The sequence below is a fragment of the Protopterus annectens genome, chromosome 7.part0, assembly GCF_019279795.1.
Source record: "Protopterus annectens isolate FY-2018-M chromosome 7.part0, PAN1.0, whole genome shotgun sequence".
Classification (NCBI taxonomy): Eukaryota; Metazoa; Chordata; order Ceratodontiformes; family Protopteridae; genus Protopterus; species Protopterus annectens.
In genome coordinates this window covers 582,662,692-582,806,870 of record NC_056739.1, presented here as the reverse complement: position 1 = coordinate 582,806,870, position 144,179 = coordinate 582,662,692, and the positions used below count along the sequence as shown (strand labels likewise).

Genomic DNA, 144,179 nt, shown 5'->3' with positions numbered 1-144,179 from the left:
TTGCAATGTGCTTTTCCTTCTCCAGCTGGAATAGCTTTCATCTTTCTTCATGATCCTTCTCCCTTTCTTGCAGCAAGACTGGATCATGCTGATGCTTTCTTTCCACCTGTACGTCAGCCTTTTCCTGCCCTTCCTACTTTTGTACCTCAAGCTGTTTCATTCTCTCAGGTGTTCAGAGGTATCTGTCTCCAGAATAATAAACACAGATATGTAGAAAACTATATGATAGACTGTATAAAGGGATGACTCATAAACTGCTCCCTAGTCATGTCTGAACTCCTTGTTGTGATCTTCTCCATGAAAATCTGTTGTATGGCCCTTAATAACTGCTCTACAATCAGGGATTATTCCCAAGACCATTTAGTCTTTACTGTCTTATTGACAATCACAGTCTAGCTACAGCTTCTGCAGTTCTAGGTGTATTTTGAGATCATCTGAGGACATAATGAATTTCTTTTTTGTTGTTTTCACTGAACTTACAGCTGTCACCAGACTGTCTCCAGATATGGTAGAATAATGTTCAGCTAGACTCAAGGTGGCTATCATCACATTCTTGCTCAGTTCAGCATGTAAGATTCCTTTTGATTGACACTACAGTCTTCAGGAAAAAACAACAAAAAAACCCAAAAAACAAACATTACCTGTCAACATAGAGTCCCAGCCTTTTCCTTGGCCAACCTATTGCACTCAATTATCTGAGGTAGTGTAGCAACTGTCTCATGTTTACTGGCAACTCACTGCTTCTAATACATACTGGCTTCACCTGTGAAAGCTGTATTTATTTATATCAGAGGATAATCTCTCCATCCTACCCACTGTTGTAAACAGCACCACAATCACACTGCATTACCACATCACCAAATTGTTAACTTCCACATATGCTGATGTATTAAACAAATCCATGCATAACCATTCTAGGCCTCCTAGACATCCTTCTAGCTTACCTCAGCCATGTAGTAAAAATGCTAATATCATATCCATATCTGCATTCATATCTGCTGTTATTGGGAGCAACTTGTGCTGCAAGTGTTGTGGCATTAAGGTCCCATTTGCCTACAGCACATGCCAGCAATGCCTTAGTCATTGGTGCCTCCATTGTAAGACATAGAGACACAACTCTTGCAAGGCTGGCTAAGGATAGGGTGACAGTTATCTGTCTGTATGGTGCAAGGATTAGGAATATAACTAGGGCCTAAGATCTCTGCATTGCCCCAGATACAGTTACGGCCTTGTAGTTGCCCATGTGGAGATAAATTATCTGAGGCATTCCACCTGGGGAGAGATGCATGAGAAGAAAGCCCTGGCAGTGAGCAGTATTCTAAGATTACCAAGAATAATTCCTAACATCAAGGACAGAATAATTGGCTTCAATAATTGCCTTGGAACTTGGTGTCATTCTAGGGGCATCTAGTGTGTGTTTGCATGGAATGAAATAATCAGAAAACCCACTTGTTTTGCCAGGGATGATCAGCTTCTTTAATCCCTTGGTTTTTGCATACTGGTTAAACATTTTGCTATTCCTGCACTGTGTTTCTTGGCAAAGTTCACCTGATGGACATCCCAACATAATAAACTCAGATCTGAATAACATTAAGCTAGCACAGATGAATATCAGAAGCCTAAACATCAAAATCTCTGAACTTGAGGCATTCCTAAGCTTTAAAAACATAAGCACTTGTGTAATTACAAAAACCTGGTTCCATCATAGTGATAGGACTCCCTGCATTCTAGGATACAATGCCTGTCATCGATTCAGAACCACCAGAAAATATGGGGAGTATCCGTATTTATTCCTAACTCCATATTTTCTCAACAGATTTTGCATGAACTAGTTGAAGTCATAGTTATATTCAATTAAATTAATTGTCAAATTATAGCCATTTATAGATTTCCATATATGATCCCTTCAGAGCATACAGAAAAGCTTAACCAGTTAGAAAAGTTAACAGTTGAACCAAATACCTTTATTTTTTATTTATTATTATCATTTATTTTACATTTGTTGACCGGGATTGTCCGACTGAGCTGAAGAGCCCTTTTTCAACAGAGGCCTGGGGAGAAAAGCTCCAACATATTATACAATTTTCATTATAAATTAGCATTAAACAGCAATGTTACAGGATTATTACAAGGCATTACGTACTAATACAATGTTATACAGTGTCAATAATCAGGAGTATAGCATAACTATTTAAAGATGTATGAAAAGAAATATGTCATTAAGATGAGTATAGTTTTTGGGGTAAGTGGTTACAAAAACCCAGTTTTATCATGATGTAGTTGAATGAAGGCAAGACAATTACAATAGAATGTTTCTCTGAGGAATTTGCTTAATAGATTTTAGAAGACAGTAGAAAGAGTAGTCAAGGAATATTAGAGAGAGCTAGTGAGAAGAGTGAGGTAAGGGCAGAAAGCAGATTAAGGTATGAGAAGTAGGGGATGTTTAAAAAGGGAGAGTGCAGTGGGAGGACCGGTGACTTTTAAAGTGCTCTTTGGTGGCTGTCTTTTATTGTTTAGGATGTGTAAGGGTCCTGATTTGTAGTGGGAGCCTATTCCAGGCAATAGTGTGGTGATAGCTGTACATGTTGCGTCCAAATTTAGACTTGGGTTTGTAGATTTGTAGTAGGTCTTGGTTAGAGCTTCAGAGAGGTCTGGAGGGAGAATAATGGGAGATGAGAGGGCATAGTGCTGGGCAGTAGGAAGGCTGGTATAGGATAGAATGGATGATCTGGAGCTGACAGAGAAGACGCTGGTGGGGTAATTCAAGCCAGTTTAGGTTTTTTAGAGAGAGACAGTGATGGGATTTGTAGGTTTGTTGGGCAGCAAATCTAGGTACCTTGTTGTAGGTAGATTCGAGTTTGGTCAGGAGTGCTGAGTTAAGATTTGTGAGAATTTGAGAATTGTACATTAGACTGGGTAGAAGGTAGGTAAGAGAGAGAGTACACTTGGCTTCAGAGGTAAGGAATTTCTTGTTACGGTAAAGGAGCCCGAGTTTTGAATGAGTCTTTTTGATACAGTTATTAACATGCAAGTCAAATTTAAGCTGATCGTCGATGATTATGCCTAAGAGCTTAGTACTGGAGTCTACCTGAATGGGTGTGTTATTAAGGGACTGTATGGAGAAGGAGGGTTTAATATTGTTGAATTATTTTAGGTAGGAAGAGTAACAGCTTTGTTTTTTTAGGGTTAAAGATGAGCCGGTTGTTGGAGAGCCATGTTTCAACTAAGTTAAAAGATGCCTGAGTAGCTGAAAAGAGCTTAGAGGGAGAGTTAGCTGTGGTGATGACTGTAGAGTCATCTGCTTATTGCACTAAAGATGACTGAGGACAGGAGGTATAGAGCCGATTAGTAAAGATATTAAAAAGTAAAGGCCCTAGGATAGACCCTTGAGGTACACCGATTTTTACAGGGAGAGCAGGGGAGAGTGCAGACTGCCATCTCACTGATAGAGATCTATCTGTGAGGTAGCTGGAGAACCATGCAACAGTATCACAGGAGAAGTTGAGGTTATGCAGTTTGTGCAGCAGAAGAGTGTGAGACAGTGTCAAAAGCTATTGAGAGGTCCAAGAATAGGCAAGAAATAAGTTTATGGTCATCCATGGCTATAGAGACAGCGCTGAGGAAGGATATTAGAGCTGTAGTGGTGCTATGTTTAGGTCTGAAGTTGTGTTGAGTGGGTGTAAGCAGATTTTCCTGTATTAGATACTGTATAACTTGTTTATGAATACATTTTTCTAGTACTTTAGAGAGAGGGGAGAGGATAGCAGTAGGGCTAAAGTTGGAGATATCAGAGGAGTTACCACCTTTGTGTATAGGTAGAGTGTAGCATTGTTTCCAGATGGAAGGGACTTTAGATTCAGAGATAGAGCGATTCATTAAGATAGATACAGGGAGAGCAAGACAGTCAGCTGCTAGTAGAAGAAAAGTGGAAGAAATATTGTCAGCTGATTCTGAGCATTGTTTTAATTTAGAGAGTAGAGTTTTGATGTAGCTAGTAGGTACAGGTTTGAGAGAGAAGGAATTTGAGGAGATAGTATTAGGAGTAGGTTCAGAAAAGTTGGAGATGTTAGTAGTAGAGTTTGGGTTGGGTTCAGTAGCTTAGATATTGAATCGATAAAATAGGTATTGAAGATAGTGGCAGTTTCTTCAGATGTCTTATTTGGGCATGGATTGGGGGAGCTAAAATTACCAGGGTGTAATATTTGGTTAATAGAGTTCCAGAATTTTTTAGGATTAGATTTTAGGGCTGTGGGAGGTTTGTTATAGAAGTCCTTTTTATCTTTGTTTATGTGTTTTTTTTTAGATTTCTGAGTTCTTTATATTTTTGTAAGTCTGCAGAAAGCTTAGTCTGTGACCATTTTTTCCATAATTTGTCTCTAGTTATCATAAGGGTAGGAGTGACTTTTGAAAGCCACAGAGATATATTGGACTTAATTCGGACTCTGCGTGGGGGAGCAAGTGAGTCTAAGATGCTAAGGAAGGTGGAATTCGAAACTAGGACTGCTTCTTCTAGTGGGTGTTGGGTAAGGAATTTCCAGTTTACTTTAGAGAGGAGGGCATTAAAGATTTCTGGATGGAAGTTAGAGAGTTTATGACAAGTGATACATTTAGGAGGTTTTGAGAAATGGGGAGTGAACCTAAGCACTTTTATAGGGAAGTAATCACTCAGGGTGTTTGGTATTGTTTTAGGGTTATGATATTTGGAAGGATTAGATACAAGTACCCAGTCAATAAGAGTACTAGATGTGTGAGAGTTGTTTGTATGGGTAGGTTGGGAGATTAGCTGTATAAAGCCATATAAATTAATATGAGTTTTAGAGTCTGGATTACTGAGAGTTAACCAGTTAATGTTGGCATCCCCAAGTAGAATAGTTTCATTGGGGATGTGTTGAGAAAAGTATGAAAGAATATTTTCGAGCAGAGGAATGTTGTCTCCTGGAGGAATATAGATGGCTGCTACTGTGATAGTGGTGTGGTCATTTATTTTAAGGTTAGCTGTAAGTAGTTCAGCAGGAGAAAAGGATGGGATAGGTTTCATAATACTTGCAAGGGTAAGGTGGTTGGAGTAGAGGATGGCAACGCCACCCCCATTTTTGTTTTGGCGATCTGTGCAGAGTATATTATAACAAGGGGGAAGAATGTCTTTATCAGAGGTTGGGGTTTTAGCCAAGTCTCGGTTAGGGTGATGACATCAGGATGTGGAAGGCTATCCAGGCATGGATTTCACTAACTTTGTTTAGAATACTATGGGCATTCGTACAGTAAAAGGAAATATGTTTGTTTGGACAGGATGAGTTTATTAAGTTGGGAGAGGTAGAGTTATGCATGGTCGGGTGACGGATGCGCCCAGAATTTGGATGTATGTCTCCTGATAGAAGCAGGGCTACATGAAGTTGGTAAAGTTTGTAATTAAATGGGTTGTAAGTCAAGTACTTAGCCTTGGTTTTAGATGCTAGAGAGTGAGGGGGAGGAAGTTTGATTTTAGGCAGAGGGATGTTCATGGAAAAGATAGAGGAGGAGACTGTAACAGAGTACTGCAGAGATGAGAAGCAGTTAGTATGGGGATTAGTGGGATCTCTATGGAAAGGTGGTAATGGTATTGTGGGAGACTTCAACTATCCACGCATAAAATTGCAAACATTTACTGCAAGTATGCCCAGAGATTTATGGATTTCGTAAATGCCAGTGCACTTTACGAAATTGTCCCCCACCACTAGATGTGATAATTTTCTTGATCTTATCCTCACAAACATTTCTCGCAATTGTACCACCCCACTTATTACATCATCCAAACACTTCTCACAATTGTACCACCCCACTTATTAAATCATCCAAACACCTTTCTCAGTTGTACCAGCCCACTTATTACATCATCCAAACACTTCTCACAATTGTACCACCCCACTTATTAAATCATCCAAACACCTCTCTCAGTTGTATCACCCCACTTATTACATCATCCAAACACTTCTCTCAATTGTACCACCCCACTTATTACATCATCCAAACATTTCTCTCAGTTGTACCAGCCAACTTGTTACATCATCCAAACTCTTCTCCCAGTTGTTCCATCCCAGTTATTAAATCATCCAAACATTTCTCTGAGTTGTACCACCCCACTTATTACATCATCCTAGCACTTTTCTCAGTTGAGTGGCAGAGCTGGGGAGGGGCAGAGCAAGAGGGGAGTCACATTTACTTTAAGAAAGTAAAGTCGCACACACTGTTGTACATGCATTATCACACAGACATCCTTCCTTTCCAACCATGCACAATGTGCTTGGTGTGTGTGTGTGTGTGTGTGTGTGTGTGTGTGTGTGTGTGTGTGTGTGTGTGTGTGTGTGTGTGTGTGTGTGTGTGTGTGTGTGCGTGTGTGTGTGTGTGTGAAATGCTCCAGTTAGGGATACTTTGTGGTTAGTGTTACTTAGGCTCAAACCCTGTACCTTAGGTACAAGGGAGAAGAGCCTTATTCTCTACCCATATCACCACATGCGATTCAGAGAGTTGAGTCCAAAGCTCTCAGCTGTCTAGATTTTCACAGAATGTCTGGAATTTTTGGCTCATAATTTTGGTTTGTTCCTCTTAAAATTTGTGGTTTTCTGGCAAATCAGTGAAAACTGAATTCACTAAATAATGACAGTCATTTAAGTTTCAGTCTTTCTATCTTTCAGGAAACACATGATAACTCAAAACATTTTGTTTTAGCAACTTTCTAAGATTATACAAGCAATGTTTAAAATGTGTCTCTGGTTTTGAGCTTTTGCCCTCCTCCCCCATCATAAATTTTGTCTTTTTCCAGATTTTTTTGTGCTGGAAAGTTGAGGGATATAGTTGAGTGTCAAATGGATTTTACTAGGAGCTGAGAGCATTGGGGGAAGAGAAGTTTAGTGCTGCTTATGCCAAGTCTGTTTGCAATGTACAACTGTTGTTTAGCAAATGATATCACTATTGTGCTAAAATATTTAAAAGCATTGTTAGTAGCACAACAGGTAGTATACTTGCTTTTGCTGAAGAAGGCTGTGGGTTCTACTCCCACAGTATGTAGATGGATTGTTGATACTGTACTGTGTTGTACTATAAACAGGGTGGATGCTGCAGCCCAGAGTATGTCATTCTTTGGAGGAGATACCTAGTAACTATGAACCTGTTATCAATTTGCCATCTACTCCCTATTGCAATATTACCAGCTTATCATTTTTAATGTAACAATGGCAATTTATTCTTCAAAGTTAACAGGCACTTTATTTGTAGATGAAACAATGAAATGTAAAGCTGTTTGCTAGCAGCAACCTCTTCATTAGTTATAGATCTCTTTAATGTGGAATTATTTAGAAGACTTTTACTTCTGCAAAGATTGTGCATATTTACTGATATTGGTGGATTGTAATGACAGAAGTTTGAGTAGACTTCTATGATGGAAATGTTCTGACTTGGGCAGTTGTGTCATTATTGGTTCATACATTTTGTTTCATGGCTTACTGAAAAAATGTTCAAAACAATAAATTTAAAACACTCTATAACAAGTGTGCTGTATTATACAAGGAATATAATTTAATATAATCAGGAAAGTGAATCAAAGAACACATGTATATTTGCATGGTCCTAAATATGTGTGCAAATGGCCTATGATTTGAAAACAGCCCAGTGGTAAACTTTATCTGCCACTGGCCAGATGCATTTTCTTTGAATGTGGGTTTCAGTGCTGTTTCAATGAATTTGAGTTTCAAGGGCAGACAAGTTTTAATGTTAAGTCTGTTTTCATTCTGAGCCTGTATTGCTTTGTTTAGCAGATGTCTATCAGTGTTTGTGCTATAAAATTTAAAATAAAAGTTTTAAATTAAATCCAAATAATGATTGTAGAAGTAAAGCATAAAACAATATGGACATTACAGTGTTTATGGTGAATGGGGAGAAATAGCCAAGTAATGGGACACTGGAATGGCTGCAGGTGTGTGGGCATGTGTGTATATGGCGGGCCACATTTGACCATGATTTTGTGAGGGTGGAGAGGTGATAAACTCAAAGACAGCCCCAGGCAGCACAAACTCTAGCTATGCCACTGTCTCAGTTGTACCACCCACTTATTACATCACCCAAACACTTCTCTCAATTGTACCACCCCACTTATTACATCATCTATCCATCCATTACCTCCTTTTTCACATTTTTGCAGGGTTTAAGGTGTCACATCCATCTAGAACCAATTTTATACCACCAGATGCAGTTGATCTTCCATACCACACATGCACTCACACCTGTGGTGAATTTGAAGTATCCAATCCGCCATGTCTCTAGAATGTGGGAAGAAATCAGATCACCTGGAAAAATTCCCATGTAAACACAAGTAGGACAAGCAGACTGCACAAAGAAAGCACCCCAGCTGACAGCTGAGAATCAAACTGGAGAATCTTTTCCTGTGAGGCAGCTCAGTGACAACTCTACCTGCTGTGTCACTGTGTCACTGTGCAGCCCTTTGCCATGTATATTTCTAATACATGAAAGCTACCAATCATTGCTCACAGTAGTACAAGAAGATACTGCACAGTAATCCAAGTGCAAATTTTATTGGCAATCAGAAATGGTATGACTCCCCACCAAACCTTGTATCTGAGGCTACTGCCTACTAGTCTGAATTTTACTTCCTTTTGGATAAATGCATTGGTACCAATAACAATCCAGAGAAAGCATAATAGGAAGTTAAACCCATATGGTGGAACTACCACATCAACAAACTATAATAAAAAGCTCCTGACCATCATTAAAACATATCCACATCATCATTATAAAAGGGATTTAAAACTGGTAATTAAGTCCTTCAATCTTATCATTGGGAAATATAAGGCCAGCTATGAACTCAGGATAGCAACTAATTCCAAAGATAATCATAAAGCCTTCATCAGCTATATTGCAAAGGTTAGCAGTAACCTGTAATTTTGTACTGAACATAACTGCAATGGTGCTTCCGCCTCATACCTCAAAGACATTGGTAATATTCTTGCAAACAAATTCTCTTCCAGCTTCACTCCACTCATTCTCCCCTCTCTTACTCCTGAGATCACTTTGGGACAACCTTTGGTGCTTTCCAAAATTAAAAACACTACTTCCATGGGTCCTGGCAATTACAAAGGATATATGCTGGAAAGTGTAAAGTCTCACTTAACAAAACCTCTTCATAAGCTCTTCAAACCTTGTCTCTCCACTGGTTATGTCCCTGAGGAGGGTAGAATGTTAGTTGTGCCACCCTTGCATGAAGATGATCCCCGCTACTGACCCTGGGAATAACAAGCCTGATTTGCAAGAGTTTGGAATTTATTAAAACAATATGGACAATTTTATATCACTGGATACACAGCAGTTAGGTTTTGTAAAACACAAATCACAGGTTCATAGAGTCATAGGATTATACAATGCTAATGACCACCAGGGTCTTTACAAACCTAGCCCTGCAACCCAACCCAGTTTTGTCCTTGAGTTCCCTGGATGCTATATGGTGGGGTATGTTAGTAAAGAGCTCGCTAAGGGTTTTTGGGGGGGTAGGTTAGTTGGGGATTAATTTACTTAACTCCTGTGTACTCTTGCCTGCTCAGCCTGTTTGAGTTCCTTGAAATGGTTGAGGCCATGGATAAGGTGCATACAGTCCACACTGCTTATCTAGACTGTATCAAGGGCTTTGACACTATTTTCCATGCTGCAATTATCAACAAACCCTCCCAAATCAACATTATACATAGTTCACTAGATTATTAACTGGTGTTCTGACAGAACCCACACAGTTAAGGTTATGGTATTTAATCTTAAATGAAAAATATAACTATTAGTGTCCCACAAGGCTCTGTCCTGGGTCCCCTCCTCTTTCCTATATATATTCCTGTCACATAAGATTCAGTATCAAGGGACTATGGCCGACCAAGTTTGCTGATGACTGCAAACTAGGGGGTGGTTATAATATCCTCTTCTGATACCCACATTATCTAACAAGGGCTAGACCAAACAATACTTGGTGTACTGCTCATGGCATTACCCTTAACACCAAGAAATGCAGCATAGTTTCCTTTGGTAAATCTAGCATCACTATTTCTTACCATGTTAATAACATTCTGGTTAAACTTACACAGTCATTACAGACTTGGATACAGATGCTGATAACAGACTGTCCTCTGAGCACCACATTATGTGATGATTAGAAGATCCTTCTAGCTTTCAGAGCTTATCCTTCATGGTAACTCCTCAAGGTCAAAAGAAGTTATAGTCCCACTTTAATCATCCCTTTTAGGCCCATCATTGAATAAAATGAGCATTTTGGTATTTACCTTACCAGACACCTAATCCAGCTGATTCCTTACCAAGGAGGTCTCAGGTCTCAGTATTCTTAGCTATCCTAACATAATAAAAGCTCTATCCATCTTCTCATTGTCATAAAGACTCCTGAGGTGTGATGATCTCTGCTTAGCTTTCCATGTTATGAATGAGTCAACACTCTTTGAACTCCTTCACCTAAATAGTGTGCAGTGTCAGTGGCATAACAGGTAGCAGTTTGGTGCAGAAGGCTGTGGGTTCTATTCCCACACCAGGGATATGGATGTATGACACTGCGGTGTAGCATAAGGGGGACGGGGGGTGCTGCACTCAAGATGTTAAACTGAGACCCCATCTGCCTAAATTCGTTTGAATGCATTCGCCCATCCAGGCTTAAATGATTCATGCAACATTGCTTGTCTGCTCAAGCTTAGGAGCTTAGTACACTAGTTATTTATTGTTGGGATTATTCAATATTTAAGAGTTTTGATTATATTATCAGTGTAGCATTGTTTATGTTGATATAATATTATCTTATATTACATGTATAATTTATTTTAATGAATATTATTATGGTTATTTAGGGTTGCTTCTTTAGTAATGCGTAATGTCTTTTTAAATGTGTTGCAGGTAGGAGGTGTGATTAATCATGTGACTATTAGTCATCATTTTTAAATAACAATACCTCCTAATGTGAATTGTTTCTGAAGAAGTTGCTTATTGGGGCAACGAAAAACGCTTTAAATAAATTTATTCTTTTACTTTTCTGCTCGTGGTTTGCTGTTTCGCTTTTCTGCTGACAAGTGGTTTTATTCAGTCTATTTGTTTTTCCCTAGTTTGTTTTAAGTATGGCGTCTGGTGTCAGCAGTAGCCCGAACAGTCCCACATTGTTCAGTTCACAACTCCAGACTGAAGTAGTGAATTTAACTACACTCATTAACGCTATGAATCAGCGTATGGATAGTTTTTCGTCTCGACTTAAAAAGTAGACATTACGCTATCCCAACAACAGCGTGCCTCTTCTAATGCACCTCTTCAGTTGGTTTTGAATGAGCCATCACCTGGCAGCTGTAATTTCACTTCGAGTAACAACAACAGGCTCATGGTCAGTATACCGGGTGCTTCCATTACACCAGGACAGCATACACCAACCGAGGCTTCATTGTTGGATAATATGATCACCGACCAACACAATACAACTGGGAACAATCCTGGTAGGCTCATTGGTACTCCTGATTTTTCCTTTTGGATCAAGGATATTTTTTCTTTTTCGTTTAAATCTTTGTCCATTCAGGAGCAACCGGCCAATATGCACAATGGAGAACAGGTTGGTGGACTTTCTTTAAATGACAAGCTTAAGACTCTGGATAGTAAATTACTGAAATTAAAGAAGCTGCGACTTGAGGTCACTTACTTTAATGAATGTCTGGACCAACACGTCGTCCCAAAGGGACTTCGTATATACCGGTATCCGACCGGGTTAATACCAGATTCTATTTTTCATTTGGAACTTAATTCTTTTTTTGACCAACAGGGCTTCGACCTGATGAAACTAATGATTAAACACTATTCATTACAGATCGAAGCCTTGACTAGTGATGTTTCAGCTTTGAACAATGAAATTGTGTCTAGTAATGATTTTAATAGATACAAATATGACTATGACCGTACATTTTCTAGCATTAACCAACTGCTTGAAAAATTAAAAGGGAATAAGTACAGAAAAATGAAAAGGGACCGTATAGCTTATGATACTGGTTCTGCTTATCCTAAACCGTCATTTGCACAAGTTTCCAACACTATTAGAACATTGATGGTTGCTCAAGAACAACAAAATTGTAGTATGGACCAGGTTAATGGTCCAAATGCAGATAACAATCAGGATACAATTAGACGCAGTGAACGGATATGGAATTATAACAGCAACAATTCAGCATTCCAACAACACAATGAAAATAGCAACCAGAGTGGGTTTAATGGTGGGGGGAGTGAAAATTTTCAGAAGGGCCATCATATGGGAGCGATCCCAAAGAGCAAGCCCTTCAAGCAGAACCAGAAGAACAACCAACGACAATCCAAGCGCAGGAAATAGTAATGAATGAAATGCCAACTTTGAACATTATTAAAAATTCTGATGGGGACTTTAATATTTTTAACTTTTCATCTGTCTTAATTGACCCTATTTTGGCTAACCCATTAGCCAAAGGTTCTACTTTTGTACCTGATAGACCTTTGAACTTGGTTAGAACAGTCATAGACTTGAAGCTTTACGTGAGAAAGCTGAACTTCAACCTATTATTTAGTATAATAATCAAAGTGATGACAGATTGAGGGTAGCCAGCACATTTAACCCCCCCTCACACCCCACTTTAAAATTGTTTGAATAAGTTTGTGAACTTGATTTTAGACACCTGTTACATTCTTACAATGCCCTCACAGGTAGAAAGATAAACAACATGGGTTTTGAAGAAAATTTAGCATTGCCAACATTGATTTCTGCCAGTGTAAGGGTAATAAAACCTGATAAGGGTGGGGGGTTGGTCATACTTGACCAAGATGATTACGTTAAGAGAATGCGTAGTCTACTGGACACAGATGCATACCTGAAAGTCTCATTAAATGAAGTTAACACAGCCTATCAGCGGATTAAAGGCTACTTTAACGATTTGTTTATAGATGCCATTATTGACATGGACACTTTTAACTTCATTTCTTTGGCTTGGCCTAAAATTCCAATCATGTTTGGGATACCGAAAATTCACAAGGATATGTTTAACCCCCCCCCATGAGACCATTGATTGATGGGAGGGGGTCTATAACATATCCTTGTGCTAAGGTTGTTGACAATATTTTTAAAAAGTACCTTATAACTGAATCCCAAATATGTAAAGACTATTGGTCTTTTTTGGAGAGCCTTAATAAATTGGAGTTTGATGACACTTTTAACTTTTTAACCATCGACGTTAAAGATCTGTATACGTCTATCCCCCACCTTGATGGTATTGAATGGGTCAGCCTTTTGCTTAGATCCAAGAACGCTCCAACCAATGAAATCACCCTTGTAGAAATGTTATTAGATATTATTCTTACGAATAATTATTTTTTCTTTGATCAAGAGTTCTATTTACAAAAACAAGGTGTAGCTATGGGGTTGCCTAGTGGGGCCAGTTTTGCTAATCTTGTCATGGCATACTGGGAGAGGACTTTTGTCCTTAATTCATCTGACCACAAGGCAAACCTCATTTTTTACACTAGATTTTTAGACTACATTTTTATATTATTCAAAGGGGATAATGTACAGGCTAACATGTTTATTTCTTTTTTGAACACCACTGCTGACTTCTTGGTATTTACGGCTATTTTCCATACAGACACCATCGATTACTTGGATGTCAAATTATTCAAAGATAGAGTTAACAAAAATTATGTTTCGAAGATTTTTAGGAAGCATACTTATTGTAATTCTTTTTTTACATTTTTCTAGCTGCCATCCATTCCACCAAAAGCGGTCAATTGTCAAAGGACAATTGATCAGAGCAGCTAGGATGACCACATTAGATGTAGATTTTCAATTGGAATGTGATTTGTTGAGTAGTATGTCTAAACAGACTGGGTATCCCAGCTATTTGATACAACAACTGGTCAATGAGGTGTCCGAGAAGAAGTGCTGGTTTGGTTAATCCTACTCTTTGTTTCAGTAGATCTGATGTTATTTCAACAGCTTCATCTCTTAGTGGTAGTCCGATTATAGTACAAGGGACACCACCATTACCAGAATCTACTTTCAAAGATAGGTTTATTACCACTTTTTGTACTGATAGTGGTAGGGTGAAATTTATCTTACACAAGAACTGGCAGTTTATCTTGAATGACATTTTGTTACTGAATAAATTGGGTCCATTACCTCTGACAGTATATCGTAGAGGTTACAACTTGAAGAACTTATTGGACAGTAGTAGCCACTGTAATACATCTAGAAGGGCAGGTATGACCACTTGTGGGAGTTGTAAGATGTGTAGATTTGTGGACGTTGGTGGTACATTTGTCGTTAATGACAACAAATTTAACATCAGACTCAAACTTAATTGTAATTCTCGATTTGTAGTGTATATAGCAAGGTGTGTATGCTGTCCCGCTTTCTACATGGGTAAAACTGAACGTAGATTGCGGGACAGGATATATGAACACAACTATGCTATTTCTACTAATAAACTGGACAACTCGTTGGCCAAACATGTCTTTCAGAATGTTGGCCATAAATTCATGTTCAAAGCTATTGACCAAATTCATTTTAATTTGAGAGGTGGTCCTATTAATCTAATTCTGGAGGAGCATGAACTTGTATGGCAAATTCATTTGAATGCATTCACCCATCCAGGCTTAAATGATTCATGCAACATTGCTTGTCTGCTCAAGCTTAGGAGCTTAGTACGCTAGTTATTTATTGTTGGGATTATTCAATATTTAAGAGTTTTGATTATATTATCAGTGTAGCATTGTTTATGTTGATATAATATTATCTTATATTACATGCATAATTTATTTTAATGAATATTATTATGGTTATTTAGGGTTGCTTGTTTAGTAATGCGTAATGTCTTTTTAAATGTGTTGCAGGTAGGAGGTGTGGTTAATCATGTGACTATTATTCATAATTTTTAAATAACAGTACCTCCTAATGTGAATTGTTTCTGAAGAAGTTGCTTTATTGGGGCAATGAAAAGCGCTTTAAATACATTTATTCTTTTACTTTTCTGCTCGTGGTTTGCTGCTTCGCTTTTCTGCTGACAAGTGGTTTTATTAAGTTGATGATAGCTCAGGTGGATGTGAAAGATCCCATGGCACATATTGAAAAGGGTACGGGGAGTACTCCAATGCCCTGGTCAAATTTCACCTAGTAGTATAAATACCACCTCAGGTCTCCCCTACACTATCACATCAGCAATACCGGATGCCATGAAAGATACCCACCCAATGTATACTCTATTTCTGGAATAGGCTGTCCTTACATATCAACCAGAAAAACTTCCCTAACAGCCTTTAAAACTGATATGGATGACTGAATGGATGATGATAAATTTTCACCATGAATATGTACAGAAAGTCCGGTTAATGGGAGACACTGCTAGTCCCTCACCAGTTGTGGGTAATATGGTTGGGATTCTTAATGGTCTTCTTTTGCTGTAAACTTAATAAGAACTTATGAACCTATTTGTGCTATTTGCATTTTCCTATATTCTCCAGAGCTCATATTGCCTGTTCCCTAAGTCACTCTGTCTAAAAAATAAAATAAATAATGTACAATATGCATTTCTGTATGTTCGCCTTGAGGCTGCTAGGGTGTGCGTGCCTTTGCTTTTGTAAGCTATATAAGTCCAGTTTGTAAGCTACAATCCTCTGTCAGCAGCATATTTTATGTCGGCCTTAAGGGTATATGACGAAGAGTTTTTAAGATTTACTATGCCATTCTCTTTGAGCAGAATTGAGTATTTTGATATTTAAGTTGAGAGATTAGAAGGTGGTCTCATTAACACTGGAGTCTTTAGGAAGAAGTGTCACAGGAACACTCTACTCCACAGACAGAGTATGTATCCCCAGTATATTTTTAAAAATATAATTAAAGGACAGGGAATGTGAACATCTCATTTAAATGTATCAGATGCGGGTTATGAAAATGAGCTCACTATGTTAATAGAAAGATTACTGGAGTGGGGCTACCATAATACAAAGGTTAGTGAAGGGTTGTGCATGATTTATCAGTTGAGCCAAGACACAGCCAGCCCCTATTTTTCTCTCCCCAGAGAACACCATGCAATTAGATCTACTGAGGCTTCATCCTCAGACTTCAAGGTTTCAATGTACATTACTACAAATAATAGAATGCTTTTTGATGTCATTAATAAACACTGGGGTATACTCACCACAGACTCTGATATTCTAGAGATCGTGGGAGATAGACCCAAGTTCATGTTTAAGAACAAACCCAATTTGAAGAGAATTCTGTGCCATTGCAATGATGCAAACTATATAGGGGATACAGAGGTCATGGGCACATTCCCTTGTGGACAATGTAATTATTGTGACAATATAGACTTGAATGGGATGTATGTACATCCGGATACAGGAAAAGAGTTCAGATTTTCCATCATGGCCAACTGTAACACATCGCATGTGGTATATTTAGCTGTCTGTGACCTATGCAGGTCATTCTATGTTGGCAAAACAAATAGACTCCTTAAAAACAGGATAAGGGAGCATTTATATGCCATTAGAGTGAAATTAAGCACAAATGCATTAGCGAAGCATGTCATGGCTAGTGGAGATGATCATCACTTTAGATTTATGGCTATTGATGTCATTTTGCCAATGGCCCATGAGGGAGATATCAGGAATGGCATAGAGAAAAGGGAGACATGTTGGATCTTACGGTTGAGAGCAGACAGGGGTAGAGGTCTCAATGAGAGGGCTTCTTTGAGACCTGTTTTGAAGTCTAGGAGATTAGTTGCCAACTAAACCCCTTTGTATAGTTAGTTTAGTTACATCACCATCCTGTATTTTTTGATATATATGCAAGTTTTTATGAACTTTTTATTATTTGTGTTATTATTTGTTTTATTAGAGTATTATATAATTTATATTTGTTTATTCATCAGAGTTCAGAGTATTATTCAATTAAAGTGTATGTGTTTATATGAAATTATTATATTAATGGTTTCTTTTAGAAGAAACATCAGTTTTAATGCATTTAGTGGATCATAGTACTATTTATACTATTGTGGCTTTAAAAATACATGCCTAATTAATTGAGTGAGCTGATTATATATTTTATATTATAAAAGTAGGTATTGTATTATTGTGTGTTTTAATGGTCTGATGAAGCGGATAGTGAATGCTTACCGTTGTGCACAATAAATGAGTTTCATTTTGTATAAAAAGTGAATATTGGCATTATTTGAAGTTTGTGGTTGCCTTTGCTGCTTTTTCTTGTTTTATTTATAGAAGTGTATAAAGTGTTCATGTTTGTGCAGTATTACAGTAAAGTTATTTCACAAGATACAGCCATTTCAGAACATATCTCACAAAGTACACTATTTTGAAGAGTTTATTGTCCATTTGAATATTATTACAAGCTGGCTGTGAGCTTGTTCATACATAATTAAAAGGGCCGTATTTGCAGTGTGTTTGTGCATACTTTGTGGGCATTGCAGATGGATTTCGAAATCCCAGTGCACTTGTGTTTGACTATAATATTGCTGAGAACTGGAGAGTGTTTGAGCAGGAGTACGACATTTTCATACAGGCTACATTTTCTGATAAAGATGACCATACAAAGGCATTTATTCTGCTTAATTTAGCTGGGTCAGAAGCTATTGAAAGTGAATGTTCATTTGTGTATGCAACTGCTATCTTTGCAGGAGAGGGGGAACCCCTCATATTGTTGTACCAACTGAGTCAAAGGAGGACCTTGAGTGCTTAAAATGTAAATTCAGAAAAATATGTAACCCCAGACAAACATTACAATGGAAATGCACTTATTTTATATAAGGGATCAAAAGCCTGGTGAAACATTTGCAGCATGTTTAACTGATATGAGGAATAAAGCTAAAACTTGCAGATTTGGTGATTAAAGGAATGAGTTGATAAAAGACAAACTTGTGTGTGGTATTAAAGATGATGCCGTGAGAAAGATTTTGTTTCTTGACAGTGATTTAACTTTGAATAAGGCCATTGAGATTTTTCAGATATATGAGCTTACAGAAAAGTACACAAATATACTTACACATAAGAGATGCATGCTTCCAGTAACTTCTAGAGCTCATGTTGATAGTATGCAGCATGTGGTTAAAAGAAACAGGCCCAAGCACATGGCAGCAACTGTAGCCCCTGCAGCACACACACACTGGTAAACCCTAGAGCTTTCCAGCAAGTTTCAGAGTTTGCCCAGTGTCAGAAAGGCATAAGAGTGAGTCAGCAAACTTAAAGCATGGGTCCCAACTTAGTTTCATTGCCAATTGTGGTGGAAATCATGAATCTAAAAGCTTTTGGTCAGCAATGCCACAAAAGCAATAAATGGAATAATTTCAAGAGGTTTTGTAAATCAAAGGGCACACATTCTTTTATTAAAAGGGAACATTTCAAGAAACAAGTTAATCAATTGGAAAGCTGTGACCCTATGTCATGTACGTTTTATGTTGATGGTGTGTCAGTGCTTCATGAAACAGGTAATGCAGTAGATTTATGTGCAAAGAATGAAGTATTTTGCACTGTTCGGATAAATGGAAAACCCAGAGAGCTCAAAGATGACAAAGGTTCCAAGTGCAATGTTATGTCAGCAGAAACATTTGCTAGAGTGTGTAGTGGTGAAAGGCTTGATTTGGCAACATGTGTGAAGTTTGTTGCTTATGGTGGTTAAGAAATTCAAACTGAAGGCTTAGTGCTTTCATGTTACTCTGCTGGGAGAAGTTACGACTTGTTCTTTTATGTGGTCAAGAGGCACGTCCAGTCATTATTAGGGGTCATAGACAGTTTGAAAATTGGACTGCTTTAATTTAATAAGGAAGTCCATCAGCTTAGCTTAAAAGACCACTACTCTAATTTCACCCAGCATATTTTTTCTACCTATGCTGATCTTTTTGAAGACAAACTAGGCAAGCTTCCAGTTGTATATTCCATGAAGTTAGACCCAGATGTCAGTCCAGTTATCAGGCCAGCCCAGAAAGTTCCAGTAGCTATGTAGGACAGAGTCAAAGCTGAGTTAGGTAAAATGGTGCGACAAGGTGTGATTCGTCCAGTAGATGAACCAACTGAGTGGGTATCTTCCATGGTGGTAGCTCATAAGAAAAGCCCAGATGACATCAGAATATGTATTGATCCATGATACTTGAACAAAGCACTAAAAAGACCTCATCATCCGATGCACACAATTGATGAAGTTGCAGCCTGATGCCAAATGACACTGTTTTTTCTGTCTTAGATGCAAAGAGTTCATTTTGGCAAATTCATCTTGACAAGAAATCCTCATTGCTAACAACATTTGGTACTCCGTTTAGAAGGTACAGATTTTTGAGGATGCCATTTGGGATAGATTCTGCAAGTAAAGTCTTTCAATGTGCAATGGAGCAAATTTTTCTGAGTATCCTTGTGCTATTATAGTAGATGACATACTAGTAGGAGGTAATGGTGAAGCTGAGCATGACAGAAACCTTAGAAAAGTTCTGGAAAGAGCACATCAGGTGAATCTTAAGCTAAATCCACAGAAATGCAAATTCAGGCTACAACAGTTACTTATGTTGGTTATTTATTTACCAGTTCAGGCCTATGACCAGATCCAGCTCCAGACAATGTTCAAGCCCTGCAAAGTTTTCTTGGCATGGTTAACTATCCAGGCAAGTTCATTCCAGACTTGAGCCAACTTTCAGCACATCTTAGAGAGCTGACATGTAAAGATGTATCATGGTCTTGGTTAGAACAGCAGCAAAGAGCATTTGATGTCCTGAAACAGAATTGCCTGTTTACCAACTCTCAAATACTATGATGTTCACAAACCAGTTACTCTTCAAAATTTGGTCTAGGTGCAGTCATTCTACAAGAGGGTCAACCTGTTGCCTGTGCATCTAGAACTCTAACCCAAACTGAAATGCAGTATGCTCAGATAGAGAAAGAACTCTTGGCATTTGTGTTTGCATGTTCTAAGTTCCATCCTAAGGCCACTAGATGGCAGCATAAGTCTGCTTTCCTTCCAATTTGGTATTCCTGCCCTCGGCGAAACTTACTATACAGTTTTGAGTACTTACCCCATGTAGTGCTACCTTGTCCCGTCCTGAGGCTTTCCCCTAGCTCTGTTTTTCCTCACCTAGTAAAGCTAGACCTAGAAGGGAATATATACCAACATCTCTCTGCTTATACCTTCCTGTAGTTGTATGTATAATATATGTTTTTGACCCTCCTGCCCTCCCTTCATTTACCCCTTTTTGTGGTAATGCTCAGGAATCCATTATTGTATTAACTTAGTCTGTACACTCTAACTTCCCTCCAGGTCTCTCTGACCCACCTCACAATCAAGCTAACTGATTGTTTCTTGTGCAACTTACCTTTCCTTGCTCTACCCGCTCCGTTAAGCCTGGCTCACTCCCTCCCTACCCTACCCCCAATTCCCACCCACCCCAGTGGCCCTACACTTATACGTGTATAAACCATCCCACTACTATTTCCACCAATAACATCTCAGACTTAATTAGCTCCACCCTATTACCTCTCTATCTCCACACCCGAATCCAGTGCTACATCAACCTATAAGATAACAAGATTAATTAGCTTTACCCTACTATTTCCCTATCCCCTGGCCATCCTATTCCTGTTTCCTTGACCACACCTTCACTTACTATGTATAACCCAAGCATTTCCAAATATAACATCCTTCTGTACTCCATCCTACTCCTAAATACTCTTCTCATCTCCTACTCCCTTACCTTCTATGAAAATAGAAAGCTTACTCTATCCCATCTAACAGCAAAACAAACTAACACCCATTATGAATACACCCAACGATCTCACTGCAACATTACCTCATCTTCTTCATACCTTAAACGTCAATACCACAGAGCAACACATATCAAGTTTTTTCAACTTGTGAAGCCTTTGCCATTACTTTCCAAACTTTGCAAACATACCTATAGTCACCAACAACTTTTATTCACTTATGGTGACATTCACCCCAACCCAGGCCCAAATACCTATTACCTTACAATTAAACAGGCAACTTATTCTAGTCTTCCCTCCAGCCCCACTTCCCTTCAGATAGCCCACCTTAATATTCGTAGCCTGAATAATAAAACAACTCAACTCCATGCCCTCCTTGACGTATACTCCTTTGATATCCTTTGCCTAACTGAAACCTGGCTAAAGGCAGACACCAAAGACATTGACATAATACCACCAGGATATAATATCATTAGACTTGACCGCAATATCAAAAAGGGTGGAGGGGTAGCAGTACTTTACAAAACTGAACTACTGGTTACCCTACTAGATACCAAACCTCCCTCACTATGCAATAGTGAAATCTTAATGACCAAATTACAATTGAATACAAATAAATCCATCTATATCATTTGCTGTTACATCCCACCAGGAAATAACATTAACACCCTTGAAAACCTTCTTAGCTGGCTCTCAACCTCCTTCCCTCAGGAAACTATACTACTAGGAGACTTTAATATTGACTGGAATTCTTGTATTTCCCAAATACCCTCTTCACATATAAATCTCTATGGCTTTCATCAACTGATTACCATCCCTACAAGAATAGACAAAACCAGCTCTAAACAGAGCATCCTGGACTGGATACTAGTTAATTGCAACCCAATGACCTATACCACAGGAACACTACCGGATAATATTAGTGACCATTTAATCACTTTCATCAACAGACTAAAGAGCCATATAGCCAATAATATTCAACTCAGAACTACCAGGAACAAAACAAATTTCAAACAAGCCAACTTCCACCTAGAACTCAAAGCTTGTAATTGGTCTCCTCTAAAATATTTACCTCTTGATGAGGCTGTTTCATATTTCAACAACAAATTCCTCCAAATTCTCAACCTCCATGCCCCCAAAAGACTAATAAAAACCAAAGCTAAGACTGTTCCCTGGTTATCTAAAGAAACCAAACAAAAAATGCTACTTAAGACTTGGAACGAATGGAGATCTACCAAAAACCCAGCTGACCACATAATCTTTAAACAACTTAGAAACGAAACAAAGAAACTAATATTCCAAGATAAAAAAAATTACTATTGGGAATTCCAACGCTCTCAACGTCAAAATCCTCAAACTTTCTGGGTGGGTATTAACAAACTTCTTCACCCTGGCCATTCCAAAACACCAACTCCCTCTAACCTCACTCAAACTACACCCAAACAAATTGCTGACACTTTCAACTCATTTTTCTTAGACACTGTCACTACCCTGGCATCAACTTTATCTCCAAAATCCACTCAAGTACCTCACTTCCTTAATGATAAACCCCCCTCTTTCAAATTACAACCTGTCTCGACAGACCTCATCTATACCTTACGTACCAAACTTAAACCATGCACCCCCTCAGCTGACCTCATCCCAGCTGAGTACCTACAAATAGGAGCCAAAGCACTAGCCTTTCCTGTCTCCATTTTAATAAACCGAACTATAACTGAAGAAACTATTCCTACCCTCTGGAAGGTCTCTCACATCATTCCACTTCATAAGGGTGGTAACTCGACGAGCTCTCTAACTTCCGTCCCATAGCTCTTCTTTCTCCACTAGCTAAAATCATGGAAAAATGTGTTCATAGGCAATTACTTGATCATCTCCTCCAAAACAATCTTCTAGCAGACTGCCAACATGGCTTTAGACCTCAACACAGTACCACCACTGCTCTATTATCATTCACTGACAATATTAATAAAAACCGGAACAACAACTTACTTTCCTCAGCTCTATTTTTAGACCTCTCAAAGGCCTTTGATATGGTTAACCATCCTCTCTTACTAAATATCCTGCAATCATTTAACTTTTATCTCTCCGACTATCCAGTGGTTTTATTCCTATTTGAATAATAGACAACAAGCAGTACTTTGGGAAAATCACTTATCCTCTCTTCTTCCAATCAAAATAGGAGTACCACAAGGCTCAATACTTGGACCTCTCCTTTTTTCCATCTTTATCAACAATCTACATCAGTCCATTCCATACTCCATCTGTATTCAATATGCTGATGACTCTACACTGATATGTTCAGCTTCCTCCCCAACTGAGCTTCAAGTTACTACACAAAAAGTCTTTACAGCAGCCGAAAACTGGTTTCACCAATATTGCCTCTTACTGAACCCCAAAAAGACTAAATTATTACTTTTTACACCTACACAAAAATCATCTTCTTTTACATTTAACATAACTTCTAATAATGGCACTGTAATATCCCCAGAACCCACTACCAAACTCCTTGGGGTCACAATTGACCACCATCTTAACTTTGATTCCCATATTAACTTAACCATCAAGTCAGTCAATAGAAAACTTGGATCACTCTATAGGCTTAAACCCTACCTCACAATCTTAGCCAGAAGCACTATAGCACAAACACACCTACTCTCCACTCTTCTGTATGCCTTGCCTATCTTTTCAAACTTATCTAAAGCTAATTACAATAAACTAGCAACAGCATACAATAATATAGCCAGATTTGCAACAGGAACCCCCTTTCACACCCATCATTGCTCTAATCTTAAACAACTAGGCTGGCTCGAACTTCATAATCAGATTCTACTTAAGCAATTAACCATCACCCACAAAATCTTATATCAGCCTTCAAATACTACTATACTTAGCTCTCTTATTACACCTTATAAAAACATCTCTTCCTTACGCTCTGCCACCAAGCTTCTAGCAGACTCCTTCAAATCCAACAACAAAGCTGGGAATAGTCTATTTGCCAACTGTATTGCACCTGTCTGGAACAAACTTCCTAGGGAAATTACTGCAATGACCTCATTAAATACTTTCAAGAAGCATCTTATAATCTGGCTAAATTCCCAATGGCTCTGCCCTTGTGCTAACCCTGATTAAACTTTTTTCTCCTTTTCCATCTTCCACACTGTCTAATCTTAACTAACTTTTCTTTAGTGCTGTTGTTTTTCCAATTTTACTAATAATGTGAGAGAGAGAGAGAAAAAAAATATATATATATATTTTTTTAAATATATATTTCTTTTTTCATAACAATGTAATTACTTGTACTTTTTATTCTTTTGTATAACAAGCATAATATCTGTTGTCCTTTTGTGGAGCTTTTCTCCCCAGGCCTGTACTGAAAATGGACATGTATCCAGCTAGATTAGCCCGGTCAACAAATGTAAAATAAATAAAAATAAAAAATGATTATGTTTATGGTAAACCTATCCAGATCAAAACAGACCACCAACCACTAGTTACTACCTTGAAAAAGCCAATGCATACAGCCCCTTCCAGACTGCAACATATGATGTTGAGATTGCAAAAGTACAATTTCACTTTTGTCTACAAGAAAGGCAAACTTCTTTATCTTGCTGATACATTATCCAAATGGCATTCTGAAAGCAGCACTTTTTCAGAGCTCCACAAAATTACTCTAAAAAAACAGGAAAATAATAATTTAATCCTAGAAAAAACTATCAAATATCAGGGATATCTATCCTTACCATCACCACACCAACTTTGGGAGATATTCATCAACATTTTCCTGCCAGAATTAGCTGAAGTTTTATCTTCTACTGTGGAAATGAGTTCCTCAAAGAATTCTCATTCAGAAACTACACTGAAAAAAGAAATCCAATTGATGTCTTCTACATTACAAGAACTATCCTTGAAAATGGACATCTTCAAAGAAAATCTTGAGAATTTAAAAGAAAATTCTCAAAAACAAACTGAAACCTTTAAAGAATTATTATAACATCAAACAAAATTATCTGACATTGAAACATCACTTTGTGACATAGAAGGGTGGCTTAAAAAAGAAGAATCCCAACGTGAATTTATTCTGCAACAAAACAATTGGCTTATTAATAAACTAGATGATCTGGAAAACAGAGAAAGGAGAACTAATTTAAGAATCTTCGGGCTACCTGAAAAATCAGAAGTTGAAGATATTATCTTATTTTTAAATGCCTGATTACCTGACATCTTAGGTTTAAAGGAAGGAGTATCCGATGGTATAGAAAGAGCGCACAGAGCTATAGGGAAACCAATACCTTCCTCATCCATCTCTACACCAAGATCTATTGTGGTTAAATTTCTCTCTTACCAGGACAAAGAACTTGTACTTCAATCTGCATGGAGGAAAAGTCCATTGAAATATAAACATTCACAAATCAGATTTGACAACGATTATTCCTCCAGAGTTCTAGAAATGAGGAAAAAATCCTGGCTACTGGTGAAGCTACTTAAACAAAACAAAATAAAAGCCCAACTTACAATTCCTGCAAAAATAAGGATTTACTTTTCTAATGAAATGAGATATTTTAATAATCCTGAAGAAGCAACCACCTTTATTAAAAACAACAACATAATAGCAATTCCAGAGGACATGGACTGGACTTCAACTACCTCCCTAAAAAGATCACCTGAAAAAAAATACATGGACTGATGTAAAGAAAAAAAAAACAAAGAACTGAATCTAAAAATGTTTCTTCTAAGGCTTCTTTCAAAGAATCAACTAAAGTATGAATCACTTGCTAAAAGGACAATAAAAAAAGTATGTATAATATTTTCTTTTCTGTTTGATCATACTAGATATATTTCTTGTGTCAAGTGTTTCCATTGCTTGGTTTCAGCTTTCTCATTTCCTCTCACTTTAAATTTGCACATAGTCAATATATAAACATTCTTTTAAATGTTAATAATTTTTAAAATAACTGTCTAATCATTATTTCTCCCTCATTGCTTGTCCGTAGTAGTGAAATGGAAGGATGTGTTACAGGAGAATGACATTTTTATTATTTTTCTATGAGAGTTGAGGATAAATTGGTTAAAAGGCAAAGCTTTATATGCTGTCACTGTACTCTCTGTTAAGCGAGTCATTTGAGTTACATACAGACGTGAGTTTTTTTTTTTTTCTTCAGTGATGAAGTGTAATTTTAAAATAACACTAGATACAAGATTCTTGCATGCTGGTATTTAAAAATAGCCAACATTTCTGCATTTGCAGTTATTTTCTATGTTTTTGAATTCACAATGTTCTCGGAGCCTGAGAACTGTCAGAAAGCTTTAGTGTGTTGTCCGCGAGCCCGCAAAAAGTGCTTATCACTTTACTTTAAGCTTGAACAGTCTATTCAGCCATATTAATGTAGGAGACCTCAACAATAGTTACATTTGGTCTCTTAATTAAGTCATGTAGCTTTGAAGTGTCATTAAATTAAAGCGGAGGGTGGGGAGGGAAGGATCAGATGGGATGATAGGTTTCGGCTAGTGTGTCACTCTATTTCTCACTCTCTTACCTGCTTTGATTCAGAGGTTCCTTTCTGATGAATGATACTCTTGTCCACGCCAATGCCCCTTTCTTCATCTTTTCTCTTCACTTACTGCTTGAATCAAGTATCCCATATGAGTTACCTCCCATTAAATGACATTTTTTCTTGTGAGTCGGAAGGATTTGTGGTAAAGCTGAAACACTGCAGAGTATATAATTTTGTGTACTTCCTCATTCCTCTTAAAGTGACACACACACACACACACACACACACACACACACACACACACACACACACACACACACACACACACACACACACACACACATAAATAAATGAATAAATAAAGAGTTTGGCTAATTCCAACATTTTAATGTTTGGTTTTCAACTAACCGTCCCTTACTTTGTTCTGATATTTCATATATTTTACATTATCACTACATATTGTGCTATAACCTATGTGTTAGTAATACATTAAATAATTTTAATCTAATCAATTTTGACCTTATGAATAAGAATATATTTCAAAGACTAGAAGAAATAAATAAAAAAGAATGATCAAAAAGCTGCACCCTTAGACTATCCCAAATCTACACATTTATTAAAGAAAATATTATGTAGTTGGGTTCGGTGAAATCCATACAGTCACTAAATGACAGTTTGCTATGTTAGATTCACTAAAGATCTAGATGCTGTATAAATCTGCTAGGAAAATTACAATTCACTTTCAGGATTATTATGGTTGCAAGAGTGACCCTATCTCAATTTCTGTGAATGAAAAGTACACAGGTACATATTACTTGGTCTTTGTCTATATTACTCACTGTTTTAAGGTCACTTTTTCAAAGCAATCATCTGTTGTAGACAAGGACTGATTGAGTACCACTTTGCACTATGCAAGTCAGGTAAAATCCATTATATAATTTTATATATAAAGCTGAAGGCATGCAGACACATGTAACATGAATGGAGCATAATATGCAAAAGATTGTGTAAACTAGATAATGGCTCCTACTTTTTAGGGTAACACAGGTTTTATCATACATTATTTTCTACAAAATAATCTATATACTCTTAAGACTTTTTTGCTGATTATAAGTTGAAATGAAAGATGAAACTATGCACTGTGTTACATATAATACATTATTCCTCAACATTTAAGCAAATTTATGTTTGTTGGAATGCTTTAGTTTAGTTGCAATGTAACTTATGTTTCAGTTGACAGGTGATCAGATTTGAGTGGTTAAAGATGTACAATTAATTATATAGCAAAGGGATGGAATACACTCTGAAGCTCACAAAATGTGTGCCTTTTTGAAATAAATGTAATAGTTGAGTTGATACTGGATTGTTGAACAATGTGTCAGGTCAGTTTCCCTGTAAACATGGAAACAGCATATAGTAAATATGCATTCTAAGAAGATCTAGTAGCTCAGAAAAAAAAGGGGGGAAGAGAACTAATTTAATAGAATATCATTTGGAAAATCACTTGACACTGAATTATTTGTATAAGGGTTATGTGGTTACTGTCTTCACATATCAGAATCTCTTGATAAAATCAAACTAGCTATAATTCAAAGAAAATCATAAAAGTTTTGACTACAGAAACATCACATCAGTTAAGTGATGAAGCATGATATTGAACTGTTTTGATATTAATTAATATTGTGTTGAGAATTGAGTTAATAACATCTTTACTAATTGGAAATATAATAATTTACTGCAAAATTAAAAGAACTCCAGTAAAATTTTTAGAGAGCTCAAGAAAAAAGTTTTGTTCTTAAGGCATGAGGGGTTAATCTGATAAATATTCTTTCATCTATCAGATTAGGAATGTTTAACATTCCATGGTTATTAGAAAGTTTTTGAAATGTTGGAATTTTTTGTTATATATAGTTTTTTATGTATTGTTTAAGTTCTTGTTTTTTAACCGGCCTGAGTGTAAACATAATTTATACTTCTCAGTAAAAGCAACCAATCTGACATCAATATTTAAGGATGATAAAAACAGTCTGCAATTTCAATATTTTGGAAGATTCCTGAGTTCTATTTATATATTTGTCTTACAGATCTAATTAATGAGTAGGGATATGTCATTTTTTATCCCTTAACATTAATGGTTTGAATAATCCAAGGAAGATATCTAATTTATTGAGATACTTAAAACTAAACAAACCACAGGTATTTTTTTTCAAGAAATGCATTTCAAAACAGAGGATAAACATATTTGGTGTCCAAATGAATAGTTAACGATATCACATGCATCATACAAATCAAAAACTAGAGGAGTAATGATTCTTTGGAAGAAAGACATTATTTTTCCCCAAATTATCTTTAATTATGAAGATGAAGAAGGTCTTATGGCATTAGTCACATTGAAATTTAACAATAGAATTTGGACATTGGTGAATTTATATTGGTTTCCTGGCATAGGGACAAAGACAGTTAAAAAACATCTAGACTTTATTAGTAATTCATACAAAGGTAATTTAATAGTAGGAGGAGACTTCAATTGTATATTGAACAATTCTGAGATCACAAACCTGAGAAATCTTTGTCTTGTTCCCATAGCAAAAATATTAAAAAATGGAGTGAAACCCTTAGTTTAGTCAACACTTTCACTTTCAAAGAAGATAATTCACTATTATTCTCACATCAAGATTTTAGATTTAGAACACAAACTAGAATTGATAAATTATTTATCTCACAAGAGTTGAACACTAAAATAATAAAATGTTCAATAATCCCTTGCCCTTTATCTGATCATAATTCTCTCATTTTAAAACTTCAAACAGATTTTAAAAAACTAACTCACATAACAAGAATACCAGCTTATATCACAAAATTAAAAGAATTTAAACCTTGGTTAGAATCAGAACTACATTTTTTTAGACACTAACTACTCTAAAGAGATAAACATAGTTATGATATGGGATGCTTTTAAAGCTTATATATATGGCAAATCTCTTACATGGTTTAAAAATAAATCAAAAGAATGGGAATCAGAACTACATAATATATAAAAACAGCTAATAAAGGCAAAAAATAAGGATCTAACACGTATGTCTAATAATAAAATGATAATTGATGAACTAAATAAAAAATATAATGAAATCTTAACTCACAAGACTAATTTGGCTTTAGAAAAATTAAAATTAAATGCATATTCTACATCTCCTAGACATCTTCATTACTTAGCTTTATGAGCTAAAAAACAATCTAAAGTAAATAACATAATCAACATTTTTCATGAGGTAAAAATAATAGAAATGTTTCAGACATAAGTGATATACTTGACGCCTTCAAGTATCATTATACAAAACATTTTGGAATTATAAATTCTCATAGTAATATTTCAAATTTAGATCTAAATTCTTCAAATATTAAGAAAATTCCAGAAACATTAAAACTAGAATTAGAGAAACAAATCTCACACAAAGAAATTACGGAAAATATTAAGAAAAGTAAAAGTAATAAAGCTCCAGGAATTGATGGTATTATAATTGAACTTTATAAAATTTTTCCAACTTCCACAATCTCACTATTCCATGAAAATTTACTCGAAATCCAAACGCATAATTCAACTCCACCTTCTTGGCATTGCTCCTTAATCACACCCATCATAAAAAAGAATAAAGACTCACATTATGTAGCTCCTATAGACCTATTTCTCTTCTTAACAATGATTAAAAAATATTTATGTCAATCCTTGTCAACAGAATCAAAAAACCATACCCCATATTATAAATGAAGATCAAACTGGTTTTATTCATAACAGGTGAAATAATGATAATATTCAAAGAATTCTAACTATAATTGTCATCTTAAATAGAAATAATCAAGAAGCATTACTAATTGCCCTAGATATGGAAAAAGCTTTTGACTCATTAAAATGGGACTTTGAATTTCCTCACACATTCATTTCACTGATAAAAAATATCTAAAAAATAACCTAGCCTATGTAAAACTTGGTCCATTCACCTCTGAGTCAATTGCTATTACAAAAGGTACAAAACAAGGATGTCCCCTATCCCCAGTTTATTTGCTCTAGCTATTGAACCTTTTGCTTCTTCAATCCGCTTAAATCCTATAATAAAAGGTATCGATATACATGGACAATATAATTCTAAAATTATGCTTTTCGCAGATGATGTACTTCTCACATTGACTTATTCAAAGGAATCGTTAGAGGAAATGGATGTTCAGGTAGCAAAATTTTACTTAGTCTCAGGTCTATATTTTAATAAAGCTAAATCTAATTACCTACTGTTGAACAAAAAGAATAAAATCTTAGTGGATGAAAATCACATAATTGGTAAGCAAGTACTCACTCTAAATTATGTAGGTATTACTTTATGTAATAACATAGAAGAAATACTAAATATTAACTATAACAATATCATAAACATCTTAAATATTTATATCACAAAATGGAACAAAATCAATCTATACTTTGAAGATAGACTACAATTAATAAAAAATGATATTATTACCGAAAATTCTTTATATACCACAAGGTATTCCCATTATTCCAGACAAACTTATACTAAAAAAAATAAACTCATGTTTATTAAAATTCCTTTGGTATCCTAATAGAAACAGAATAGCTATCACACATCATATCAGACCCTGAGAACAAGGAGGAATTAACTTTCCAGTTGTAGAAACTTACATTAGAGCTTCCATCTTTAGAATTGTTATCAATTGGATAGACCCTAGCTACTCCTCCAATTGGAAAAAAAATACTTACTATTATTCTTTTGAATGAAAATTCTTTGATAAAAAATGCTATGTTAGATGGATATTATAATATACCATAGCATACTTTATGTATATGTATCCAGTATAACAAAACAAAACTACTAATCTGACTTTCATAAACTATATCTTTAACATATTTAAAAAAATTATTATGTCCAATCCAGACATAAAGATTTGGATGAATATCCTAACTACTTTTAGCTCTACAAGGGGTTTTCTCAACAAGCAGCATAGAAATGTCTTCATTTTATGGGAAACTAAAAATTGTATTTGTTGGCACCACTGTATTAAAGATTTAAAACCAATTCATAGTCAACAAATAGCCAATACTTATAATTTATCCTCATCTTACTGGTTATTACTTCAAAATAACATACTATACACGTCTGATTGTACAGAACAATTAGTAGTTCTCCTTTTAAAGATATGCCAAACTTCATAAAATTTATATTTTATTTATTTATTTAACATTTGTTAACCAGGAAAGTCCGACTTGGAACAAAGCCAATTTTCAGTGGAGGCCCGGGGAGAATGGCTCCAGATTCATGTCTTTGTAATATACAAAATCATATATGATAACTTTAATTGGAAAAACACAATTTCAAATATATATAAATTATTAATAAATTATAAAGTTAAGCCTAAGCAAAATTATTGGAATTTCATTACTAAAGGGTACTCAATTAATCTATCTCCAGAAAACAAAACTAATCTATTGTACTCTGTTAAACTAACATCTAACACTCAATTCTGGAGAATATATACTTGGAAATTTCTGCACAGATCATCCTATACACCTAATAGACTCAGCAAATTAATTTCTTCTAATTGTGTAATTTGTTGGAGATGTTTGCAAACCTGTAAAGCAGACTGGACACACATTTTCCATGATTGCATTAAACTTAAAAAATGTTGGGAAGACATTAGAAATTTTCTGCAAGCTTTATTTTCAGACACTTTTGTATTAACAAAATCTTTAATCTTCCTGAATGTTACTGAAAAACTAGAAATGAATAGGAAATATTTATATTTGCTATGGACTATTCTAGCAGTGGCTAGAAAATGTATTTCTAAGAAACAGCTTTGCAAATCTGAACCAACTTTTGAAGAATTTTTGAACTTTCTAAACAAAACAGCATTGATGGAAGTAAAAGTAAAAGAGTCAAGGATTATCCCTAAGAAATGGAGCAACAATCCATGGAAGAAGGTAACTCGTTTTATCGAAACATTGAGAATGGATTCAGTCTCTTCTTGAAAGCTCGGTATCAAGAAGATGAAAGATAAACTTATATCTAAAATATCTGCATATTTGACTTAGATTGGTTTATTATATAATTTATACTCAGGCCAATGTATATAATGTAAATATCTCAGTTACTCTTGTTATTATTTACATCTTGATATTTCTTTTAGATAATCTACAAGTAGTCTTTGTTAAAATTTCAAAAAATTTCAAGAAAATTAATAAAGACTTATGAGTAAAAAAAGAACGAGAACCTTGATTTTGAAGTCATGGAAGTGAGAAATGTTTCTTCCACTCACCTTGGTGAGCTGAGAGATCACACAGCCACAGGTCCAGTTTTACAGAGGCTCAACCACTTTATTCAACAAGGATGGCCATCAAAGCAATCTAGCTTACCTCAAGACATGCAACCTTATTTTCCATACAGAGATGAGATTTTGTCTGACAATGGTATCATTATGGAAGGTCTGAAAATAATTGTGCCAAAGTCCTTTCCATCAAGAATATATTAATATCTTACATCGTGGTCACCCAGGAGCCGATTCTATCAAAACAAGGGTGACAGGACTAGTATTTTAGTCTTCTACATCACAAGACATTGAGTGAATGTTACTATGTTGTTCTGTGTGTAATAGTACAAAGTCACATCAATAGAAGGAACCACTTCAGCTAAACCAGATTCCTGAACTACCTTGGTTGACAGTAGCCGCCGACATTTTCGAATGGAATGGTCAACATTATTTGGTGTTAGTAGACTCTTATTCTAACTGGTTTCAGATTGACCTACTTCCTAATATAGCATCCAGTACTGTCGTTACTAAGATGAAGGGTTATTTTGCAGTCCATGGTAGTCCACACAAAGTTATTTCTGACAATTGCACACAGTTTAAAAGCCAACAATTCAAAATATTTACTGAAGAGTAAGACTTTACTCATGTCACGAGTAGCCCAGAGTATCTGCAGTCAAATGGTTTGGCAGAACATGCAGTTCAAAGTGCAAAACAGTTACTAGACAAGTCAAAATGAGACAATAGTGATGTTTTCCTGAATCCCTTTAATATCAGAAATATTCCTCATGATAAACATCTTATCCACCTGCCCGTAGACTGCTGTCAAGATAAACCAGAACCACATTACCAATCAGTAGTCAATTGTTGGTTCCATGTGTCGAGAACAACAGGTCCTTGAAAACCAATCTGTTGAAGAAGCGTTTAACACAGAAGTCCTACTACAATAAAACCAGCAAACTGCTCAATCCATTACAAGAAGGAGAAGTGGTAAGGATGCAAATGTCCAAAGGCTATGATCGGATTGGAGTCGTGAAGAACATTTGCCCAGAGGCGAGATCATACATTGTGGAGTCACAAGGAGTAGAGTTTAGGCAGAAATGGAAACATTTGATGCCGGTGTCCAAGTCTGTACCACAGCAAATGGCCTGTGAGAAAGACTCTTTATCTCAGAGTGAGTTGTCCAGTGTTCCAGTTCTAGAGGAAGTTCCAGAAAATATTCCCATTCCTGTGATGAATCCAGAAGTTCCTGATATGAGTTGTTCACCGACTGTCCCTGTTGCTAAACCCAGTACAGATTGTTATGTTACCAGATCTGGTCGCATCTCCAGACCATGTTATAGATACACAGTAACTTGGACATGATCTTTGTGTTTGTTTCTAATGCCTATAGTAATGCATGTCTAACTTCAATGTTGTTTTCAGCTAAGGGCAATCCTTTTAAGAGGGAGGCTGTAGATCAATGTGTGTGTATGTACCTTTAAGAAGGCATCTAAGAGCCTGACTGCTATTTTGTAGTAAGCTGTTGAGATGCAAACATGTATGTCTCTAAGATCTGTCTGTTAATCAGTTTGTTTATACTTTATGATGCTGCTATCCATCCTGATGTGTTTCTATGTAATAATGCATCTAAACGAACTTCCCCACCTGCTTGTCATCTATGTTAGAGAGGGATGAGAGACAGTCTGCACAGTGGTACTAGTATCCCCTGTTGTCCACTGAAACCACTTATGCTGCAACATATTCTGCAGTGCCATGTTAAGGAACTGGTGTAGGATTCACAATGCTGATACCTGAGAAACTTCTGATGTGTCTCTTGTTAGACACTGACATGTCTCCATTACAAGGGTGGCTAATGCTACATAAAACTTCTTATCTATCCATCTCCCTTGATCCCATGTGAGGGGGGCGGCATATGTCTACTATATGTCTACTAGCTTCCTACTATGTCTATGTGCACATAGTAGTAGACAGTTTTGTTTCACTTGTGGAGATTATGGTATGCCAGCTGCTGATGAACTCTTCTATGACACTCCCAAGGTGGCCAGTAACACATGCTAACCAGCTAAGCTAGCTACTAGCGTCATTGCATGAGTAATTCATCGGTACACCAAAAAATGATGGTGTACAGAAAAGCTGTTTGCCACGACTCATTACGCAGATTTTGTATATTTCTGAATATCACAACCATGTTTGACTTTGTCATTTGCTTACATGATGGTTGTGCTTAGCATAGTGGCACTCATTTGCATATCATTATGTGATCATTTACATGCAATGCAGTCCCTCTATTAGGGCCTCCTAATTGCCTCCTTCCTGTGCATCCCTGTTCACCGTGTCGTTTTGCTTTGTGCAATATATTATTTGTTTCTGAATATTGTTTGTTTTTAAAAAATGATGTTTATTCCTTATCATAAAATAAATTACTAGCACACAATAGCAGAACAGCTCGTTCTCAAACAATAGCACAGCATATTTTTCATTTTTAATAATTTTACAAAAAAGTTTTAATTTTTCATGTGTAAGCAACAATAAAACATCAAATGCTTTTGATAAAAGTACAAACCTGAGATTGTGTAATATTCACGTGCACAGACATGCATGCGTGCACACACATGCACACACACATTGTTCTCTGTTTACCTGAGTTGTAATCCATCTCATTAGTGATTTTGTAGATGTCGTTGCTGTACTAAAACCAAGTGATGATAAACTGTACTACAATATCCTGTTATAAAGATATTGGAAAAGAGAAATATACAGCATTCACAAACAATACCTGTTGTTTAAGCACTAAATGAACAATAAAATAGTGGTGAAGAGCAAAAAACATTGGCGATAGACACATCTAACAGCATGGCTCATACTTAACTTAGAAACATAACTTTTCATTTTTAAATAAAATCCAGTGTTATTAAGTAAAACAAAATATTGAACATTCCTCAAAAATTTCTGCCATGTTATGTTTGTCTTAAATACCTCATTATGTTTTTAAATCACTGCACTTTTGGCCCTTAACTCACTTAACACTCATTGGTGGCCACAACATCCAAATAAACATTTTTTAAATCTGTCATCGCTCACCTACTCTTTCTAAACTCACTTGCATCCTGCCCACTACTGGTCCATTCATTCCTCCCACCTATAATACTCAGAGATGCTGGACAAGTAAAGAGGGAAGGGAGACAAGAGCCAGGTACCATGGTGATCATTCTGAATGACCTAGAAGAATTTCTGATACTCCTAACTCTTCCGCCATTAGCTGGTAGGAGTGGTACAATACTAGCTCTGTTACATCCACTGTGCATCTGGCTAGAGTGTGATGTACCTCTTGGCAGGTTTACACACTTGAATTCTGTTCTCTGTGCACTGATGCAGTGGGACTGGGGTCACTCCTTTCAAATGGGGTGCGTATGCTGATATCTACTTGCATCCCTTTTTGGGGAGCTCTCCTCCAGCCCCTGAATCTGTAACTGATCCTGTGCCATATGTGATAAAGTCAAGGATCTATCAATCAGTGCCTAAGAAGCAGCATTTATCTAAAATGAACATCTGCCATATTTGCTTCTCAATGTGCATGTCTCCAGTTGGACCACTGAAGGAACACACCCACTTTGTACCATTCAGGCATAAGGTACACTGCTCTCACTGATTACTGCCACTAGAAGTTCTAACAAAATCAAAACAGAATGGAGCCAGGATGGTGTCATGTTTGAGACACCAAGCAGAGGATGTGGGAGGGAAATTAATCCTTTGAGTGCAGGAATGTGTAATGATGGCCTCCAGCATGTAGTCTCACCAAACTCAAAGAATGCACATTGCTTTTGCCAGAGGTGACCCTACTGCAAGAAATTCCCCCAGAGTACAAAAATTGTGAGTTCCTTACACTCAGGGTCAGCCTTAGATCAAGTGGTGTCCTAGGCTTCACAGCACCTCCCCCCACGCCACCTGGTGCCCCCATCATGGCCTATTTACACCATTCAGTTTACTGGAAAAGTACCCCTGCTAGATCAGTGACCTAGGCGCCCGCCTAGTTGGCCTATGCCTAAGGCCGGCTATACATACACTGTCACCACCTCATTTTCCTTTTTCAGTGTCACAGTCTGTTTTTGAACATAAACAGCTGGTACTGCAAATAGAAGCTTTACTGCTATGCCAATGAGCTGGCCTGCTCCCAGTGTGCCTATTAAACCAGAGAGTATTATTTGTTATATGCTGATAACCTTTTGTAGGTGACTTAGTATCTTAAGTCCAAAAAAGCAGAGATGACTTCCCCAGTCCCATATGTAGCACTTGATACCCCAGAAAAATGTTCAGAAAGTAAATGTAAAAGTAAACCAGCCACATTGTACATCTTAGTGGACTAGCTCATCCAAAGATATGAGACAGATCCATGCCTCACCATGACCAATGTGTTTTATTGTATAGTAATCAAACCTAGCCCTGTTACCCACTATGGAATGAAGCACAAGTTGTATCATTGCTTTCAGTTCGATCACTCATAGTTCATAGTTCATATAAAATTCTGATTAATCACTGTTCTAATGTGGACATAAGTACTACATGCACTTACTGGAAATATTTCCATTAGACACACAGGTCAAGGCAGAGCTGCTGCCTTAGGGATTTAAAGTAATTTAGGGTTGCTCCATTTCCACATGTTGAATCACGTGTCTAAAAAATTCCATGCCTTTCACCATCCAGCCCTTCCACCACAGGATGTGCCATCAGTTTTTAAACCTTATGCAAACAGTACCACAGTTTCAAGTGAGGTGGAATTCTGAGCCATAGCAGAGAATTGCCCTTGAAGTTGCATTGCATAGTAACTTTTAAGCTTTGCCCAAAGGGGAAGACTGCCCTCACAAGTATTAAAAATATACACTGCATAAAGGTGAGTGCATATTTCTATATATCAGGGACACACCTATCCTTTAACTGAGGGAGTGCACAGAATTTCAGAGGAGATTTTGGTGTGTGTAAACATCCCAAATGTATTTATACATCGTTTCCAATTTTTGCTAACCAGACTTTTGACTGGAGAATAGATATATGTCTGAAGATATAATAAAGATTTGGGTAAAGCATCATATTTAAAGCACTTATCCTGCCTACTAATGATACATGTAACCTCTTCCATGCATGGCCTACTATGTATAACGCTTACCATAAACTTTTGAAATTGACAGCAATCATCACGTTTAATGTGGGATGAAGTTTGATGCCAGTGTACTTCATCTGAGAGGTGGTTTACTGGAACTAATTCAGTTTTAGACTTGCTTACTTTTAATGCTCAGCATGTCCAGACCTCTGGGAAAATAGAAAACTACTACTTCTACTTTTCTACTGAAAATATGTCTGACAATTGAAAACTCATTTGCAGGGTTTTTTGCATAAAAGGAAGCAGTCATCTGAAAACATTAATATTCTGGATTCTTACCCAGCCACGTAAGGAAGGGTTATGCAAAATGCACAGTGGTAGGGGTTTGATGGCCAGAGAAACAGTAAAAGGGACACTAGGCATCCCTGTCTTTAATTTTTAAGTAGCTGAAAGGGTGAGAAGAACGTAGTTACCATTAATACTGTAGCACATGAAGAGTGATATAGAGCGAGCACTGCATTGTGACATTGTTTTGAGATTTGCATATGTGCTATAGCAATTTAGATGTAATTCCATCTAAAAAAATCAAATGCCTTCTTGAAATGTATGCATATAGGGATATGTTTATGTCTTGTACTTGCTTAAGTGTAGTCTTCATCCCCAGATGACCTTTGCTTAAACTACTTTTAATAAAACTGGCCAGGGTGGGTGCGCATGAGTTGTAGCAGGTTAGGTTGGAGACAGTGTGCAAAAATCTTGGCATACAGCCAAGCTTCAGTATGTATTTGTGAAACAGGGTGGTGTTTTCAACTCTAGTTACATATTTATCAGGATTCAGGAGTATCACTATTCTAGATTCCCTAATTTAGTTTGCAGTTGTTTCCTGCAAAGCATTTCATTAAATAGTCCCCACTGTCACTCTTGTATGCTGCCTTTTAGTATTTTATAGATATTCATAGTCAAGCCAACTGGTCCTGATGCTTTTTCAGCTGAGGCAACATGTTGCACTAATGGAAGGAAGGATTTCTTTGCAGGTTTTGTTTTGGTTGCATCGTATTCTGCACTTCCTCCAGTGTTAAAGTGGTAGTTTATGGGATTTGGTTAAAAAGTGATTTATTGGGTGATGGTCCCTTTGATTGATGGGTATCTGAAAATAGATTGTAGTAAAATGTTTCAAACTTTCCAGCAATCTCATTAGGAGAGGTTTAATACACCTTTGGATGATAGAATGTCATAGACATTCACACAGTTTGGCTTATCGTACCTTTAATCAAAATACCAGCAAGCCCATGATTAGATCAATGCTGTTTTTAGACTCCTGTGGTTTCAGGTCTCATAAGACCTCTGGGTGGTCTGTTATTTCCTTGTAATGCTCTCTCTGTCAAGCATTATTGTTTGCTTATTTGCACTTTATTTACTTCCATCAATTTCTAATAGAAATAATTATATCCAACATATAAACAATTTATTACTTTTACTTGGCAAAATATCCAGTTTAATATGTAATAATAAAACTGATACACTGTTACTAAATTAACAGTTTATCGTGGATACAAAGAATACATTTAGCTATAATTGGGAATATATCCACATCAAATATTAAAGTATTGTTATAAAATACAATTAGAATCAAAGCTAGCTATGCAGCTCTAATTATAATCTTTACAACTGTAAGTTGTACCTGAAATAAAACCAGTTTCTTTTTTGAATGTACATTTTTTCTTAAGATGATTTTTTTAACCAAAGTTATTATATTGCTCCCAGCTCATATATTTGCCCCCCTTAAACAGCATATAACCCAAAATAATTAAATATGTTTACTTCTTATAGACACCCAGCCAAACCAAGAATAGTAAAGGCTCAGCACATAAGAACATGAAATGAAAAGGCTTGCCAGACACTAAGTTTTATATTCTGGCATTATCATTTAAAGTAATTCTTTACTGGTTGGATTATTCCTCTAATGCAGCCTGAATATATTCATTGAAATTTATTTAGTAGTAAAACATTTAAGATCAATCAGACCTTTAATATTTCAAATAACAAAATTGTACATATTATATCAAACTATATCCGGTACTCAGTTGTCCTACATAATGTTGGTTAACATAAATGTTAAATCATTTAAGAATTACAGATATGCAAGCATCATACTAAAGTATTGGACTTTTTCCATTTTTCACTATCAGTACTCCAAATGGTTTCATTATTCCAACTAACTTTAAAACAAGAAAATAGAATATAGAGGGCTTAATGTAGTAGTCAAATCTCCTAAAAACTCTGGATTTCTGAATTTGGAAAGTATTTTATTGAATTTTAATTTATATATGGAAGACTGGCTTCATGTACAACATTTGACAAACTTCCTTTTTCAAAACATATGTGGTATTCTATTCCTAGCAAAATAGAATTACCCTGAATTATAAATGCATTCCTAAATAAAAATAGGCCTTGATAAAACTCATTTGTTGGTGCTTCATAAATGTCTCTCATATAGTTATTCCTCGTGGTTATTGCATCATCTTTTCCTGATTTAAATCAAAACCAAAGTCTGAGCATATGTCTTTTCCTAGCAGTAATGTTTTGCAGTTTTGGAGAATGTTTTCTTGGAAATTCTTACATTGATCTTTTCTAACCCCAGACAAATTTGCTAAATTTTTTAAATCAATTACAAGCCTTGTAAGATATTTCTTCTATTTTAATGTTGTTACATATTTTAGCTGGATTTCCTGACCTTTGCGGAAGCTCTCTGGTCTGATAACTTAAGTTCATGAAAACTACTAGTTTTATTTAACACCCACCTTTTCCACAATGGAAAAAAAAGGCCTCTTCTTTGGTATCTGTTAAATATAAAAAGAAAATATTACAACAAGAAAACAAAATCACTACAAAAGATGGACACTGACACAAACACACCCACAAACACACACACACACACACACACACACACACACACACACACACACACACACACACACACACACACACACACACACACACATCAGTCTATCTCGTAACCTAGCCCTTATTCTAATCCTGACACAAACCCTAGCTAACTGGGGTCTATATTATGTGATTGAAGAATCTCTTCTTTGAACACATAATAATTGACACATATACAGCGAACGCTGTAAACTGTGAACGGCCATGTCCTCGAATTTTTTCCTCGGGAAAACATTCAGTTGGCTGTTATTGTGAATTGCCCTTTTCTTCAATGTAGAGCGATCTCGGAGTTGGTATATTTAGTTAATGGGGGTGTGGGGGCAAAGCCGCCCACTTAATTAGTGTTTTAAAGTTTGTTTTTTTATTTTACGGCCATGTGAATTTTTTCCCAAGAAAAATATTCGAGGATGTGGCCATTCACGGTTTACAGCATTTGCTGTATATGTGTCGATTATTATGTGTTTGATGAAGAGATTTTTCGATCACATAACATAGACCCAGTCAACTGCACACACACACACAAGCATAGTTCACAAAGCAAAAAAAATATATAATTGATAATATGACATTCAACATACTCTTCTGATGAAAACATACAGAACATTTGATTTAAAGTTATAGCAATATATTTTGTCAACAAGCCGAGTATTCAATAAAGTATACTTCAGTTATATGGGTATAATCGCCATCATTAAGCCCTGCAAATGTTGACTGCAAAACGTGGAGAATGCCAAAGTTGACCCTCTTCCATGCATGCATCAAGAAACAACCTCAGCACGTGCAAAATATAAAATAAAACAAACTACAAAAACATTGTTTTTTGCAGAGGGACAAGACTCCCCACACACACACACACACACACACACTCACCTCCCACATGCCCTGGTAATTATATATACTATCTCCGAGATCACACAGTATTGGGAAAGGTCTTATTTCCTATCTTTTAGACCAAAGGCAGTCCACCTATATGTAAATCAAAATGTAATTAAATCAAAATACCCAGATGTTGATGTTGCTTATATCAACAACAAAACATCTATAAAGCAAAAGTTGGCATGCTGTTTTGCTTGCACTGAGGACTACCCTCAAAGCATGCAAACAAAACTACCAAAAATAAAGTGAAAAACAAAGTTCACCTGCACCCCCTGGCTAATTATATATTCTGTCTCTGAGATCGCACATTACTGAGGAATGTCATATTCCCCAACACCTTTGAGCTGTGCGATCTCTCACAGCTGCTGACCATCTGTTTAGTCAACTGAACTGTTTAGACTAAATATTTCTTAAGTGTGGCAGTCAATAAAATTAAGGGTTCACAGATATATATATAGTTCACTACTAAATATCAAAATACCACAATCCAGACACTCTGAATACAGACACCTAGAATCTCGAGATAGCAAAAACGCGAAGTAATAAAAAAAAAAAAACTAAAACACAAAACCATCAGTAATAATGTTTTTGCAGGGGGGCAAGCCCCCCTGCACCTCCACCCCCCGGCAACTTAAATATACCAACTCTGACATCGCACTACAGTGGACAGAATGGCAAAATTCCTATTCCGCACTGTGCGGCAATCTCCATTCACAGTTTTCGAGATTATACAATCTTGAGATTCTAGGTGTCAGTATTCAGAGTCTTGGGATTGTGGTATTTTGATATTTAGTAGTGAGCCCATATATAGATATAGATGTATAGATATATATATATATATATATATATATATATATATATATATATATATATATATCTGATATAGATATATAGATATATACATTTAGATATAATGTGTATGAGTGCTTATTTGAAGCTTACATTTTTTCATAGTTTTAATGTTTGAAAATTAGTCTTGTTTTTTTTCTCTGTTTTCCTTTTGTAAATAGTCGTTTCTGCTTTTTCTTTACAAATTTTGAGTATACTATTAAAGAGGTTATTGCATTACCTTTGAAATGTATTCAGTGATATAATACTGTATTAGTTTGTTGTTGTTGTATTTTCCTTCCATTAAATGTAATCCTTAATAACAATTCCAATTAATGATGGAGCTTCTATAATCTTATATGCCTAGCTACAATGTAAACAGCAAATAAAAGGACTGTAAAAAAACAGCAGTACAGAATCAGAGTGGTTTAATGCAGCACCAGTTACTGTTCAGTGCACTACATTTATTGAATTAATACAATGGAGTAGTGTTCATGTATGCACATACAGTACTTAGAATGGCAAACTGAGTTCTTAAAATTCATAAAGTATAAAGCAATACAGATCTATGTGTTATGGAGTAAACTGTATGGTGCCACTGATGTGACAAACCTCTCAAGCTAATGACAGCCATCTAATATAAGCCCAAGATTCATTCAGCACTCCACCGGTGGCTTAAAGAATGGCTAATGAAAGGGGAGTATCACCTTTGATTCTCAGGATTGTACCTCTAAATATCTACCAGCATCTGGTTTGCTTTTATCATAACCCTTTCACACTGAGCATGATTTTTAAGATTTTGTAGTTTTGTATAAAAAATCCAAGTCCTTTTCTCTTCTCTATTTTTGATCCTGTGTTCCTTAATTGCATAATCTCTCCCACATAATCATTGTCTAGGTCCAACACCATGCACTTGGAAAGGTTAAAGTGATTTATTATTAGAGTATACCGCCAGCCTCCTAACAAACATCTGCTTGCTTGCTCTCTCATCTGCAACCACCCCGACTATGGTGTTGTGGTCAGAGATTTCCCAGTTGGGCTGTGTGTCATTAAAGATAGACACATTAAAAAGTATAAGCTCTAATATTCCCTCCTGCAAAATACCATCTGCTAACCTTTTATACTCTGAGAATTTTGCTATGTCGTAATGTCCTTTGTTCTTGTTGTTGACTGCCTCTCTGCCAATCCAAATCTTACTGTTTCTGTTTCTGCAGGAGATTGTATGTAATCTACAAGAATCACATGCACAGAGTTCCCTGTATATACAGTCCCTGATTATTGAGTTGTAGCACTGACTCAGGTTACTTTGACAGCACTTATGTATTGTGAATTCCTGCTGGGACTCATTGAGGAATCAGTCCTTTCCCAGAAATCCTATCAGTCCTATCATCACCATTTGTAACCTCAGAGTAAAAGTGCTGTCTAAGGGAGATGACTGAGAGGGGAATAAGTGGTATGGGGGGGGGGTTCCCATGCAAAGAATGCTTTTTAGTTTGCTTTGTGTGTGCTATAATTGCTCAAAACTATACAGCTTTTTTGAAAGAATATTGACACAAGATTGATTTTTACAGGCCTTATGGTCAAATAATTTCTTTTCCTTTCAGGGAGTATAGCATCATATAATATTTCTGTAAAAAAAGACCAGCTTTATATTTTGGACTATTTTGACTTTCGTTAGAAAGACCGTCACAAGAAATTGGAAAGTAATTATTCTTCTAAATTTAATGATTTTTCAAATTTTTCACAGAAGTATTTTTGAAAGCATATGAAGTCAGACTGCAAAGGCTGGCAAGTAAGACTGGTGTTTCTAACCCTAGGTCCAAAGTACATCAATTGATAAACAGCATGATTCAAAATGAAATGATAATTGAAGATAGTAGTTTGGTGTCCCCATTCCATGCCTTGTTTGGTATTTTTTACGTATAACTATCAACTTAAAATGTTTGTTCAAAAATGTTATGTGCTACAAGGTAAATAATGTAAATACGCAATTCTTCATTTTGTTATATTATTACATGGTTTACTGAAATTTTTGGAGATAATTTATTTTTAGCAAAAAAAATCTGTACAGCTTCATCACCGATGTGTGGTTGTTTTGTGCATTCAAGCAATCTAGTTTTGTGCAGTTGCTGCGAAGCACTTTAAACTTTAGCTGTGTTGTTTTCATGAGATATACTGGAAACATAAAAGTAGCATATTATACCCAGTGGGTAAATTTAGTACCATTGTGGGTTATTGCTATAATATTTACCTGTTTCTTGGTCTGTTTACTTTTTCATTTCCCAGATTAGTTCACTTTATTTTCCTTCCACCATTCTTCCCTTCCCTTACTTAAAGCATGGCTTCTTGTTCTTAAGAAGTCTTTCTAGTTGTTTCATTGTTTTTTCATACAGGTATATGTATTCTCATCATGCAAAAAAATTTTCTGGAGAGAGAGAGAGAAATGAGACTTTCTGCACTGATAAGTTGGTGGGGGTGGGGGAGTTGTAAGGGGTGGATGGAGATGTTAAGTGAGTTTTGGTAAATAATCATGACTCCGCCTCTTTTTTCTTCTTTCTATTAAGTCTCAGAATGTTATAGCTTAGTTTAAGGATTTCCTTATCTTTTATATCTTGTTTGAGCAATGTTTCTGTTACTACAATGATATCAGTGGGATAATGAGCTATCCAAGCAAGAAAATCTCTGAAAGCAGACTTTGAGGTAAAAATAACCTCCAAAGCTAAGGATAATCATAAGGCATTTTTCAGTTATGTCCACAGTCTTAAGGGCAATACCCAACAATGTGCATAATTAGCTGTAGATGGCATCACCTATACTCATCCAGAAGATATACCAAATCTGCTGACTGACAAATTCAGCTCAGATTTCACCTCCCCATCACCCCCAGTTCTCCTTAAGAAATACCGTCTACCACTCTACTGCCGATTATCACAAAAAAACAGGTTGCCAGTGCACTCTGTAAAGCTAAAAACATGGCTTCAAAGGGATTTAATGATATACCAGGTTGCCTTTCAAACAGCTTAAATCAAGACCTATCAGGCTCATTAATGTCTCTGTTTAACCACAGCCTCTGGACTGGGTTTGTCCCAGTAGAGTGGAAGACAGCAACACTCATCCCTTTGCATAAAGGGGGACCATCTACTGACTGCGAAATTACAGACCTGTATGTTTGACTAGTCTTGTATGTAAGGCCATGGAAGGAATAATCATAGACCTGATAAATAATGACATAGGAAACCTCCAAACACTGGACACAATACAATTTGGATTTGGCAAGGGCAGGTCATGCCTACTGAATCTGGTGGATTTATTTGAGAAAGTCATACAGGCCATGGATGTGAGCAAAACAGTACATACCACCTACCTCAACCTGGCCAAGGCATTTGACACAATTCCCCACTCAGGCATTATAAATAAACTCAAAAAACTGGGCATAAATCCCTATGTCACCAGATGGATAGCCAATAGGCTCACAGACAGAACACATATGGTTAAAGTGGGTAAATCCAGATCCAGCAATAGGCCAGTTACTAGTGGTGTGCCACAGGAATCAGTGCTGGGACCACTCCTGTTTAAAATATACTTCTCTGAAGTCAAGGCTAATGTGGAAGGCCACTGGATGACAAAGTTTGCTGGTGACTGCAAGCTGGCGACAATCATTGAATCCCCCAGTGATGTAGATAAATTTAAAAAAATGCATTTTTATACCCTTTGGGAACTCATACACCCCTGAAAATTGCAACATCAATAGCACACCCCTAACAGTAGACTCAGAGGAGAGACAGCTAGGTACACAGATAGTAGTCTGAACTTTGCCATGTGTCCACAGTGGTGAGGAAATCCTTCTATGTGGCACAACTTGTAAGTAAAGGTATGGCATCCAGATCCAAGGAAATTATAGTCACAATGTACCTCATTAGACCAATAATTGAGTACAGTGCACCATTTGGGATATACTTAACTAGACACTTACAGCAAATCTAGCAATCTCAGAAGTTCCTCACAAAGAAAATACAAGTTATTAACAACATGTTCTTTGTGAAGAGACTAAAAGCCCTATCCCCTTACTTTGTCTCCTTCCAACTATTAAAGGGTGATTTATTCCTGACCTACAAGGTGCTCACAAATCCAGCCCTAATGGCGGATCACAAGAGTCACCCAATATAGGATCTAAACTTAGTTAGTGACAAACAAATCATTTATGAGAGACATATGCATCTAATAAATTGCCCCTTCTTTGTAACAGGCTTCCTATCTATTCATATTAATCAAAGCCTTTCCCTGGCCTTTTTCAAATGCAGTTTGGATAAATGGATGGGGAATCGCAAATTTGCATCTTGGCAGTGCCTATTTCATTTATGGATAGGGGCAATCTGTAAGACACTCAGTGCATAGCCACAAATCCATGCTGTCCTCTTGCCCCTAGGTGCCATATATTTGGTAACATCTGGTTATATTGGCTAGGCTTGTAAGGGCTGTTAAGCTGTTACCCTAGTAACCTCCTATGAAACTATAAACCTATAAATCTGGGGGTCTATATCAGAAGATCGAAGTTACAAAATTTCAAATCTGATATGGTTGACACCATAGGATCGAAGCCTTGAAACTTTGAATCTTTTAACGGAGATATCCGTACAGCGTGGAAAGGGAAGATTTCCCTTTTCTGCACTGTAGTGCGATCTTGAAGTTGGTATATTTAAGTAGTGGGGGTTTGGGGGGTGCAGGGGGGCTTCTACCCCTGCATAGAGCATTTAAATGGTTTATTTTTGTAGGCGATTGTGTTTTATTACATTTTCAATGTTTCAAGACTTCGATTATATGGTGTCGACCATAGCAGATTTGAAGTTTTGAAACTTCGATAATTTAATATAGACCCTAAATCTGGTAACATATTTCTAATGCAACATAGGTTTATATGATACAAGGGTAAGCCTGAGGGCAATGACTGGTGTAAAATATTAGCAGTAGAAGGAATTTGTTTTAGTAATTGGGATGCTTTGGGTATGGTGGACCAGGATGTGGATGGACATCCCAATACAGTTTTATAATATGGTGGTAGAGATTGTAGGAGGGAAGTGCTTGTTGAGATAATAAGAAAATTAGAAACTAAAATATGATTTTGAAGTATCTAAGTGAAGTGTTTGTGAGAGTAAGATAAGATGAAGGTCAGTGGATGACTCTTGGAAAAGCTTGAGGGTGGGGTAGTAAGATGATGGGCTAATGAGAGGTATGTTTAGGGAGGAGAAAGAAGGAAGTAAACTGTAGGATTTGATTAATGAGTGATTGGAGTAAGTTTGCACTGCTTTAATTGGTTGATTCTGGTGGGTGGAGATTGCTACATATAAATGTAGAACAGAGAATTAGGCTGCACAATTTGGATAAGGAGTGGTGGGAGCAAGTTTTCAGTGTTGTGATTGGTCATTTGATTATGATGGTGGTGGGTGGAGATAGATAGGTTTAAATGTAGAGTTAGTGGTTGTAGGTGGGAATTAAGGGTAGGTTAAGTAAAGAAAGTGGGGCTTCACCCACTCAGATGACCACACCGGTGTGAAGAAAAACAATGTATTGTATTAGACAAGTTAGTAAGTAGTGAGGATATTATTTAGCATTTAATTTGATATGGTAGAAGAGAAAAAGACAGTAATGTGTTTTCATTCCATGAATGTCAATTTCAGCATGTAGGGGCAAATGAAAACCTACTAGGGATATTACAGCTCAGAAGTTTTGGAGTCCCTGTGCTATAATGCAGCACAGTAGCTCATCCTGGCCCTGAGTACTACTAGAGCTGATGCAATATTCCCTCATAGACAACATATGCTAAACAATAATTGCCAGTTAGGTGTAGCTACTTTCTCTGACCTCTGTAATTAGTGTGGCAATGGTCTACTCTCTTTCTTTTGACTTGGGAGGTGGCTTGAAGAAGTTGTATAAAAGAGTTGTAACAGCAAGATGGTTGCAGGTATTTCTAGTAGTAGAAAAAGTGATGAAAGGAATATTACATAAATAAATATTAAGGGGAGGAGTAAATAGGTAAAGGGAGCAGCTAGTGAGGCTCTCTTTCCATCACTTGCTCCACTTTCTACGGAGGGCATAATAGACAGCAGAGAGGCAGAGCACAGAGTGCATAGATTGTTTTGAAGCTGAGTTGCTTGATTACTATCATGACTACAGGTTTTCATTGGTCAGCAGATTTTCACCACTGCTACAGTTTTTCCTCTTCTAGGTACAGCACAGATTCCCTTGTTATCATGCCTGCAAAGCTTGGAGCTCTTCAAAAACACTCTCAAAGATGCCCAGTGCACAAGCTTTTGCAACAGTGGTTAACTGCATTTAATTACTTGAATTGTATGTACATAAAAAATAATTATGACTCATTTCATGTAATGTGATGTTCAATTGTAATACTGTAAATTGGCATGCAGCTTTCTCTGAAACCCAATGTATATTTGTATTGTTTGCTTTCAGAAATATTTGCATGTTTTAATATTTTTTTCTGTTAATATTATTGCTTGACTGCTTGATGTTTAGTACTTAGCTAAATATACCTTGTACATACCTTGCACCTCATACCTACATCATTGCTCAAAAGGGTCAATGGGCAACTTACCCAGTAAGCAAACAGTAATAAATAAAGTAATAAAATCTGCATTAGCAGCTTCTTGTCACCACCAATTTAAATCATCAGCTTACCACCAGAATGATAGGCTCCTCTCAATCACTAGCCTGTCGTCATCAGCTCAGTTTTCTCTGCATTACCAGCTTATCACCATCACCACCACCATGGTTTTATCTAAATAAGAGGCTTATCACCATCACCACAAGATTTCTCTGAATCAACAGCTTACCACCAGCACCATAGTTAACATTAAATTACCAGCTTACCACCACCATGGTTTTATCTGAATCAGCGGCTTAGCACCAGCACCATAAGTGTTCTCTGAATCAACCGCTTATCACCAGCTTACCATCACCATGGTTTCCTGTATATAAGCAGCTTACTACCAATACAGTTTTCTCTGAATCACCAGTTTACTGCCACCTCCACCATGGCTTTCTGTAAGTCGCCAGCTTACCACCACCACCACCATGGTTTTCCTTTGAATCATTAGCTTACTATCACCACCATGGATTTCTCTAACCTACCAGCTTACCACCAACATCACTATCATGGTTTTCTGTAAGCTACCAGCTTACCACCATCACCATGTTTTTTCTTTGAATCAACAGCTTACCACCACCATGTTTTTCTCCATATCACCTGCTTACCACCAGTATAGTTATCTCTGAATCACCAGTGTACCACAACCACTATCATAGCTTTCTCTAAATTACCAGCTTAACACCACTGACATGGTTTTCCTTTGAATTATCTGCTTACCTCTACCACTGTGGTTTTCCCTAAGTTACCAGCTTACCACCACCACCACCGCCACCATGGTTTCCTTTGAATTATCAGCTTACCATCACCACCATGGTTTTTCTTTGAATTATCAGCGTACCGCCACCACTATGGTTTTCACACATTAACAGCTTACCACCAGCACCACCATCATGGATTTCCTTTGAGTCATCAGCTTACTGCCATCACTGCAGTTTTAGAAAGAGTATGAAGCTGCAAGGGAAGACACTGTGAGACAGAAAAAGAGAGAGAGAGAGAGGGAGAGAGAGAGGAAGATCAGACGTTTGATTACCTTAGTGAAACCAAACTTCACCACTTCTAAACTATGGCTTCAACCCAGCTTAATCAAACAAAACCTGATTCCATATGACATCACTAGACATAGATATGTTGTTCAGTAGTCAATAAATAAAATGAACAAAAAGCGCAGCCATTTTATATGTTTAAATCATTTTGTCACTCTGTTTTTTTAAACATGTTTCTGAGTAGTATCCTACATTTTTACAGGAAGCTGAAAAATGTATGTACAATTTGGTATTCAGATTTAAACTAATTAGATGTCCAGTTTCTAGCTAGATGCACCCATTTTTAAATACCATTGTTCTTAGTTTCAATGTCTACAAGTTGAGAGGTATGGTATGAGTGTTACAGAAAACATAAAGGCACATATGTGATATGATTTCCTTTTATATTTGGCCAACATAGTTTCTGCAATTACACTAACTTTCAGACTAGCATGAGCCCTTCATTAAGAGTTACTGTGAATATGTCATTACTTTTTAAATGTTTGACTTCTGTCTGTATTGATAAATCAATATTCATTGCTGCTGGACAGATTCAGATCATCAAACCATTTTATTGATTACTTGTGGCTTCTTAGGGACTTGCCTTTGGCTTGCTGCATTTGCTTCTTTTTTTTTTTTTTGAGCCATTTATGTTACGCTACTGGTTTCAGCCATAGTATGGTTTGTGATCCTCACAACTTCTTATTCGTTATGAGAAAATGTGTATTTTTGTTTAAAATCACTGTAACTTCACGTAAGCAAACTGAATTTAATTTTCATTTTGTAGCTCAAGAGTTGACTGCAGTTTGACTCACTGGGAATGGCTATTTTAATTTATTAATGTAGCAGGATACATCATAAGTAATACATATTATGGGATATGGCACTCATTTTAACCCTAAAAAAATTTACAATTTAAACACTTCTAGTTGTTGGCATGGCTGAGTGATTTAAGGCACTACATTTAGATCGCGGTTTCCCTTGGAATCATGCGTTCAAATCACCTTTCTGAAAAATGAGTTTAACACTGGCAGTGATTTCAGAAGGTTAGGACTCTAACCTATTTCTGGTGCTACAGGGTTTGATTCCTTCAGCCTTCTTTTGCTTACTTGTATAACCTTGAGCAAGTCACATAAGCAGTGCTTTGGGGCAACTGAAAATTTGGACTAGACTTCTGATTGGTTTCCTGGACAGCATGCCTAGTTGCTACCTTTGAACCAGTGAATTTTGTTCAGAATTCCTAGCAACCCTTTCAGTTTCTTAAATGTCTACATGTACTAGTAATTTTGGGTCATATGAGGGCTAACAGGTTGCGGCTATATCCACCTTCTGTCAGCAGACCTTGCAGTTTGTTTGGTACATCTATATATATTATATATATAATTTTAGTATAAATGATCAAAATGTTTAAATGCTGAAAAGAGAACAGCAACATTTAACATATACCACTCATTCATAAAAGCACTAAAATCTAACCTACAGAAGATTGCAAAAGGAAAACAATTTCCTTTTGCAATTTGTACACCAAAGTCTCTGTAGCACTAGCACATATTTGTCTGAATAATAGTAGTATTATTGAATTTTTTTAAAGGTAATGTGTAGGGCTAAGGTTAAGGGCAAGAGCATGTTTAGGGTTATGCTTAGTATGCATTACACATCACTACTAAGGTGATGCAGGGTGAAGCAGGTTTTGGGTTAGGCTTACCATTCATCACACTTTACTAAGGAGGTGCAGAGTGGAGCATGTTTAGGGTTAGGCTTAGCATGCATGACACATTACTAAGATAGTACAGGGTGGAGAATGTTTAGGGTTAGGGTTACCATGCATCACACATTACTACTAAGGTGATGCAGGATAAAGCAGGTTTAGGGTTAGGCTTATCATTCATTACACATTAGTAAGGTGGTGCAGGCTGGAGCATGTTTAGAGTTAGGCTTAAGATGCATTACACATTAATAAGGTAGTGGAGCGTGGAGCATGTTTAGGGTTAGGCTTAGCATGCATGACACATTACTGAGGTGATGCAGGGTGAAGCATGTTTAGGGTTAGGCTTAGCATGCATTACACACTACTAAGGTAGTGCAGGTTGAAGCATGTTTAGGGTTAGGCTTAGCATGCATTACCCATTACTAGGGTGGTGCAGGGTAATAATGCTAATGTCACACCATATAAGATGAAGGCAGACTCATTGTTAATGATTGTAATGTTACTGTAAGAGTAACCACCCTGTTAGATTTTATGAATATAAGTCTGAAATTAATTATGTTGTAAATATGCTGAAAGAAAAGGCTTGCTTAAATGCAGAAACAGAGTTTAGTAATATGTGATCAGCAGTCATACTAAATGACCATGGCTTGGAAAAGGAATCTGCTGAATGGACATTTTTCCCTTAGAGACTTAAAAACAGGATGTATGCAAGAGCAAAAATACAAAATCTGCTTTTAAAGAATGGACATTTTTCCCTTACAGACTTAAAAACAGGATGTATGCAAGAGCAAAAATGCAAAATCTGCTTTTAAAGAATGGACAATGACACTGTGACAATGTGTTTTCTCAAAAATATGTTTTTCTGCATGGAAAACAAGATATGCTTATCAGCATTGGCACAAGAACAGATGTTTTTATACACAGATCCAAATAGAATACAGAACAATGTGTTTCCTCAAAAATATGTTTTTTTGCATGAACAACAGGACACTGTTACAGGATATTCACACTGTCAGAAAAGCTGGTCTCTTACAAGACATTGTTAAACAAGGAAGCTTAGTATTGTTTCTACAGGATAAGCAATTCTCCAAAATAGAATACCAAGAGGACTAAAGCTGTATATAAAGAGCTGTATAAATCCACTTATGTTAGAGGTATGGTAGGGACTCATTTGTCCTAAGGTAAATGTTATATCTCTCACATCATCTGTACTATATGAGAAGTAAAGTTGGAACAGTACTTTTAAGCTGCAACGTGGTTCCGTTTGGTTTATTATAAAAAGGTATTTGTTGCTGCTCTCTAAAGTTGATGCTGCAAAGTATATTCTCTCATCAGTGTATATTCTGCAAGTTTCTGTATGCAACAGGCTGTGAATGCAAATATAACCAGACTTTGAATTTTAGCAGAATCCAGCCAGCAAGACTGAGTGTCTTAAGAACACTTCAAATCCATCCCACAGCAAGTAAGCTCCAGCAAGCAGCAGCAAGCAGTAAGAGCTCAATATAATTTTTTCAATGGCAAGCTAGCCTGCATTTGAACCTACAATCTGCATTCAAACACAGGAGGAGTGATGGTAAGCCCTGCAGAGGGTCACTTCAGTCAAATTGCAGTAACTAACATTTGTACGTATGTGTAAATCCTAAACAGAAGTATTCCAGTTTATGCAGCTTGCAGTGGTAACGTTTTTTAGACATCTACAATCCGGAGTGAGACTAGTTCAAGAAATTCGCAGTGCCATAAATTCTTCAAGAAAAGGTGAATGTCCACTAGCACAGTAGTCCGCTGCCTGTTGTGCTTCACCAGCTTCTCAAGTGACTCTGAAAATTTTCTAGCCATCTGCAATAGCAGCCTGATCACCTGTTTTCTTGCTAACTGGTAAGACTTTTTTCTCTGTCACATATTTAGTGTGGATGATGTTAACAGTTTGTATATTCTTAAGATAGTTTGTATATTAGACAGTATGGATATTATTTATAATTCATGCAGGAGTAAACCAAACTTTAGTAAATTGCTATGTTGGTATACACAGCACATTAGTAAATGTAAAACCTTATTAGGGCAGGTTGATAGTAAGGCATTATGCAAATGTATTACAATATTTGACTGGTATCTCAAAGAAAAACGTGAAAAATGACAAATGTTTAGTGTGTGCTTCAACAAAAACTGCATTTTGTGTATTATGCCATAAAATAATATTGCATCATATTGCTAAAAATAGACTGTAAAGACAGATCTGTTCATGATAAAGAATTAACTAAGGGTAAAGTTTTTCCATTACATTCTGATGTTGAACAGTTATGTCCTGTCACCACATGTGAGTCAAATCAGTTACTGATAGAACCCCTAGTACATTTTGTTACAAAGGAATGTAGTAAACTTCTAAAAGACAGACACAATGAGTTCAGGAAGCTTAGACAAGTTATACATGCATCTTTTCAAAAGTGCATAGGAGTTTCAAATTCAGCAGAACAGCTTACTAAAGAATGTCAGAAAGACCATGCAACATCACAGGAAATTCAACAGAAGTTGCAGGATAAAGGAAATAAATTAGCTGAACTGACAAAGACTGGGAACTTCCTGCATACACAGTTAATCTTTGCAAAAGAAATATATTTTATAATATGTTTATGTTTTGAAAATGGTTAAACATACATGGTAGGATGGTAGGATCTGATGTCTGGACAAATCATTCTTAAATGTTTTACTTTCATTCAGTTAAAGCAAGCAGTACTACAGTAAAGTAAAGCATATGAATGCCATTCATTAGCATAGTCAAAAGGTAAACAAAACTGTTCTAGTGTATAAAATTAAATAAAAATAGTTAATAAGAATAAAGATTTAAAGTCACAAGACATGACATGCTTGTATAAAGATATACATATACAAGACAGACATGCATATGTGTTCTTTTCATCTAGAGTACATTTGTTTACAATGCACAAAAGCAAAAGGCAGACAACAGCAAATATAAATAAACATATGTTATAATTGTATAGTAACACCAAACAGTTAAAGTTCTGAATTTTAAAAATAAATAAAATAACAGATGGTATTAGTCAAACAGTTTTTGTAAAATTAATGGCAGGACAGTTCAATAAAAAAATAAAAAAATACTGAAATCCATGTAAGCTAATTGTAATGTAGTATAAATGCATAGTTATGCAAATCACAATCACATTAAAGAAAAAATGCAAAAAAAAAATTAACTATAGTTTACAGAGTATGAAATGTGAGCTCAGACCTTCCTAGACTGAATGAATAGTTACAGGAAATGCTGGAAAGATAAGATAAACAACAAGACTGATTGCCAGACAAGTAGCTTGAGTTTTTCTAAAGCATCATTGTTATTAAAACATAATTGTTAAAATGTTTACAGGCAACACTATTTGGTAATTGTAATAAAATGTCACAATTGTGCATAGATGCCACTTATAATCTGTTTGCAAGTAAATGTTAAAAGGACAGAAAAAAACTCAGTTGCATCAAGTACAGCCAGCAAATGGGCTATAGTATACATACAGTTCAAATCAATTGTGCAGGAGGGTGTAAATACCTACTAGAGGTAATATACAGTGAAAGCTTTATTTAGTAACCAAAGTGTTGGGCTGACATACATTCTATTCTCACAGCATAGGGCAGGTAAACAGTGCTGAAGTACTACAGGGGGAGGGGTACTTTCTCAGTTTTACACTGACTGTATAAGGGGGAGGGGTACTTTCTCAGTTTTACACTGACTGTATAAGCAGCACTGCACAAGGGTCTGAAATAAAGCTATAGAAAAAATAAACAACAAGGGTCTGAAATAAAGCTACAGAAAAAATAAACAACAAGGGTCTGAAATAAAGCTATAGAAAAAATAAACAACAAGGGTCTGAAATAAAGCTACAGAAAAAAATAAACAACAAAGGTCTGAAATAAGGCTACATAAAAATAAATAATAAGGGTCTAAAATAAAGCTGCAGGAAAAAATATCTCATTCCTTCTTGACAATACTCTTTTAGGGAGAGGAAAAAACAGGTATTAGTGTATTAGAAATACAGGTAAACTGGATTAAACCTGACAGGATAAGATATTTTACAAGTTGTTAATAGCTATCATAATGGTTATTATTGTATTGTTTAAAATTAAATTGTATTTACAACCTGTTAAATTGTAAAGCTATACAAGAGATGGTTAAAAAACAAGAGATGATTTAAAATTGCTTTATTAAAGCTATATAAGAGAGAATAAAGATATGCAAAATGCATAAATGTTTCTAATAGCAAGAATGGTCACTATTTTTAATATGTTTTTGGCAAAACAATGTTGGTATAAAAAAACATGAATATTTTTAATTGCTGAGTATGTAGCTTAAAATAACATGACATATGCATTTGGTGCCAGTTCCACTAGATATTTCTAAAGAGACATAAAAAGTTTCCAAGATTTTGCTCAATATTAATGTTATTAAATTTGTAAGATTAGACTAAATGTACTTTACAGTCTTTGTATGTACAAATGTAGAAAATTTCAGTACAAATGATAGTCTTTGTATGTACAAATGCAGAAAATTTCAGTACAAATGAAATTAATGTCTAGTAATGAATATATGTGAAAAAAAAACATATTTAAAGAGAACAATGGGTCCAGGGTACCTACTAGATTAAAATGCATAAATAGCAAAACAGTCTGTGTAAATACATACTGATCAGGATACATTGTAATAAGTTCAAAACTAATTTGTCAAGTTGTAATATCACTGGTGTTACCCCAGTAAAATAATTGCTTTCAAATATTTATTATCTAAGCCCAGTTCAGTACTTTACCAAGATGTTAATGGGCAGTTCAAAGACATGACCACAATGTTATGGTTAAAATGACATTGAAACTGTATATTTTCAGCAGTGTATAAATGCTTGCAGTAGCACATAGTTATTATCTCTTATAGTTAATTCAACAGTTGCAAAGAGTTAATGGAACAGTTCTAAGTCATAAATTAAATTATGTGATTGCAAAAGAATAAATTGATCATGTTAAAAAAAATAACATTAAAGCAGACACAGCTCATAACTGATAAAATATGTTCACAGAATGGTCTGCAAAAGAAAAAGTTGTTAAATACATTCAGTTTTGGTAGTAATACTTAATATCATTGTATTAACTATGTAAAATTGCATTTTGATTTGTTGTATCAAACTAAAGGTTTGTTTCTTGTGTTTTCTATATAAAATGTTTTGAGTATGTTTAAAAACAGAGGGAATTGTTAGATTTTATGAATATAAGTCTGAAATTAATTATGTTGTAAATATGCTGAAAGAAAAGGCTTGCTTAAATGCAGAAACAGAGTTTAGTAATATGTGATCAGCAGTCATACTAAATGACCATGGCTTGGAAAAGGGATCTGCTGAATGGACATTTTTCCCTTACAGACTTAAAAACAGGATGTATGCAAGAGCAAAAATACAAAATCTGCTTTTAAAGAATGGACATTTTTCCCTTACAGACTTAAAAACAGGATGTATGCAAGAGCAAAAAATGCAAAATCTGCTTTTAAAGAATGGACAATGACACTGTGACAATGTGTTTTCTCAAAAATATGTTTTTCTGCATGGAAAACAGGATATGCTTATCAGCATTGGCACAAGAACAGATGTTTTTATACACAGATCCAAATAGAATACAGAACAATGTGTTTCCTCAAAAATATGTTTTTTTGCATGAACAACAGGACACTGTTACAGGATATTCACACTGTCAGAAAAGCTGGTCTCTTACAAGACATTGTTAAACAAGGAAGCTTAGTATTGTTTCTACAGGATAAGCAATTCTCCAAAATAGAATACCAAGAGGACTAAAACTGTATATAAAGAGCTGTATAAAATCCAGTTATGTTAGAGGTATGGTAGGGACTCATTTGTCCTAAGGTAAATGTTATATCTCTCACATCATCTGTACTATATGAGAAGTAAAGTTGGAACAGTACTTTTAAGCTGCAACGTGGTTCCGTTTGGTTTATTATAAAAAGTTATTTGTTGCTGCTCTCTAAAGTTGATGCTGCAAAGTATATTCTCTCATCAGTGTATATTCTGCAAGTTTCTGTATGCAACAGGCTGTGAATGCAAATATAACCAGACTTTGAATTTTAGCAGAATCCAGCCAGCAAGACTGAGTGTCTTAAGAACACTTCAAATCCATCACACCAAGCAGTAAGCAGCTCCATGTAATTTTTTCACACCCCCTCATTGTTAATGCTCACCTCCCCTATTGCTTATTAAATCCTTCAATGCACAACTTAATTTATTGCTTACCAGATCATCACCCCTTAGTCCAGACCCCGCCATTCTCACTGCCATTCTCTAGAGAAGTACTTAATTTGCCTTGGCCTAACTTTACATCGATCACTCTAATTCATCATCTAATCCGTCATTTAATAAACTTCTAGTCCCTTTATCTAGTTGTGACCATCACAATGGAGAGGTATCCTGCTCTAGCACCTTACCTGACCAACTTGTGAGGACTTGAACTATTGAGGCAACTTCCTTATGTATACCTACTGACCTCTATCCTTACCATATACTGACACTATCTGTGAGAGATGCAATTATCTCTTTAAACTGGAGCTAGATCCCTTCTCATTACATTAACTCTGTAAACAGTATTACAATACTACACCCACATATGCAAACCTCAGCCTTCTACAAACACCTCTACATCCATACCTACACCCTCCAATACACCATACCTGAAAGAGACTTGCCAATACTGCATGCCTATATCCTCCTTAGGACCCTTTATACCCACAGAAAATCTAAGTAAAGCCTCATTTCTTAGTGATTTCTTATAGGTTCATAGGTTGGTACTAGGCTATTGTCCTCAGGGCCTATACAAGCCTAGCCATAACAATTCCCTGGATATTTCTTCTTGCAATATTTACTTCCCTGGACCCCTGTCTAGCATGGCAACTGACATGATCCCCGGGGTGAATTTCCTATCTCCCATCCAATCGTCAAGGTTCCTTTTGAAGAGGGCCAAGGAGGTGCTCTGCTTGACATGTATGGGCAGTCTATTCCAGAGTATGGGGAGTCTCTGGGTCAGGAACCTATCCCTCCAGCATGTTTTGTTCATTCTGATGACAACGTTTAGAACCCTGGAGTGTGCGGCTCTGAGGGATTGGGATTTCTTTAAGTGGAGCATGTCCAACAGCTCAGGGTTTGACATGACCTTGTATGTTAAGCAGAGATTGCCTCTGAGTAGTTGATATGCAACTGAGTATAGCTGGAGTTTTTTTAGATGGTCAGCATAGGGCATCTACTTTAGGCCTGTGATTCTTTTAGTGAGGTATTTCTTTTGGCCTTTCCAGCTGTTACAGATGTCTTGAGAGGTACATACCAAAAGGGGCATTGTATTCTATAATGGGTCTAATCAGGGATGAGTACAGTGGGACAATGACCTCCTTTTTTCTGGATGAAAAGCCCTTAGTGATGAGGTGTGCCACATAGAAGGATTTCCTGACTGTTGTGGTAATGTGGTTATCGAAGGTGAGACCACTGTCCACCTGTGTCCCTAAGTCTCTCATCACACTTTTGGTGTTTAGTGTACTGCCACCTATGTGGTAATTCATGGGTACATGTTTTTCCCAAAGGGGATAACTATACATTTCTTGGTATTAAGCTTGAGCCCATGGCTCTGGCACCAAGCATCTGTTTCTGTAAAGCTCTTTTGTATAATGTCCACATCATTTGGGGATTCAATAATGGCTCCCAGTTTGCAGTCATCTGTGAACTTTGTTAGCCAGAGTCCCTTAGTGTTGGCCTGTGCTTCAGAGAAGTAGATGCCAAACAAGAGTGGTCCCAGGATGGAAACCTGAGGTACTCCACTTGTCACTTGTCTGGAGTTCAGTCATATCTCTCTGTGTCATACCTACAGAAAAGTATCTACCTTAGTCAAACACAGAGACACTGCAGTCACTAGGCTGAGTGGAGATGTGGTAGAAGTACATTGCCTGTTTGGTGCCAGGATTAGGATATTAGTTTCATAGTTTCATAGTTTCATAGTTTAGTACTAAGCTATCTGCCCTGGGGCAATTGTAAGCCTAGCCATAGTGATGTGACTTTCGCCACCCCATGAAATGGTACAAAAATGCACAGAATATATTTAGAATACTGTGCCTCTGTCTAGCAGTGACACAGTGAAGGTCCCCTTATATAATAGAATTAGTTTACTGTGCCCCTGTCTAGTAGTGACACAGATGTGACCCCTGGGGTAAACTTACGATCTCCCATCCACTCAAGATTTCTCTTGAAGAGAGTTAGTGAGGGGCTCTGCCTAACATGAACTGGGATTTTGTTCCAGAGCATGGGAAGCCTCTGGGTTATGAATCTATCCCTCCAGCATGTCCTATTCATACTTGTGCCAAGGTTTAAGTCTTTAGCTCTCGTGGTTCTGATGGATTTGGATTTTTTGAGGTGGAGCATGTCCATCAGTTCCTGATTGGACATGGCCTTGTACGTCAGGCACAGATCACCTCTGAGCAGGCAGTATGCTACTGAATAGAGCTGGAGTTTGTTTAGTCTGGCAGAATAAGACATATGTTGGAGACCCTTTATCCTCTTGGTGAGGTACTTTTGTGGTCTCTCCAGCTGTTGCAAATGCCGGGTGAGGTACATACCAAATGGGGCATTGTACTCAATCGTGGGTCTGATGAGGGAGGAGTATAGGGGTACAATGACATCCTTGGATCTGGATGTGAATCCCTTCATAATAAGGTGTGCAAGGTAGAATGTCTTTCTAACCACTTTGGCAACATGGGTGTCAAATGAGAGGTCACTGTCGACTTGGGTCCCTAGGTCTCTGATTACTTTTTCCATACTCAGTGGGTTGCTGTCTATGTGATAATTTGTGGGTACTTTGTTTTTCCCAAAGGGGATGACTATACATTTTTTGGCATTTAGTTTAAGGCCATGACTCTGGCACCAGTTGTCCATTTCTGTGAGGCCTTTTTGTAGGATGTATGTGTCCACTGGTGTATCAACTATGGCACCTAGTTTGCAGTCATCTGCGAACTTTGTCAGCCACAACCCTTCCATGTTTGCTTTAACATCTGAGAAATAAATGCCGAACAAGAGGGGGCCCCAGGACAGATCCCTGTGGGACACCACTTGTGACTGGCTTTGAGTCTGACATTGCTCCAGCGATTTTAACTTTATGGGTTCTGTCCTTTAGCCAGTTTGCAACCCATCTAGTGACATAAGGGTTTACATTTAAGCTGTGGAGCTTATCTATGATGCCTGAGTGGGGTATTGTGTCGAAGGCCTTAGCCAAGTCCAGGTAGGCTGTATGGACTGCTTTGCCTTCATCAATGGCTCTAGTGACTGTTTTGAAAAAGTCAACCAGGTTCAAAAGGCAGGATCTGCCCTTTACAAAGCCGAACTGGGTGGGATTAAGTGTCTGTAGGTCCCCAATGTCTCTGTTTATGAGTTTCATAATGATTCTTTCCATAGCTTTGCAGACCAGGCTGGTTAAGCTTATGGGGCTGTAGTTCCCAGGGTCTGTAGAGGTACCCCCTTTGTGGAGTGGGATCACTGTTGCTGTACCCCAGTGTTCAGGTACATATCCTGTAGTAAGGCTAATGTTAAATAGCATTTTTATGTGCGGGTTTAGCTCCTCTTGGAGTCCACGTAGCACGCAACCCAGGATACCGTCAGGTCCCATTGATGCTGTGTTTTTAGCTTTGCTGAGGGCGGCTCTCACCTGGACATCTGAGATGACAGGGAGATTACATTCAGCTGGGATAAGTATTTCTTCTTTTGGGGGTGAGGGAGGGGAGAAATTTGCACTGAACCTGTCAGCCAGAATGTTGGCAATATCTGTGGGTTCAGTGTATTTTTTGTTGTTGTGAACTAACTCTGAGCATATCTGAGGGTTTCCACCCAGGTTTCTAACATAGCTGAAGAAGGCTTTGTGGTTATCTTTAGTGTCCTTAGCGATTTTTCTCTCAAAGTTGGCCTTGGATGTTTTTATGAGAGAACGTAGTTTTCTGCTAGTGTTGATCAGAGATGACTTCCCTTTATGGGATTTTGCTCTGTCGTGCAGTAGCCTCCTTCTTTTATTATACAATTTGTTAATGGCTGAGGCCCACCAGACAGGACACTTGCCTTTGGTGGAGAGGGACTTGGATTTATTTGGGATTGCATGATCCATGCATTCTTGGAGATGTCCATAGAAAGCATTTGTGAAGGATTCAGCATTGTGGGATGTGGTATCCACTGGCCCAGTGGGCTTAAAGGATGCCATCTCAGTCTTAAGAAGAGTGAAGTCTGCTTTTGAGAAGTTTTTCACTGTGGTCTTTTGTGCTGGGGTGGAGGTGGGATATGTATATCCAGGGTGATTAGTTTGTGGTCAGATCTCACTAGTGAGGGGTATACCTCCAGTGTGGAGCATTTTGTCCCCCATGTTTGTGACGATCAGGTCTAGTATATTATCTCCCCTAGTGGGAGAGGTGACTAGTTGTTCCAGTGCATTTGAATTTATGAATTCCAGGAACCTTTGGGCTAGGGTGTTAGGGCTAGAATAATGTACCCAATCTATGTTAGGGTAGTTGAAGTCTCCCAGTATGATGGTATTTTGTGATACATTCATATCCTCCAATGTCTTCAGGAAGGCTGAGTGGGGTTCCTGAGATTTGGAAGGTGGTCTGTAACATGCTACCAGTTGTATAGCAGTTTTGCCTATGGTTAGTTGCACCTGTATGGTCTCCGATGCTTCATATGTTGCTACTAACCTGGAGGTGTGGGTGTCCTTGATGAATATGGACACTCCCCCTCCCTTTGTGGTTCGGCCCGGGTTTTGGGGCCGAAAAGCATGATACGAGGCATATCCTGGTAGTGCTGGGGTGCTCTCAGGAGCCTTGAACCAGGTTTCAGTTACTGCACAGACGTCGATGTTCTCCATACTGAGGAGTGCATCGAGTGCCTGCATCTTGAGATTTAGACTTCTGGCATTGAGCAGCATTACCCTTAGTTTTTTTCCATTTTTGTTTTCTAAGGAGGTGGGTTTGTCTTTTGAGCCTTGCCTACAAAAGGCACTATGGGGGTGGCAAGAGCCTTAGCCAATATCCAGAAGCCCAGTGGTGACAGGTGCAAGCCGTCCCTTGCGCCAGCGTGGCTTGTCCAACATGTCATCCCAGGCAGACAGACATTGGATCCCCTTAGAATGACACCAGTACTTGAGCCAATTATTAAAGCTGATTATCTTGTCTTTGTATTGTGGCATCATTCTTGGTGAGGGCAAGATGCTGCTCAGGGTCAGGGTCATACCAGCCTGGGCTACATAATCAGAGAGCTCCTCTATGTCTCTTTTCATGTAGTCCTGGGAGGTACGTCTCAGGTCATTCACGCCAGCATGGACAATGACAGAGTCATATTTGTACTTGCTTTGGAGTGACCTGAGTGTGTGTGTTATGTGGTGGATCCTAGCTCCCGATAGGCAGCTCACCCTGTAGTAGCGGTCATCATACTCTACACTGAATATGACTTTGTAGTTTACAATGAGGGTGTGAGTGATGGTAGATACTCTTCTCTAGGTATGACACAAAGAGACATGACTGAACTCTCCCCTTATGTTTATGAGATAGGTAAGCCTTTAGTACTAAGCAATAGTCTACCGCTCCAAGAATTATACTCAAGTACAAGGACAGTATGATTACATATAACAAGTTGTTAGTAAATTGACATAATTAAAAGGGTTATGATCTAGAGTGTCTACTGCTTTGCTAAGGATTGTCTACCCCCCCCCCCCCATGACTTTTGCTTTACTGGCTTGGCTGTCATCATGGAGGCCTTTCTGACTCATGAATATTCTATCTTAAAAAATCTCTGATTTTTATAACATTAAGGTGGTGCTGCTTAATGCTAGAGGCCTGTACAACATAATGCCTGAACCTGAGGCTTCCTGACTTTCAGCAACATTCATGCCTGTGTTGTTACTGAAACCTGATTCCACTATAATACTAGCACTCTATCTTTGCCAGGCTCAGTGCTTATTATACATTTAGACACAGTGGAGGCATGTTAGTATTTATTTGAAACTGCATCATATTGGATCAAGTTTCATGGGATTCAAAATTAGTGGCACTTGGAAAGACTAAATATCCCATTATTGCCACTTATTGCTTCCCTTCTATGACCCTTTTCAAGCATGATATATATATATATATATATATATATATATATATATATATATATATATATATATATATATATATATATACACATAAACCGGGTTGAAAATAAATCAAGTGCATTATTAACTGTAGAATTTAACTAACCATCTATCAACTGGCAAAGTTACATTACAGGAATAAATATGCCTAGAGATTCATAGACTTTGTTAATGACAATTCCCATGCCTCGTCTCTACTACATGAGCACATCTTCTTGATGTAGTCCTTCCTAACATATCCCCTGCTTGTTCTCCTCCTTTTGCCATTAACACCCTGGTATAATCCAATCATTTCTTGTCATTTTTTCCCTTAATACTCATGCTATGAACCCAATTGTATTTAAGGGCTACTCTAAAGACAATTCCATTGGATTTTTTTGAGTATATCGATTGCTATAAATGAAAACATTCCCCCTAATGACCCCAGGCTCAATACCACAGCCTAGCTTTCCAAATTGTACTGCTGCCTAACAAATTCCACTGAGGTGCCTATCCCCATTTGTCATGATTACAAAGGAAAGTTCAGACTAGGAGGACTTCTCACATCAGCTTACTGTACAGTAAAAGAAAAAAAAAACTTCTCTGTCTAGGCAGAATAAATCAGCACTTTCCCAGTACAAAAAATCTTAAATCTCGTTAGTAAGAACCTTTGGATACATTATTCAGACATGCAGGGCCAAATATGCACTTAAATTTGCCTCTAACGCCAAAGACAACCGCAGGATCTTCTTTTGTTATGTTAGAAATCTCAGAAGAAATATTCTGTATTGCACTGAAATAATACCAAATTGTGCCATCTACTCATTACATCCGAGTGACATCTCCAGGCGTTTCTGCAGTTACCTCCTACTGCTCCTCTAGGCGTCAAATATTACTTGTTCATACTTGCATTACTAATTTCAAACCATGCTACATATAAGGTATCAGAATATTTTATCTTGAAGCATACATGATGGCAAACACAATTGTACTGATATTTGACCTCTGTCAATGAGTATCTATTAGAATTGCAAGGTGATGACTTAATTTTTAAAGGCTCAGGGCACACCTACTAGGAGTTAAAGGTACACACTCAAAAGACATGTACTGGAGGGAATGAGTTAAATGCTGAAGCCATTTTCAATGTCCTAGCTTACAAATTCAGCTCAAATTTCACTTTGCTCACTCATCTCACTATTTCCTCTGCTGCCCCCTTTACTTCTGTCCAGAACAGGCCCTATCTTCTCTATCTTAAATAAAGAATACCAGCTCCGTGTGTCTCGCTAATATTGTGGTAAGAACAAATCATAGCTTAGTCCACCCCTCCCACCCCCCTATTCTAGATATATTCAGTTCAAGTCTCTTATTCCTACATGCCAGAGTATCACTCTGACCTCCTTAAAATCTGGCATGAAGCCAGAACAGTGGTTTGGTAACCACAGATTCACTACGTGTTATTTGGAAACGGCATCCTAGTCTAGAACAAATAACTGTATAGGGTATCAAAAGTCATCTCAGGCATAAGCTTAAATACTAGGCTGTTAATTGTAGTTGTTCACTTCATAGCCAGTTTATAACACATTGTAAGCTTGACAAACGAAAATATGAACCCTTTAGCAAACTGCAAAAGGTTTTGCACAGCTGATTCAGTAAGAAAGGCTGTACAATATCACTGTACTTTGCTCTTCTGTTTTAACTGTGTAGTGAGTGATATTATGTTAAAACCCTTTTCTGCAGCATTTCTACTTACCCTGCAAAAATAATCATGATTGTATTAAAGGAAGTTAAAAACATGCATGCCATTTATATTACATGTGAAGACCTCACAACGTAGATGTTAGTTAATACATAATGACACAGTGTTCTACTGTTTTTACATGCAGTGATGTCCTTTTGCTTTGTTTCAAAGTTCACCTGTTATCAAGTTAAAATCCAGTTGCTTCACTCATTCGTTTTCTTGCTCATATATATACACGTATATAACTTTATATCGTTTGTCACAGAGACTTGGTTACAAGCAGTTCTGGTAAGTAACATATTTTAGATAAATTGATTATAATGACTGTGTGTTATTTTAGCACTTTACTGCTGTTTTTCTTGTCATAGTGGGGAATGAGAACATGATCTGCATGAGATGGTAAGTTAATATTTTCTGTGGTATTAATGCTAGATCTGCACAGCAAACACTCATACAACTCACACTAAATGATTTTTAAATATCTTTGTTGTGTGCAGGCTTGACACACATGCTGCAGTTGAGTACTGGCTGCAGGTTTGAGAACAGCTTGGTGGTAAGGTGCGTGATTTAAGCTGGGACTTCAAGTCACTGCTAGTTCAAAGCTTTAACCTTATTCTGCAGATCAGATTAAATTTCAGTTAAACATAATTGTGCCTAGCAAGTAACTAGCATTTCCCTTTATTTGAAATTGAGTGATCTTCTCATATTATTTTGTAGAGAAAGCATAAAAAGAATACAGCAACTGTCTCCACATTTCCATGAGTGCATGGAACCTCCATTCAGAATACACTGTCAGTCTATTTATACAGACATTTCTGCACTGAGGTTTAGTGTGTGTGTGTGTGTGTGTGTGTGTGTGTGTGTGTGTGTGTGTGTGTGTGTGTGTGTGTGTGTGAGAGAGAGAGAAAGTTTTGATGTTACGGGCAGGGGTAGGATTAGCACACATGAGTAAGGTGAGCAGGTTTAATGTTAAGATAATTATTTATATACATTCATGGATCTATTGTGTATGATCGAACAAGCCTAATGTTGAATGCAAAACACGATCAAAATAAGTTCAGTCATAAACAATAGCAAACAAAAACAAAACCGAAAACAATAATATTGAGAAAGAGAAACTATTTCCTATCTCTCTCGATATTAAAACTAACACCCCCCATAGTCACAGTGTTATGGGAAGATTTTAATGATGTTAAGGTATAGGGTTATGGTTGAGGTAAGTGGCAGCGTTAGGGTTAGCACCCATTACTAAAGAGGGTGGGAGGGGGCTCCGTCCCTACTATGTCCTTTGTCTATATGGTGCTTTCTCTCCAAGGTGCTCTGTCTTTTATCTGTTGGAATTTTTTTGCTGCTGTATGAATCGTATAAGTTCATTTCTGTATATACATTTCTGTTGTTGACTGATTTGTGATTTTACACCTGGACTGAGACTTAAATTGGCCCTCGGGATCAGTGCTTTACCCTGACCAGCAAATCTAAATAAATGAAATTAAAAAAATAAATAAATAAATACACATGTATTTACATTTATTACAAACATATATTTATAAATATTTGCATACATATACATGCACAGACCCATACATATAATTACTAATGCATATATGTTTATACACATGCACATCCAAACACATGTATATACCTCTGAATACACAGGCAAACACATATACTTCTACATGTGCATGTACAAATATGCATTAACTAAATGTATAAATTGACATTCATATACATACATACATAGGCATATATGTATGTATGTATGTATTTTACAGACACATTGTACAAAAATGCACAGAGAAACTTCATCTGAGAAGGATGCCAAACAGGACTGGCTTTAGCAGCTGCACGCCATTATTTAGGACATATTTGCTGCATGCCATTATTTAGGACATATTTGCTGCACACCATTATTTAGGACATATTTGCTGCATGCCATTATTTAGGACATATTTGCTGCATGCCATTATTTAGGACATATTTGCTGCATGCCATTATTTAGGACATATTTGCTGCACGCCATTATTTAGGACATATTTGCTGCACGCCATTATTTAGGACATATTTGCTGCACGCCATTATTTAGGACATATTTGCTGCACGCCATTATTTAGGACATATTTGCTGCACGCCATTATTTAGGACATATTTGCTGCACACCATTATTTAGGACATATTTGCTGCATGCCATTATTTAGGACATATTTGTTGCACACCATTATTTAGGACATATTTACTGCACACTATTATTTAGGACATATTTGCTGCACACCATTATTTAGGACATATTTGCTGCATGCCATTATTTAGGACATATTTGCTGCATGCCATTATTTAGGACATATTTGCTGCATGCCATTATTTAGGACATATTTGCTGCACGCCATTATTTAGGACATATTTGCTGCATGCCATTATTTAGGACATATTTGCTGCATGCCATTATTTAGGACATATTTGCTGCATGCCATTATTTAGGACATATTTGCTGCACACCATTATTTAGGACATATTTGCTGCATGCCATTATTATTTAGGACATATTTGCTGCACACCATTATTTAGGACATATTTGCTGCACACCATTATTTAGGACATATTTGCTGCGCACTATTATTTAGGACATATTTGCTGCACACCATTATTTAGGACATATTTGCTGCATGCCATTATTTAGGACATATTTGCTGCATGCCATTATTTAGGACATATTTGCTGCATGCCATTATTTAGGACATATTTGCTGCATGCCATTATTTAGGACATATTTGCTGCATGCCATTATTATTTAGGACATATTTGCTGCACACCATTATTTAGGACATATTTGCTGCATGCCATTATTTAGGACATATTTGCTGCATGCCATTATTATTTAGGACATATTTGCTGCACACCATTATTTAGGACATATTTGCTGCACACCATTATTTAGGACATATTTGCTGCACGCCATTATTTAGGACATATTTGCTGCACACTATTATTTAGGACATATTTGCTGCATGCCATTATTTAGGACATATTTGCTGCACGCCATTATTTAGGACATATTTGCTGCATGCCATTATTTAGGACATATTTGCTGCACACCATTATTTAGGACATATTTGCTGCATGCCATTATTTAGGACATATTTGCTGCACGCCATTATTTAGGACATATTTGCTGCACACTATTATTTAGGACATATTTGCTGCACACCATTATTTAGGACATATTTGCTGCACACCATTATTTAGGACATATTTGCTGCACACCATTATTTAGGACATATTTGCTGCATGCCATTATTTAGGACATATTTGCTGCATGCCATTATTTAGGACATATTTGCTGCACACTATTATTTAGGACATATTTGCTGCATGCCATTATTTAGGACATATTTGCTGCACGCCATTATTTAGGACATATTTGCTGCATGCCATTATTTAGGACATATTTGCTGCACACCATTATTTAGGACATATTTGCTGCACACCATTATTTAGGACATATTTGCTGCACGCCATTATTTAGGACATATTTGCTGCATGCCATTATTTAGGACATATTTGCTGCACACCATTATTTAGGACATATTTGCTGCATGCCATTATTTAGGACATATTTGCTGCACACCATTATTTAGGACATATTTGCTGCACACCATTATTTAGGACATATTTGCTGCACGCCATTATTTAGGACATATTTGCTGCACACTATTATTTAGGACATATTTGCTGCACACCATTATTTAGGACATATTTGCTGCACACCATTATTTAGGACATATTTGCTGCACGCCATTATTTAGGACATATTTGCTGCACACCATTATTTAGGACATATTTGCTGCACACCATTATTTAGGACATATTTGCTGCACACCATTATTTAGGACATATTTGCTGCACGCCATTATTTAGGACATATTTGCTGCACACCATTATTTAGGACATATTTGCTGCACACCATTATTTAGGACATATTTGCTGCACACCATTATTTAGGACATATTTGCTGCACACCATTATTTAGGACATATTTGCTGCACACTATTATTTAGGACATATTTGCTGCACGCCATTATTTAGGACATATTTGCTGCATGCCATTATTTAGGACATATTTGCTGCACGCCATTATTTAGGACATATTTGCTGCACACCATTATTTAGGACATATTTGCTGCACACTATTATTTAGGACATATTTGCTGCACACCATTATTTAGGACATATTTGTTGCACGCCATTATTTAGGACATATTTGATGAGCCCCTAAGCAACAACCCTCTCATCACCCAGTGCCACCCTCTCCATTCTCAACATTTTATCAGTATATCACAAATTTTATGAGGAACAGCATAAAGATATGAAGCAAAAATCTGGGCAGTTTGTGAAATTCTGAACAGCTGGGAAGAATTAAACCATTTAATTTTATTCATTTATGAGTGCCGATGCTGTATTTATGGCATATATTTGAGCTTCTTTACACAATAATTTTGAACAAAGGCAAAAATCAAAATAATGGGGGAAATATCCAAAATCATAATTTTTAAATATGACTTTAATTCACTTAAGAAGTTAATAGAATAACAAGTTTTGCTTCAAAATGCATTTTCTGAACTGCATCAAGTATGAAACTCTTGGTCTGACAACTCTTGTATTATCGACTGACTATAATCCACAGTAACTGAGCAGAAAAATCAAACATTCAAGGAGGGACAGGACAAGAATATAATGCAAAAACAGAGATGCTCAGAAAAAAAAGTGACGGCATGTTATACCAAGCAGCTTGCTATTGTTGCAGAACAGAAGAGCTTTGTTTTCCTTTTGATGTTCAAGTTGGACTTTTTTTTCTTTCTTTACCCTTGAAGCTGTCTGCCAGAGACCTTGAACAACAGGTATCAATGGTGCAGCATGGACAACATTCTTAATGATGAAGGTGTGTGCACATGTGACAGTCCAGGCATACAGATAATGCTAATTAGCCATTGCTTTCCCCAGAAATATCACCAGCATTTGAAAAGCACATACTGGGATTCAGAGAATAGCTCTAGCTTGCTGTTTATTTGTATTTGTTTACTGGGATAGTGCACTGATCAGGACTGACCATTTGCAAGACTCAGGTGAAAGGGAAAATTCACATAAAAGCAATGTAAATAATGAACAGAATACACACACACACACACACACACACACACACACACACACACACACACACCCACACACACACACACACACACACACACACACACACACACACACACACACACACACACACACACACACACCACACACACACATTAAATGCATGCAATTTGTAGTTAACAGACAAGAGCATTTGGTTTATAGGCTATGTACAATTTGCCTTAGCAGGGAGGTGTATTGCACAGTGTATAAACTGAAAATACCACGGCAGTTCAGGACCAGAAAGAAATATACGGATAATAAGTGAAAGTAATATAAAGCCACAACATGGTCAAAAACAATTATAAATGTTATATTATAGATTTTATGATATTTAAATGATGATAAATGTCATTAGCAATGGAGGGATTGGGATGAATGATCATGTGACTGACTTGATCCTATATAAGGAAATTACTTAGTTTTTGTATTTCATCTGATGAAGTTCGTATATGGTATGAACGAAAGATGCCATATCTACAAATTAAATTATTTTGTTTGCTTGTTTTTTGATCGTCTCGTAGCTTTATATTACTTTCACTTATTATCCGTATATTTCTTTCTGGTCCTAAACTTGCATGGCATTTTCAGTTTTTGTAGTTTGTGCTTTTGGGCTTATTAGTTCATTTGTATCGCAGAGTATCACAGAGAGGGAGGTATAATGTAGTAGGTATGGAGCAGATGAGAGAAAATGGTGATGAGGTAATTAAATTAGTAAGGTAATTAGAAATTAGGTTATGTGATCATTGTTAGGGCGGGTGCATTTGGCCTTTTTTGAAGGTGAGTTTTTTTCCTCTCACTCTCTCTGTATATATATATATATATATATATATATATATATATATATATATATATATATATATATATATATATAAATGCATACATGCATTCACAAACATGCTACACATGCATAATATATATATGTATGTGTGTGTGTGTGTGTGTGTGTGTGTGTGTGTGTGTGTGTGTGTGTGTGTGTGTGTGTGTGTAATACATGTATGTTTGTGTGTATAATGTGTTACTGCATCTGTGTTTTTTCAGACTACTTGAGGAACATGCCCTTGTTGGGTGTGTAGTCTGGTGAGTTTTGGCATGCTATCCTGGTAGAAAATAATACAAAATATCAGAAAATATTTTTTTTTACACTTGCACTGTATGTTTATGCTTGACATTGGTGTAAACATATTTAGATGTATAATGTACCCTGTGGTGTTATTTTGGCTGGACACATGGCAAACATGCCAAGAAGTGCTACCTATGAAGCTTCAGTTCATACTTCCATCCAAGATGAGAGCAGCTGCCCGAACATTTATAGAATTACAGATAAGGCTGGGAGAGCTAGCATGTTTCCTGATTTACATGTTCACAAGTTTGGGGCAGCAGCTTGTATTAAATTAGTAGATGGTACACAGTCTGTGCTTTGTCTCACTGCATGTCCTAGCACATCGTATGTGACGGTAAATGGGGGTGTACCCATACATCCCTGAAGTTATACCTTTTCTTTTGCCTTAGTAAACAGTTTAGTGTATTATCACGGCATGTTAATTTTACAGGATGCTTTTTTTATTTTCCAGCAGGTAAAAATTCCATACATTGTACCTGAAGATGGAGGATGGTGCTGTTACTCAGATGCACCCAGACATTGAATTCTGCCTGGCAACAGAAGCAGATTATGATCAGGTTATGGCTATGTCTACTGATGTCTACAGTGGGATGGACTACATGGGTCACTTCTACTTCTCATGGCTACAAGAACCTAATCGTATGGTGTTCTTGGCAAAAAGAAATGGGCAAGTGGTAAGTTTATCAGGAAATCTGGCTTAAGCAGATAATAAAAAACTAAATATTATACTATACTATATAAAGCAAAAGTGTAGCATTATTGTGATTTGCTTATTAAACTCTGCTGTTTTCAGTGGTTGTTTTGTTTGGAGGTTGTGTTTTGAGAAACTATGTATCTGGCCTTTTAGTCACTAAAAATGACCCATAAGCATAATGTCTACTAATATTACTTTTTCACTTAAACAGATTCAAGAGCCCCTACACTTCCCACTTTCATTGCCTTTGACACAACTGAACTCTTCCAGTTGGAGGTTGCAAATGTTCACCATGCGTCACTGCAACCCCAGGGATCATCCCTTAGTGCTGGCATTAGCAGAAGCTTGACGCTTCAAATTCATCTAGGTGGAGTGACATGGCTAACCTTGTGACTGACCCCAAAGATGCTACAATATTTTACGTCTGTCAGTTAAATGTCACTAGGGCAGCAGTGTCAGTAACATGTGTCACTCTCTCAGCAGCAGATGCAACACTGCCCCTGTCAGTGAACAAAACAAGCTCTGTGCCTAAAGTACCCTAGCAGTGTCTCAGTTTTTTTCTTTCCCCTTGGGTAAAATCAGAAGCAATGTTGTCTGAGTTTTCGGGCATTCAATACTCTAAAGTGAACCTGTGTATAGATATATAAATATATACATACATAGATAGAGCTGCCCACACTCTTGTACACATGCACAAACACAGCCAGTCTTCATGCACGCGAACAGACATGCAAATATCTGCCTGCAGACACATACTTGCTTACATCTATATCCAAGTGCAACATGTTCAAACACACACTCATCTGTGCACAGGCATTTATTTATTCATTTATTTAATTTTACATTTGTATACCAGGCTAGTCCAACTGGAGTCATGTCCATTTACAGTGGAGACCTGGGGAGAAAAGCACCATACGAGTTACAAATAATAATCAAACGTAGTACAAGTTATATACAGGAAATATTACTCATAAGCACTTTTATACAAAAAGTAGGACATGTAAAGTCAAAATTATTACAAAATTAAATTTTCAGGTTAGTAGTAGGGATTCCTGACTTTATGCATACCAGCAGAATTTTTATGTCAGTAGCTAGAAGATTGATGTGATATGTGGTAGGGGTTTTATGGGATGCACCGGCATAGCCAAGAATTCACTAGGTGTGCTTTGAGAAATTTTTTAAACAGAGTAGTTGAAGGAGCGGAGGTTAGAGTAGGGGCAAAGTTGTTCCAGTTTCTGGCTATATTGTGGGAGAACAGAGCTTTACCTGCAGAGTTATTGGCTGAGGAGATGTAGAGGATAGTTTTTTCAGAAGAGCGGAGAGAGCGTTTTAATACGTACTGGGTTAGGAGTTGTTTTAGGGATGGGTTTTTTTTAGGATAATTCACAATATTGTAGGCTAGTACTAATTGATGATAGTTTAGTTGAGGAATTTCTAACCATTTAAGCTCACGTAATGCTTGACTGTGATGGGTTTTGAAGGTGGAGTTACTAGCAAATCTGGCAATTTTATTATAGCATGAGTCAAGCCTTTCAAGGTCTTGTTTTTTTGTGTGGGTAAAGATTGGAACAGCATACATAAGGGTGGACAGTAGGTGTGTTTGAGCTAGTGTAATACGTGCCTGATCAGATAGGAAATTTCTATGTCTGTATAGTGTACCTATTTTTTTGTGAACCTTTTTGATTGTTTGTGATATGTGGACATCAAATAGTAGTTTATTGTTAATTTCTACAACTAGGAGGTTGGTGTGATCAGTGGGGGAGATGTTAGTACCATTTCTGGATGTGATAGTGAAAGGTTGATGGGTAGATTCAGTTCTGTTGGGAGCGAATATAAGCAATTTGGTCTTGTTGGGATTGAGGATGAGTTGGATCTGGTTAATCCAGTTTTCCACTGAGGTGAAGTATTCTTGAATGAGTTTTTTTAGGGTAGTCAGTGATGGTGCAGAGCAGATCAGAGCTGAATCATCTGCATATTCTATTAGTGTGGCATATTGGGTGGAGGTATGGTTTGTAAATATGGAGAAAAGTAGCGGTCCTAATATTGAACCTTGTGGGACTCCTATAGTTGTTGGGAGTAGTGGAGATAGTATGTTTAGCCATTGGACAGATTGTTGTCTTTCTGATAGGTAGCTTTTAAACCAGGCTATAGTGGAAGGGGCAAAGGATAGGAAGGCCATGGAATCTAGTAGAATGGTGTGTGAGACCATATCAAATGCCTTAGATAGGTCTAAGAATATCGCTGATATGAAGCTATTATTTCTGTGATGGTTAACTGCATTTGTGAAGGAGAGGAGAGCAGTAGTTGTGCTATGGTATTGTCGGATGCCATGTTGAGTGGGAGAGGGGGAGATTGCTAGAGTTTAGGAATTTCATAACTTGAGACTGCATACACCTTTCTAGGATTTTAGATAAAAGGGGGTTGGATGGCTATGGGTCGGTAGTTAGTGATATCGTAGGAGCTACCGCATTTATGAAGAGGGATGATATATGATACCTTCCATAGCTGTGGGATGCAGGATTCCTGAATGGAGTGGTTAATAAGGATGGAAACAAGGTAAGCTAGGGAGTCAGCTGCTATTTTTAGGAAGTTTGTTGCTAGGTTATCTGTGGCAAGGGTGGTAGGTTTGAGTTTTTGTAGCAGTTTTTTAATTGTAGTGGTAGGGACAGGTGAGAGAGTGAAAGAGGAGATGGTGTTGAGGGCTTGGTTGGGAGTGTAACAGAGCTTGTTTTTGGTGAGTTGAGAAGATAAGTATAGGATGGTTTCAGTAAAGTTGTAGTTGAATTGGGAGGCAATGTTTTTAGTGTCATTGTTGGTGGTGGGAGTAGGGGTGGATGTTTTACCTGGGTTAAGTAGGGAGTTAATGGAATGCCAGAATTTTTGGGGCTCTCTTGTGTGTTTGTTTTGGATGTTAAGAAAGTTACTGAACCACTGGGCAAATTCATTGATTTCACCATTAACAAATTTGCATTTTCACTGGACCATGTGTGCAAGGACTCGTGGGAATTTTTGAAAGGTATCCAGAAAGAATTATTTAAGCCTGACCTGCTAATGGTCACTATTGACATAGTGGAGTTATTTCCCAGCATTCCCCACAATTTAGGTTTGGAATGGTTTAATGACACATTAGCGGCTATGTCGAACCTGGATGGCAATACCATTGGATTATTGGTGGAATTTATGGAAATTATATTAGAAAATAATTTCATCTATTTCAGTGGCAAGTTTTTTAAGCAGAAAAAGGGTGTAGCAATGGGGACTGCTTGTGCCTCCAGCTATGCCAATATTGTTTTGCACCATTGGGAGAGTGAATTTATTTTCTCCACACATTGGGTCAGGTTCATTAGTCATTACAAAAGATACCTGGATGACATATGTTTGCTCTGGAATGGTACTTTGGACCAATTTCTCGATTTTATGGATTATATTAACTCCACCACCTTTTTCTTGAAATTCACCTACAATGTAAGTCATGAATCCCTGAACTATTTGGACATTACTCTTTCCAAAGACATTTACAATGGTATTTTCCAGTCCAAAGTTTATAGAAAAGAGTCCTTTTCGAACTCCTATTTACACTTTGACAGTGGTCATCCTTTTTATCAGAAAAAAGGCATAGTCAATGGACAGTTAATACGTGCCTCAAGAATGTGCAGTACGGGTGAATTTTTTCTAGAAGAGGTGACTCTATTTGGAGAAAGAGGGTACCCGGCACTTTTGATTGATGAGTTAGCCAAGGAGGTCATTGCAGGTAGGGACAATGTATATTCCCCTTTGTTGGGGAAAGGGACAACACAGAATATTGGTTCAAAATATTTGGGGAAGTTTGATTCTCACAATAGCTTTGTGTACACTTTTTCAGAGGATTCTTCCCAGGTAGAACAGTCAATTTTAAGATTTTGGCCTATTCTGAAACAGCATGAAGAGCTCAAGCAAATAATCAATGAGCATCCCTCTTTTGTTAGAAGGAAGGACAGGAATCTCAAAGGGTTATTTGAAGGGAAACCTAGAGTAGGTGGTGTTTAATTTGCCCCAAACCTGGGACCTACAGTTGTGGAGCATGCAAGAAGTGCACCTATGTGGTAAACGATAGTGTATTATTCATCCCATCAAGAAGATTTAAATTTAGGGCTGAATATTACTATAACTGTGGGGTGAAGGGTGTTGTGTATTTGGGTTTTTGTATACAATGCTGTAGTTTCTATGTGGGTAAAACCGAGAGAACCCTTAGAAGAAGGATTTATGAGCATTTATATGAAATGTCTAAAAAGAAGGACACTAATGCTTTCTACAAACATCTTGGCACATGTCCTAATATGCAGTTGAGATTCATGGTTTTAGAGCAAGTTCTGCAGGACAGTAGAGGAGGGGACTGGGAGGCCCGGCTTGAGTATAAGGAGCTGTTGTGGCAACTTAAACTGAATGCCACAAAACCCCCAGGCCTGAATGACAGTGTCAGCATTGCTAGTGTAATTAAATTAAGAAGGGCTAAATTATAAATTATAAAATTATAATTTATAAAACTACAGTTTTTATGGCTGAGTCCATTTTATACAACAGATAGTTTTATTTATTTATCAACTAATACATTTCATCACTTTTTGTAGGCATTTTTTGCATAAAGTGTATTGAACACACACACTGTGATTTTATAGGTTCTATTTATTCATTTACCCACGTTAACATAGATTTTTAGAAAAAGATTTTTAGGATTGATTAATGATGCATTAATGTTTTTCAATGTTTTTTAATGTTTATCAATGTTTCTTAATGTTTTTTTACATTTTATTGTTCTACAGAAGTGTTTTTATCACTGCATGGCTTACAATTTTTTAAGAGCATGGCTCAGTGGTTCTGTTTGCACTAGGTTACCAATTAACAATGTATTTGCCTATTAATTTATTTGCCTATCAACTAAGCTGTTAACACATTTGATCATGTGATATTATTACTTGTATATAAATCTGTGTTTTTGTGAGTGCAAACTCATCTTGAAAAAGCCTGGTACTGATCCAGGCGAAAGCGCTTGTTCTCATATGTTTTTCGTCTTTTATTTTGAATAAATTTGGCAGTGAGCTACAGTTGAACTGGTTCGCTTTTCTCCTTTGCTCTGGATTTTGGTATTTATTGGTTTGGAGTTTTTTTTTGGTTTCTTATGTTAAGAAAGTAGTTTTGTTTATCCAATTTGGTTTGTTTTTTTGCTTGATTTCTTAGTTTATGGTAGTTTTGTTTGGATAGGTTTGTGTTATCTTTTTTCTGTGCTTTCCATGACTTATCTCTAGTTTTTAGTAGGGACATGTGTCCCTACATAGCCATGGTGCATAGTTTGATTTCACTTTGATTTTTCTTATTGGTGCAATTGAATTTAGGACTGTAATGAAAGTGTTGTTAAAGTGGACATGCACATGGGCACACATAAAGACAAACATACACATACATGACCACAAGCTGACATACATCATGAAGCACCACTGTGTCTCCTGGTTCAGTAAAGTAAGCAAGTAGCTGGTCTAAATGTGTGGAAGGCATTATAACCCTGCACTGTTCATGTGCTGTCCGTGGATTTAAACCACACCTCTGAGACCGCACATACATCAGCATTCTCTAGGGTAAAGAGAGCTTTCAGGTAGTGGAGTTTTTTGTTAGGCTCCTAGCAGTAATACCTTTAGATTTTCTCGGGTTTGCTTTGCTATGTCAAAAGTACTTTCTGTTTGGCATTGCCTAAAAAAGGCAGTATGGGGGAAAACAATGTTTTAGCTAATATTTGAAAGCCTAGAGGGGAGAGGTGCAGACCATCCCTGGCAAAACACCATGGTCAGTTGACCATCTCCTTCAATGCTAACAAATATTGCATCCCCTTAGAAAGACATGAGAAACTAAGCTAATTATTAAAATCAATCATCTTCTTTTCATATTGTGCCATCATCCTTGGAAAAGGTAAAATGCTGCTCAATGCTAGGCTCATACCAGCCTGAGACACATATCCTGAAAGTTCTATGATGTCTCTCTTCATATAGTCTAGGGAGGTATGTCTCAGGACATTTACTCCCATATGGACTATGACTGAGTCATATTGGTAATTGTGATCCAATGACCTGGTGCATGCATAATGTGGTAGATCCCAGCCCCTGATAAGCAACTGACCGTAACTTTCTCCTTCTCAGCCTGGTGAGAGGGACATCAGTGTGTCTCACAATGGAGTCTCCAATGACTAGAAAGTTGGATTGTGTGTTGACTTGCCTTATGGGCTTAGAGGTCGAGGCCCCAGGAGATGTAGCTCTATGTGTTGATGTGGGTGTTGTTTTGAAAGAGTGTGTTTGGGGCTGCTGATGATATTTCTTATATATACTTTGTCTAGAAGGTCTTTGTGATTTAAGAAGGTTACATCTAAGTGCCTCAGTATATGTGGGTCTATATGTCTACTTTGAATTGTGCATGATAGGTACAGCATGCATACTACTGACAACCTTATTGACATTAGGAGTAGTTTTATGTGAGATCTTTGCCTCCGATGACGTTGTGTAAATCCATCTCTCACATACTGTATCAGTTTGTTTGAGAATTAACTGGTTGTCCGTAAACATGAGGCAATTTCTTCATAGCCTCAGGATGCTCATATAACCAAGCCAGTAATGGAGACATTAGGAAAGTTCATATTCATGGCAGCAGACCCTTTTTTATTAATTAGACTGCTGCAGTGAGAATATCAGTGTCAGATGTATCCAGTTTGCAACTATGTGACCAGTGCTTGTCACTGCAAACTAGTTAGACATTGGAGAAATTTCAATTGTGCTTTTACAGGAAAAATGTCACTCAATGTGTCTGAGTCTGTACAGAGCACTGACAAACACTTGAGGGGAAACTAATATGTAGACCCTGAAAATTTAAGGATGAATTATTTAGTCAGATATTCTGAAGTTAGAAACAAATCAAGCAATAGTTACTGAAAACAAAGAATTAGCTTGTCAAGAATGATGAAAAGATGGGAGTCGCATGAACGGCTACTGTCTGGCTACTAATAATGGATACTCACCACAGCTTTACTCTGTTGGGATACAATGCTTCTTTGCTTCTTCTGCCACCATAAGCAAAATGTTAGCACCAATCCCAAAAGGCGAAGCAGGCCACAGCCTGTTTGGTGATCCACAGTCTTGTCCCAGATGATGCAAGGGTCTGTAGGCTTGTAGCCTTTTTCTGGTAGATGCCTCGAATAGCAACCAGACCAATGAGGTAGGCTAAGCACAGACACTCACTCAACAACCAGAAAGAGTCAGGAATCAATGCACTCTGCTCCTACTCTCACCAGGATCAGAATGTAAGCACAGATTCAAAGCTGTCACCTATAAAGCAGTTATTACACTTTCTGGTGATCAGCAGACTTCAGGAAATACTGTCTCACCAGGAGAAAACAGAAACACTAATCCCAAGATAACTACTGTCAGGCAGAATGTTGGCTCTCCAGTAACTGGTGGTCTTGCAATAGATGCTTAAAGGTAAGATGAAAAAAATGGTTTATCCTAAACACTGCAGTGTGCACTAAGCAGTTAGGTATATGAAAGTGGGTAGCTTGTCTAAAAAGTTAAGTTTTAGTGGAGAGCCACTATTTTTAAAAGGGCAAGATAGATTGAAAAGGGGTGGGCATTTTGTATTCTGGTACTATGGAATAAAGTAGGATGGCCAATAAATTTAAACAGTTGAAGGGGAGTGATTATCACAAAATGATAATTTTGTGCTTACTCACACCAGCCAGTAAAAGCAGAGAGGAAATGAGATATATGGTCAAATTAACATAAGGGGCAGGCAACTAGAAAGACAGTGGTGTTTAAGAACACAACAGTAAGAGAGTGGGAGGGTGAGAAAAATGTCTGTCTGACTCACAAGAGACAGAGCTGTGGTTTCTTTTCAAGTTTTAATATGCAGTTAAAAGCAGAATACAAGTAAAACACAGTGTAAAGAATACAAATTGCAGTATACAAAATCGAAAAAGGCAATAAAGTAATACAAACTACAAGAAGTAAAAAGCAAATTAACCTTACCCTCACAGCAAACTGTTGCAGAGTCTGGGTGAGCCTTTCCAGTCAAAGAAAGAGGGACAAGATTGCAATAGGATGAAAGTTTATGATGTCAGTGGAGTTAACTTCCTTATGTAAAGGGTTAATATGTGATCTTTTCCATAGGTTAGGGACACATGTTTTCACTATGTATCTATTAATTAAGATGCTAAGAGGAAATGCTATTGCCTCTGTGGCAAGCTTTAAAGTATTCTGTGGGGAGGTTGTCTCCTGAAGTTGAGCAAGGTTTCAGTTTTTATAGTAGTTTATTTCAGATAAAGGGGTGAAGTTGTGACATCCAGTTAATATCACACTGGATGTCACCAATATTTGATGTTCCCCACTTAAAAGCCTGGTTAGTAATTGAACCTCAATCTTCACCACTGACACCAATGTGGGAGCATCATGGAAAACACTAGAGCACAGAGTACAAAAGAGAAATATTCCAAAATTTCCCTTAAGAGCACAACAGGAACATACTTTATTTCCTGGGACTGCACTATATACCTCTGTACACCACAAATGTAATCTCTTATCATACACTTCAGAGCAATGTGTTATAGCTTAAGACCTCTGACTCACTCACACTCAAAATAAATTTAAATCTCACACACTCTAACACTTATTGGAAATCTGCCACAGATTTCCAGCTGTGTCCCCTCCCCAATACAAATTAATACTGCCACCAGAATCAGACAGGTCTACACACCCTTCAAATGGTAATCAATTATTAAAAATGAAATATCAAAATAAATGACTGCTATGACCAGAAGTAGCCAGGCATTCAAGATAACCTAGGGAGTATCAAACAGGTATAAACATTCTCTGAACTGTAAAAAACACACTGATTGTCCAGCCACAATGTAAAGTAATGCAAAACATTTTTAAAAAAGTAAAATGATTACAAGACTGTAAATCAATTTTCAATAAACACCAGAATTCAATCACCAGAAATATAGGTTCATAGGTTGGTACTGGGCTATCTGCCCAAAGGCATATATTAGCCCAGCCACACTGTGCGGTATTCACCACCCCTTTAGTGTTTCCCTAAACCCTTGTACTAGCAGCTAGTACCCTTGGCCCCTATCTAGTAGTGCTGTTGGTGTGATCCCCGGTGTGAACTTTCTGTTACCCATCCACCCATCAAGGTTCCTCTTGAAGAGTGATAGTGAGGGGCTCTGTCTTATGTAGATCGGGACCCTGTTCCATAGTAAGGGAAGTCTCTGCGAAGGGAATCTATCCCTCCAGCATGTTCTATTCATTGTTGTGTTGAGGTTTATATCCCTAGAGTGTGTAGCTCGAGTAGATTTGGTTTTGCTAAGATGGAGCATATAAAATTAAACTGTAAGATAGAAGTCCATAATCTTAGAAAAATGCTATCTAAATAACTAAACTTTCCTAATCTAACTAGAGAATACTGTCCTTGATCTGATCTACAACATAACAGCAAGGCAAAGGCAGGCTTACGGTTTTTGGTGAGTCCTTTTTTGGGTATCTGCTGCACAGGACTGTGACTGTAACTCTCAAATAGCTGCTTTTCAGCTGACTTCAGTAATCTATTTTATAGTCCAGGTTAACAGTCTCAACTGTCTTATTTTAAAAATAACAATCAGCTGTTTGAAATAGTTAATTTTCCTATCAATTATCTGTTCAAATAATCACATAGCAACCAGGAACATTCTAATGACACCACCTACTAATCAGCTGATTCTCCACAGACAGTTTGTACTTTAGAATCTCCCTCACAAACATGTGCAATTAGAAATGTATCAAAACACTGACAGATTATTTAAGCATTTTGTATAAACAGGGAAATGCTCAACATTTTAAAAACTTATTTACATTTTCACAATGAGACATGCTGGCTTACAATACAAGTTAATCTGACAATATACAAATCTCCTGCCAGACATGCTAACACAGATGAGAGTGTTTTCATTTTGTTTACATGAGTGAGGTGTTGGTTGTGTGTGTGTGTGTAATGTGTGGGGTGTGTAGATGTTAGTATTGGGGGTATTAGTCGAAGTACTGAGTAGGGGTGGCTGAGTTGGGTTTATGTTTAGGTTGAATATGGACTCTATAAAGTATATGTTAAATATGGTGGCTGCCTGAAGAGGTAGTATATTGGGGTATGGATTGGGATTATTTTTATTTTCTGGGTTGACTAGTGACATTACAGAGGACCAGAATTTCTTAGGGTTGTTTTTGTGGTTATCTTGAATGTAGGAATAGTTTTATCATGCAATATTTATCTTTTTGTTTGATTGTGGAGCTGCCTGTATAACTGAAGATTTATGTTATTTTTATTCTTTAGCCAGGCAGTCCATGCTTTGTCCCTGTCTTTCATTAGAACTTTACATGATTTGGAGAGCCACAGGGCATCAGTATTTTTTATTCTTTTTGTTCGCTGAGGGGCTATGGAGTTATGAATGTTAGGAAGGTGCTGTTGAAATGTGAAACTGCATTATTAAAGGGAAGTCTTTTTAGGATGGACCCGTCTATAGCTTTTAATGATTCATTAAATACCTCTTTGCTGAATTTTTGTAGGTTGTGTATAGTTTTGAACTTGTGTTGCACTGTGAGTTGAGTAATAGTCCTGTGAGTATAGGCTTGTAAGTGGTCACTTAAGAAGTTGGGGAGTGTGCCTGAGGATATAATGTTAGAAGGGTTTGAGACTAGTATCCAGTCCAGGGTGGAGTGTTGGATGTTCTTTTTGCTATATCTGGTAGGAGTATTTATAAGCTGAGTAAAGCCACAGAGGTTAATACTGCTTGTTGGGTGGTGTGAGTTTACTGTCTGCCAGTCATTATTAACATCTCTAGGATAAAGGTTTTGTTCAGTATTGTTTCAAATATTCAGGCTAGAATATTTTCTAGAATGGGAATGTTTTGCCCGGGAGGGATGCATAAAGCAACTATACAGATGTTCTTGGATGAGTTAAATTTTAGAAATGCTGTAAGGATTTTGGCTGTGCAGAATTTTGGTATATTATTTGAGTATGGGGAAACTATCGAGTTGTTATGGAAAATTAGGGCTATTCTACTACCTTTTTATGTGCTCTGTCTACTCTGATAATGCTATAACCAGGGGGAAGAATTTCAGTATCTTTTATTTCTGCTTTTAGCCAAGCCTCTGTAATAGCAAGGATGTCTGAGTTAGTATGTGTTAACCAGCCATGAAAGAGTGTGAGTTTATTTCACATGCTCCTAATATTAAGAATGATAAGTTTTAGTTTTTTTGTAGTAGGAATGGGACCTGGGTTGGGGTGTATGTTCCCACACAAGTTTAAAGCTGTGAAAGAATGTCTAGTTGTCATAGGAGTTTTAAGTAATTTGGGTATCTGTCTTAGTTTTTGGTTGTAGTGGTTAATATTGAGGACTTTAGGGTGGGAATACAAGAAGATTGGTATAGAGATTAGTGTTGGGGTTATTTGGGAGAAGCTTGTGGTGGAAGAATTGAGTGGTAATGAGGTAATAGTTGAGGTGTGCTTTTGTAGTGTGTTGCTGGAGGAGTTGTTAGGGTAGAAAGGAGAAGGAAGAGAAATGAGAGGCATGAGTAAAACAGCATGGTAGGCATAGAGTGAGATAGCTTAAATGGAAGTAGAGGGGGAATTAGGGCTGTTGAAAGTGAAGCAGTTATAGGGATAGAGTATAAGTGAAAATACTGTGGGATAGTAGTGTAGAAAAAGGGTGTGTGGTTAGAGTAGTAGGGGTGGGGTGTGGGATGGGTGGTGCTGTATAGTAGACTGGAGTGTAGCTGGAATCAGAGGGAGTTTGCAGGGGGTAAAACTAAAGGAAGTATAAATTTATAAAAGAAGAGTGGTAGATTGTCCTAGTATCTTCTTTGGAATGTAAGGAATACAGAGGTATTAAATGCTAGAGTATAATGATATAGGTTTTCTGTCATTTCCTGAGACTAAATGCCTGGCATATGTAATATAGTTTACTGGTCAAGCAAAAGGAGACAGTGGCCAACTTAGTAAAAGGTCCTACTATTTCTCAAAGCAGGCATGTATTTAACTGATTAAAGTTAATACACAGCAAGGTTCTTCATGATAAATATGCTTGCACAAAATGACAAAAGCCTCAGTAAACTTGTAGGTGTAGCCTCAGTAAACTTGTAGGTGTAGGGCTTTGTGACAGAGCTCCTGCAATATCAGGGTCATATATAGTGACCGCAGGCTCTGCTCTATAAGGGAAGATAATGACTAAGTATACATTATTTAATAACTGAACTTAACATATAGAAAGATTCAGTTGTTGTTGTTGTATCTTTCGGCTTTTCCCGGTTAGGGGTCGCCATAGTGGAACTCCGGTCCGCTATTGATTGGCAGTAGATTTTTACGTACCGAGTTGCCAGCCCTGACGCACAACCTTCAATGAAGGTATGCCCATTCATGCATGTCTCCACACAGAAGACACTTTAGCTAAGAATCAAACAGGACAACGTCTTACTGTGAGGCGACGCTACCGCAGCACCACCACTGCAGTTATATAGGAAGATTCAGTAACATTGATTATTTGGGCTGCAGTACATTAAAATCTTCTATTATGAACAATTACAAAGCCATCTTCTTTCTATGATTTTCAAAGGCCAGCACTATAGTTTTCATCGAACAAAGGTTGAGAGATACAGGCAGGTTTATTAGACATTTTATGCTCTGAAATTCCATGAAAGGTACTCTTTGAAAACAAATTAACCTAATCTTTAGATAATCATAATAATAATAATAATAATAATAATAAAGTGGAATACTAACTTTTTTGCTGAGTACCCTCCATGAGAACCACTTAATTCACTGAAATATTGACTCAGAAAATGAACACATTCATAGTTAAGCAAACTGATGAGCAAATGTTCTTCAGAAAGTGCTCATCAAACTGACTGTAGAACATTGCAAACAAATTCAAACTTCTGCCCCTGCAACAAAACCACCCTAGTGTGAAGCATTAGCAGGTAAGAGTGGAACAGATTATATAAAAATAAAAATGATTTGTGGGGCTTCAATCAGGTATTATGCATTTCCTATTCATGGGAATCTTTCATATGAGTCTAGCATATTAGGATTTAGTATTTTTCTATTTTAGGTCAAACATTAACACATTATCTGTTGGAAATTCACAGTTTAACCATTTATACTGTCTCTGGACACACTGTTCAGTTTTGGTTGACAACAAGTTGTCTTGGTACTATTATCACATCAGGGATTATTGAACAATTGCTACTGGTATATTCCATTTGACTATCTGGGTCAATATATTGTACTTCGGTACTTGTTACGGGGGGGGTCCGCTGATACTTTTGATAAGAATTGTGTATTTTTTATTTTGCTTTGTCAGCTTTCAAACCTTTATCAATATTTGAAAATATTGGTCAAGGATTTTGTTTTCAACATTCTAAAGGATGGCCCAAGGTCTTCAGTCACCAGTGTATGAATAGTGGAGCGTAGCTTCAATATTTTGCCAGTTTTTGGTTTTTGTTTTTGGCTATTATTGCTTCTGTGTGAATAAACTGGATATGGTCTGCTGATATTGACGTAGCATTACTAGGTTTGTGGTAAGTGCTATTATTGCCAATATCTATTTTTATATATATGTCTCTTGAAGTACAACAATTAACAGGAAGTGGATTATTGCTTGATCTTGATCTGTTATTTATTAAAAGGGTCACAAACCTTGGATTTATTGCAAGTTTACAGTATGGATCTAATTAGTCTGATATCTGGTTTGTCAGCTGACAGAGAGGATCTTGGGGTATTTGGTCTAGGGACAACTACTGAAAATGGTAGTATTAGTGGATCCCTGGGTCCCGAGTCCAGTTGTGGTCTGGCTTTTGATCAGTTGCACAAGCATTTGAGGTCACTGAGGTCCAATGTATGGCATTCCAAGCTTTTTAAGGCCTATATGGCCAAAGGTATAACACCTAGAGGGCTTAGGATTAGAATACAGCCTCATGTTAGTGAGGCGGATGATGAACTCAATAGTCAGTGGGGAACAATCCAGCAGCAAGCTACCATGTCTTTTGTTGAGGCTTTGGCCAAGCACCATGATCATGAGATCAGTGAGGTCACAAAACTGTGCAGTGAGGTGCAGAAATTTGAAGGAGAATCCTTCTTCATCAGACACTTGAATAAGATGGCTACTGATTTAAGTAACCTTGAAGAGCAACTTAAATTCAGAAAAATCAAAAAATTCCAACGTGATCAGTTAGATTATCAGGGCAGCAACCCATTTAGCAATACCAATAAGCAGGTTAGATTCACACAAAGTCAATCCAGAATTCCTAAAAGAAAGAGGCCTAGATCTATTCTCAAGAAACGGCCAGCAGACAATGGATCATCTACCAATGATCTATCCTCTTGTATGGATAGTGATATGCACCTGACATCAGATTCACCGACCCCCAAAAGGACACAGGGATTTGTCCCTTTAGGTCAAGATACAAACGAGGGAGGAGGTAACACAGGAAAAATCAACAATATTCAAAGTCTTTTGAGACTAGCAATACAGAAATAAATGAGAATGTAAATGTTTTGAATTTATCCAACTTCAGTTTGTCAACAACTCATATGTCCATCCTTTATAAAGGGCTAACTTTTATTCCTGGTTTTGTGGTTTCTAAGGATTTTTTGGCACAGGATGTTATGTCTTTTTGTAGATTACTAAATCTTAAGTTGCAGTTTGGTGATACAGATGGTAACACTGATTATGATACATTTACATATCACAATTCACAATATCTTCTCCCTGTGCATCCCATAGTGCACCAGTTTCAGAGCAGTATTCTCAAAGATCTGCACTATCGAAGCTCTGATATTTCATTCAAACCCAACAGTTTGTCTTTGGCTGAAAAGGATGCACTTAGGGAATTACAGAATAACAAGGACATTGTCATCATATCTGCTGATAAGGGTGGGGCAGTAGTAGTAATGAATTGGTCCAAATATGGCAATGAGGCTAAAAGACAGCTTCTTGATAGATGCTATTATTCGGTAATGCCTAGCAACCCCACCTTCAAATTTAAGAAGCAAATAGATGACTTTTTGACAACTGCTAGGGATGAAGGTATTATTACTGACAGGGTGATGCAGCAACTCATGATTCATGATTCAGCTAATCAATACATTTATTTTTTACCCAAAATGCATAAAGATCCTGTTCATCCACCCGGTAGACCAATTGTTTCAGGTAAAGGATATATCATGGAACCTTTGTCGATTTTTCTTACTAAGTATCTGAAGCCTTTGCTACCTAGGGTACAGTCTTGTCTACAAGATACTACGAAATTCCTAAAAATTATTTCTGAAACCCAGTTGGAACCAGGGTGGCTCATGTGCACACTTGATGTTAGTGCTTTATACACTAACATCCCTCATCAGGTTGGTCTGGAAGCCATTGCCTTTGGTTACAGGTGGCTGGTTTATATCAGCCCGAATTTAACATTTTTCTTGTAGGTCTTGCAGAACATGTCCTAACTAATAATGTATTTTTTTACCAGGACACTTGCTACTGGCAAACCAAGGGTACAGCTATGAGGGCATCTTTTGCCCCCATTTATGCTGACCTATTCATGGCATTTATTGAGGAACAAATAATTTATGACAGCAGCCATAATATTTTCTTGGATGAAATTGACATTTGGAGGTGCTATTTGGATGATTGCTGTATGGTATGGAGGGCAGATGTGGATTACCTGTTGGAATTCATGTCCTATTTGAATGACAACAAATGGGGCCTACATTTCACAGTTAGCCATCATGTAGATACCATTACCTTCCTTGATGTGTTGATTAATAGATTACCTGATCATACTTTAAGTACGCAGGTCTTTAGGAAGTATCCTTAATTCAACACCGTCCTTCATGCATCCAGCTTTCATCCTCCCCATATAGCAAGGAATATCCCAAAATCACAATTCATACGGATGAGGCACATTTGTTCTCAAAAACCCACTTTTCAAGAACACAGACAGGATTTGACCAGGAGATTCAGGTCAAGGGGATATTATATGAAACATGTTCTGCGGGCCAGCAACTGGGCAAATACGTTAAACAGGAAGGATCTGTTAACTTACAAATCACGGGATGAACATAATTCACAACCCATTAGATTTGTTACCACATATGCAAGGAATTCAGATGTACTTATCAACAGCATACACAGACATTGGAACATATTACAGTGCGATCAGGAGTTATCAAATATGTTGCTGGATAGATGTCTGTTTTTATTTCATAAGGGGAAAAATTTGGCATCCTGTTTCAACCATTACAAACATTCCCATGACAATAGCTGGTCTCAAGTGACACAAACTACCTTGACAGGTGAACCTTTGCTTGGATGTTTCCCATGTGACCATTGCATAAACTGTGATAAAATATCTAAGTCTAAACAGTTTACAAGCAAAAACTGTGGCATGGTGTATGACATAAATTTTTTTGCTTACTGCAGCAGTGACTGGCTTATATATTTAGCCACATGCACCTGTGGTTCTTTCTATATTGGTCAAACATCTCATCCTCTCAGGTTGAGAATCTCTGAGCATGTAAGTAATATCAAGAATAAAAAATCCAACAATGCATTATATAAACACTGTATGTCACACAAATCAGCCAAATTTAAATTTATGATCATTGATGTGGTAAAGGGTAACAAATTAAACAAAACAGGTTGGCATTCCATTCTAGATTCTAAGGAGAAAAAATGGATTGTAAAGCTAGGTGGATTATTTCCACCTGGTCTTAATGAGCAATTCTAAAATGAACCAATGAGGGTGTTGATGCATGTATTTAAACAGTAGCAGTTGATTTTTTATGTTTACACTGATGAAGGCTGTGTTTCTTACCAGCCAAAACCGGTCTGGTTACTTGTTTTTATGCTGCCTTAACTAATAAACTTCTTTCAGGTCACAGTTTGCTGTCTCATTGTTTTTCTGGATGTACCTTGCTTCGAGCAGGTAAGCAAACAAAATAAAATTGTACCTGGCTTGGGCTCAGGAGTGGCCTTAGGTCAACTGGTGCCCCAGGGGCAAAGGCCCATGGCCACCCCACTCACACCACCCAGTGCCCCCATCCTTCTTAACTACTACAATAAAACTGAAAAAGCACCCCTGCAGCAGCAGCGCCCCCGGCGCCCTTAGCTTGGTCTGGCCCTCCGGGGGCTGCCAAAGGCACATTTAGTACTGCTGTGGCAACAGCAAACAGACTGCAGAGGAACACTATCATTCAAACAGAGTAGAGAAGCCAAGAGATAATATTCCTGCAGTAATAGACCCTGGTTGGGCAAAATGTTGTTTGTGTGGTTCTGGTGGCCATACAAGGAGACACACATCAGGCTGCTTGAAATAGTCTAGTTAAACGCCTGCAGAAGAGGATATGGAATGGAGGAGAAAATGAGTGTAAGTACCAATGAAAGAAGCTGGAACTTTTCTCAGTAGAAATCAGAAGGGCAAGGTTGTATGACATGGATATACAGGATTATGCCAGGGAGATGTAAAAGGGGTGTCCTAAATAGGAAAGGTGCTGGGGGCACAGGCAGCAGATTATACAGGACAACCACTCCTGACTCTGTGAAAGTACTTTTTTAGAGAAACAGCTGTGAATACACAAAATTGAGTGCAGAATGTGTGATAGAAAGGGGGATGCCAGAAACATCGAAGAAGATAGGGGACAGGTAGGGAACGATTTAGCAGCTAAGAACCAATCTAGAGTAAAAAGAATTTTGAAGCACTTAAAAGGGCAGATTCTGAGCTCCAGAATAGGCTACAGACAGAGAGGAAGATGATTGAGGTACTTGGCCATAAAGGGTTTAACCATGCATTTAAGACACTGTTTATGTACACAAACGCATAGCGTTCTGGATGTAATCTTAACTGATGCAAAAATGCGTATGGAGGACAAAAAATGTTATGTAATGTCAAAGGTTCTACATACTTCACAAGAAAGTGAAAATTAAAATTTAAAATTAAGGTCAAAATTGTACATAACTTAATAATATGATGAGATCAATCAGTCAGATCTGTTGACAGTTAAAGAAAAATTATTATCAGCTTGCCACATCATAGAAATACTGGCCAACATCTGCTTGCTTCTGTTTATTTATTTATTTTTTTTGGGTGATTCATTTGCAGTGCTCTGAATATACTTAGAGCAGCAAATGTCAACTTTGCTTGGTAAGTCATCCTGTACCAGTTAAGCAAATGCTGACTCATTAAAGTTATTGTAATTGTGGCTACACTGCCCCATACTTTCTTGTAAATATTACTGATTCTAAAACTGACTAAACTGAGACAGATGGCCCAGATCCACTTTATTGCCTCATCCCATTAATTGCAATCCTGAGTATGTACAAGACTGTCCCACTTACCCCTTAATGGACATATACTGAGTAATGTGTTTTCAGAATAAATGAGTGCTGTGTAGGCGTCTGGTCTGACTCACATAAATCAAGGGATATCTTGCTGTTTTAGTTTAAGGTGTTAGTTTTGTCCTTTAAAAGTTGATTTTCCTTTTGGATATTGCACTGCTACAGCTATGCTATTATTACAAGCTGGCACAAAGCAGAAATTCAAACATTGTTCACGATAAATGCTATGACAGTCAAGCAGTCGTTTGCGTTGTTCCTCATCCTGTGCCATTTCCTTTTGGATACATCTTACCATGACGTCACTGGTAAATGCTTAGTGATCATAAAACTCAGAAATAAAAATGCCAGTAGGAATAAAATTCTTTCTTGATTTTTGTTGTACTGTGTCAGAATCTGCACAGATGGCAGAAAACAGGTGTGTAAATAGAACAAGAAATACTAGCTATATTTTGGTTGACAAAAATTTCATGAATAAGAAACATCAGAGTTGAAACAGACCTCAAATCTTTGTAGCATGTCATCAAGAAGTTTCCCTACAAAGCTCAAACAACTACAAAGAATATTGTGAGCCCTTCAGTAGTGCAATGAAGTGCAATACAAACCAGAAAAGTTCATGCATATCACCGATACTTTTTTTGTCCTTTTTTGCCACCACTGCCCACTGATGAGAGTTAAATAAGAAGAATTGTTGTTTAGGCAACAATCAGGTTGGTTCATATATATTTTTTTTTAATCTTATGCTCTTGCATAGACTCAGTTCTGCTAGGAAGGTAGGATGTGCAGTAGGTTGACAGAGGTGGGCAGTCCCTCTCATCTGCAAGGGATGCATGCCAACAAGCCACAGCACCTACCAACCACAGAGCATGGCAGGCAGCTTCTGTGGTTTCAACCAGGGGAAATCATACCATGCCCATGTGCAGCCCAAGTGTTCATAATGCTCTTCCCCAAAAAGAGGAAGTGAAGAGGCCACACCCTTTCATTCCTATCCCTTTCCACCTGGCTCCTCCAGTAACAGGGCCACTAATCAAACCCCAGTCACCTGGGCCACGGTCAAGGTTTCCATCCCTCTGCATCATGATACCAGGCCATAGTGCTGATACATTGAGTAGAGGCTGTTTAACTGAGTGCAAGTAAGTCTTGTAAGAAGAGGGTCTAGAAGTGTCTTGAGTCATGATGCAAATATCAATGACAGCTGAGATGCTGCAGGAATTGAAAAACACAAAAAGAAATGACACAGAAATGTTGTTGTATGAAACCATATTGTGAAGTTGGCTAGACAGCATGAAGCAACTTCATCTGCTAATCAAATTACACAACAAATTTACAGTGTAACTGTCCCACATAGAAGGCTTCTTCTTCAAAGGTGACTAAAATCCTTATTTCATCTCAGCTATCAGTTGCTGTTGAAAGCACATATATCACTGTTAGGAATGTATAAATGTAAGCAGAGACCTAGAGATATGTATTGGCCTAACATGAAAATGCAACAGAGCAGATTGTGCATGACTGTACTCTTCGTAGTCATTTGCACAGAAAACAAAAAAAGAAGGAAGAACTGATGCCTCATGGGATACTGACATTTCTCTAACTAAAAGTAGGACCTGGTTTCTTTCATTTTAACATGTTTAATGGTCTACGCTGTGTGACTGTTACACTAAATAAGCAAAGATTATTTAATCTCAAAAGACAGGTTCTTCAATGAATGGGAAGTTACCCCACAAAGAAACAAGTCATCAGTGGAGTCTGTCAGGGATCTATGCTGGGATCTCTCCTTTTTGGCATCTACTTTTCTGCAATAACAGTCAGTATTAAAGGGCTCTGGGCCTCTGGCTGACCAAGTTTGTAGATGATTGCAAACTACGAGCAGTCATTGAATCTCTAAATAACTTGGCCATCCTGCAAGAAGGTCTGTTCCAAAATCATGGACTGAAACTAAATACCAAAAAATGCATTATTGTTATTATATTCTTTGGGAAGTTGTCTACCCATAGAACTACCACATTGACAATACACCCTTAAGAGTTGACCCAGTTGTTTGGGATTTGGGAACTTATGTGGACACTGAATTTTCAATCAGCATGTGTCCATTGTCATAAGAAAGTCCTTCTATATTGCATAGCTTTTAGACAAAGGAGTTGTGCCTAGATCTAGGAAGTCACTGGACAGTCATTGAGTACAATGCCCTTTACACTTGCAACATCTGAAATGCCCACAGAGATACCTTACTAAAAGGATACAAGGCCAAAACACTATGTCCTATATGGACCAACTCAAAACCCTGTCACTATACTTGGTATCCTACAGACAGCTAAATGGTGCTCTGTGTTTGGCAAACAAGGCATCCTCTGACCCAATCTTGATGGATTTACTGCACATTAGCAACTTAAATGGCATTAGAATTACTCAGTCTAGGGATCTAAACATCAGCAGAATGGTTTAGATTGACAGGTATATCTTGCAGTGGATACCACTGCTCTGGAACAGACTCACCATCCATGTAAATCAAAGCTCATTTCTGTCTGTCTTGGATCTATGGGTGGGGAAACAGAAAATTTACCCTAGGACTGCCCGCTGCACTACTAATGGACAGAGGCAGTTCTAAATGCTTTATTTCATGCATGGGTCCCCTCAAATTATCTATGGTATGATACCCGTTATTCTCATTAGGGGAAGTATATAATTATTGACCATGTGATGCGTAAGGCCAGTCTAACACCAAATGGGATAGGTTAATTTGAACATCAAAAGGGAAACTGGATAGGGTTAAAATCACCCACAAGGGCAGCTAGCCTAGTACTTATCTCTGAACCTAAAATAATGTTTTCAAGTCAATATTTGTAAGACATGGACTACTGAAGCAGATGATGTCAGATAATGGTCTGCATTCTGTGCCAAGAGTTCAGAAAAAAATTGCAAGCTATTTGAATTCAAACATGTTACAAGGAGTCTAACACAGGGTTGGTCTTAGGTGAAATGGTGCCATAGGCAAATGTCACCATGGTGCTACCCCACCACTGCCTACTGCTTGCCCTCCACACACACACATACGTGCAAGCGTGCACGCACATCTACTGGTGCCCCCTGATCCTCCCATCCAGGTAACCCCACACCATCCAGAATACTATTTACTATCTTTCTCACATTTTGTCTTACTTTTCAGCTTTTTCCTGCATCCTTTCAATATACTTGTCTGGTCATGAGTGCACTGTAATAACTGTGTTATAAATAATCAAATGAAACTGTGGTCTGGGAGTCACTAGGTCTGAATAGCTAACTGTAGCTATGAGTGCAGAACTGATCTGAAAGTTTTATAGAAGCTATGTCTAAAACTATATTATATCAGACGAGCATATTCTTTATTGTAATAAAAGGAGGAGGTCACATAATTGGTGTATAAAACAGTAGAACTTTAACAGCAACATGGGATGTGAGTCAAGTAACAAGGAGGAGTTCAGCACCTGTGAGTAAAGAATCAGCTGTGTATCTGTAGCACAGGTTTTATTGTATGGCCTGTGTGCCCCGGCCTTGTACATTAATTATTATCAGCTCTGTTTGCACAAATCCAAGAACCACAGCTGGGTATTAGTTGGACTCTACCAGTCCCCTTTCTAGGAATAAGTGCTTTATACATTATTTTTGTGCTACCACCTTCTGGACTTCAAGTAATTTGTTTTTGATTCTTATGACTTTTTTCTGGAAATTGTGACCCTCTTGTACTCAGTATCTGAAAATCTAACACTGAAAACTTCACATAAAATGACTTTCACTTAAATAATTTTAATGTTGTTAATTCATAAGATGAATGCTCTAGTTTACATTTTTTTTAACTTTGCAAGTCACACACAGAATTCCTTTTTATCTCATGCAGTTTCATGTACAAGTTTTCATGAGATGTACTTTTCAAAACTAATTTCTTCAGTGTTTAATTCCCTTTTTCTAGATAGCACTGGAATCTGTCTGGATTGTAGATGATGGTGAAACAGCTGTATTTGAAGGTCTCCGAGTCGCACCATGGGAGAGAGGCCAGGGAATTGCAAGAATGATTCAGTTACATTGTATCAATTTTATCAAAACAAACTATCCAGAAGTAAAACGAAGGAGACAAACTGTTGGAAACAAGCTCCCTGAAGTACTTAACAAATTCCGTATACTAGGTGAAAGGGTAAGTTATATAACTTGTTTTTCTTTAAATTTTGCAATACCATCCTATTACATGAACTAGCTTTGTGATACAGTTGGGCTACTGCCGGAAGAGTTTGTATCTATAATGCTGAAACAGTATTGCTAGGAATGTTGTGAATAAGGCAGATTGCTCATCCTAGCCATGGATATTTACTGTCAGCAGCAGAAGACAGTTGTCAGTCTAGTCTCCCTCTAGTGAGCAATTAGTCTGTGCTGCTGCCCCACCATGGTTTTTGCACCCCACCACATATATCATGCCTTCTTGTAGGCTTCTTCTGAGACACATACCCTCATCCATTCTGGTAACCATTTGCAAGAATTAATCATCCTCTCTTTGATTAAAACTTAGATCTGAGTTGTAACTTATGCTGTTTACATGTAGTGGTGCCTTCTTTGTCTCCCCGGTATCAGTTCATCAGACTTCCTATGCTTCACCTTGTAGACCCAAGTCATGCTCCCCACCCCTCCATATTTCTAAAGTTTTCAGTGAAAAGAGCCACAGGCCTCTGCTTCATGTCTTCTCTCTTAATTCTGTCTCCCTCCATCCCCTTATTGTTTTCTTGCTTTCCTTTGTACTGTCTTAGGTATCATTCTGGCCATTTTCCCTGCATGGTGTGTATAACTGCATGCAGTAGTTCATGTGAGTGTTGTCTACTGCTTTGTAGTACAGTAGGGTGTCTTCCCAGCTGCTGTGGCTGATTCCTGTTCAGATGCATCTGAGCATACTTTTGGCTTTTGTGCCACCATTCTGAGCTGCCCCATGAGGCCCCAGTGTTCATATTATTACCCCTGATGCCCCAGTGTTTCTGTTACTACCATTCACAGGTTCTTTCCCTCTGATGTCTAATCAAAGCCACCCTCCAACAGTCTGAACTTCACTTAATATTTAGTATATATTTTAGCTCTTGTATCCCCAACTTTTTTTATTAGCTTTTAACAAAACAGATTAAATTCAAATAAAGTTCTTATGTCAAGTTGATTTGGGTTGCTGTGTCCCAGTACCTTGCATTTCCTCATGCTATTTATTTATTTATTTGTTTGACATTTGTTAACAGGGAGAAGTCTGACTGGGCAGGGGCCCTTTTTCAGTGGAGGCCTGGGGAGAAACGCTCCTTATACAAAAAATAAATTAGGCATCTTACAAACGTATACAGTGAACACACAGTGTAATATTTAAAACATATACTAACTGGTTAAGACAACACACATATTAGTAGAACATAAGCAAAACCGAGGACACAAAAACATGAAAGCAATTTACAGTTGAGGTTTATATTACCGGTGTGTGGAGAATTAGTGTAGGATGAGGTGAAATTGGTATGAAAAAATAGAGTAGATCAGAGAGAAAATGGAGGTGGAGGGTTGTATGGAACATAAAAGAGATGAAAGATAGTGAGGAGAGGTGAGATAAAGCACGAGGGGAAGTGATGAGAGACAAAGTATGGTTGAAGGAGGACACAGAAGAGACAAAAGATGGTGAGGGGTGGTGAGACAGAGCATGAAGGGAAGTAATGAGAGAGAAAGCATGGGTGAGGGAGGACATAGAGGAGATGAAAGATGATGAGGGGAGTTGAGACAGACGATGAGGGGAAGTAATGAGAGAGAATGTACGGGTGAGGGAGGATATAGAAGAGGGGTGTTGAGACAGACTGTGAAGGGAAGTAATGGGAGAGAGAGAAGGTATGAATGAGGGAGGACATAGAAGAGATGAAAGATGGTGAGGGGTGGTGAGATAGAGCATGAAGGGAAATAATGAGAGCAAATGTATGGGTGAGGGGTGAAAGAGATGGAAGAAGGTAAGATGGTGAAGTTATAAAGAGAGAAAAAGGATGGTGGTCAATTTGGTAGGATTAGGGGAGAGAGGAAAAGATTAGGAGGTGGTTAGGGAGGATTGAGGCAAGACCAGAGCTAGGAGTTTAAGAGTCTTTCTCTTATAGCTTTTTTTAAATTTGAGGCTATTTGGAATAGATCTGATGGTTAGAGGAATTTTGTTCCAGGCCAGAGATACTGTATAACTGTACAAGCTATGGCCTATAGATCTTTTTGGTTTGTAGATATCTAACAGAAATTGTTCAGAGCTCTGGAGAGAGTGATTAGGAGTAGAGTAATTCATGAGAGTTGAGATGGCAATACAATAATTAAATTTATTGATTATGGGGTGGGTGAGGAGCAGTTCAGAGAGGATGAGGTGGTGAGGCAGCTCAATCCAGTTTAGGAATTTTAGAGAAAGGCAGTGGTGTGAGTTGTAAGACTGGTTTGCAACAAATCTGGCAATTTTGTTGTAATAGAATTCCAGTTTTGTTTTGAGATTGGCTTGAAGGTTGGTTAATATAGTACAGAGTAGAGTTAGGAGAAGATAAGCATTAGACAAGGAGAATCTAGAGTCATTGGTAAGGATTTCTTTTGCTCTGTAGCACATACACAGTTTTTGGTGAGTTTATTTGATACAGTTGTGGACATGTACATTGAATTTTAGTTGGTCATCAACAATGATGCCCAGGAGTCTGTTGTGTGTTGCAACCTCTATTAAGGTGATTAAGGGAGGTGACAGTGAAGGATGATTTAAAGGATTTAGAGAGAAATAGAAGACATTATTTTTTTTGGGGGGTGAATACTAGATGGCTGCTCTTTAGCTAGTTTACAATGGATTTGAAGGATTTTGGGTGATAGACTGAAGGTGTGGGAGACTGTTGGAAGAGCAGATGATAGTGGAGTCATCTGCATATTGAATTACAGAGGTCTGAGAGCAGGAGGAATGAAGGCTGTTAGTAAAGATGTCGAATGCAATGGGACCAAGGATGGAACCATGTGGTATGCCAATGTTAACAGGGAGGATGTTAGAAATGGAGGAAAGCCACTTGACAGACTTTAGTCGATTGGTAAGGTAGCTAGAAAACCAGTTGAGGGTAGGGTTAGCAAAAGCAAGTGCAGACATTTTAGAGAGAAGTAAGGGGTGAGAGACTGAATTGAAGGCTTTAGAGCGGTCCAGAAAGAGGGAGGATACCAGGTTGTTCTTTTCTCTGGCTTTAATGATGGTATGGTTAAACAGACTAGTGCAGTAGTTGTGCTGGCTTGGACAAAAGCCATGTTGGGTGAGAGTGAGAAATTTACATTTAAAAGATGTTCTAGATGTTGCTTGTGGATACATTTTTGAGTATTTTGGAAAGAGGGGACATAATAGTTATGAGGGTGTAGTTTGTGAGTTCTATAGATTGTCCATCTTTGTGGAATAATATAGAATTATTTCCAGCTGAAAGGGACTATAGATTCTTGGAAAAATCTGTTAATGAGAATGGAGATTGGGTAGCCTATAGTGTTAGCTGCTAATTTTAGGAATTCTGCAGTTAGCATGTCTGCTGAGGGATAGCAGGACTTTAATTTTTAGTAGAGATTTAATGTAGGCAGTAGGGATAAATTTGAGAGAAAAAGTAGATGTGTTGTTGGGGGGGGTGTTGGGTTAGGGCTGTGACTGTTTTGGGTTAGTTTGTTGACAGAATCAATAAAGTAGTAGTTGAACTTCATGGCAGTTTCAGAGGGAGAATTGTTTGGCCATGGATTTGGTATGCTGGGAGAACCATGGTTAAGGAGCCTATAGGTGTATATCTGTCTATCTATAGGTTCTGGAAGAGAGCTCCAGAAATCATTTGGGTTACTATGTTAGTTTGAACCTTTAGATATTTTTTTTGTCCTATTGGACTTGATTTTTGGTGAGGTTACAAAGGTGTTTATAGGTTTGTAGGTGATCAGGAAATTCAGCTTTCAGCCAGTTTTTTCATGTAACATCTCTGCAGTGCATGAGGATTCAAGTGGAATGAGAAAGCCAAGGTGCTTGGTGTGAATTTACTCTGATTTCCTGATGGGTGCTAGGGAATTAAAGAATATCAAGGAATGTTTGTCTTTTCGGCTTTTCCCGGTTAGGGTTCACCACAGCAGAACTCTGTTCTGCTAATGATTGGCAGTAGATTGTTATGGTGCCAAGTTGCCAGCCCGAGCCCAACCTTCAGCGAAGGCACGCCCATTCACGCATGTCTTTCGGAAGCCACTCGACCACGGGGAGGACATGCAGACTCCACACAGAAGGCACTCCAGCTGAGAATCGAACAGGAGAACCTCTTGCTGTGAGGCAACAATACTACTGCTGTACCAGCGCGGCTTCAAGGAATATACAACTAAATTTCTGAATGGCTTCCTGTAGTGGTAGGGTATGGAGGAAGGACCAATTTATGAAGGCCTGTCTAATGTTGAATTCATCTGGGTTAAAGTTGGTTATGCTACAGCATTCTTTAGGAGTTTGTGCTGCCTGTTATGATGTACAGAGAGCCTTTGGACATGGGTTGGGAGGTGGGCACTGACTGAATCTAGGAGTGTTGTAGGGTTGTGATACAAGCTAGGGTTGGATACTAGGATCCACTCAAGGATGGAGTCAGTATTAGTGGATTTGTTGAAACGGGTGACTGAGGCATGGAGGTGATTGAGTAAAGCCATGGTGATTAATGCCTGAGGTTGGGAGGTGAGAGGTTTAAGGTTTGCTAGTTGATGTTGACATCCCCTAGAATTATAGTTTCATTTAGAATATGGATGGAAATCCAGGAGAGTATGTTTTCAAGAGTGGGATATTATTACCTGGAGGGATATTGGATACCAGCAATACATAGCTTTTTGTGGTTATTTTGTTTGCGGCTGGCAAGTAAGATTTCTGCTGGCTAAAAGTTAGGAAGTAGTACAGACATGAGAAAGATATTCAGTTGATTTGAGTAGAGTATTGCTACACCACCAGCTTTTTTGTTTAACCTATCAGAGAGTATGATGTTATAGCCAGGAAGAAGAATTTCAGTGTCAGTGGTTTGGGATTTAAGCCATGTTTCAGGAAGAACAACTATATCAGGAGAATATTGAACAATACATGCATGAAATTCACAGATTTTGTTTAGTGGGTTACAAATATTCTTGTTGGATGTTTAGGATTAGTGATAGTAGGGGTTGGGTAGGTGGTGTCATGGTTGGGAGAGGAGCTGGGGCCAGGGTTAGGGTGAATATCACCACATAGGAATATGGATTTGGAGAATGTTTGGAGTACAGGATAATTAGATTTGTTATTAAGGAGATAAAGCTTTGTTTTGTGAAGATGATGGTCGGCAGCAAGATGTTTATATTTGTATAGGAGAGTATAAGGTGGCTGAATTATGTAAGGTCTGATTATGATATGGTATGGTTTATCTGTGTTAATGAGAGGATGAGTGAGTTTGGGTGGTTGATTAATGGTTGAGATATTTGTTGTATATCAGGTAAATAGAGAGAGTAGGAGGAGGGGAGAAGTAAATATATAGACATAAATCAATTTGGGGGTAGAGGAAGAGGAGGTGTGATGTATGAAGGATAAGAGATGATGGAAGGCTAGGCTAGGTTAGGGGTTACTTGAAGATGGGTAGTTGGAATAAAGAGATAAGAAGGGGAAATATGTGAAAGGACTGAAGTAGAGGAGGGAGAAGTGCAGTGAAAGGAGAGGTAAAGAATAAGCTAGGCTGCATGTGTGATTAGGAGTAAGAAGGGAAGGTGAGAGAAGGAAAACAGCTTAGCAAGGTAGGGCAAGCAAGCAATGAGATAAAGAGAGGCACAGCATGAAGATTGGTTATATTGGACATGAAGAGGAGGAGTCTTTGTAGGAGGTGATGTTATTGTAAGAGTATAAATGTAGAGGTAGTGGGGGTGGGTTGGAATTGGGGGTAGGGGAGGGGAGAAAAGTGAAGCCTGAGTGTAGCAAGGGCTGAATGGAGTGGGGCCGCACCATTGCTCCTGAAATCTACAAGAAAATAAAACAATCTATGAGGAATGGATGTCTACAACTGATCTGGTAAGGAACCAGATAATGTCTTTTGAAGCTATTGAGGAGAGGAAGGAATAAGCAAAGAAAAAGAGTATAGCCCAAAAGAAGGAGTCAACTAGGAGGAAAAAGGGAATAGAAAAGATCAGGGGATACTAGGCAGGCAGGATTAGGAAGGGATTGAAGAAGGGAAGGGAATAGAGTAGTATGTACACAGATTGCAGTGGTTAGAGCTACATGCATAGAACAGGGTTCTTAAGCAGAGAGAGACTTGCAACACAATTAAAGAGATAGTCAAAATGTAGGTGTTATTAGGAGAGAAAGCAGGTAATGCAGGGTAGTTTAGGTGACAAGAATGGAGAGACAGGAGATGGAGAAACTTAAATTTAATCCTTGGCAGTGTGCGCAGTAACTAGAAGTTTACAGATACTTGTTTTTAACAACAGGATGTTGAAAATATGGAGATACACCTTAGTCAAGCATACTTTAGCTCTGTTGAGTGTACTGGTCCTGGGAAAGTTGTAGCGGGGAGTTGCATTGTTTCAAGCTATAATGAGTGGCTCAGTCTTCCTGAGGCGGATAGCTGGATGTAAGGAGAGGAGAAAAAATACAGAAAGTAGAGCAGGGTTACATGTGTGAACAGCAGAACTAGAGACTGAGAGATAGAAATTGTATTTAATTTCAACAGCAGAACTGGAAACTGAGAGATAGTGATTAGACTATTAAATTAAAACATTTCACTCACAATCCAATAGTTCATTTCCTTAAAATTCCTTTTTAGGCTGTTTCTCAATCTTCAATGAGATCCTATCATTGCTGTCATCTATGAATAGACTGACCCTTTCTCAATGTCCTCCATGATGTTGAAATGTACTTAATGAAAAGCACTGGCTCTAGTATTTTCATCCACTATGTGCTGCTCTGCAGCCATACTTCCAGCTATCTCAGGATTCCATTATATGTTCATATGTTTTTAGGAAACTTTCAACCAGAAGAGACCATCAAGAAGCTCAAGTACATCAGCTAACACTGTGGGAGACTAAGAACATCTAACATTAAGCAGCCTTTGTCCACATATTCCCGGTGAAAATTTGTGATCCCCCCTTGCAGTCATCTGGACTGGTTTAAATGGCTGCTAGGGAAGTGCTCTGCTTGATAGGGAAGGGTAGCCTGTTTAAGAAGTGGAATATACATAAGTTAGGTGTCTGCCATGCCATTTTGTGTTATTGATCTGGCAATATAAGGTACAGGTCTCTATAAAGGGTTTTTGCTTTACTACTGCATCTATTTAAGATAAAAAACTTCAAAGACTACTGGATCACTCATAGCCCAGAAGGCTAAGCAGAGGTCATCTCACAGGAGTCTGTATGATGGTGAGTAGTGGTAAGAAACTTTAGTCTATCAGCATAGTTAAGGGTACAGAGACTTCTGTTGACCGGTGTATTGCACTGAAGTCCCATGATGACTGCCTCATTATCATAATGTATTGTAGCTACCTCTGCTTCACATGTGGATCTGTCACAGGCAGTTCCTCCAATGACTCATCCCCTGGCTACTCGGACTTATCCCCTGGTGCCCCAGGAATGTTACTGCTTCCCCAAGTTGTACCATTTTTTGTACCACCATGGGGCAGTCTACAAGTATCTTGATGCAGGTCTTCCTTGAAGTGCAAGTAGATGGTATCCATGCAGTGGACATGGGCCTTTAGCATTCCAAGCACAATGATGTTATATGTTTGCAACAGTGCAGTGGTGGACACCACCTCTGTCATGATCATGATCTGCAGGCTGCGGATGGGGGGGGGGGGTCACCAGTCATGTTTCCAATGTATATCCAGCATCATGTGTAGAACATCAACAGTGGACACTGTTATGAGTGATCTACTTCTCACACTCATGATACTGGACTATTGTGATTACTATGGGTATCACTGTTTGCCATTGCCATATAGATGACCATGTGGAATGTCACTACGAACAAATGCTGGTATAGTTTAGACAAACTGCATATAATAACCTGCATGTTACATACCACCTACCAACTAATGGAGTAGAAGCCCTTTTATTTGCTAAGTCAGACACCATGTGGATAAAGTGGCAATGCAGTGGCAGTTTATGGTCCGCAGGGCCTTAGGGAAATGGGATATGCTGTAGAATTCCTGCATAATGGTATTACTGTCTCCTGTTACCCATGGAAACTAAATATGCTCCACAATATGCTCTAATATCATGCCAAGAAACTGATGTAAGATTTACAAGGCCAGTGTCTGTGAAACTCCTAACATGTCTCTTGTCAGACACTGGAAGGTCTCTATAGTAAAGATGGTTAATGTTACACAAAACATCCCTGTCCACTGGGATAGGCAGTTAGTGTTTCCATGGTAGGTCACCCCATATCTACTAGTTCCCCTAGCAATGGACATCTATGTCTGGTTATCAGGCAGTGGTATGTTGAGTGCTGATGGACTCATCCATGAAATAGAGAGTGGTGATATACAAAACCACAGACACTAGCGATTAATTCATGCTGACCAGTTAAAGCAGTTGCTGGTCTTAGCATTATAGCAATAGCTATGCATTTGTACACCAACAAATGATAGTGTTCAGAACAGCTGATCACTGCAGCTGAACACACTGATTTTATGCATTTCCAAATCTCAAAACCATATTTGGTTTTGTCATTGCATACATGACACCTCATTAGCATACTGACACTCATTTGCTTATCATTTGGTAATCATCTGTATGCGATGCATACCAACCTATTTTCCCCATCAGTGTGTTTGCACAGTGTGGCTCAGAATTGTACTCGCCCTATGCATTGCTATTCATCATGTTTTTCACTTTATACATTGTGTGGTTTGCTTCTGAATAACCCTTGAATTAAGTTTAGTTTTACAAAATGGTGTTTACTTCACAACATCATGTGACAGCAGACCAGCTAGTTCTCAGAAAATAGCACAATATAGCACAGCATATTTGTCATTTTTAATAATTATGTAACAAAAAAGTTTTCATACATTGTGCCTAAGCAATTCACAGAAAAGGGCTAAAGGAGGAGTTGTCTCAATATACAGCAATAACTAGTATACCTCTAGTGTAATCAAACAGGTTGACGAGCTGGAGTTCCTCCACATACAGATCACCATAGATAAAATCTCGTACCATATCATAGCCAGCTATAGGTCACCCTCCATTTACCAAGAAGCTCAAAATACATACTTGGACTGCTTACCATATAACGTAACACCCTACTCATGGAAGACTTTAATTACCCCTCTATACACTAAGAATCCCATACAGCCTCAAATCTATAGATACAGGGATTCCTGGACTTCATGAATACAGACATCCTTGACCAAATAATGAATACACCCACTAGAGGCCCCAACATATTGGATCTCATACTTACAAATATGGAAGAACACTGCACCTAACATATGCCTTATTTTCTTTTTATAATTTTATTATATCCACAACTGTACATTTGTGACATTGAATTGTTCTAAAAGTTTTATTTTGTAAAATATTATACGTCTGTATCATTCTACTTTTGTTTTTTTAAATAAGTTTAATACAAACGTTAGAGTTTTTTTTTCCCCAAGCCTCTGCTGAAAATGGGCACATACCCAGATGGACTTTCCTGGTAAACAAATGTCAAATAAATAAATAAAAATACAATAAAAAAATTCAATGCCCTGACAGACCCCAGGAACACAGCAGTATGTGCTGAATTGCTCTCAGAAACTCTGTACAACCATGTCAATGTCTTCATAGATAATTACCAGAAGTAAGCCCAGCACTAGCTCCAGAAACAAACTGCCCTGGTTGCCATCCCAAATTAAGCAGGATATACAACAAAAGGAAAAAAATATGGCAAAAATCAGGAAGGGTAATTCCCATAAAGATTGAAACTCTCTAATCAAAGTAAATAGGCAATTAAGAAGGCTAATTAGGTCAAGCAAAACAAACTTTGAGGTTAGGGTAGCCTTCCAGGTGAAAGTTAACCATAGCAGCTTCTACAGCTACATCACAAACCTCAAAGGCAGCACACAGCAATGTGATGAAGTGGGGGTTAATGGTGCCACATTCATTGAGCCTGGTGATAGAGCAAACATGTTAGAGGACAAATTAAGTTCCAGCTTTACCCCCCCCCAACGATCCCTTCAAAAATACCCTCATACATAACCCCTCCAGCTATAACTAGGGAACATGTACTGGCCGCCATCAATAAACCCAAGAACATGGCCTTAATGGACCCTGATAACATCTCAGGATGCATCCTGAATAGTCTAAAATATTACTTATCAGGACCCCTGGAGTCATTATTTAACTTTGTCTTAAAACAGGCTTTGTGCCACATGAATGGAGGGCTTAAAATGGTCAGCCTTTATAAGGGAGGACCTCCTACAGATCCTGAAAACTACAGACGCATGGTTATTTGCAAAGGCATGGAAAGAATTATCATGGAAATTATCAGCAAGGACATAGGAGACCTCCAGACACTGGATCCATCCCAGTTTAGCTTTGTTAGAGGAAGGTCATGCTTACTGAATCTTGTGGACTTCTTTGAAAAGGTCACTAAGGCGATAGGAGAGGGAAAAAACAGTGCATACTACCTACCTAGATCTGGCTAAAGCATTTGATATAACATTCCACTTGGGCATTGTCGAAAAACTTATGGAACTAGGTATAAACCCCTTTACAACATACTGGATAGCTAGCTGGCTCACTGATAGAACCCAGGAGGTTAGAATCAGTGAGGTCACCTCCATAAAGAGGCTGGTCACCAGTGAAGTCCCCCAGGGGTCTGTGCTGGGCTCCTCCTTATCGGCAAATACTTCTTGGATATCAAAACCAATGTCAAAAGCCTTTGGATGACCAAGTTCAAAGATGATTGCAAACTGGGAGCAGTCATTGAATCCCGCCAAGATGAGATCACCCTTCAGGAAGGTCTAATACAGACAAATGCTTAATGCTAAAGCCATGGCTTAAAACTCATTACCGAGAAATGCTTTATATTACTTTTTGGGGAGTCTACTGCCCCAGGTAACTCTATCATCACTAAAACACCCTTAAAAGTTGATTCATTAGTAATGGCTTAAAACTCATTACCAAGAAATGCTTTATATTACCTTTTGGAGAGTCTACCACCCCAGGTAACTCTATAATCAATAACACACCCATAAACATTGATTCATTAGTCAGGGATCTGGGAACATATGTAGATAGTAACCTAGTCTTTGACCAGCATGTGTCCAAGGTGGTAAGAAAATCCTTCAATGTTGCTCAGCTTATAAGCAAGGGCATGGAATCTATGTCCAGAGAGGTCATCATACCACTGTACTCAGCCCTCATTAAACTTACCATATAGTATAATGCCTCCTTTGGTATGTACCTGACCATATACATGCAGCAACTGTAACATCCACAGAGGTTACTTACAAAAAGAATGCAGGGTGTAAACACAATGTCCTGCACTGACTGTCTCAAAGTCCTGTCTCTTTAATCGGTCATCTTTGCCTGGCATACATGGTATACCTGGAGCTTGTTTTGATGAATCTTTTGCACATCCACAAAGTAAACACCATCAGAACTACTAGACTAAAAGACCTAAATTTTGCTTGGACCATAAATAGGACATGTTGGAGGGATGGAGAGAATTCCCATTCTCTGAAACAGGCTCCCCATCCATGTGAAGCGGAGTTCCTCCTTATAACTTTTTAAGTGCAACTTGCAACAGTGGATGAGTAATCAGAAATTCACCCCAAGTCTGGCTCCTATGTCTTTGATGAACAGAGGCAGTCCGTAAATCACTATGTAGAGCAATGTGTGTGTATGTAGCTTAAAGAAGTTATCCAAGGGCTTGCACAAGTGTATAAATACTGAGTATGTGCAAGCCTGACTGCTATTTTGTAGTAAGCTGTTGACATGTAAGCATGTATGTATGTATGTATGTAAAGTCTGTTTGTTAGCCAGTTTGTTTGTATTTTATGATGCTGCTATCCATCCTGATGTGTTTCTATGTATTAAAGCATCTAAACAAAATACCCCACCTGCTTGTCATCTATGTTAGAGGAGGCTGAGGGACATGGTGTGAGAAGTGGCATGTCTAAAGGACATGGTATTAGAAGTGGCATGGCTAAAATGACTTGAAGCCAGGATGGAATCCAAATTCTTCAGTTTCAGTTCAAGAGGTACTTGGTTGGAAATGGAGGAATATAAAGGAGTGAATCATCCCTACTGTAAGTATACTTCGCAAAACAGGTCAGAAACAAATTCCAGATGTTAAAACTTGTTCAGCACTATTTCTTATTCGCAAAATATGAAATGAGTCATACAGCATGCTCTAAACAATATTTGTATATTTGGAACTAGTATTGAACTGTAATGTTTTCATGTTCCATAGTAAGTATTACTTGCAGACATGGGGTGTCGCTATGGGCACCTCATGCGTGAATTCGTATGCCAACTTAGTATTATATAGTTGGGAGCAGAAATACATCTTTAATAGTGCATGGATGGACAAGATATACTTATATAAAAGATTTGTTGATGATGTGATACTGGCATGGGATGGTACCATTGATGAGCTAAGGAATTTTGTAGATTACTTGGAAGGAACAACTACGTTCCTGAGATTTACTTATGAATACTCTTACAGAGAGGTCAATTTTCTAGATCTGACTCTGTATTATGATATAGAAGATAAGTTATCTTTTAAGTTGTTCAGAAAGACATGCTGGAGGAACACGATTTTAGAATATAGCAGCATGCACCCGAGATTCATGTTCTCCGGCATCATGAAAGGACAATTCTGCAGGTTAATTAGATTATGCAAGGATCCTGCTGTATTGAAAATAGAAGCAGACATGATGGAAAGGCTATTTATAGCCAGGGGCTACAATAGTAAGCTGGTTAAAGAGATTAGAAATAACATCATACCAGATGAGTATAGGAATGATGAGGGACCTAGTGGTTGCAGGAGAGAGGATAGAGGCAAGAATAGACTGAGAGACAAAGAACTAATAACACATTATACACAGAATAGAAATGTTAGTTTTATTTTGAAATATACGAATGATATTGATGAAATTAAGAGGATTATAAATAAACACTGGTATATTCTCACCACTGTAGATGAAATTAGGGCAATAGTGGGTGAAAGACCAGGGTTTGTTTTTCGTACTTGTGACAATCTGAAGACCATTTTTTCATCCAAATTACATAGCAATATTCAAGCTAAAGATGGTGAGACTGGTGATCCAGGGACCTACCCGTGTAATAGTTGTAGCATGTGTCCATATATTAACACTATGCAAGAATACTATCATCCACATGGACACTTTCACTTTATACCTAGAATATGGGCAAATTGTAACACCAAGAATTTAATATACATGGCTAACTGCGCGCTCTGTCCGGCCTTCTACATTGGTCTCACCAAGAGAAGGTTGAGAGAGCGCATCTATAACCATGTTTATGACATACGTAAACAACATGAATTAAATGCCTGGCCAAACACATCATGTTGTACCCCACACATCACTTTAAGTTTAGAGTTTTACAAACAGTGTGCGTTGGCCCAAGAATGGGAGATAATAATAGAGCCCTAGCTAAACTTGAAATGGAGTGGATTTTCAGGCTAGGGGCACATAGAGACCCTGGAATTAATAATTATGTCACAGTAAAACCATTTATTGAATAACTGCATGTGTTTTCCATTTATTGTATATGTATGTATCTTTTGCATTGCATACTATTATATTATATATATTTTTTTAACATCAAGTATTGTGGAACACTACATAAATACACACTGGGACAGATACTAAGAGTCTATTTTAGTATTTATGAAACATGGAATGTGTTTTATAATTCTGTAGGTCCAATTGAATTTGCTAGAGTTTTGAGTTGACCAATTAATTTGTTATGTAAAAATTATACTTAATTTTAGATGCATTTAGATGCATATACTGTGTGTCAGAAATGAGAATATTTTTAGATGAGAGTGAAGGCTTCTGACAACACAGTTGATCCAGGTATGAGTTGTCACATATACATTATCATCCCCTGAGGCGTATTGCATCCAATATAAGGACTAGAACATACATATAAATGTTTATGATATGGTTATGTTTATTGTCATACATTTATACCATTTGGAAGCATTTATATGATAGACTTTGTATATATATATTCATTTTATTTCATTTGTTCATATATACACAGATATATATTTTCTGTGTATACGTGAATTCATTTATATTGCTATATAAATTTTATATATTAATTCTTTATATAAAAACAGTTTTTAATTTTATGTTAGATAAAGTACACAAGACATAGAGCGTAATTGTGACTTCATAGGGACCTTGGAAGTCAGCGATTGATTTTAGCGCATACTTCCACGTATAGTTTCAACAGTTGTGAATAGTTTATCTTTTTCATATGCATGTATAAAAGTTTTATGCACTATGCACTTTGATGAAGCCGTCACGTTGAATAATATAAAGTTATTAACGTCGGATATGCACGATATAAAATATGCATAAATATGGCTTACGAGCTTGTTATTCATCAGCTTATTTACTTATTTTTATTTTTATCTCTTTTTCTAGAGAGATGCATACATGCATATATTGTGGAAAAGTTTTATGTGAATACATGATGTGTTTTATATGATTATAAACTACGGAAAAAGAGTGTTCCAATCCAAGAATAGAAAGTGTGTTTTTAATGTTCACTTATTAGAATACAAACTGCAAGGGATATTCTTGTGAACGTTCTTCAACATGATCTATATTAGATTGGGTTTTTATTAGATCATTTTATTTTGACATTATGTACTAGTAACACTGGTTTTAAGTGAGGAATTGTTAAATAATATGATTACGTAATTTGATAGGAATGATAAAAAATAACGGGGATGTTGAATGTATTCTCACGGGAACTTTGCAACTACTTGTTAATTTTTTGTTTAATCAATCAATTTTGGGTGTAACCGAGCAATTGCTTAATTGCAACAATACTGTGAAGGATGGCTTGATATAAAATGAACAAGGTTGGATAGTTAATTTATATCTGAAGAAGCGTGCCAGAAGCATGCGAAAGCACTCGTTATCCTGTTTACTTTTCGTTTTGGAATAAAAAGACTTTGTTGGAACAAGAAGTGCTCTCGTGGTGTATCCTATTGGTTATTTTTTGTGATTTGGTCTTGCTGTTTTTGCCAAGGATACTTTAGGAGGATAGCGGCAATTGTTTTTTACACTTTTCACTTTGATCCTTTTGTTGCTGCTACTTCCACGCTATGGAGAACACAACTATTGAGCTGGACTATAACCCGATCAACAGACAGGGTCAGTTAAGCCTAGATGCGTTTTTACCAACCAAAGGTAACCCTTTATTGAATTTAGACTTTCCGGAAACCATGGATAATGTATACGTGAGAAATGAATCGGATGATGATATGAGTGACTTTTACTCTCTGTTAAGAAGTTTAGAGAGTAATTTATATAAAATCCAGAGACTGTCATGGCAAAGAAAGCACTTACAAGCGTGTCTTAATTTTAAGGTTATCCCGAGAGGCATGCGCGTGCTGTGCATGCCGACTTATGACCAACAATATCCGGATCTTTTGAGAAAATGGCAAGATCTGAATTTAGAATTAAGTAACAAATGTATACACTTGTTGCTAGAATATTTTGAACCACTAGAAATTGCCATTCAAAAAGACATTGATGCAGCTTATCAAGTGATAACAGACAGGTTTAATGCAGACACATTTACGAGGAAACTCCGTGATGTGTCAACACAAATTAACTTGTTTGGTGAGAAGTTACGAGGCATCAAACAAAAGAAACTGACTAGGGATGTACACGACTTCAGAAAAGGGGACATCTTCGTTTGGCCGAAAGTGTCCGACACTAATGCAACACAAACTGCACGTCACTACCGGTCGCAACAAAGGCAGCCGGCTAACGGAGAAGCAAGTACCATCAACAGGACACCTACTATATTGGCTGTAAACAATAGTGGAGAATCTATCCAAACCAGGAAGGAAGTGTTGACTGCCAACATTGATGAATCAACACCACCACCTAACCAGTTGGCTTTGAATCACTTGGATGACTCTGTTAGAACAGGGACCATCAGGAAAACAATGGCGGCACCCGTTAGAGATATGGATGCCCCTTTTCCTATCAGAATAAATACGTTCACCAGAGGGAGATCAGTGAGTCGAGGCCCAAAGAAATGGAAGTTCTCGGCCGACAGACACGAGAAACAACAGAAAAAGAATTGGAACTGACTTTACTGGTATTTAATTTTTCTCAACATAATCTGTCTGTATCTGATGTATCATTATTGAGTAGAGGGCTGAATTATGTGCCCTCACAGTATAGTAAATTGTCTGAAACATTGATAGACCTAAGGTTGTTTGCTAGGAAAGTAGCTTTGAGAATGTTTTTTAAGAACCATACACAACAAGTGCATACTGCTGATATCAGTCTTAGATGTAGGAGCACTTTTTCTCCGATCCTTCCATCTAGTGTAGAATGTTTCATAAAAACATGTGAAAAAGATCTCTATAATCTGTATACTACTAAATGTGTTAGAAACAGATTTTTTAATTTAGAGAAGGCTGAGCATGATTCTTTAATGAAACTCAAGTACAATGATAATATATTGATAATTAATGCTGACAAAGGGGGAGGAGTGGTGATTCTTGACAAAGCAGAATATATTGAGATAATTGAATTTACTTTAACTCAGAATGATACATACAAAGAACTCACTATAGAAGGAGTTAAGAATATCATCAAAAATGTAAGGGATGAGCTATATGACATCCTGATGTGTAGACAGGTTAGCAAAGAAATATTTGACTTCCTTTGTATAGAAGAACCACTAGTACCAGTGTTAAAAGGACTGCCAAAAATCCATAAACAAGTCAAACCAATGCCAATGAGACCAATAGTGTCAGGTCGGCAGTGGGCAACATATAATATTTCAATATTCCTGGAAAAAATGCTGAGGCCTTTAGTGAACAAGATTCAAACCATACTCAGAGATACACAACATTTATTAAAAGACTTAGAATCTTTTGAACCATCTGGAATAAGGCATGGGAAATTACTGTTGGTTACCTTAGATGTCCGGGATTTGTTCACCTGCATTCCCAATGAATATGGTACCCAGGCTGTGAGGGAGGTAATGGTTGGCATGAGTGGGTACTCGAGGGATAGACAGATCCTAATAGGGCAACTATTGGAACTAGTATTGAACTGTAATGGTTTCATGTTCCATAATAAGTATTACTTGCAGACATGGGGTGTCGCTATGGGCACCCCATGCACGAATTCGTATGCCAACTTAGTATTATATAGTTGGGAGCAGAAATACATCTTTAATAGTGCATGGATGGACAAGATATACTTATATAAAAGATTTGTTGATGATGTGATACTGGCATGGGATGGTACCATTGATGAGCTAAGGAATTTTGTAGATTACTTGGAAGGAACAACTACGTTCCTGAGATTTACTTATGAATACTCTTACAGAGAGGTCAATTTTCTAGATCTGACTCTGTATTATGATATAGAAGATAAGTTATCTTTTAAGTTGTTCAGAAAGACATGCTGGAGGAACACGATTTTAGAATATAGCAGCATGCACCGAGATTCATGTTCTCCGGCATCATGAAAGGACAATTCTGCAGGTTAATTAGATTATGCAAGGATCCTGCTGTATTGAAAATAGAAGCAGACATGATGGAAAGGCTATTTATAGCCAGGGGCTACAATAGTAAGCTGGTTAAAGAGATTAGAAATAACATCATACCAGATGAGCATAGGTATGATGAGGGACCTAGTGGTTGCAGGAGAGGATAGAGGCAAGAATAGACTGAGAGACAAAGAACTAATAACACATTATACACAGAATAGAAATGTTAGTTTTATTTTGAAATATACGAATGATATTGATGAAATTAAGAGGATTATAAATAAACACTGGTATATTCTCACCACTGTAGATGAAATTAGGGCAATAGTGGGTGAAAGACCAGGGTTTGTTTTTCATACTTGTGACAATCTGAAGACCATTTTTTCATCCAAATTACATAGCAATATTCAAGCTAAAGATGGTGAGACTGGTGATCCAGGGACCTACCCGTTTAATAGTTGTAGCATGTGTCCATATATTAACACTATGCAAGAATACTATCATCCACATGGACACTTTCACTTTATACCTAGAATATGGGCAAATTGTAACACCAAGAATTTAATATACATGGCTAACTGCGCGCTCTGTCCGGCCTTCTACATTGGTCTCACCAAGAGAAGGTTGAGAGAGCGCATCTATAACCATGTTTATGACATACATAAACAACATGAATTAAATGCCCTGGCCAAACACATCATGTTGTACCCCACACATCACTTTAAGTTTAGAGTTTTACAAACAGTGTGCGTTGGCCCAAGAATGGGAGATAATAATAGAGCCCTAGCTAAACTTGAAATGGAGTGGATTTTCAGGCTAGGGGCACATAGAGACCCTGGAATTAATAATTATGTCACAGTAAAACCATTTATTGAATAACTGCATGTGTTTTCCATTTATTGTATATGTATGTATCTTTTACATTGCATACTATTATATTATATATATTTTCTTAACATCAAGTATTGTGGAACACTACATAAATACACACTGGGACAGATACTAAGAGTCTATTTTAGTATTTATGAAACATGGAATGTGTTTTATAATTCTGTAGGTCCAATTGAATTTGCTAGAGTTTTGAGTTGACCAATTAATTTGTTATGTAAAAATTATACTTAATTTTAGATGCATTTAGATGCATATACTGTGTGTCAGAAATGAGAATATTTTTAGATGAGAGTGAAGGCTTCTGACAACACAGTTGATCCAGGTATGAGTTGTCACATATACATTATCATCCCCTGAGGCATATTGCATCCAATATAAGGACTAGAACATACCTATAAATGTTTATGATATGGTTATGTTTATTGTCATACATTTATACCATTTGGAAGCATTTATATGATAGACTTTGTATATATATATATATATATATATTCATTTTATTTCATTTGTTCATATATACACAGATATATATTTTCTGTGTATACGTGAATTCATTTATATTGCTATATACATTTTATATATTAATTCTTTATATAAAAACAGTTTTTAATTTTATGCTAGATAAAGTACACAAGACATAGAGCGTAATTGTGACTTCATAGGGAATTTGGAAGTCAGCGATTGATTTTAGCGCATACTTCCACGTATAGTTTCAACAGTTGTGAATAGTTTATCTTTTTCATATGCATGTATAAAAGTTTTATGCACTATGCACTTTGATGAAGCCGTCACGTTGAATAATATAAAGTTATTAACGTCGGATATGCACGATATAAAATATGCATAAATATGGCTTACAAGCTTGTTATTCATCAGCTTATTTACTTATTTTTATTTTTATCTCTTTTTCTAGAGATGCATACATGCATATATTGTGGAAAAGTTTTATGTGAATACATGATGTGTTTTATATGATTATAAACTACGGAAAAAGAGTGTTCCAATCCAAGAATAGAAAGTGTGTTTTAATGTTCACTTGTTAGAATACAAGCTGCAAGGGATATTCTTGTGAACGTTCTTCAACATGATCTATATTAGATTGGGTTTTTATTAGATCATTTTATTTTGACATTATGTACTAGTAACACTGGTTTTAAATGAGGAATTGTTAAATAATATGATTACGTAATTTGATAGGAATGATAAAAAATAACGGGGATGTTGAATGTATTCTCACGGGAACTTTGCAACTACTTGTTAATTTTTTGTTTAATCAATCAATTTTGGGTGTAACCGAGCAATTGCTTAATTGCAACAATACTGTGAAGGATGGATTGATATAAAATGAACAAGGTTGGATAGTTAATTTATATCTGAAGAAGCGTGCCAGAAGCATGCGAAAGCGCTCATTATCCTGTTTACTTTTCGTTTTGGAATAAAAAGACTTTGTTGGAACAAGAAGTGCTCTCGTGGTGTATCCTATTGGTTATTTTTTGTGATTTGGTCTTGCTGTTTTTGCCAAGGATACTTTAGGAGGATAGCGGCAATTGTTTTTTACACTTTTGACTTTGATCCTTTTGTTGCTGCTACTTCCACGCTATGGAGAACACAACTATTGAGCTGGACTATAACCCGATCAACAGACAGGGTTAGTTAAGCCTAGATGCGTTTTTACCAACCAAAGGTAACCCTTTATTGAATTTAGACTTTCCGGAAACCATGGATAATGTATACGTGAGAAATGAATCGGATGATGATATGAGTGACTTTTACTCTCTGTTAAGAAGTTTAGAGTAATTTATATAAAATCCAGAGACTGTCATGGCAAAGAAAGCACTTACAAGCGTGTCTTAATTTTAAGGTTATCCCGAGAGGCATGCGCGTGCTGTGCATGCCGACTTATGGCCAACAATATCCGGATCTTTTGAGAAAATGGCAAGATCTGAATTTAGAATTAAGTAACAAATGTATACACTTGTTGCTAGAATATTTTGAACCACTAGAAATTGCCATTCAAAAAGACATTGATGCAGCTTATCAAGTGATAACAGACAGGTTTAATGCAGACACATTTACGAGGAAACTCCGTGATGTGTCAACACAAATTAACTTGTTTGGTGGGAAGTTACGAGGCATCAAACAAAAGAAACTGACTAGGGATGTACACGACTTCAGAAAAGGGGACATCTTCGTTTGGCCGAAAGTGTCCGACACTAATGCAACACAAACTGCACGTCACTACCGGTCGCAACAAAGGCAGCCGGCTAACGGAGAAGCAAGTACCATCAACAGGACACCTACTATATTGGCTGTAAACAATAGTGGAGAATCTATCCAAACCAGGAAGGAAGTGTTGACTGCCAACATCGATGAATCAACACCACCACATAACCAGTTGGCTTTGAATCACTTGGATGACTCTGTTAGAACAGGGACCATCAGGAAAACAATGGCGGCACCCGTTAGAGATATGGATGCCCCTTTTCCTATCAGAATAAATACGTTCACCAGAGGGAGATCAGTGAGTCGAGGCCCAAAGAAACGGAAGTTCTCGGCCGACAGACACGAGAAACAACAGAAAAAGAATTGGAACTGACTTTACTGGTATTTAATTTTTCTCAACATAATCTGTCTGTATCTGATGTATCATTATTGAGTAGAGGGCTGAATTATGTGCCCTCACAGTATAGTAAATTGTCTGAAACATTGATAGACCTAAGGTTGTTTGCTAGGAAAGTAGCTTTGAGAATGTTTTTTAAGAACCATACACAACAAGTGCATACTGCTGATATCAGTCTTAGATGTAGGAGCACTTTTTCTCCGATCCTTCCATCTAGTGTAGAATGTTTCATAAAAACATGTGAAAAAGATCTCTATAATCTGTATACTACTAAATGTGTTAGAAACAGATTTTTTAATTTAGAGAAGGCTGAGCATGATTCTTTAATGAAACTCAAGTACAATGATAATATATTGATAATTAATGCTGACAAAGGGGGAGGAGTGGTGATTCTTGACAAAGCAGAATATATTGAGACAATTGAATTTACTTTAACTCAGAATGATACATACAAAGAACTCACTATAGAAGGAGTTAAGAATATCATCAAAAATGTAAGGGATGAGCTATATGACATCCTGATGTGTAGACAGGTTAGCAAAGAAATGTTTGACTTCCTTTGTATAGAAGAACCACTAGTACCAGTGTTAAAAGTACTGCCAAAAATCCATAAACAAGTCAAACCAATGCCAATGAGACCAATAGTGTCAGGTCGGCAGTGGGCAACATATAATATTTCAATATTCCTGGAAAAAATGCTGAGGCCTTTAGTGAACAAGATTCAAACCATACTCAGAGATTCACAACATTTATTAAAAGACTTAGAATCTTTTGAACCATCTGGAATAAGGCATGGGAAATTACTGTTGGTTACCTTAGATGTCCGGGATTTGTTCACCTGCATTCCCAATGAATATGGTACCCAGGCTGTGAGGGAGGTAATGGTTGGCATGAGTGGGTACTCGAGGGATAGACAGATCCTAATAGGGCAACTATTGGAACTAGTATTGAACTGTAATGTTTTCATGTTCCATAGTAAGTATTACTTGCAGACATGGGGTGTCGCTATGGGCACCCCATGCGTATGCCAACTTAGTACTATATAGTTGGGAGCAGAAATACATTTTCAATAGTGCATGGATGGACAAGATATACATATATAAGAGATTTGTTGATGATGTGATACTGGCATGGGATGGTACCATTGATGAGCTAAGGAGTTTTGTAGATTACTTGGAAGGAACAACTACGTTCCTGAGATTCACTTATGAATACTCTTACAAAGAGGTCAATTTTTTAGATCTGACTCTGTATTATGATATAGAAGATAAGTTATCTTTTAAGTTGTTCAGAAAGACATGCTGGAGGAACACGATTTTAGAATATAGCAGCATGCACCGAGATTCATGTTCTCCGGCATCATGAAAGGACAATTCTGCAGGTTAATTAGATTATGCAAGGATCCTGCTGTATTGAAAATAGAAGCAGACATGATGGAAAGGCTATTTATAGCCAGGGGCTACAATAGTAAGCTGGTTAAAGAGATTAGAAATAACATCATACCAGATGAGTGTAGGAATGATGAGGGACCTAGTGGTTGCAGGAGAGAGGATAGAGGCAAGAATAGACTGAGAGACAAAGAACTAATAACACATTATACACAGAATAGAAATGTTAGTTTTATTTTGAAATATACTAATGATATTGATGAAATTAAGAGGATTATAAATAAACACTGGTATATTCTCACCACTGTAGATGAAATTAGGGCAATAGTGGGTGAAAGACCAGGTTTTATTTTTCGTACTTGTGACAATCTGAAGACCATTTTTTCATCCAAATTACATAGCAATATTCAAGCTAAAGATGGTGAGACTGGTGATCCAGGGACCTACCCGTTTAATAGTTGTAGCATGTGTCCATATATTAACACTATGCAAGAATACTATCATCCACATGGACACTTTCACTTTATACCTAGAATATGGGCAAATTGTAACACCAAGAATTTAATATACATGGCTAACTGCGCGCTCTGTCCGGCCTTCTACATTGGTCTCACCAAGAGAAGGTTGAGAGAGCGCATCTATAACCATGTTTATGACATACGTAAACAACATGAATTAAATGCCCTGGCCAAACACATCATGTTGTACCCCACACATCACTTTAAGTTTAGAGTTTTACAAACAGTGTGCGTTGGCCCAAGAATGGGAGATAATAATAGAGCCCTAGCTAAACTTGAAATGGAGTGGATTTTCAGGCTAGGGGCACATAGAGACCCTGGAATTAATAATTATGTCACAGTAAAACCATTTATTGAATAACTGCATGTGTTTTCCATTTATTGTATATGTATGTATCTTTTGCATTGCATACTATTATATTATATATATTTTTTTAACATCAAGTATTGTGGAACACTACATAAATACACACTGTGACAGATACTAAGAGTCTATTTTAGTATTTATGAAACATGGAATGTGTTTTATAATTCTGTAGGTCCAATTGAATTTGCTAGAGTTTTGAGTTGACCAATTAATTTGTTATGTAAAAATTATACTTAATTTTAGATGCATTTAGATGCATATACTGTGTGTCAGAAATGAGAATATTTTTAGATGAGAGTGAAGGCTTCTGACAACACAGTTGATCCAGGTATGAGTTGTCACATATACATTATCATCCCCTGAGGCATATTGCATCCAATATAAGGACTAGAACATACCTATAAATGTTTATGATATGGTTATGTTTATTGTCATACATTTATACCATTTGGAAGCATTTATATGATAGACTTTGTATATATATATATTCATTTTATTTCATTTGTTCATATATACACAGATATATATTTTCTGTGTATACGTGAATTCATTTATATTGCTATATACATTTTATATATTAATTCTTTATATAAAAACAGTTTTTAATTTTATGTTAGATAAAGTACACAAGACATAGAGCGTAATTGTGACTTCATAGGGACCTTGGAAGTCAGCGATTGATTTTAGCGCATACTTCCACGTATAGTTTCAACAGTTGTGAATAGTTTATCTTTTTCATATGCATGTATAAAAGTTTTATGCACTATGCACTTTGATGAAGCCGTCACGTTGAATAATATAAAGTTATTAACGTCAGATATGCACGATATAAAATATGCATAAATATGGCTTACGAGCTTGTTATTCATCAGCTTATTTACTTATTTTTATTTTTATCTCTTTTTCTAGAGAGATGCATACATGCATATATTGTGGAAAAGTTTTATGTGAATACATGATGTGTTTTATATGATTATAAACTACGGAAAAAGAGTGTTCCAATCCAAGAATAGAAAGTGTGTTTTTAATGTTCACTTATTAGAATACAAACTGCAAGGGATATTCTTGTGAACGTTCTTCAACATGATCTATATTAGATTGGGTTTTTATTAGATCATTTTATTTTGACATTATGTACTAGTAACACTGGTTTTAAGTGAGGAATTGTTAAATAATATGATTACGTAATTTGATAGGAATGATAAAAAATAATGGGGATGTTGAATGTATTCTCACGGGAACTTTGCAACTACTTGTTAATTTTTTGTTTAATCAATCAATTTTGGGTGTAACCGAGCAATTGCTTAATTGCAACAATACTGTGAAGGATGGATTGATATAAAATGAACAAGGTTGGATAGTTAATTTATATCTGAAGAAGCGTGCCAGAAGCATGCGAAAGCGCTCATTATCCTGTTTACTTTTCGTTTTGGAATAAAAAGACTTTGTTGGAACAAGAAGTGCTCTCGTGGTGTATCCTATTGGTTATTTTTTGTGATTTGGTCTTGCTGTTTTTGCCAAGGATACTTTAGGAGGATAGCAGCAATTGTTTTTTACACAATATTTGTATAAACCGATTTGTATGATATTAATAGAAATATTCAAATTACTATGATAAATATTTTGATAAAAGGAAACAACCACATTTTCAATACGTGCTTAGTGAATTTATATTTTTTGTATTAGTCAAAGATATATGAGTTATCAAAAGTGTATAAAGTGTTCATATATTTGCGCAGTACTGCAGTAAAGTTATTTTGCAAAATACAGCCATTACAGAGCATAGTTTGCAAAGTACTGTATTTCAAGGAGTTTATTGTGCATTTGGATGTTATTACAAGCTCACAGAACAGTTTGTACATAATTACAAGGGCCATATCTTCAGTGTGTTTGTGCATAATTTCTGGATGGGGCAGTGTAATATTGCTGAGAACTGGAGAGTGTTTGAACAAGAGTATGACATATTCATACAGGTTGCATTTTCTGATAAAGATGACCATACAAAGGCATTTATTCTGCCTAATTTAGCTGGCTCAGAAGCCATTGAAAGAGAACGTTAATTTGTGTATGCACCTGCTATCTATACAGGAGAGGGGGAGGAAACTGTCATATTTTTGTACAGGCTAAGTCAAGGGAGGACCCTGAGTGCTTAAAACATAAATTTAGAGAAATGTGTAACCCCCAGACAAATGATAAAATTGAAAGGTACTTATTTTAAACAAGGGATCAAATGCCTGGTGAAACATTTGCAACATATATAACTGACCTGAGAAATAAAGCTAAAACATGCAGATTTGGTGATTTAAGGGATGAGCTGATAAAAGAAAAACTTGTGTGTGGTATTAAAGATGATGCTGTGAGAAAGATTTTGCGACAGCGATTTAACTTTGAATAAGGCCACTGAGATTTGTCAGATATATGATCTCACAGAAAAGCACACAAATATGTTTACAAATGAGAATAGCTCTAGAAGGCACAGTGACAAAGCTCATCTTGATGTTATGCAGCATGTGGTCAAAAGAAACATGCGCAAATGGCAGTAAGTGTAGCCTATGAAGCACTCACTGGTAAACCTCAGAGCTTTCTAGCAAATTCCAGAGTTCGCACAGTCTCAGTGAAGTATAGGAGTGAGTCACCAAAGTAAAAGCATGGGCCCCAACCTAGTTTAATTGCCAGCTGTCGTAATTATGGTGGAAGCCATGAATCTAAAAGGGAAAAATGTTTAGCTTTTGGTCAGCAATGCCACAAATGCAATAAGTGGAATCATTTCAAAAGGTTTTGTAAATCAAAAGGCCCACATTCTTTTATTAAAAGGGGACGTTTTAAGAAACAAGATGATAAATTAGAGAGCTGCAGCCCTACTCTTTATGTTGATGGTGTGTCAGTGCAGCAGATTTAATGGCAAAGAATGAAGTATTTTGTACTGTTCGAATAAATGGCAAACCCATATAGCTCAAAGTTGACACAGGTTCCAAGTGCAATGTTATGTCAGTAGCAACATTTCTTAGTGTGTGTCATGGTGAAAGGCTTGATTTTGCAAGGTGTATGAAGAAATTCAGACTGAAGGCTCAGTAGTGCTTTCATGTTACTCTGCTGGAAGATATTATGACTTGTTATTTTATGGTGTCAAGAGGTGCGTCCAGTCATTATTAGGGCTCAGACAGTTTGAAAATGGGACTGCTTTCATTTAATAAGGAAGTCCTCCAAGTCAGTTTGAAAGACCACAACTCTAATTTTGCCCAGCACATTTTTTTTACCTATGCAGATCTTTTTGAAGACAAACTAGCAAGCTTCCAGTTATGTAATCCATGAAGTTAGATCCAGATTTCAGTCCAGTTATCAGGCAAGCACAAAAAGTTGCAATAGTCATGCAGGACAAAGTCAAAGCTGAGCTAGATAAAATGTTGAGACAAGGTATAATTTGTCCAGTTGCAACTCCATCTGAGTGGATACCTTCCATGGTAGTAGTTCATAAGAAAAGTTCAGATGACATCAGAATATGTTTTGATCCACGGGATTTGAAAAAAGCACTAAAAAGACCTCATCATCCAATGCACACAGTCAAAGAAGTCACTGCCTTGATGCCAAAGCCACTGTTTTTTTCTGTCTCAGATATAAAGAGTTCATTTTGGCAAATTCAGCTTGACAAACAATCCTCATTGCTCACTACTTTTCAGTTCTCCATTTGGCAGGTTTGAAAATGTCATTTGGAATAAATTCTGTAAGTGAAGTCTTTCAACATGCAGTGGAGCAATTTTTTTCTGGGTATCCTTGTGCTAGCATAGTAGATGATATATTAGTAGGAGGTAATGGTGAAACTGAACAAGACAAAAACCTCAGAAAAGTTCCAGAAAGAGCATGTCAAATGAATCTTAAGCTCAATCCACAGAAATGTACATTCAGGCTACAAAAAGTTACATATGCTGGTCGTTAGTATTAACTAGTTCAGGCCTATGAGCAGACCCTTCAAAGCAAACAGCCATTTTCAAGATGCTAGTTTCAGACAATGTTCATGCCCTGCGATGTTTTCTTGGCATGGTTAACTACCTAGGCAAGGCCATTTCAGACTTGAGCCAACTTTCAGCACCTCTTAGAGAGCCAACATGTCAAGATGTAGCATGGCCTTGGTGAGAGCAACACCAAACAGCATTTGATGTCCTGAAAGAGAGAATTGCTAGTCCACCAACTATCAGATACTATGATGTTCACAAGCCAGTAACACTTTCCTGTGAGGCTTTGAAATTTGGTCTTGGTGCAGTCATTCTACAAGAGGATCAACCTGTTGTCTATGCATTGAGAACTCTTACCCAAACTGAAATGCAATGTGCCCAGATTGAGAAAGAGCTTTTGGGAATTGTCTTTGCATGTTCAAAGTTCCATAATTATGTTTATGGTAGACCTACCCGGATTGGAACAGACCACCAACCTCCAGTCACTATTTTGAGAAAGCCTATGCATTAATTTCCAGCTAGACTGTAATATATGATGCTGAGACTGCAAAAGTATAATTTCACTCTTGTCTACAAGAAAGGCAAACTTCTTTATCTTGTTGATACATTATCCAGATTGCCCAGAAACACCACTAAACAGCACGAGAATGAGAACCTTGATTATGAAGTCATGGAAGTGTGAAATTTTTCTTCCACACATCTTAATGAGTTGAGAAATCACACAGCCACAGATCCAGTTTTACAAAGGCTCAACCACTTTATCAATCAGGGATGGCCAGCAAAGCAATCTAGTTTACCTCAAGAAGTGCAACCTTATTTTCCATACAGAGATGAGATTTTGTTTGACATAGGTATCATTATGAAAGGTCAAAAAGTAATTGTTCCAAAGACCTTGAAACAAAAGTATATTACTATCTTGCATTTTGGTCACCTAGGAACTGACTCTACCAAATGAAGGGAAAGAGGACTAGTATTTTGGCCTTCTATGTCACAAGAAATTGCGAGAGCACTTTTATCTTGTTTTGTGTGTAATAGTACTAAGCCACATCAACAGAAGGAACCACTTCAGCTAAACCAGATTCCGGAACTACCTTGGTCAACAGTAGCCACAGACATTTTTGAGTGGAATAGTCAACATTATCAGGTGTTATTAGACTCTTACTCTAATTGGTTTGAGATTGACCTACTTCCTAACCTTGTTTCCAGTATTGTTATTATTAAGATGAAACATCATTTTGCAGTACATGGTAGTCCGCACAACATTATTTCTGACAATGGCACACAGTTTACAACCCAACAGTTCAAAAGATTTGCTGAAGAATGGAACTTTACTCATGTTACAAGTAGCCCTGAGTGCCCACAGTCAAATGGTCTGGCAGAACATGCAGTTCAAAGTGCAAAACAGTTACTAGAGAAGTCAAAATGAGACAATTATGATGTTTTCCTGAATCTCTTGAATCTCAGAAATGTTCCTCGTGATAAACATCTTGGTTAACCTGCTCAAATACTTCTGTTGAGAAAAACCAGAACCACATTACCAATCAGTAGTCAATTGTTGGTTCCATGTGTCAAAAACAACAGGTTAGTGAAAACCAATCTGTTGAAGAAATGCCTAACCCAGAAGTCGTAATACAGTAAGACCAGCAAACCGCTCAATCCATTAAAAGAAGGAGAAGTGGTATGGATGCAAACGTCCAAAGGTTATGATTGGATTGGTGTTGTGAAAAGTATTTTCCCAGAGCTGAGATCGTACATTGTGGAGTCACAAGGAACAGACATTAGATGGAATTGGAAACATTTGAGACCAGTGTCTGAGGCTATACCACAGCACATAGCCTGTGAGAAAGACTCTTTATCTCAGAATGAGTTGTCTGGTGTTCCAATTCCTGAGGAAGTTCCAGAGAATATTCCCATCCCTGTGATGAATCCAGAAGTTCCTGATATGAGTTTTTCACCGAAGACTGTCCTTGTTGGTAAAATTAGTCCAGATTGATATGTTATGAGATATGGTCATATCCCTAAACCCTGTAACAGATACAAAGCAACTTGGACATGAACACTGTGTTTTGTTTCTAATGTCTATAGTAATGCATGTCTAACTCTAATATTGTTTTTACAAAGGGGGATCTTTTTAAGAAGGAGAATGTAGATCAATTTGTGTGTATGTACCTTTAAGCAGATATTCAAGGGCTTGCTCAAGTGTATAAGTACTGAGCACATGTGAGTCTGACTGCCATTTTGTAGTAAGCTGTTGAGCTGGAAGCATGTATGTATGTAAGGTCTATCTGTTAGCCAGTTTGTTTGTATTTTATGATGCTGCTATCCATCCTGATGTGTTTCTATGCATTAAAGCATCTAAACGAAATAATCTGCCTGCTTGTCATCTATGTTAGAGGAAGATGAGTGACACACTACCTATATAAATCAAATTTGTGGGTTACATTTGGGCTGTATGGCTAGGCATATAAGGGCCATAGCATCATTAGCCTAGTATACACCTATGTACCTATGAGCAGTAATGCATCAAATGCTTTTGATAAAACTACAAATATGAAATTGTGTGATATTCTCTCACACACACACACACACACACACACACACACACACACACACACACACACACACACACACACACACACACACACACATTATACTTCTGTTTACCTGAGATGTAGTTCATCTCATCAGTGAAACCAAGTAATGTTAAAATCTATTACACCATCCTCACATAAAGATAACAGTAGGGAAAAATAGACAGCATTTACAAGCAACAACTGCTGTTTAACATTTTGTAAAAGCAACAATAAAATAGTGGTGGACAGAAAAAAAAAACATTAGTGTTAGACAAGTCAAACAACATGGCTCACTTACTCAGAAAGATAACTCCTCATTTTAAATAAAATCTAATGTTATTAATTGAAACAGAATATTGAACATTCCTTACATCCTTCTGATGTGTTATGGCTGTCTTAATTGCCACAGTGTCTTTTCAAATTCCTGTCCTTTTGACCCATAAATCAATTAAGACTCCTTGGTGGCCAATTCACCCAAATTAACATTTTTTATATATGTTCTTGCTCCCCCACTCTTCCTGACCTCACTGAAATTCTGGTCACTACTGGCCCATTCATTCGCAGTTTGTGAAATCCAGAGATATTGTGAGAGAGATGGTGGCAAGAAATGAGAATCATGGTCATCAGCCAGCAGTGAGTTAGGAGATTTCTCATGCTCTTAATGAGGACGTAAACTAAACATGCAAACTGACAATTTTTTCAGCAAGTGATACTGCATCAAATAACCACTGGCAAACCATCCTTTAGCACTAGGGGAGTATTTTGTTTTCTCCAGTGTTGTATGACCTTGGAGTAGGTATACATAAGTTTGGGAATGCGGGGACTTGCCCCTACTGCAAAAAAAAAATACACTTGGGTTTCTGCATTTTTTTTTCAGTGAATTGGTATTTGCTATAATAGTTGTTGATAGATTGACATAATTCCACACCTAAACTTCTCCTCCCCTAAGTGGTAAATGTACAAGACTTGCTATATTAGGCCAGTTGTACACATATCTAGACTGTGATGCACTCCTTGGCAGTCATACACACTTGAATTTTGTTTTCTGGGAACAGAGTGCACACCAGTATCTGGAAGCACTGTGTTGCAGTGGGGCTGAGGTTATCCCCTTCCACACTGCAGATATGATGGGATCTGCTATTTACTTGTGTCCCTTTTTTGAAGAACTCCTCCAGTACATGGATCTTTAACTGATCCACTGTCATCTGCAGTATAGTCACCATCACTTAGTGCCACAGAACCATCTTTTACTTCAAATGAACATCTGACATATTTGCTTCTCAATGTTCATGATCTCAGATGGACTGCTGGGGGAAGACACAAGCTTTGCACCATCCAGGCATAGGTACTGATAACTCTTGTCACTGATCACTACTACTAACCCTATCAAAATCAAAACAGTGGTGGGGCCTGCATGGTGCCATGTTTCAGGTACAAGTCAAAGGAGGTGGGAAGGGATTCATCCCTTGAATGTAGGGATGTGTAACAATGGCCTGAATATGGCTTCCAACATGTAGTCTCACCAAACTCAAATAATACAAGTGACTTTTTCCAGACGCTATTTTTCTGTACTGAAAAGCTTGTCCCCACATCACTTTCCTTTTTCATTTCCTCAAACTAGAACCTAAGACAATGGTACTGCAAACACAAATCCTACTGTGATGCCAACGGGTTGACTCCTTCCCAATGTGTCTACAGTACTAGAAGGTATTATTTGCTATAAGTAGGTGACCCTGTGTAGGTCTTCTCATATCTTAAGTCAAAAAATCAGGGAAGGGAAGATGATCCCTAACCCATAGGTAGCATAAGATGTCTTGTAAAATGTATGGAAACTAAAATTAATAATAGATCAGCTGCACTGTATGCCATAGCAGCATAAAGTTACTAATGATGTGACCAGGGCCAAAATAATAGTTAACCCTAGAGACCAAGACTGGATTGTGCTTCTAAATTCTGACATGCACTTGTAGAAAGAATGTAACACATACCTAGGAACTGTCTGATGTAAATAAAAAAAGGCCCACTCAAGCTGTTGGATGTACCAAAAGTTGGTGATAGTTTGCAGCTCATTTATAGAGTGGCACAGGCATATAAAAATGTGCAGGAGTGGAGGTTAAGAAGAATATCTGCAGTGGTTTACATAAAGAATCTAGAACCAAGAAGACTTCCAAAGTGTAATGTTGCCACTTTGTATTATGATACTTTCAATTTGTAAAGTGATATAAAAAATAATGTACTATTGCTTTTACAGAGCGTATTGATATTTCATTTCAAGGCTAGTGATATTGACGGAATTCTGAGTTACATCACCAGGGCAATGGAGGCAGAAGGAAAGGTTTGGCAGCAGGCAAGCCTTCTGCAGGATAGTGACGTGAGAAGAATATTCCTGGACAGAGAAGTCATAGACACTGTGTTACCAAATAAAAAAATAATGTATGATTGGCACCCATTTGAACCTACTGAAAGTAACATCTCTTTATTGTTGTCAAAACAGATCAGATGGATGGCAGACTGCAGTGAACACCCTCATTTTCTCAGTCTGTGCTTAGATCCTTATCTAGTGTCCATGGGACAAGAATTTCTTCGGTTGAACATTGACATGTTTGGTAAAGTCCTTGATGAAGCTAAAAAACACTTAGTGACTCAGCTGCAGATCAGCTCGGGAAAACTGACAGGCACTGTACTCTGCTTTCTGTTCCTGGATACATTGCTGACTGCAAAAATGGAGGAATTTGTGAAAGCAATACCTGCAGTAGAGAAACCAAACATTTTACCACAAATGTTACTGGAAGATGATTTGTGATTGAAGTGTTACTACTTTATCAATCAGCAGTTAATCTCTCACTCACTCTCACTAGTAATTGTATCTTAGGGTGTAACTTTCTTCACAAAAAAAAAATTCAAAACAAAAACACTTAGGCAGTTATTGATATAACCACTGCAAATATACTGAAGAACAGATGCACTACAAAAATAATTTTTACTCAACCCAGAGTATGTTTTCTTGTCTGCGGAATGACCCCTACATTCCAATGTTTAGGTAAAGTATCACTTCCCTGTTTCTCACTGTATGTGACATCTCTCAGCCACTCAGCTTCCACAGTGTACTGTGAGTTTGAAATAGTATCTTATGACACTTTCTTCAGTATCTTTTTTTCTTCAAAGCCGAAACAACACAATGACAGGTAAATATTGTCAAATAATAACAATCACAACATAATTTTCTGTGGTTATCGCTGACAGCATGATGTAGAGTCCTTTGCAGATAAGACATTATAGTTCTTGTAGTATTTAGTTGAACACAATTACTATTTTTTGTTCCAATCCATACCACCCAACAATGAAATCAATGACAAACATTATTGAACATCCACTGTCATGATAGCTTCACGAATTAAATCCCTTTAGCATCTCTTTCTAGGTGTGTGCTATCTTACTCACTAAGGGAAGTGCGTTCCTTTCATCTTCAAATCTTCCTATATGTGTTAGAGTCTAGCATACCTACTCAAATGCCTACACATGCCTATAGCAGAAAGGTGGTCTGAGGATTTCCAGTTAGAGGCTTTACATATAGCATGACCATTGCTGAAGCTTGGCTTACTACCATTGTGCTAATAAAAAGGTAAAATCTTAAAGCACTGAGAGTGCAGTAAGAGCCAAACTTCTAGATTTGCTGATAACCTGTACCCTGTGACTTTCCCTACATTTTTGTCTAGGTGTACCCGTGTGGGTCTAACTTTGTTGTACTGCCAACATTTGTGAGAACTGTAGCCCCTTGTACCCTACTCTGCTCCCACAGGGAGTATAAGAAGGGTCTTTGGTCCTTTTCTATGTGTGACTGCTAATACTGTTTGTATTTGCTATAGTCTGGATTCATTAATACCTACACTTAGTGTACACCATTCTGAGTAAAAAGAAAACACAAGTACAGCTCCTACCTTCTTCCTCCTAAGTTTAGTTTTCCTACTGATTTTCTTGCAACATTAAATATCAAGGGGGATTCATAAAGGTTACTACAATGTGTAGACTATGCCTATACTTAGTGTAATCTTTCTGAGTGAGTAGACTGCGCAAAAAATGAGGTAGAGTTGTTTTTTAATACAAATCGTTTACACTTGGTGTAGGCATTCATGAATCCAGCTCTGTGTGTTATGTTTTTACACACACACACACACACACACACACACACACACACACACACACACACACACACACACACACATATATATTTATGTGCATGTTGTGTTTGTGTAATACACATTCAAAGCTTTATATAGTTTTCTTTTTATACAGATTTCTAAGCATAGTGCGAATAATTCATTATATTATGTTTGATATGTATTTAATGATATAATACTGTAACTGATTTTCTTGTTATTGTATTTTTCGTTCCATTAAGTTTACATTTTAATAAAAATTGCAAGTAAAAAAGCTTTCATAATCCTGTATGCTTGACAATATTGCAAAAGTGAAATAAAAAGACTCACAAATATGTCAGTAAAGAATACATTTGTTTTATTGCAGTACCTGTAGCATACTGTAGGCAATATTGAGCTGACTATGATTCCTACCAAATTTGCTTGGTTTTGTGCAATTCTTGTGAATACAAGAAGTACAGAATTTAAATGCACACACTGGCACAAACAAACTAATTCTGATCTCCCAAGTGTGATTTTCTACATTCTTTATTTACATATTTATTTTAAGAGACCTTTATCACAGTTCTGCATAACATAGACTTTGTCAAAAAAAAAAAAAGAACATCAAATGCTTGAAAAGGGTACACGCAGAACAAAGGTGAATAACAAGATACTTGTGAAACTTGAATAACATGTCAAGAAATGCAGTCCACATGTAAAACTCACCAGGACCAAAGCTCGTTTTTACATTGAAATGTATCAAAAGTAGCATTATGTACTTTGTTACCAACCTACTCATGTACCCTATCAGGCCTCATTTGCCCCATATAATGGGTGGAGGATTTCCCTACAGGATTCCCATTTGAGCCGCTTGTTAGTAAAATGTTTACTCATTTCCTTTCTTCCATTTGTTTGTTTCTAAGCTTTTATGTTATTCATCAGTTTTCTGATGCTCCTAAACTGGGGAGGAAATAGACTTCTTCATCTTCTAGTGATAACTTTCTTAGAACTATGTAAAGACAGTTCAGTCAACACTCTTATATTCCTAGTGACTTCAATCCTCCCCACCCAACTCAGTAACATGAATTCTTTTATGAGTCCATCTGCTTCCAGTCAAAACATTAATGAGATTTTGTACATTAATGTTGTAGCCCCCTAACTTGGACATGACCAGACAATATGCTACTAGTCATCTTTTAGTCTACTTTCACATCTCCCACAAGTTGGGCTGACTGCTGGAGGCATTCTTTGTAGTCTAGCTGGCATGTAGAACTACTTGTGCAAGCATTTCCAGACAAATATATGAAGCTTCCCTCTTTGTGACTCCAATAGATTTCTTCCCACTCACATTATGTGAACTGAATGCTTAAGTTATTTTCCCATATTAATTTGAAATTAAAATTCCTTTCATTTGTATTTCTCAACCAACACTGATACAGTATACCTACCAACTTTTTGATTATGTCCTGGTCCATTCTAGCTTTGATCAAGAGTTTAACAGTTTCAGGCATTTGTTTAGCTTCCCTAGATAGTGTTTTACTGCATCTGTTCCAGACTGATCTTAAAGTCATGTATGTCATATAGTCCCTCTCTTCAAAACTGAGATGTTGCGCCATTTCATCCCATGACAATAGTTCCCCCCCTATTTGTATCCCTTCCCAGAAGTTAGGGTGACAGTTTAGCAAGAACCATCCTCCCCACTGCTGGTTATTCCTGAGCATATCCTCGATTGTGCCTGATTAATATTTCTCTTAACTCTTTTCCCATCCAGTTCCTGTAAAAATTGGGAACAAATATTTAGCTCAGTAGATCTGTGATCATGCCCTCCTTGAGTTTTCATCAAGCATCATATTATTTTACCTGAAACAAATTGATCCTGTTTAGTTGTATAGCTTTATGGTATCTTCTTGAATCAGGCATGGCTGATCCTCCCTGTTCAACCAGGAGACATACCTTCTCCCATCCCACCCTTGGTCTCCACTTTCCCCAAATGAACTTTTCTACCTCTGTTTCCAAATGGGACCAAAATGTATCCTCTATGTCATACAGCAAAGCCAGACACACATAACTTATCTGAGGGAATACCAGTATTTTAATCACCTCAGCCTTATTATCCAGGTCTAATCTCAGGTGATGCCACAGCTTTAGATACCCCAGGCATTTATTTAAGATATTCCCCCATATCAATTTAAAAGTCTCCTGACTATTTTTAGTGAACCAATTTCCTAAATAGCTCATTTTATAGTGCCTCCATTATTAAGCATATTGCTGAATAAGGTCATATGTAAGGCAGAGTTCATAGGTTCATAGGTTCAAAGGTAGATACTAGGCTATCTGCCCGAGGGCATTTATAAGCCTGGCCAGAGTGTGCCAGCTTTCGCTGTCCCATTGATTAATTAACTGAGCCTCTGTCAAGAAGAGCCAATGAAGTGATCCCAAGGGTGTATTTTCTGTTGCCTATCCATTCATCAAAGTTTCTCTTAAAGAGTGTTAGTGAGGGGCTCTGCCTAATGTAGTTAGGAATTTTGTTCCAAAGCATGGGGAGTCTCTGTGACAGGAATCTATCCCTCCAGCATGATCTATTTATTGTTGTGGTGAGGTTTAGCTCTGAGTGGCTCGCAGTGACTTGGATTTCTTTAGGTGGAGCATGTCCATCAATTCTGAGTTGGACATGGCTTTGTAAGTCAGGCAGACATCACCTCTGAGTAAGCAATATGCCACTGAGTACAGCCGGAGTTTTTTCCAGTCAGGCTGCATAGGACATATGTTTGAGGCCAGTAATCCTCTTAGTGAGGTACTTTTGTGGTCTTTCCAGCTGTTGGAAGTGTCTTGTGAGGTACATCCCAAATGAGACATTGTACTCTATGATGGGTCTGATGAGTGACGAGCAGAGGGGCACTATAACCTCTTTAATTCTAGATGTGAACACTTTAATAATTAGATGGGCTACATAGAAGGATTTCCTAACTACTTTGGCAATATGATTGTCAAAGGAGAGATTACTATCTACCTGGGTCCCCGGATCTCTTATTACCTCTTCTGTATTAAGGGGGCTGCCGCCTATGTGGTAATTCATGGGTGTTTTGTTTTTCCCAAATGGGATGACTATGCATTTTTTGGTATTTAGCTTGAGACTATGACTTTGACACCAAGTGTCCATCTCAGTAAGGCCCTTTTGGAGAATGTCCATGTCAGCCGGAGAGTCAATTATGGCTACCAGTTTGCAGTCATCAGCAAACTTGGTTAGCCATAGTCCTACTGTATTTGCCTGTACTTCTGAGAAGTATATGCCAAACAGTAGGGGTCCCAGGACTGAGCCTTGTGGGACACCACTTGTGACTGGTTTAGAGTCGGACCTGGAGCCCACTATTCTTACCGTGTGAGTTCTATCTGTAAGCCAGTTGGCAACCCATCTCATGAAGTAGGGGTTTATGTTCAGGCTGGTGAGTTTTTCTATAATTCCTGAGTGGGAAATGGTGAAAGCCTGTGTGAACCACCTTCCCCTCATCTATGGCCTTGGTGACTGTCTCGAAGAAGTCAATCAGGTTTAGTAGACATGATCTGCCCTTAACAAAGCCGAACTGGGTCAGGTCAAGTATTTGGAGGTTCCCAATGTCATTGTTAATGAGTTCCATGATGATGTGCTCCATAGCCTTGCAGACCAGGCTAGTCAGGCTTATGGGGCAATAGTTACCAGGGTCAGTTGTGGCCTCTCCTTTGTGGAGCGGAATAACCATTGGTGTGTGCCATTCTATGGGTATGTAAGCCTGTGGAGAGGCTGAGGTTGAACAGTGTGTTTAGGTGGGGGGTTAGTTCATTCTGTAGTTTGTGCAAGACGCAGCCTGGGACACCATCTGGCCCCATTGACGTTATGCTTTTGGCTTTTGAAAGGGCTGTTTTCACCTGTGCATCTGTGATTTCTGGGACACTACACTTTTACGGTATTGTTATGGGCCCTTTTGGGGGTGAGAGAGGGGGGTGAAGTTTGCACTGAATCTATCTGCCAGGATGTTGGCAATATCAGTAGGTTCAGTATATTTTGTGCTATTTTGCACTAGCTCAGAGCATATCTGCATGTTGCCACTTAGATTCTTGAGATAGCTAAAGAAGGCTTTGTGGTTATCTTTCAAATCCTTGGCTATTTTTCCTTCGAAGTTAGCCTTAGATGATTTCATGAGGGACCTTATTTTCTTTCTGATACTGATCAGGGATGTCTTTCCTTCTTGGGATTTGCTTTTTTTTCTGAACTAGTTTCCTCCTTCTATTGTATTGCCTGTTTATGGCAGGGGTCTACCAGACTGGTTTCCTTCTCTTAGGGGAGTGAGTCTTTGTTTTGCTAGGGATGGCATGATCCATGCATCCTTGTAGGTGCTCATAGAGTGCATTTGTAAAGTTTCCTGCATCTTGGACACTGTTATCCTTTAGCGTGGGGGCTGTGAAACGTACCACCTCTGTCTTAAGTAAGGTGAAGTTTGCTATAAAAAAGTTTTTCACTGTGGTTTCCTTGGTTGGGGGTGGTGGTGTGGTGTGGACATCCAGAGTGATTAGTTTATGGTCTGATCTAACCAGTGATGGGTTGACCTCCAGTGTGAAACACCTGTCGCGCATGTTGGTGATGGCCAGGTCCAATATGTTTTCACCTCTGGTAGGGAAGTTTACCAGCTGATCCAGGGCATTTGAGTTGATAAATTCCATGAAGCGCTGGACCTGGGAGTTTGTAATTGAGTAGTTTTCCCAGTTAATGGTAGGGTAATTGAAATCACCCAATATCAGGGTGTTTGGTAGGACCTTCATGTTTTCCAGTGTCTCGAGAAAGGTGGAGTGGTAGTCCTGGGTCATGGAGGGTGATCTGTAGCAGGCCACAATTTGCATTGCAGATTTGCCCGATGTTAGTTGCACATGGATGATCTCAGAGGTATCATGCTGCACCACTAACCTGGAGGTGTAGGTATCCTTGATGAATATGGATACACCCCCTCCTTTTGTGTTTCGGTCCATGTTCTGTGGCCAAAATGTGTGGTATGAGTTGTAACCTGGTAGTGCTGTGGTACTCTGTGGAGCCTTGAACCAGGTTTCAGGTACTGCACAGATGTCGACGTTCTCCATACTGAGGAGTGCTTTGAGCACGTGCATTTTGAGATTTAAACTCCTGGCTTTGAGTAGCATGACCCTCATTTTTTTATTTGTGCTATTTACGGAGGTGGGTTTGACTTTTGAGCCTTGCTATGGGGGCAGCAAGAGCCTTGGCCAGTATTTGAAAGCCTAGGGGTGACAGGTGCAAGCCATCTCTTGTGAAGCAACAAGGCTTGTCGAGCATGTCATCCCAGGCTGACAGACACTGGATCCCCTTTGAATGACACCAGAAGCTTAGCCAATTGTTGAAATTGATAATTTTTTCTTTATACTGCAGTATCATTCTTGGTGAGGGCAGGATGCTACTCAGGGTCAGGGTCATACCTGCCTGGGCTACATGATCAGAGAGCTCTTCCATGTCTCTTTTCATGTAGTCCAGGGAGGTACGTTTTAGGTCATTCACACCAACATGAACAATGACAGAGTCATATTTGTACTTGTTTTGGAGTGACCTGAGTGCTTTGTGTTATGTGGTGGATTCTAGCTCCTAACAGGCAGCTAACAGTAACCTTCTCCTTGTCCAGCCTAGTGAGTGGGACATCAGTGTGCCTGACTATAGAGTCACCTATTACTAGTGTGTTAGGTATGTTATTTTACCTTAAGGGCTGTGATTGTGCGGCACACTGATTTTGTGTTTTATGTGTTGTCTGGTTTGTGACGAGAGGTGCAGTTTTTTTGGGTGTCTGCTTTGGAGGTCTCTGATACATTTACAGGTTTTTACTTAGAGCCTCCGAGTATGATTTTGTGTATTTATGTGTATTTTTTGCCAGTGCTGGTTTAGTATGTCTATGTGAGGCTGGAGGTGTGGTGCAAGTGTTAACCTTCTCCTCATGACTGCCTGTTCCAGTCTTGGGTGGAGAGAGCTTAGCCTCCAGTTTAGCTATATAATTGCATCTCTCACATATATTAATGTTTTGTGGTAGGAGGAGAGGGTTGTCTGTGTACATGAGGCAGTTGTAACATTGCCTCAGGATACCCAGGTTCACCAGCTGGACTGGAGAGAATACCTGAAATTGCCCTTTGGTCATGCCTGAATAGTAGGGTGAGCTACTTAATTGCTTGGTTGGTGAGGGGTGAATAATGAGCCTTGCCCTGCTGGGCAATCAAGTGTTGGGGTATATTAGTGTTTGCTATTAGGTCTGAGCAAGTGCTGGACTGTAGGATGCTTTTTAAGTGCTTAGGTTGAGAGCTGGACTACTTTCAAGGGAAAAACTGAAGAGGAGACTTGGTGGAGCCGAGAATAATTTATCCCTAGCTAACCAGCGCTGCCCAGATGTGCAAAACTGTGAAAATGTGGTTTTTACAGCAGGGAAATGAAAGAGATTTAAATTAGCCAAAAATGGCCTATAAACTACTAACTTCTGGGCTGGAACCACTCCTCCAGGGACAGATGGCTGCTCAAAGCTCCCTCTCTCACAGGTGAACAGAGAAACCTCCTTCTATCCAAGTAAGATATGGGCAACTCAGAAACTTGTAACACAGCCCTGAATTCAGCACTAGCCTGAAAACTGGACTATACTAGCTTAGAAAGGTGGGAAACAAGGAAAAAAAAAACAATTTTTAAAAGATAAGGCAAAAACAGTAAAAATACATTTTAAACAGCTTTAAACGACTACAAACAGTAAAAAATACACTTAAAACAGCTTTAGCTGACTACAAGCAATCAGAAAAGGCTTTTAAACAAATTACCCAATTAACCAGTAAAAAAAATCTCAAAACTGAGCCCTGTTCCTGTAGTCTTCAATCAGACAAGTTCTAACTGCACATTCCTGCCACTGGGTTGCAGGGGAACCTTCTCCAAAAAAAGAAGGCCTGGATTAGTGCTCAAGTTATACAGACAAAGCTAGATTCAGCAGGCCTGAATCTAGTTTATGCGACAGCAAACAAGGCACACTAATTTCAGTAAGAAACAGTTCAAATATGCAGGCACTATAAGCCTCTAATCAGAAATTCTCAGCTCAGAAGGGCAGAGTCCTGCCTCTCCTCCCACAAGAGTGCAGACTACAAACCTTCTTAATGTAAAATGACTGGCCTGAAGCTCAAGTACTTAAACCAGAACTAATACACTTTTAGAATAACAGACACTAAGCCTTCACTCAGCCGTTCCCAACTTATAGGTTCATAGGTTCATAGGTAGGTACTAGGCTATTGGCCCTAGGGCCTATACAAGCCTAGCCAAAAATGTACCCTGGCTTTCGCCACCCAAGAAAATTATTTTCCTGTTCCCCTGTCAAGCAGAACCACAGAAGTGACTCCCGGGGTGAATTTCCAATTACCTATCCAGTCATCAAGATTTTTCTTGAAGAGTGCTAATGAGGAGCACTGTTTGACATAGATAGGTAGTCTGTTCCAGAGTATGGGAAGTCTCTGGGACAGGAATCTATTCCTCCAGCATGTTCTGTTTATTGTGGTGACAAGGTTTAGGTCCCTAGAGTGTGTAGCTCATAGGGATTGGGATTTCTTTAAGTGGAGCATGTCCAACAGCTCTGGGTTTGACATAGCTTTACATGTTAGGCAGAGATTGCCTCTGAGTAGGCAATATGCAACGGAGTAAAGCTGGAGTTTTTTGAGATGGTCTGCGTAAGGCATCTGTTTGAGGCCAGTAATCCTCTTTGTGAGGTATATTTGAGGCCTTTCCAGTTGTTGTAGATGTCTTGTGAGGTACATACCAAAAGGGGCGTTGTACTCTATAATGGGTCTAATAAGTGATGAGTAGAGGGGAACAATGACCTCTTTTTTTCTGGATGAGAAACCTTTTGTGATGAGGTGTGCCACGTAGAAGGATTTCCTGACCACTTTGGCGATGTGATTATCAAAGGAGAGACTACTGTCCACCTGTGTCCCAAGGTCTCTTATCACACTTTCAGTGTTAAGTAGACTACCGCCTATGTGGTAGTTCATGAGTACAGAATTTTTACCAAAGAGGATGACAATGCACTTTTTGGCATTGAGCTTGAGACCATGTCTTTGACACCAGGCATCTGTCTCAGTGAGGCCCTTTTGTAGGATGTCCACATCATTAGGAGTTTCAATTATGGCTCCTAGTTTGCAGTCATCTGTGAATTTAGTTAGCCAAAGACCTTCTGTGTTAGCCTGTACTTCAGAGAAGTAGATACCAAACAGGAGAGGACCCAGGACTAAACCCTGTGGTACTCCACCTGTCACTGGTCTGAAGTCTGATTTGGAGTCTGCTACTTTCACAGTGTGGGTTCTTTCAGTAAGCTAGTTGGCAACCCATCTTGTGACATAGGGATTTATACCTAGTTTAGTGAGTTTATCTATAATTCCATAGTAGGGGATGGTGTTGAACACCTTGGCGAGATCTAGATAGGCTGTGTGAACCACCTTACCCTCATCCATGGCCTTGGTGACTACTTCAAAGAAGTCTATCAGGTTTAGGAGACATGATCTGCCTTTTACAAACCCAAACTGTGTGGGGTCCAGGGTTTGGAGATCTCCAATGTCTTTGTTTATGAGTTCCATGATGATATGTTCCATGGCCTTGCAGATGAGGCTCTTCAGGCTAATGGGGTGGTAGTTCCCAAGGTCTGTTGTGGCCCCCCCTTTGTGGAGTGGGATAACTGTCGCGGTGCACCATTCAATGGGCACAAAACCTGAGGTGAGGCTATGATTGAACATGGTACTTAGGTGGGGTGCCAGTTCATTCTGTAGTTCATGTAGAAGGCAGCCTGGGATGTTGTCAGGTCCCATGGATGCTGTGTTCTTGGCTTTGGAGAGTGAAGTTTTTACCTGTGCAGCCGTGATTACAGGAACTTTGCATTCTTTCGGTATAAAGATGGGCCCTTTAGGGGGTGAGAGGGGGTAAAGTTAGCACTTAACCTATCTGCCAGGATGTTGGCAATATCAGTTGGTTCTGTATATTTAGTGTCATTGTGCTGTAACTCAGAGCAGATCTGAGTGTTGCCATTGGGATTTTTAACATAGCTATAGAATGCTTTGTGGTTGTCTTTAGAATCAGTGGCAATTTTGTTTTCATAACTAGCTTTGGAGGATTTTATGAGGGATCTCAGCTTCTTACTGAGGCTGACCAGGGAGTTCCTCCAATCGTGGGATTTTACTCTTTTTTGCAACAGTTTCTTTCTTCTGTTGTAGAGTTTGTTTATGGCAGAAGACCACCAGATTGGCTTCTTTTTTTTGGAGGATAGCATCTTGGTTCTGTTAGGGATAGCACGATCCATGCACTCATGTAAGTGCTTATAAAGTGCATTTGTGTAGGATTCAGCAGTCATACCTCTATTGTCCATCTGCATGGGTGTCATGACGTTTGCCACTTCTGTCTTAAGAAGCGTGAAGTTGGCTTTGGAGAAATCTTTTACGGTTGTTTTCCTAAAGGGGGGTTGGAGCGGGATGTGGATGTCTAGGGTGATTAGCTTGTGGTCGGATCTGACCAATGAGGAGCTGACCTCTGGTGTGGAACACCGGTCACCCATGTTGGTGATGACCAGGTCTAGGATATTGCTGCCTCTGGTGGGGGTGTGGATAAGTTGATCCAAACCATTGGAATTGATGATTTCCAGAAAACATTGAGCAAAAGAGCTGGTACATGAGTAGTTTTCCCAGTTAATGGTAGGGTAGTTGAAATCACCCATTATTAGAATGTTGGGTTGTACCTTAATATTTTCCAGTGTATCAAGAAAAGAGGAGTGGGAATCCTGAGGCATGGTGGGGGGTCTGTAGCAAGCTACAATCTGGATTGCGGTTTTGCCCAGAGTTAGTTGAACTTGGATAATCTCGGATGCATTATGCTGAGCAACTAGCTTGGAGGTGTGGATATCCTTAATGAATATGGACACGCCTCCACCTTTAGTGTTTCAGTCCGGGTTTGGTGGCTGAAAGGTGTGGTATGAATTATAGCCTGGTAATGCAGGGGTGCTCTCTGGAGCTTTGAACCAGGTCTCTGTCACTGCACAGATGTCAATGTTCTCTATTTTAAGGAGTGCCTCGAGTGAGTGCATTTTGAGGTTTAGACTTCTAGCATTGAGTAGCATTACCCTCAGATTTTGCTTGCTTGTACCTGTTACGGTGTTGAATTTGTCATTTGAACCTTGCCTAAAAAAGGCACTATAGGGGTGTCAAGAGCCTTTGCCAGTATCCGGAATCCCAAGGGCGACAGGTGCAGGCCATCTCTGGCAAAGCAGCGTGGTCTGTCGATCATGTCATCCCAGGCAGACAGATACTGGATTCCCTTAGAATGACACCAGAAGCTTAGCCAATTGTTAAAGTCAATCATTTTGTCCTTGTACTGTGGTGTCATTCTGGTTGATGGTAGGATGCTACTCAGGGCTAGGGTCATACCGGCCTGGGCTACAAGATCAGAGAGCTTCTCCATGTCTCTTTTCATGTAGTCCTAGAAGGATGTAAGCTACCTGTCCTGCCACAACTGTGCAGACCACAAATCTTAATGTAAAAAAACTGGTTTGAAGCCCAAGTGCTTAAACCAAAAGGCTTAGAATGATAGCTACACTTTAATCAGGTTACTACCAATCAGTAATAAATACAACTGAATACTTTTAAGAAGGCCTGGATTAGTGCTCAAGTTATACAAACAAAGCTAGATTCAGCATGCCTGGATCTAGTCTATGCTACAGCAAAAAAGGCGCACCAATTTCAGTAAGAAACAGTTCAAATATGCAGGCATTATAGAGGTTATATAAGCCTTTAACCAGAAATTCCAAGCTCAGAAGGGCATTGTCCAGCCTCTCCTCCCACAAGAGTGCAGACCACAAACCTTCTTAATGTAAAATAACTGGCCTGAAGCCCAAGTGCTTAAACCAGAACTAATACACTTTTAGAATAACAGGCACTGAGCCTTCAATTAGCAGTTCCCAACAGTTACCCCAAGCAGTAATAAATAAAATTGGGTAGTTTTAAGATGACACAAAAGCCAAATAAAGTAATAAAGTAAGAAGAAACACAAATACAGTAAAAGCAGATGATTTTTTTCATTAACCAGGATGGCAACCGTCTTGTCCCCTCTTTGTATTGTAGCCCAATATTTCAGCAAATTCCCCTAGTATCTCAAATAAAATTGGAATACCCTCTTCTGGGTTAGATAGATATAGTATTGTTGTGTACCACAGTTGACTCCTTAGATATTACTCTAATTTTTTGAGCCAGGTGTTCTAGGTATAATGCAAACAGATGAAATGATGGGGGCACCCTGTCTTATGTCTCTTTTAAGTGAAAACATTTGTGAAACTCTACCACCTGCCTTCACTTTTGCTGTACAGCCATTATATAATTGCTTCTGTGAAATTGTCTGGTATCCCAAACTTAACTGAGACTTCCCTTAGAAACTCTCAGTGGACCCTATCAAATTCCTTCTCAGTTTTCTGGCTGATTATAAGGAGTGAAGTCCCTCTTGCTTCCTTTTCCGACTGACTTATTTGAGTATATGTAATGTTATCACTTGTCTTGTGATGCAGGTTAAACCCATTAGAATCTCAAAGCCAGTAGAACCTGTGCTAAGGGTGTCACCTTGATTGTAGAAGCAACTTTATAGTCATGATTGAGAATCAAGATGGAGCTATATGAGACAGCTCTTGCAAGGTCCCTCCCTTCCTTTGGAATGACTTTTAAGTATCACTTCTCCAGGAGTTGGGGATTCAGTTTTCCAGTAAGCTCCTGTTAATCAGAGTGGTCCAGTCCTCACAAAGGAAGCCCCCTCCTGATTTCCACAGATCCACCTGGAGGCTTTCTGGTTCTGGCGACTTATTTGACGCCTTACTTTTTACTGCATTGATGAGGCACATTAATCTCTCAGCTTGTTCTCTTGATAATGCAGGTAGTTGAACCCCCCCCCCTTGAATCCCTGTGTAGCTCACAAATTGGTCATAATCTGCTCACCATACACATCTTGGTAATACTTCTTTAATATATATATATATATATATATATATATATATATATATATATATATATATATATCTGCCATGGGAATCCACCTTCTCAACATATACAGTGGTGACATCTCTCTATGGATATACCTACTCCTTTTTTTCTTCCACATGGGAATGTTGAGGCACAGCTGTGTCTGAAGCCTTGTTTTACCAATAGTTTGTGCTGTGCCTCTATGTGATGGGTTTCTTTAAGCATGATCATTTGTGACTTCAAATTCCTAATGTGGGTAAGTGCCATTTCTGTCTTCTGCCTGTTAGTTAAATGATGAATATTCCATGTACAGAAAGCGGTAGCTATCAGGGCTTTAAGTCAATAAACCTCCTATGAACTACTACATCCTCATTCCTAACAACAAGTTTGATCATTAAACTAATAAAAATCCAAAAAAAACAACTCATGGACTTATTAGGAACAAAAGAAGCACAGACACTGGTAATCCTAAATCACACAACTGTTTTATTCATGTATAATTCCATAAAAAAATCCAGATACATAAAACTGATAAGCACTTTCGTCTTAAGGCATTTTAAGACTTCTTCAGATAACAGGAACACCATTTAAACCAGGGTAGTTGGGTGCATTTAGGTGTTATTGCCATAGGAGTTCTTTCCAAGAATAACCCTCAAGGATAACCTCTAGGGTTTGGACTCAGTTTCTCAAGCACAATAAACATAAAAGTGTGCTCTCGGAAAGTGTTGAGATGTCTAAACAAGGCATTGACTTTACTGCCTGTTCTAACAGCATAGAGTGTACATTCTTTCGGTGTCCATTTGGTTTTGCCTATGTAAAATGCTGTACAATTTTGACATACAGCTCCTTTTGTCAGCTAATTCAGTTTACCACTAATCCTGCAAGTTTGCCCATTAGTAAGGCACATGTTAGTATACAATGTATCTTTACAAAAATTACATGCTCCACATCTAAACATTCCATTGTTGTATGTGTTATGTGTGTGTATGTGGTTGGTTTCAAAGAAGTGTTTTAAATTAGTGCTTCTTCTATAAGTCATAGTTGGTTTATTATTCAACTTTCCTTCTGGGTCAAAGCATTCATGTGCAATAGACCAATTCTTGTTCAGTACTCATCTAGTAAATTGATGGACAGTTGAATACACACTGATAAAACTACAATTATAGGGGGTTCTTTTCTCAGGGGTAACTAAAATTTCACTAGAATTAATACTTTAGTCTTCATGGTGCAAGTCTTTAGTCCCTAATAAAATTGGCCTATATACATTGTGTCTTCCTTTGTAAACCACCTAGTCCATGGAGTTATTAATAAAAGATTACCAACACCAACAGCCTGGTTGTGAAATGCTGAAACAGGATGACAAACTCCTCGGCTCGAACCAAAAAATTGTTTATTACATGTAAGAAAAAAACACCAAAAATCTCTGGTTAAGCGCTTTCATCTGATATAATCAGACTTCCTCAGAACAACTAAAAGGTGGTTCAGAATCATTTAAATAACCTTTTAGGCGCCAAAACCAAAATAAGCATTTAAACAAACAGTACTCTAAATTCATTTTGTAACCTTAATGAACATTACATAACTGACTACTTTAAAACCATACTCTAATATGTATAGTGTATGTATTAAAAATGTACTTACTAAATATAAAATCATGCATAATTGTACACATTTTATATATAAATATAATATCATACAAATAGGTGCTGGTATAACATTAAATATACTTGATTCCCTTTAAAATTGTAATTGTAACATTTTATACCTATCAAATGTACTGATGGTAGGAAATAACCATATTAATTAACCACAAGAATAAATACAATAAGAAAAATAAGAAAAATAAATAAACAATTAACATAAATAACTAATAATTATTAAGTCTAGAACCTACTAAACTACTTAAACATAGTTAAAAAAGGCTTTATATTAATATGATCATTTATTCCCGGATGTCTAGTGGCATCAGTAAGCATCTGACATCTACTCTCCTTCATAGCTAAAAGGGCCTTAATATTTCCTCCAACTGGGGATATACTAACTTGATCAATGATGACAATTTTAAATTGATGATCATCGCCACTCTTAGCTATATGTCGGTATAAGGCATTCTTATTATCCTGACCCTAATACTGTATAAATGATCATATATACGTCTCTTCAGCTGTCTCTCCATTTTACCAATGTAAAATGCGGAGCATGTCATGCAACTTGCTAAGTAAACCACTAGCTTAGTTTTACAATTTCCCACCCTGCATTTAATATATGTCTTATTATAATTATCCAGTTTAATACCATCAACTTCATTTATAGCATGACATTGGTTACATGCTCCGCATTTTTTGGTACCTGTTTTTTTCCTCTTTTCATTTTTATCAGCCCCATATTCCAAAAGTCTTTTGATGTTAGGTCCTGTTTTAAATATAAAATTTGGGTGTGCGCCCAATACTTTAATTAATTCATCATCCACGGTTATTAAATTCCAATTTTCCATGATAATATTTTTAATAAAATGTACCACCGGGGAATACATCAACACACACACCCCATTACTCTGATCAGATTTCATTTTCCTATCATTGTTAAAAGAACTACTTGATATGTTTCCAAGCAGGGGAGAATACATTTTACCCCACTCGTTCCCAACATACTGGACTACATCACACAAAAGTGGGACAGGGTACCCCCTGGCAATAAATATAGACTTTATAAATTCTAATTCCTTAATTCATAAATTGATTTTATTAAAAATATTATTATGGAAAATTGGAATTTAATAACCGTGGATGATGAATTAATTAAAGTATTGGGCGCACACCCGAATTTTATATTTAAAACAGGACCTAACATCAAAAGACTTTTGGAATATGGGGCTGATAAAAATGAAAAGAGGAAAAAAACAGGTACCAAAAAATGCGGAGCATGTAACCAATGTCATGCTATAAA

The 144,179-nt window shown here is 37.7% G+C and overlaps 1 protein-coding gene across 1 annotated transcript; it reads left to right on the top strand.

Annotated features, from left to right (window-relative positions):
• The first annotated feature begins 65,830 nt into the window (after positions 1-65,830).
• On the top strand, positions 65,831-129,575 carry LOC122805830 (histidine N-acetyltransferase-like). Its single transcript, XM_044076087.1, has 4 exons — positions 65,831-65,912; positions 72,377-72,599; positions 94,975-95,196; positions 127,322-129,575. Exons 2-4 carry the CDS (start codon positions 72,408-72,410, stop codon positions 127,871-127,873), a joined length of 966 nt encoding a protein of 321 aa, XP_043932022.1. The 5' UTR covers positions 65,831-65,912; positions 72,377-72,407; the 3' UTR covers positions 127,874-129,575.
• Positions 129,576-144,179: the final 14,604 nt, after the last annotated feature.

Coding starts and splice junctions, on each gene's coding strand:
- LOC122805830 (XM_044076087.1), top strand. CDS start 72,408: ATGGAGGATGGTGCTGTTACTCAGATGCACCCAGACATTGAATTCTGC. Junction 72,600..94,974: donor CAAAAAGAAATGGGCAAGTG/GTAAGTTTATCA, acceptor CCCTTTTTCTAG/ATAGCACTGGAATCTGTCTG. Junction 95,197..127,321: donor TCCGTATACTAGGTGAAAGG/GTAAGTTATATA, acceptor TTGCTTTTACAG/AGCGTATTGATATTTCATTT.